Below are 144,179 nucleotides of genomic sequence, written 5' to 3'. Positions count from 1 at the left end.
AATAAAAACCTCATGCCAGCTATGAAACACAATAATGGTGGTATCATGATTTGGGTCTGTTTTGCTGCATCTGAGCCAGTTTGTCTTGCCATCGTTGATGGAACAATGAATTCCGGATTATACCAGCAAATTCTAAAGGAAAATGTCAGGACGTCTGTCCATGAACTGATTCTCAAGAGAACATAGGTCAGGCAACAAGACAACGTCCCAAAGTACAGACGTCATTCTACAAAAGAAAAATAAAGCTATGGTTTTGGAACGGCCAAATCAAAGTCCTGACCTGAAGCCTATAGAAATGTTGTGGAACAACTTGACGCGAGTAGTTCATGGTAGGAAATCCCCCAACATAACAGAGTTGAAGCTGTTTTGTATGGGGGATTAGTCTAAAACCCCTCCACGCTGACATACAGGACTAATCAATAACTACTGGAAACGTTGAGATACAGTTACTGCTGCACAAGGGTGGTAGGGTAACACCGGATACTGAAAACAAAGGTTCACATACTTTTGCCACTCACAGACATGTGATATTGGATCATTTTTCTCACTAAATAAATGACCAAGTCTAATCTGATGTAGGTCAAATATAAGCAGAGATATGGAAAATTCAGAAGGGATCACAAACTTCCAAGCACCACTGTAACATCAAGACTCTGATTTCAGTAGGCTCTCAATAATATCAAATAACAGTTGATCACAAAAGCTACAAGCACAAGACTACCCATGAGAAGATATTGGCAAGACAACCTCGAATGTGAGAATAAGTTGGCCAAAGTTGGCAAACCCTTTAATGACTGTACAACAAAACATACATTAGTCCTTTAATTGACATTTGATAATTTAAGAGGCAGCCAGAAGGATTATTCTTTTTGCACCGCAGCATGTCTTGAGTTTTATTGTCATTGACTGTTTCTGTTTTCCCAGTCACATGATACTTTCTGTACTGGCACTAATAAACACGTATAAGTGAAAATAAATCCTCATGCACATGGCAAAATTACAGGTCCACTTGTAATAGGGCTCTCATTCTATTGTACCTGACCTCTACTGTACCCGCATAGGCCTTCATATGCCTCTGCTTTCATACATGGATTCTTCCAGAGGCGTAACTTGAAGCTCCTGGCCCCCAATGCAAAACCTGTAGCAGGGCCCCCAACTATAATGCTTTATTAATAGTACTGGGTTCACTATATGGAGAAGAGAGGCTTTATGGGCCCCTAAGGCTCCTGGGCCCAGGTGCAACCGCATAACCTATAGTTACGCCAGTGTATTCTTCCTTCAGATGTCATATGTATGGATGCATTTTTCCTCAAAGAATTGCTTCATAATGAGAGCACATGGAAGTCATATGACTCCGAGAGACCTAAAGGGCCTAAGAATTAGTGAAAAATTGAAACCAGCAAATACTTAAAATTGCTAAGTAGTGTCTGCTGATTAAGATAGAAAGTACCCTGGACATTAGAGTTATTCTTTACATGTGGCATTACTTTAAATTACCTATAGCCTCTTGTCACACTGCAGATAAAGACAACTGCATGTGGAATATGGGAAAATATCAAGATCGTCAATTGTGCAATCAATACCAAAACAGTTCTTTTAGATAGATAAAGCACTTACATGCACTTAAAGGGATATTCCAGTTGTGAGGCGAATCATTAAAAATTCCAGACACGAATTGTATTTCCGCCATGTTTACACACAGCTGGTTATGGATATAAATCGAGCAGCCTTCTTATCCTGCCCGCCATTTCTGATGTTTCCTCATATGATTATTTTCCTAGATGGCCACCATATATCTGCCAATATGCAGCTGGAAACTACATTTTGCACAATTCCCTGCTTGGTACTCCCTTCCTGTGCTCTTCCCCGCTAAGTGCTGCCCTGCTGTTGGTCAGCAATCCGGTCCCAAGAGCTGAAGAGAATAAAGCCATCCCTGATCGGCCCTACTGAGTAAGCTCAACCTGTAGTGCTGAAAAGCCTACAGGTCATATCCAGCGCAACTGGGGAAAAAAATAGGAGAGGGTGATGATTTATAGAGCTACATACAAAAAATCCAAAGCAGAACCACATTGCAAACTAACATTTGATTAGAATTCTTTGCGTAACCGAAATACAAAACTACTCATGTAAATTTAGCCAAATGAGATGTAAATTAGTGTGGCATATCACTGCTACATGGCACCTTCCAAAGGAAGTTGTCTGTATACACCGTTTTCTTTTTTAAAAGGTAATCTGCTATGTAGATTGCCTCTTTTCCCAACTGACCACCTTCATACCACAAAGAAAAACACACCTGCAATCCATTTTGGAAAACAAATTTTGTGGCACACGCAACTCTTTTTCATTCACAGGCAATGCACCGGGGACCCTTACATCAATCATGGCACTTCAAACTCCACTTGAAATTATATTGATGCCGCCTGCTGCTAGATTCCTGTGTGCACTGCCAGATGCACCTTGCATCACCAGCTTATTAACTGATTAACATCAGCCTGCTGAGACCTGCCAATGTCTGGTGTGGCTTCCCTAAAACAGACTAAAGGTCCATTTAGACGGGATGAATGTCAGGCAAATGATGCCCGAAATTAGTCCCCGCATACACTCGCTCCCGTGCTGTTGCACAGGAGCTAGTATCGCTGGCTGGCTCACAAAGCGGCCAGCAGGGGGGCGGGGCAGCTGCAGAAGATTTCACTCCTCGCGCTCTCCTGCCCCTTTGCATTCACTTAACATACCAGCCGTTCAATACTGAACGGCTGCTATTTACACTGAACAATGATCGTTCAGCTAATCATCCATCGTTTATGCAGCATAAACAATGGACGATGAGCTAAATGCTGATCGTTCAGTGTAAATAGCAGCCGTTCAGTAGTGAATAGCCGCTATGTTAAGTCAATGGAGAGGGGTGGGGGAGCGCAAGGAGTGAAATCTCCTGCTGCTTCCCCGCTGTGAGGCAGCAATACTAGCTCCTGTGCAGCAGCACCAGAGCAAGTATGTGCAGGAATGAGTGTCGGGCATCGTTTGCCCGACATTCGTCCCGTCTAAATGGGGCTTTACATCTTCCTACCTGGCCAACTCTTTTTATGCTGCCTATGGGGTCCTGCCTATTTTTAACACCTTCAATTTCTTTCTCTTCCCTTCTACTAGCTTCTTGTACGCCCCTCTTAGGCTTAACAAAAGGCCCCATAACTCAGCCCCTTCCTAAAAGATGGTTGCTAGAGATGAGCGAGCACGCTCATTTAAGGCTGATGCTGGAGCAAGCATCGGTCTTCTCGAGTAACTGATTACTGGTCTGAGCAAATGCGGGGGGCGGCGGGGGTTAGCAGGGTGGAGAGAGATCTCTCTTACTCTCCCCCCTGCTCCCAACGCCCCCCCCCCCCCCACACACACACACACATTTGCTCGGATGAGTAATCAGTTACTCAAGAAGACCGATGCTCGCTGGAGCATCAGCCCTAAACGAGCGTGCTCACTCATCTCTAATGGTTACCTATGCCATTTTAGCTCATTATCTTGTCCCTGAATTCAAAAACTAGTAACAGGGGTACTAGTAGCCTGACTTGTCCCCTCCAGGTCTTTTTTTGCCCTACGTGCCTGCAGTAAAACTCATTATGGCTTTTTGTTCCTATTTTTCCAGCCCCTCATCACACTTTTTTGTTTCTGATTTTCTATATGTTATCCAGACAACCCCTTGATAGTATAATTGTATGATGGTGGTATTTTTAGATGTTACACTGTAGTCAATAGGATTTTATGAAACCCTAGAGAGTTCATTTTTGTAATACAAACAAAGAAAATTGCACCAAATTTAAGTGTCAGCTTTCTGTACAAAAAGTACTCAAAACTTTTGTGAGAAAGCATCTCCAATCTGAGCGCTATATTCAACCTCAGTACTTGAAGGCACATTACACAGAGTACTCGTAGTGTTCCGTTTAATCAGATTTATATTTTTTCATAGAAGCTCTTGAAAAGCATAAACACAAGCAACATAAAAAAATGTCATCTACCTGTGCTGAAACAAATAAGGTGCAGGCATGTCAATGGACAATTAGGGCTACTTACCCACACGGTAGTGGAAGCAGAGAAAAACACATTTATGTTCAGCAATTTCAACCATTCATTTTATGCTAATTCTGTTCTAGTCGGTATGTGATAAAAAAAAAACCTGAAACACTTCATTTAGTATAGTCATTAGAGATGAGCGAGCGTACTCGGAAAAGCACTACTCGCTCGAGTAATTTGCTTTATCCGAGTATCGCTGTGCTCGTCCCTGAAGATTCGGGTGCCGCTGCGGCTGACAGGTGAGTCGCAGCGGGGAGCAGGGGAGAGCGGGCGGGAGAGAGGGAGAGAAAGATCTTACCTCCGTTCCTCCTCGCTCTCCCCTGCAGCTCCCCGCTCCGTGCCGGCACCCGAATCTTCAGGGACGAGCACAGCGATACTCGGATAAAGCAAATTACTCGAGCGAGTAGTGCTTTTCCGAGTACGCTCGCTCATCCCTAATAGTCATCCTAGAGCCAGAATAGCATTCCAGGATTGGGGTACATACACACAGACTGAAAAAAAGATTCTGGGGTGCAACTCGGATGGGACAGCACATGGACATCCCATCCGTGTTCTGTCCGATGTGTAGGAGACTGTACATTGAGAAGTGCTACTCTCATCCGAAAAGCAGACAAGAAAGCGGACATGCTGCAATTGTTTCTTTTTACTTGGACGAATAGTAACAGAAATGGCAACTAGAGGGATTGATGAAAACCTGAAAAATTGGCCTACAACCAGAATAGCCCTTTAACCCTTAATGGACTGGAGAGTGTAATGAAAAATTGTAGCTGGTTGACAAGACTAGGCATGTAGCGACATGCAGCTTACTTAAGGGTCTACATTGAACAGAGTATTAGTGTCAAGAATGGTGCTAAGTCAGGTGAATTCACCTTTTTCAACAAAATTAACTCCTTGATTGTTTCCTACTGTTGCTGAAGTGTCAATTCCTCAGGAGAGACAGATGAGAAATAACGAAGTATCATGTACTAATGAAGAAATCAAATGGAATGAGGTTACTGGCAAACCAAAGAGTGAGGTCACCAGTTCAGTTTTATGGGAAACTGATGTCATTGCTAGTAGGAAGCAAATGTCTACTATGTTGAATGTGGCATAATTAAAATGTATGAGGTGCCTCAGTATACTGAGAATGCAAATGCTCATTGTCCTGCCTGTCATATAGGGATTGTGAGTGGATCAATACCAGCAACTAGAGAAGAGAGAAGTGTTGTGTCTCTAAACTCTATTGTAGCTGTTGATCATCAAGGTGAGGCGAATCACACTGTTCACGGCAAGTTTGAGAAAGTGAAAATTGGGCTTCAGGAAAAGCTAAAAAGTTTTATGGTGGGGCTAAACCAACTATGTCAGTTGGTTCCAGCCCAGAGAAGAAAAAGGCAAGTAGAAGAAATGAGGACTCAGTTGAGGAAGCTGAGACGGGTGAAAGCAGTAAAGACAAAGGCACTGTTCAGATGAGTGTGGTGCAGAGCCTAGAAGACGCAAGTGATGTGTTCAGTGATGATGATGGGGAGCTTGAATTAGTGGTACCAGTACAACTTAGTAAAACTGTGTTTAGCCCCTTAATGGTAGAGGATGCAAATTTATGTCACGTGCTCTTGGGGTTTGTATTAAGGGGGATCAGAAGCTGATCCTGCTCCACATAGTGTGGGTGCCGGCTGTTTCTTACAGCTGCCACCCACTGGCAACAGCTGTGATTTACGATAACGCTGATCGCCGCTGTTAACTCTCTAAATGCTGCTGTCAGTGCTGACAGTGCTATTTAATTTCCCTGACTCAAGTTTGAGGGTCCCGCCATGATGCAAGTGTGAGGTGCCGTTCAGTTGTTATGGAAGCATGAACATGAGGTCCCTAGCTCAAGCCTATGGCGTGTCTTATAGAATGTCTGTCAGATTGTGGTATAATGTAATTCTATGGGTAATACATTACACTGCATGAACAATCAAACGATGGCAAGTTTAATTTGCCTGTGGGAGCTAAAATAATGTCAAACTGAGTAAAAAAAAAAAATTTTGGTTAATTAATAGAAAAAAATAAAAGGAAGTAAAAGTCATAAAAACCCTTTTGCCATATTTATAATAAAAAAATCAAAACTATAAAAAAAATCAAAAACATATTTGCTATCGCTGCATCTGTAAAACTCCGATCTATCAAAGTAATATAGTGTTTGTCCCGTATGGTGAACATCTTGGGGGAAAAAAACGCATAGCTACAATTGCGCTTTTTTGGTCAACCCATCTCCAAGAAAAAAATGTAATAAATAGCAATCAAAAAATCATATGTACTCCAAAATCATACCAAGAGAAACTACACAGCATCCTGCAGAAAACAAGGCCTCACACAACCATGTCGGCAAAAATATAAAGTTATGGTGGTCAGAAGATTGTGCAGAAAATAATTTTATCTTTTTCAAAGATATTTTGTTTTTTTTTAAATAGAACAGCAAAAAAACCCCAACATATATAAATTTGATATTGTTGTAATCATACTGACTCACAGAATAAAGTTAACATGTATAGATGAGCGAGTATACTCACTAAAGGCAATGCTCGCTCATCTCTATTAACATGGCATTTTTGTTGCAGTATGTACACCGTAAAAACAAGACCCATCCAAATATGGTGGAATTACGTTTTTTTCCATTTCACTCACATTTTTTAACGTTTTTCATTACATTATAAGATACATTAGATAGTACTATTGAAAAATACAACTTGCCCTGCAAAAAACAAGTCCTCATACAGCTATGCTGATAGATAAATAAAAGAGTTATGCTTTTTTAAAAGTGGGGAGGAAAAACCAAAATTGAAGATGAAAAAAAGGGGCTGTCCTTAAGGGGTTAAGAGGAAAACGATGGAAGGTAAAAGTCTTCTGGAGGATAGTCCTACAGTGAGTAAATCCAAAGTGACATTTGACTTTAAGATGAAGGACCACGTTAGTCCTTCTGGCACAAATTTTGGAAACCTGTTTAGAGCCCTAAGGCTTTATTCAGATGGCCATATTTTTCATCCGTGTGCCGCGTGTTTACAACAGCACATGAACTTACTATAGCCTATGAGACTATTATTAATTATGGGGGACAGAAAACGGGCATTATTATTTATTGACGCAGAAGGGATTTATAATGATGGTCAAAAAAGGCATCATTATTACCTAAGGGGCAGAAGTAGGGGCATTATTACTGGTGGGGGGCATAAAACTGGGCACTTTTACTGTATGTAGGGCACTAAAAGCAGCACTTACTCTGTGGGGCCAAATATCTATCTGGGGCACTATGGACTGTGTAGAGGTGTGAAGGGTGATGGAAAACCAAGCAGGCAAAGATGTCTGTGTGTAAAATTCTGCAGAGACAAATTGCAGCTGGGAGATGTCATCATAGCTGTTTGGGCCTGAATGGAGAAGAAAAGGGAAAAAGAACAACACAAATCAGAGATGACACCCCTTGTGATCCCTAGAGGTATACACAGTATCTCTATCACTGTGTAAATCTGGTATCTATTATTGGGGGATATACTAGTACTGTGAGGGGGTCACTGATGGGCACTATTACTATGTGGGCATACAAAAGGCATGGCCTGAAAAGCATTGCCACATCAAACTAGACACGCTGCGGTGTTTTTTGTCTTTTGCAACAGTTGAGAGGTATGATTTGGCTGTGGATTTTTTTTTTTTCACCAAAAAGAGAAAAATAAGGAAGAAAAGGAAGGCAACATAATTATGATGGGGGGTGGGGGTGGGGCATCATAACTGAACTGCTCCATACTGTAAGCAGCCTTAAGTTAGTGTCACACGGGTGTAAGCGCATTTACGCATGCGCACCACATATTTGCACAATGGGCATTGCGTATTTTACAGTACTTTTTGCTTGTGCAAAAAAACACGCAACCATGATCCCATTCATTGAAATGGGCAATCAAGTTAATTAGTAAAATATGTGCTATTTTTGTGCGCAAATGCATAGGAAAATAGAGCATGCTGAGGTTTTCTTTCTGTGTGAATGAAGCACGAGTGCAAAATACACTTATGTGAACAAAGCCATTGAAATGAATGGGTTCTAGTCAATGGGTATTGCACGCGCAAAATGCTACACAAATACGTTCGTGTGACGCTGCCCTTTATCTAGGACATAAAAGATTATACTGGCAGCATCAGAGGTGTATCATGAAGAAAATCTTTATTTCATTCCATCCGGTAAAATAGCAACGTCTCGGCCTGGTGGCCCTTTATCTAGCCACAGTGGACACAGTCCTTTCAATTGCTGGACTCATAGGGTTACATTCTTAATTAGAGATGAGTGAGTATACTCGTTAAGGCACATTACTCGAGCGAGTATTGCCTTAGCCGAGTATCTCCCCGCTCGTCTCTAAAGATTCGGGGACCGGCGCCGGTGACAGGTGAGTTGCGGCGGGGAGCGGGGGGGCAGGGGGGGGCAGAGAGGGAGAGAGAGATCTTCCCTCCGTTCCTCCCCGCTCTCCCCTGCCGCTCCCCCCCGGCCCCCGAATCTTAAGAGACGAGCGGGGAGATACTCGGCTAAGGCACTACTCGCTCGAGTAATGTGCCTTAGCGAGTATACTCGCTCATCTCTATTCTTAATGTTCACACTATGTCGTGTGACACATTCTGATCCCATTTTTATATATACTCAGCTTGAAACAAATCTATACTATACAGTATGTAAGAGGCCATAGCATGTGCTCTTACATCACAGACCACCACTTGCATTTTCTCACATGTATCTTGCATCTACAACATATTGGATCAATTTGATTGGCTTTCCTCATTTCTCCTTTTTGAAAAATCTTTCTTTTCTTCCCCCAAAATACTACATGGTATAAGGCTAAACCCTATGTTCCTCAAAGAAGTGTTAACATACAAGAAAGGTACTTTGCATGGCTGAATAAAATATTTTGGGATATAATTTATTCAAAATATAATCCAAAAAAATCTAACTGATGGAAAAAGACATTTTTGAGATGAAATGTCGGGTTTCTTCGGTGCAGCTCTCTAGGCGTGCCCATCAGCAAGACAGTGTTAATCAATAGTCCCATGTTTTCCCTTCAGTTTTTTTTCCACAGGGGCCAGACTTCTGTAGTTACGGCAAGTGCCAGAAGCAATGGTGCAGTCTGGAAATAATGACACTGTTTCTGAAGCAAAGGAAAAAAGTCGGGGCTGATTATTTTGTCAGTTTCGTAAGCAAGTCACTTTATCTGCATGCGCCTGAGGCAGCAGGCTCTACGGCAGAGAGAATGAACAAAGAGTCATAGATCACTGGCACTTTTTACACCTGCAAAACTATTTCTAGATTTTTTTTCCATCTCCATCAGCAGGATGTATGGGCAATTCATTGCATTCCATTATAAATAGTGGAAATTAATAACAGCGGGATAAATAGGTCCATCTACTGCAAGGCTTGTTACCCATTACAACTCCAGCTGCTTTATAACTATAAGTCCACACTAAGCAGACATAATCATTTGTACACCAGCTACCAGCCGCGATTCCCTCGATAACATACCGGTTTAAAGGGGAATTACAATCTTAGCAAATAAAGTTTATTCATAAGTAAGTGGCATGTGGTCGTTGCAGTTTTTAAACTGATTTTTACATAGCCACATGATTTTGTAGTTTTACCTACAAAACTGCAAGGCCATTAACGGGGTTGTCCAGTTGTAAACTAATGATGGCCTAGATGTAGGATAGGTCATCAAGGTATTATTGTATCTTGTCACCACCAGGAAGTACTGGTGGAGACAAGAGTGAGAGGGGAATGATGCCCCCTGTACCTCATTGGCTGCAGAGCAGGCTGCTGTGCAGGTCCTACCAGGCCACTAAAGATCCAGAGGCAGCGTGCACAGGAGGACAGCGTGAAACCTGGGACTGATGGCAGCGTTCAGAGGCAGGCTGCAGATGAGGGCTACGGCAAAGCTGCGATTGGTGGCGGCGTTCATAGCCAGCCTACAAAAGAGCCGTGCGGCAAAGGTGGGAGCAGTGGCACCCGGCGGCGGCAGGAGATCACCAGTATGCACAGCCTGCACCAGGGGAGAAGCGTCACAAGGCTGTGAGAGGTGGAGCACAGGAGATGCTGAGGCAGCGGCTGCAGGGCCGGTAGAAGACACAGCCTGAGCCGGCAGAAGAGAGAGTGCCTGAGTGCAGAGGCATAGCTGCAGCGCAGAGCCAGCAGCTCCAGGGGACAGGCAAGGAGGACGGCTGCACCAGGTTAACTACTAGCATTAGCAGCGTGTATAGAGATTGTTGCCGGCCCTGGATGGTTAGTGTTCCTCCATGCAACTCCTGTCAAACCCCTAGCTTCCTGGTTTTGACAAGGTACAATAATATGGGCTATCAATAGAAGATCAGCGTGGGTTTGACGCCCAGGATCTTAGCAGATCAGCTGTTCACTGGACCGATGCGCTCATGCACTGGCCTGATTTCTGCAGGAAGCAGACAGCGCCATTCTCCCTGTAATGGTCAGGCTTGGTACTACAGGCCATTCACTTCTATGGGAACTTTGTCTGTAATACCAAGCCTGGCAATAGCTGTGAGAATGGAACTGTCTGCTTCCTGCAAATATTAGCTCAGTGTATGAGTGCACTGGACTGTCAAGCAGCTGATTGGTGGGGATTTGAGGCAGTATACACCTAATGATCAGTTTACAACTGGAGAACTCCTTTATTAATACATTTAAATCTATGATTTTTGGCTACATCATGGCCTCTGGACATGGATGCAGTTGATAGCTATACAGGGGGAAAGAAAGCCGTATGCACTTTGGGTGGTAAAAAGTCGCAAATTTTACTGCATGTATTTGGAACTAAAAGTTGTGACTTTTCACCCTCTGTGGTGCAATTATAATTGGCTATTTGTAACCCTCCATTTTGTATCCAAACAGCCATGAATGTTCAATGTATAAATTATAAGGATTGTATAACTGAGGCTTCTTTCACACGAGCGCATATTGGCCAACCAATATACGCTACGTTTGGGGAGAAAAAACTGGTGAACGAGCGCACAAATCAAACATTTGTGCGCCTGTTCATATGGCCTGGGGAGGCCGGCACAAATGCGACGACCTCACCTGGCCATCTCCCATTTCGCCTCCCTGCCCATCGCAGGCTCACCTCTCTTCCTCACCGCTCTTTCTGTGCAATGGGAGGGGGCAGGCCGGGGGTGGAGCTAAGCGACCGTCCACCCCACCTTCTCCCATTGATAGCTATGAACAAGAAGTGGGGAGAGGGCGGGCGCTTAACTCTGCCCCTGTCCATAGCATGAATGGGAGGAGGCAGAGGGGAGCTTGGCCATGCCCCCATCCCGCCCCCTCCCATTGCACAGAACGAGCAGGGAGGAAGAGAGGTGAGCCTGCATGGGGGGGGGGGGAACAGAGAGAGGGAGTTTAGCAGCCACCATCCCACCTACAGCCGCTGCCATGGGCTCCCATAGGTGCCCATACAGCGGCCGACGTATTGCAGCCCAAAAGATAGTTTTAGGGATATCTTTCGAGCTCGACATAATAACGCCTGGTGCTATATTGGTCGGCTGGGCGTTTTTACGTCTCAGAAATACGTCAATGTGATCTGATGCATTGGGATCCAATGCATGAGATCACAGCGCATATCACCCGGCCGTGAAATGGCCGGCCGATATGCGCTCATGTGAAAGAAGCCTGAGTCTTATAGACTTGCTGGAACCATGTTAATATCTGGACATAGTGTCACCAATGTCTTGTAATTCTACCACCATTATCTATAGAGTCTTGGGATTCGATTGTCTAATTAATCATGCAAATCTTTTATCATTGTGTTAAGACTGAACCAGGGCCTTATGTATATTTGAAGCTTAGTGCTGCCATTGTTTTAAGAATCAGCTTTGTTCCTTTGATCTGGTTCTATTTGAGGAATGGCCACTTCAGATTGTGACTTTTTCAAACACACAACTACATGCATTGATATCTGCAATACAAATATTCAAGCAATAAATCATACTAAGTATAAAAACCAGGAGCGAGTTTTGGAGAGTTAGAAGCATTTTGGACCTGTGATGGGGAATGCCCTCTCACAGTGCGGTTCCCAAGAGGTCTCCTGTTCTCTGACTTTTCACCGCTGCTTCTCCGGTTGATGCACAAAGCAGATGAAGTATACCCAAGGCTCTTGGTGATGTGAGTATTGATGTAACCATTGTTTAAGAATTGTTTACAAAACGTATTTGCAATATTACCTATTTTTATGTAGCTTTGTTTGATTTTATCATTTATTCATTTGTATTATTAAGTTCTGTTGTATCAACCCACTTGTCCTTCCTTAAAGCCGTATCCGAACTTGGTTTCAAGTTGGCAAAAAACACTGCCACTCACAAATTTTCTAATTGAATAGGAAGATTGGCAGAACCTCTGTGGGCACAAAGATTTACTATAATTAATATAATATAGTAATATAATTAAAAAAATAATATTATTATTGAAATTATCCTATATTATAGAGCAAATCTACATTTGCTTATAGCAGGTGTAGATTTCGATTACTGGCGTTAGGACAGGCAAAGATGCACCAAATTTATTGAGAGTCCTGTGCCTCTCCATCGAGGTTTCTCTGATGCTGACCATTACTGAGGTGTGTGTTCTTAATTAGGGATGAGCGAGTATACTCGCTAAGGCACTACTCCCTCGAGTAATGTGCCTTAGCCGAGTATCTCCCTGCTCGTCCCTAAAGATTCGGGGCCAGCGCGGGGAGCTGCGGGGGAGAGCGGGGAGGAACGGAGGGGAGATCTCTTTCGCCTTCTCCCCGCCGCAACTCACCTGTCAGCTGCGGCGGCCCCCGAATCTTTAGGGACGAGCAGGGAGATACTCGGCTAAGGGACATTATTCGAGCGAGTAGTGCCTTAGCGAGTATACTCGCTCATCCCTATTCTTAATCAATTGTATCCAAACTCTAGTGAAGAAATGGATTGATATAAAAAGTTATGTATAGAAATAACATATAGTGGTGGCGTAGAAGAAAAAAGGAAGGAAGTGGAGCTACTCCGATGAAGATCCAGTGAGGAGATTGGTGGAGTAATTGTTCCAATACATAATTTCTTATTTCCGTATGTGGTGAAGAGGAATAGGTGCCGCAAGTTCCAGGTGCTGCCAAATCAGCAACAGTGCAATCTAGATAGGTTGGCTAGTAAGATAATGGGGAGAGAAGAAAAAGATGCTGATCGAGTGCTTGGATATTTTGAAGAAAGTGTTGCTTTATTTCGAAAAAATTTCAGCTGTTTTATTCAAAATAAAGCAACACTTTCTTCTAAATATCCAAGCATGTACACTAGAGATGAGAGAGCATATCGGTAAGGCGATATACTTGAGAGAGCATCGCCTTTTTTGAGTACCTGCTGGCTCGTCCCTGAAGATTCGGGGGGGCCGCGGGGGGTTGCAGAGGGGATCGAGAGGGAGAGAGAAGGATCTCTTCAGGGACGAGCCAGCAGGTACTCGAAAAAGGCGATGCTCTCTCGAGTATATCGCCTTACTGAGTATGGTCGCTCATCTATAATGTACACAATTTTCGAAAAGAGGCCACGCCACTCAATCAGCGTCTTTTTCTTCTCTACCAATGGATAGAAATAAGCGACTCATTTTCATTTGTTCGCTAAGTATAATAGGAGAAACGTTTTGACTATTTTCAGATTCATTAGTAGCAAAGCTTAAAACTTGCGCTCCAAGTTGACATTAGTTAATCTGAGAGTTATAGTGAAATTATGGAATGGAACATTAAGGCCGCCTGCAGACGGCCGGGTCCCGAAGCCCTGGCTCTTTCATGTGCCGGCTGCCGGCGCATGCGCAGAGCGGAACCGGCGGCCGGTGAGTGACGTTTCTGTACGGGGCTCTGCGAGCCCCGCACAGAAATAGAGCATGCCGCGATTTATTTGCCGTGCGAGATTTCGCACGGCCAAATCACATCCGCCTGCATAGGATTGCGTTTGTTAACGCAATCCTATGGCAGCTTCCAGGGGCGGAAATTCCGCGAGAATTTCCGCCAGTCTGCAGGCAGCCTAAGGCTAGGGCTACATGGCGATACGTGTCGTATGACAGGAAGTCACACAAGTTGCATGACAAAAAAGCATGAGACTAGCATGCAACGACACGTTACATCGTGCCCTGCAGCACATTTTAGTTGCAATTTTCTTTTGTGGGTTGCATGCTATTTTTCTATGTAACTTTCTATCCGGACCCCTATAAAAGTATGTTTTTTTCCTTCAGCTATCAAAATTATTTTTGCCATGTTTTTTCCCCCGTGACATTTAGTGCTATCTTTTTCAATAACTTTTTTTTCTCTTTTCTTAGTTTTATTAATAAAGCAAAATAAGCAAAAAAAAGATTTAACATCTATAGTTTTTAAAAAAAATCTGTATATTTGCGCTAAAGTAGAGTATGGGAGCTTCCGGGGATGTAGCGAGGTCGGCTCACAGCTTCACATTTGGTGGACATGTCCGGTAGCGCAGGAACTCTGGAAAAGAGTCTCCCATCTTATAGCCACAGTGAGCGGCACCCCCTTTAGACCCAATCCTTTTGTGCTGCTGTTGGGAGACAAACCGGTTGGAATGCGTAACGCCCCCTTTAAACTTCTTCAACATATTACAATGGCAACACGAATCCTTATAGCACAACAGTGGCGCAAACCGACACTCCCATACGAGAGGCTGGAAAACCGCATCAACAAAGCCCTCATAAACGAGAGGCTCATTGCCATACGACAGGACATGGTCCAGCAATTTGAAAAAGTGTGGAATCCATGGATAACACATATTAACATACCAAACTTGACCTACGTGGTAAGATTCTAAATGAAAAATGGAAAGGTCACACCCCAAAAATAACAAAATAGACCCCAGTCCCACCCTGCACACCTATTCAGCCATTACACAACAATGGGTGGATGACATCGAGGTCAGCTCAGCCCCTCTCTAAAAACAAGGCAAAATGAGATGGTGTTAAACATGAGCATATACCTAAAAACTGTACCCTGTGTGTGTATATATATATTTTGTTTTGTTAATGTTTATTGTTTCCCCTTCCCCCCTTTCCCAGCCCCCTCCCCCACCTTACCACCCCCCCCCCCTCCCCTGCTGACAAGATCTCTATACTATCAAGAATCCTCAACCTTTCCCCCACCCCCCTCTCCACCCTAACACCTTCCCAATATTAATAATGCACATTCGTCTGAATTGTAAGAGCTCTGTACTGCAAAATATTCTTAGCCCCCTGCGCGGGGACTCCGAGGCAGTGTGTTGCCAACTGTAAGTTTAAATTCAATAAAACCTTTTGAAACATAAAGTAGAGTATGGGAATAGGTGCCTCATTTTGTTTTGACATATAATATATATAGTTTTGGATTACAAGGCACATAAGGGGATTTTTGTTGGCGTCAGCTTTGGGTCATTTCCTTTTTTTATGTATATATTTTTATTTTATTCTGTAATTTTTTTAAACCTATTATTGTAAATATTTTTTTTAACATCCATGGCCTCCATTACATCATATAAGATCTCAGTTACAAGGGAAAACATCCCCCTGTAGTAACAATAGACACCAGCAGAACTGATCAGGGTCTGTAGAACCCTGCAGCTCTGCTGGAACAAGAGGGACCTGGCAGTCACGTGATCGCTGGGTCGCATAGTGAAAGTTGTACTTCCACTTCTCAGTACATAGTGCTTATTGAACGCTATGTATACGAGAAAGGAGTAGGCAGAAGCGGTTAAAAAATGCTGCTCCCTTCTCCTCTAGGTTCACTGCTCTGACTAACAGCTGAGAACCCGACCTGTTCCTGCTTGACTGCAGGAGCAGAGGCTTTAATTCTGCACCATACATCTGCTATCGGTGTGGATTAAAACCCAGGACCAAGCGCCGTATATTTACTGCACTTGGTCCTTAAGGAATTAAATCCAAAAATGGAGACCTAAACTGATATAAGCGGCTATGTGTAAACTCTTACACTGGCACCACCAAAGCCATTGTCATTGGATCCTTAGTTTGTGCACTTGAGTTCATCCTTTAAAACTATCATCGCCTAATCAAGGGCCAGTTTAAGCTTTTCTTTATGATCTCAGCAGTTGTTTTGACTAGTTGCTGCAGATATTGCATTTGACTATGGCCCATTTACACAGAGTGATGATCACTCAAAAATCGCTAAAAAGTGATTGTTTGAGCGATAATCGTTGCGTCTAAACGTGCAACGATCGTGCACTTTTCGGGAACTGCAGCTGATCGTTAAATTAGGTCCAGCCTAAAAATCGTTGTTCAGCCTTATTAGCAGTTCTCCGGGGGTAGTGCTGATAGCATTCTTTCCCGCTGGAGAACAAACAAAACCTGAAAGCAGCTAAGCGCCCTCGGGCTATTAACTGCTTTTAACTAAAGGCCCATTTACACAGGACGAGTGTCGGCAAACGATGCCTGACACTCGTCCCTGTGTCTCCGTGCTCCTGCACGGGAGCTAGCAGGGCTGGCTCGCACACAGAGCGTCCAGCAGGGAGGCGGGGCAATGCAGGAAATTTCTCTCCTCTTGCTCCCCCGCCCCTCTCCATTGAGATACACAGTGGCCGTTCGCTACTGAACGGTCGCTGTTTAAACTACACAATGAGCTTCATCTTTTATGCAGCATAAAAGATGAGGGATGAAGCTCATCGCTCATCGTGCAGTTTAAACAGCGGCCGGGGAGCAAGAGGAGAGAAATCTTCTCTACTGCCACGGCCCCCTGCTGGCCGCTCTGTGAACCATTCAGCTCTGCTAGCTCCTGTGCATGAGCACGGGAGTGCGGAGACACAGGGACAAGTGTTGGGCATCCTTTGCCCGCCACTTGTCCTGTGTAAATGGGCCTTAAAGGGGTTGTCCCGCGCTGAAACGGGGTTTTTTTTTTTTTTAACACCCCCCCCCCCCCCCGTTCGGCGCGAGACAACCCCGATGCAGGGGTTAAAAAAACAAACCGGAGAGTGCTTACCTGAATCCCGGCGGTCCGGCGTCTTCATACTCACCTGCTGAAGATGGCCGCCGGGGTCTGCTCCCTCCGTGGACCGCAGCTCTTCTGTGCGGTCCATTGCCGATTCCAGCCTCCTGATTGGCTGGAATCGGCACGTGACGGGGCGGAGCTACACGGAGCCAGCATTCTGCACGAGCGGCTGCATTGAAGAGAGCAGAAGACCCGGACTGCGCAAGCGCGGCTAATTTGGCCATCGGAGGCCGAAAATTAGTCGGCACCATGGAGACGAGGACGCCAGCAACGGAGCAGGTAAGTATAAAACTTTTTATAACTTCTGTATGGCTCATAATTAATGCACAATGTACATTACAAAGTGCATTAATATGGCCATACAGAAGTGTAGAGACCCACTTGCTGCCGCAGGACAACCCCTTTAAGGCTTCATTTGCACACTTAATTGCTCTTAAGTAGCTACTTAAAAGTTTATGCAAAATGATCACTCAAACTGTCCTTTAAGTGATCATCCCTCCGTGTAAATGGGCCTTTAACAGGATTACAAGATAAGGAAATTCTTCCCCCTCCCTCCCCTGAGTTTGGCATGCACAAGTTCGATTTGGTGATTATACTGAAAATGGGCCTCTGTTTTCCCTTTCCATCGAAATTTGCTCTGTTGGAGCGACCGCAGTAGTGTATTGTTCTAAGTGGCCCAAAGGTCAATTCTATGGGCATATTTTTTAACATAGCTCAATGGTAGTTTCCATCACCAAGTGACCATGTTGCAGCCAAAAGGTTAATTAATAGAGATGAGCGAACGCGTTCGTCCGAGCTTGATATTCGTGCGAATATTAGGGTGTTCGGGATGTTCGTTATTCGTGACGAACACCATGCGGTGTTCTGGTTACTTTCACTTCCTTCCCTGAGACGTTAGCGCGCTTTTCTGGCCAATTGAAAGACAGGGAAGGCATTACAACTTCCCCCTGCAACGTTTAAGCCCTATACCACCCCCCTGCTGTGAGTGGCTGGCGAGATCAGGTGTTCGCCTAATATAAAAGTCGGCCCCTCCCGCGGCTCGCCTCAGATGCGGTGTGAGTTAGATGAGGGACAGTGCTGTTTATACCGGAGCTGCTGTAGGGAAAGAATTGGTAGTTAGTGTAGGCTTCAAGACCCCCCAAAGGTCCTTATTAGGGCCACTGATAGCTGTGTGTTGGCTGCTGTTAGCAGTGGGATTTTTTTTTTTTTCTCAAAATCGCCTCTGCAGACCGTTGCACCTGGCATTAGGGACAGAAGTGCTGCATAGGCAGGGAGAGTGTTAGGAGTGAGTGTAGCCTTCAAGAACCTCAACGGTCCTTTCTAGGGCCATATTTATCCGTGTGCAGTACTGTCCAGGCTGCTGTTGGCTGTGCTGCATTTTTTTTGGGCTTCTCAAAATCGCCTCTGCAGAGCATTGCACCCTCCATTGATACTGCAGGGAAAGAATTGTATAGGCAGGGCCACAACACAGTTATTATTCATAGAATATACGCAGTGCTGCCTGTTGGTGGGAAAAAACTGAAAACAAATCTATTTGTCCAGCCTGTGTCCGTCCTTACGCCTGTGTAGACGTGTGAGCTGCGTGAAAAACATTGCTAAATCATACGCAGCCAGCTACGCTTTACTGCTGGGTTCGCCATTTGCTTTCCTTAATTGGGAAAAAAAAATACCTGCTCTCCAAGAGTTATAATAACTCTGCTACCCTCACGTTCTGTGACACATAAGCAGGGACACAGCGCAGTTATTAAACTTCGCAGGTTCATTGAATATACGCAGTGCTGCCTGTTGGTGGGAAAAAACTGAAAACAAATCTATTTGTCCAGCCTGTGTCCGTCCTTACGCCTGTGTAGACGTGTGAGCTGCGTGAAAAACATTGCTAAATCATACGCACCCAGCTACGCTTTACTGCTGGGTTCGCCATTTGCTTTCCTTAATTGGGAAAAAAAATACCTGCTCTCCAAGAGTTATAATAACTCTGCTACCCTCACGTTCTGTGACACATAAGCAGGGACACAGCGCAGTTATTAAACTTCGCAGGTTCATTGAATATACGCAGTGCTGCCTGTTGGTGGGAAAAAACTGAAAACAAATCTATTTGTCCAGCCTGTGTCCGTCCTTACGCCTGTGTAGACGTGTGAGCTGCGTGAAAAACATTGCTAAATCATACGCACCCAGCTACGCTTTACTGCTGGGTTCGCCATTTGCTTTCCTTAATTGGGAAAAAAAATACCTGCTCTCCAAGAGTTATAATAACTCTGCTACCCTCACGTTCTGTGACACATAAGCAGGGACACAGCGCAGTTATTAAACTTCGCAGGTTCATTGAATATACGCAGTGCTGCCTGTTGGTGGGAAAAAACTGAAAACAAATCTATTTGTCCAGCCTGTGTCCGTCCTTACGCCTGTGTAGACGTGTGAGCTGCGTGAAAAACATTGCTAAATCATACGCACCCAGCTACGCTTTACTGCTGGGTTCGCCATTTGCTTTCCTTAATTGGGAAAAAAAATACCTGCTCTCCAAGAGTTATAATAACTCTGCTACCCTCACGTTCTGTGACACATAAGCAGGGACACAGCACAGTTATTAAACTTCGCAGGTTCATTGAATATACGCAGTGCTGCCTGTTGGTGGGAAAAAACTGAAAACAAATCTATTTGTCCAGCCTGTGTCCGTCCTTACGCCTGTGTAGACGTGTGAGCTGCGTGAAAAACATTGCTAAATCATACGCAGCCAGCTACGCTTTACTGCTGGGTTCGCCATTTGCTTTCCTTAATTGGGAAAAAAAAATACCTGCTCTCCAAGAGTTATAATAACTCTGCTACCCTCACGTTCTGTGACACATAAGCAGGGACACAGCGCAGTTATTAAACTTCGCAGGTTCATTGAATATACGCAGTGCTGCCTGTTGGTGGGAAAAAACTGAAAACAAATCTATTTGTCCAGCCTGTGTCCGTCCTTACGCCTGTGTAGACGTGTGAGCTGCGTGAAAAACATTGCTAAATCATACGCAGCCAGCTACGCTTTACTGCTGGGTTCGCCATTTGCTTTCCTTAATTGGGAAAAAAAAATACCTGCTCTCCAAGAGTTATAATAACTCTGCTACCCTCACGTTCTGTGACACATAAGCAGGGACACAGCGCAGTTATTAAACTTCGCAGGTTCATTGAATATACGCAGTGCTGCCTGTTGGTGGGAAAAAACTGAAAACAAATCTATTTGTCCAGCCTGTGTCCGTCCTTACGCCTGTGTAGACGTGTGAGCTGCGTGAAAAACATTGCTAAATCATACGCACCCAGCTACGCTTTACTGCTGGGTTCGCCATTTGCTTTCCTTAATTGGGAAAAAAAATACCTGCTCTCCAAGAGTTATAATAACTCTGCTACCCTCACGTTCTGTGACACATAAGCAGGGACACAGCGCAGTTATTAAACTTCGCAGGTTCATTGAATATACGCAGTGCTGCCTGTTGGTGGGAAAAAACTGAAAACAAATCTATTTGTCCAGCCTGTGTCCGTCCTTACGCCTGTGTAGACGTGTGAGCTGCGTGAAAAACATTGCTAAATCATACGCACCCAGCTACGCTTTACTGCTGGGTTCGCCATTTGCTTTCCTTAATTGGGAAAAAAAATACCTGCTCTCCAAGAGTTATAATAACTCTGCTACCCTCACGTTCTGTGACACATAAGCAGGGACACAGCGCAGTTATTAAACTTCGCAGGTTCATTGAATATACGCAGTGCTGCCTGTTGGTGGGAAAAAACTGAAAACAAATCTATTTGTCCAGCCTGTGTCCGTCCTTACGCCTGTGTAGACGTGTGAGCTGCGTGAAAAACATTGCTAAATCATACGCACCCAGCTACGCTTTACTGCTGGGTTCGCCATTTGCTTTCCTTAATTGGGAAAAAAAATACCTGCTCTCCAAGAGTTATAATAACTCTGCTACCCTCACGTTCTGTGACACATAAGCAGGGACACAGCACAGTTATTAAACTTCGCAGGTTCATTGAATATACGCAGTGCTGCCTGTTGGTGGGAAAAAACTGAAAACAAATCTATTTGTCCAGCCTGTGTCCGTCCTTACGCCTGTGTAGACGTGTGAGCTGCGTGAAAAACATTGCTAAATCATACGCAGCCAGCTACGCTTTACTGCTGGGTTCGCCATTTGCTTTCCTTAATTGGGAAAAAAAAATACCTGCTCTCCAAGAGTTATAATAACTCTGCTACCCTCACGTTCTGTGACACATAAGCAGGGACACAGCGCAGTTATTAAACTTCGCAGGTTCATTGAATATACGCAGTGCTGCCTGTTGGTGGGAAAAAACTGAAAACAAATCTATTTGTCCAGCCTGTGTCCGTCCTTACGCCTGTGTAGACGTGTGAGCTGCGTGAAAAACATTGCTAAATCATACGCAGCCAGCTACGCTTTACTGCTGGGTTCGCCATTTGCTTTCCTTAATTGGGAAAAAAAAATACCTGCTCTCCAAGAGTTATAATAACTCTGCTACCCTCACGTTCTGTGACACATAAGCAGGGACACAGCGCAGTTATTAAACTTCGCAGGTTCATTGAATATACGCAGTGCTGCCTGTTGGTGGGAAAAAACTGAAAACAAATCTATTTGTCCAGCCTGTGTCCGTCCTTACGCCTGTGTAGACGTGTGAGCTGCGTGAAAAACATTGCTAAATCATACGCAGCCAGCTACGCTTTACTGCTGGGTTCGCCATTTGCTTTCCTTAATTGGGAAAAAAAAATACCTGCTCTCCAAGAGTTATAATAACTCTGCTACCCTCACGTTCTGTGACACATAAGCAGGGACACAGCGCAGTTATTAAACTTCGCAGGTTCATTGAATATACGCAGTGCTGCCTGTTGGTGGGAAAAAACTGAAAACAAATCTATTTGTCCAGCCTGTGTCCGTCCTTACGCCTGTGTAGACGTGTGAGCTGCGTGAAAAACATTGCTAAATCATACGCACCCAGCTACGCTTTACTGCTGGGTTCGCCATTTGCTTTCCTTAATTGGGAAAAAAAATACCTGCTCTCCAAGAGTTATAATAACTCTGCTACCCTCACGTTCTGTGACACATAAGCAGGGACACAGCGCAGTTATTAAACTTCGCAGGTTCATTGAATATACGCAGTGCTGCCTGTTGGTGGGAAAAAACTGAAAACAAATCTATTTGTCCAGCCTGTGTCCGTCCTTACGCCTGTGTAGACGTGTGAGCTGCGTGAAAAACATTGCTAAATCATACGCACCCAGCTACGCTTTACTGCTGGGTTCGCCATTTGCTTTCCTTAATTGGGAAAAAAAATACCTGCTCTCCAAGAGTTATAATAACTCTGCTACCCTCACGTTCTGTGACACATAAGCAGGGACACAGCGCAGTTATTAAACTTCGCAGGTTCATTGAATATACGCAGTGCTGCCTGTTGGTGGGAAAAAACTGAAAACAAATCTATTTGTCCAGCCTGTGTCCGTCCTTACGCCTGTGTAGACGTGTGAGCTGCGTGAAAAACATTGCTAAATCATACGCAGCCAGCTACGCTTTACTGCTGGGTTCGCCATTTGCTTTCCTTAATTGGGAAAAAAAAATACCTGCTCTCCAAGAGTTATAATAACTCTGCTACCCTCACGTTCTGTGACACATAAGCAGGGACACAGCGCAGTTATTAAACTTCGCAGGTTCATTGAATATACGCAGTGCTGCCTGTTGGTGGGAAAAAACTGAAAACAAATCTATTTGTCCAGCCTGTGTCCGTCCTTACGCCTGTGTAGACGTGTGAGCTGCGTGAAAAACATTGCTAAATCATACGCACCCAGCTACGCTTTACTGCTGGGTTCGCCATTTGCTTTCCTTAATTGGGAAAAAAAATACCTGCTCTCCAAGAGTTATAATAACTCTGCTACCCTCACGTTCTGTGACACATAAGCAGGGACACAGCACAGTTATTAAACTTAGATAATTCATTCACTAGAGGCAGTGGGGCCTTTCGTTTTCCAAAAAGGGCAAAAATTATATTTGGCCTGCAGTCTTGCGCCAATTTATTTCCTGCCTGGGAAATCTAATCACTGGTAATACAGCATGCTGAGGGGTAGGGGTAAGCCTAGAGGACGTGGACGTGGACGTGGCCGAGGACGCGGAGGGCCAAGTGAGGGTGTGGGCACAGGCCAAGCTCCTGATCCAGGTGTGTCGCAGCTGTCTGCTGCGCGATTAGGAGAGAGGCACGTTTCTGGCGTCCCCACATTCATCGCCCAATTAATGGGTCCACGCGGGAGACGGTTATTAGAAAATGAGCAGTGTGAGCAGGTCCTGTCCTGGATGGCAGAAAGTGCTTCGAGCAACCTATCGTCTACCCGCAGTTCTGCGCCGTCCACTGCTGCCAATCCGAATCCTCTGTCTGCTGCTCCTCCTTCCTCCCAGCCTCCTCAGTCCACTACAATGACACCTGCTCAGGAGCGGGAACACTCCCAGGAACTGTTCTCGGGCCCCTGCTTAGATTGGGCAGCAGCGGTTCCTCTCCCACCAGAGGAGTTTATCGTCACTGATGCCCAACCATTCGAAAGTTCCCGGGGTCCGGGGGAAGAGGCTGGGGACTTCCGCCAACTGTCTCAACAACTTTCTGTGGGTGAGGAGGACGATGACGATCAGACACAGTTGTCTTGCAGTGAGGTAGTAGTAAGGGCAGTAAGTCCCAGGGAGCAGCGCACAGAGGATTCGGAGGAAGAGCAGCAGGACGATGAGGTGACTGACCCCACCTGGTGTGCAACGCTTACTCAGGAGGACAGGTCTTCAGAGGGGGAGTCAAGGGCATCAGCAGGGCAGGTTGCAAGAGGCAGTGCGGTGGCCAGGGGTAGAGGCAGGGCCAGACCGAATAATCCACCAAGTGTTTCCCAAAGCGCCCCCTCGCGCCATGCCACCCTGCGTAGGCCGAGGTGCTCTAAGGTCTGGCAGTTTTTCACAGAGACGCCTGACGACCGACGAACAGTGGTGTGCAACCTTTGTCGCGCAAAGCTCAGCCGGGGAGCCAACACCAACAGCCTCACCACCACCACCATGCGCAGACATATGATGGCCAAGCACCCCGCAAGGTGGGACAAAGGCCGTTCACCGTCTCCGGTTTGCACCCCTGCCTCTCCCCCTGTGCCCCAACCTGCCACTGAGATGCAACCCCCCTCTCAGGACACAGGCACTACCGCCTCATGGCCTGCACCCACACCCTCATCTCCGCTGTCCTCGGCCCCATCCAGCAGTGTAGTTCAGCGCACCGTTCAGCCGTCGCTTGCGCAAGTGTTCGAGCGCAAGCGCAAGTACGCCGCCACGCACCCGCACGCTCAAACGTTAACCGTCCGCATCGCAAAATTCATCAGCCTTGAGATGCTGCCGTATAGGGTTGTGGAAACGGAGTCCTTCAAAAGTATCATGGAGGCGGCGGCCCCGCGCTACTCAGTTCCCAGTCGCCACTACTTTTCCCGATGTGCCGTCCCAGCCCTGCACGACCACGTCTCCCGCAACATTGTGCGCGCCCTCACCAACGCGGTTACTGCCACGGTCCACTTAACTACGGACACGTGGACAAGCACAGGCGGGCAGGGCCACTACATCTCCCTGACGGCACATTGGGTGAATTTAGTGGAGGCTGGGACAGAGTCAGAGCCTGGGACCGCTCACGTCCTACCCACCCCCAGAATTGCGGGCCCCAGCTCGGTGCTGGTATCTGCGGAGGTGTATGCTTCCTCCACTAAAGCACCCTCCTCCTCCTCCTCCTCCTCTGTCTCACAATCAAGATGTGTTAGCAGCAGCATGTCGCCAGCAGTCGGTGTCGCGCGGTGTGGCAGCACAGCGGTGGGCAAGCGTCAGCAGGCCGTGCTGAAACTACTCAGCTTAGGCGATAAGAGGCACACGGCCCACGAACTGCTGCAGGGTCTGACACAGCAGACCGACCGCTGGCTTGCGCCGCTGAGCCTCCAACCGGGCATGGTCGTGTGTGACAACGGCCGTAACCTGGTGGCGGCTCTGCAGCTCGGCAGCCTCACGCACGTGCCATGCCTGGCCCACGTCTTTAATTTGGTGGTTCAGCGGTTTCTGAAAAGCTACCCACGCTTGTCAGACCTGCTCGTAAAGGCGCGCCGGCTCTGCGCACATTTCCGCAAGTCCCACACGGACGCTGCCACCCTGCGCACCCTGCAACATCACTTTAAGCTGCCAGTGCACCGACTGCTGTGCGACGTGCCCACACGGTGGAACTCTACGCTCCACATGTTGGCCAGGCTCTATGAACAGCGTAGAGCTATAGTCGAATACCAACTCCAACATGGGCGGCGCAGTGGGAGTCAGCCTCCTCAATTCCTTTCAGAAGAGTGGGCCTGGTTGGCAGACATCTGCCATGTCCTTGGTAATTTTGAGGAGTCTACCCAGGTGGTGAGCGGCGATGCTACAATCATTAGCGTCACCATTCCTCTGCTATGCATCTTGAGAAATTCCCTGCAAACCATAAAGGCAGCTGCTTTGCGCTCGGAAACGGGGGCGGGGGAAGACAGTATGCCGCTGGATAGTCAGGGCACCCTCCTGTCTATTTCTCAGCGCGTACAGGAGGAGGAGCATGAGGAGGATGAGGAGGAGGGGGAAGAGACAGCTTGGCCCGCTGCTGACGGTACACCGGCTGATTGCCTGTCATCCTTTCAGCGTGTATGGCCTGAGGAGGAGGAGGAGGAGGAGGATCCTGAAAGTGATCTTCCTAGTGAAGACAGCCATGTGTTGCGTACAGGTACCCTGGCACACATGGCTGACTTCATGTTAGGATGCCTTTCTCGTGACCCTCGCGTTGCACGCATTCTGGCCACTACGGATTACTGGGTGTACACACTGCTCGATCCACGGTATAAGGAGAACCTGCCCACTCTGATTCCCGAAGAGGAAAGGGGTTCGAGAGTGTTGCTATACCACAGGACCCTTGCGGACAAGCTGATGGTAAAATTCCCAGCCGACAGCGCTAGTGGCAGAAGGCGCAGTTCCGAGGGCCATGTTGCAGGGGATGTGCGTAGATCGAGCAGCATGTACATCCCAGGCAGTGCAACAGTCTTTAAGGGCCTGGCCAGCTTTATGGCTCCCCACCAAGACTGTGTCACCGCTCCCCAGTCACGGCTGAGTCGGCGGGAGCACTGCAAAAGGATGGTGAGGGAGTACGTAGCGGATCGCACGACCATCCTTGGTGACGCCTCTGCCCCCTACAACTACTGGGTGTCGAAGCTGGACACGTGGCCTGAACTAGCCCTGTATGCCCTTGAGGTGCTTGCTTGTCCTGCGGCTAGCGTGTTGTCGGAGAGGGTGTTTAGTGCGGCTGGGGGAATCATCACAGATAAGCGTAGCCGCTTGTCAACCGACAGTGCCGACAGGCTAACACTCATCAAGATGAACAAAGGCTGGATTTCCCCAGACTTCTGTTCTCCACCAGCGGACAGCAGCGATACGTAAGCAATACGTAGGCTGCACCCGCGGATGGAAGCTACGTTCTCTCTCACCATCCAAAACGGGGACATTTGTGCTTCATCAATCTGTGTATAATATTCCTCCTGCTCCTCCTCCTGAAACCTCACGTAATCACGCTGAACGGGCAATTTTTCTTAGGGCCACAAGGCTCACTCAAATAATTTTTCAGAACAATTTTTATAAGTTTCAATTAGCTTAAAAGCGTTGGAACTTTAACTTGAACCAATTTTTCGTTACACTGGGCTGCCTCCAGGCCTAGTTACCACTTAAGCCACATTAACCAAAGCGATTCACCTGCCATCTTGGTTGGGCATGGCCAATTTTTACTGAGGTACATTAGTACTGTTGGTACACCAATTTTTTGGGGCCCTCACCTACAGTGTAATCATAGTAATTTCTATGTTCTTCGCCTGCACTCATGGTACAGAAAGGTGTGTGGGGTTGGCCTACAGTTTAGCTACATAAATGTCACTTGTGCCTTGGCTATACTAAGGCTACTGAAATGGAACGAAGACTGCGCTCCCGCTATACTGCTGCTTCAGAATTGTTACTGGGGCCTGTCTTGAGTGCTACTATTGCTTACATGGAACGAAGACTGCGCTCCCGCTATACTGCTGCTTCAGAATTGTTACTGGGGCCTGTCTTGAGTGCTACTATTGCTTACATGGAACGAAGACTGCGCTCCCGCTATACTGCTGCTTCAGAATTGTTACTGGGGCCTGTCTTGAGTGCTACTATTGCTTACATGGAACGGACACGTGGAGAGGACACGTAGTGCCTCAAAAACATCCCCCTCCTCCTCCAACAGGGAAAACATTGTTGGCAAATGCCTTTGCATTGGTTCGTCTGGCGGCAGTCCAAGAATTTCACCTTTACCGACACTACAAGAGAGCCCCCCCACCATCCCCCCGCCACGGCCCACTTAATCCTGGCCACATTCCGAAAACCAACAAAATACAACCGTGGTACTAGGTCCGCAGTCACCACCACATTACCACCAACGCGGTTACTGTTAAGGTGCATATAACCACGGACACGTGGAGAGGACACGTAGTGCCTCAAAAACATCCCCCTCCTCCTCCAACAGGGAAAACATTGTTGGCAAATGCCTTTGCATTGGTTCGTCTGGCGGCAGTCCAAGAATTTCACCTTTACCGACACTACAAGAGAGCCCCCCCACCATCCCCCCGCCACGGCCCACTTAATCCTGGCCACATTCCGAAAACCAACAAAATACAACCGTGGTACTAGGTCCGCAGTCACCACCACATTACCACCAACGCGGTTACTGTTAAGGTGCATATAACCACGGACACGTGGAGAGGACACGTAGTGCCTCAAAAACATCCCCCTCCTCCTCCAACAGGGAAAACATTGTTGGCAAATGCCTTTGCATTGGTTCGTCTGGCGGCAGTCCAAGAATTTCACCTTTACCGACACTACAAGAGAGCCCCCCCACCATCCCCCCGCCACGGCCCACTTAATCCTGGCCACATTCCGAAAACCAACAAAATACAACCGTGGTACTAGGTCCGCAGTCACCACCACATTACCACCAACGCGGTTACTGTTAAGGTGCATATAACCACGGACACGTGGAGAGGACACGTAGTGCCTCAAAAACATCCCCCTCCTCCTCCAACAGGGAAAACATTGTTGGCAAATGCCTTTGCATTGGTTCGTCTGGCGGCAGTCCAAGAATTTCACCTTTACCGACACTACAAGAGAGCCCCCCCACCATCCCCCCGCCACGGCCCACTTAATCCTGGCCACATTCCGAAAACCAACAAAATACAACCGTGGTACTAGGTCCGCAGTCACCACCACATTACCACCAACGCGGTTACTGTTAAGGTGCATATAACCACGGACACGTGGAGAGGACACGTAGTGCCTCAAAAACATCCCCCTCCTCCTCCAACAGGGAAAACATTGTTGGCAAATGCCTTTGCATTGGTTCGTCTGGCGGCAGTCCAAGAATTTCACCTTTACCGACACTACAAGAGAGCCCCCCCACCATCCCCCCGCCACGGCCCACTTAATCCTGGCCACATTCCGAAAACCAACAAAATACAACCGTGGTACTAGGTCCGCAGTCACCACCACATTACCACCAACGCGGTTACTGTTAAGGTGCATATAACCACGGACACGTGGAGAGGACACGTAGTGCCTCAAAAACATCCCCCTCCTCCTCCAACAGGGAAAACATTGTTGGCAAATGCCTTTGCATTGGTTCGTCTGGCGGCAGTCCAAGAATTTCACCTTTACCGACACTACAAGAGAGCCCCCCCACCATCCCCCCGCCACGGCCCACTTAATCCTGGCCACATTCCGAAAACCAACAAAATACAACCGTGGTACTAGGTCCGCAGTCACCACCACATTACCACCAACGCGGTTACTGTTAAGGTGCATATAACCAGTCTGACTGGGGCATGCAGACACCTTGACAGAATGAATAGTGTGTGGCACATAGGTTCCCCATTGCTATGCCCACGTGTGCAGCTCCTGATGGCGGTGGCACAGGATTGTATTTCTCATTGCTTCTGTACAGCATTGTGGGCTATCGCCCCGCCCCTATTAAAGAGGGTCGCTACCTAGCCGTGCCAACCCTGTGCAGTGTGTGCCTGCGGTCCCTCGTCGTGGCAGACGCACTTCTAAATAGACATGAGGGTGGTGTGGCATGAGGGCAGCTGAAGGCTGCGCAGGGACAGTTTGGTGTGCGCTGTGGGGGGGAGGGGGTGCGGTTGGGCAGCATGTAACTCAGGAGAAGTGGCAGTGGAGTGTCATGCAGGCAGTGATTGTGCTTTGTTGTAGCTAGTGTGGTGCTTAGCTAAGGTATGCCATGCTAATGAGGGCTTTTCAGAAGTAAAAGTTGTTGGGAGGGGGGGGGGGCCCACTCTTGCCGCTATTGTGGCTTAATAGTGGGACCTGTGAACTTGAGATGCAGCCCAACATGTAGCCCCTCGCCTGCCCTATCCGTCACTGTGTCATTCCCATCACTTTCCTGAATTGCCCAGATTTTCACACATGAAAACCTTAGCGAGCATCGGCGAAATACAAAAATGTTCTGGTCGCCCATTGACTTCAATGGGGTTCGTTGTTCGAAACGAACCCTCGAGCATCACGGGAAGTTCGTTACGAATAACGAACACCCGAACATTTTGGTGTTCGCTCATCTCTATTAATTAACCAGTCCATAGCAGTTTTTTGAGACCTCCATGTAGTTTAGACATCTTTTGCTTAAAATCAAACATGTAATACATAAATTAGAGACTACATATTAAATAAATGTACGAGTGATAACATCTATTTCCATAATGTTTTCTTTTGCAGAATTTAACAATTAATTTCAGTTCTTCTAAAACGCCTCACATACTTCTGAGCCCTTATTTTTCTGGTTGCATTCTACAAAGTTGGTATCACAGTTATCCTAAATTTGGAATATCCTGCACAGCAAAGTTTCCTCTTCTATGTCAGCTCTGGTTGAGCTCATTCTATGAATGGAAATGTTAAAAAAAAAAATTTTTATGCTAAAAAAAATAGTATCATGTAGTAGACATGAAGAGCGTGTACTTGTAAATAAAGCGAAGAAACAACAGCCATGTGATGTGTCTTGACTAGGACAAGCGACTGGTAAAGAGTGCAGATAAAACATCTTATGTCATAGTTGAAAAAGTAAAGAATTTACAGTCAGCGCAGCCACTGCTTTTCCGCCGCTGTCGCTTTGGCGGGAGAATCAATCTCATGACCCTGCAGCTAACAGGCTGAACTGAACGATATGCATTTTTCTCAACCCTTTACCTTCTGCCCTGCAGCCTCCGTACCCCAAGGACTTCAAATGAATGGCTGTGATTGGTTCATTGAGCGCCGCCTCTGATTGGTTCAAAAGCGCCACCTGAGCCAATCAGAGCAATTGCTTGCTGGAGGCAGGGTATTCAAGCCCTATCACCAACAAGAGATGCTCTGTTGCCATTGAGGACTGCACTGAAGCCTGACGGAATGCCGCAGCTCATTAGGAGGGGCCTGGACAGCGCCTGCTCGGTGAGTATTGCCTTTTTGTTTTAACCCCTTTAGTGGCACACACGGGAAATCTCCAGGGCTTGCTGCACTGACCATGCAGTTAAACCCCGGAAGATTTCCGTGGACAGCTCTAGTGCTGAAATGCTGGCCAGGACACAGTTATTGTGCCACTCCATACATTTGCCACTTTGAATTGCCTCAGGAAAATCTCTGGGGCTTGCTGTGCTTACATAGTAATAATAAACCTGCCACTGAAGGGGTTAAATGTAGTGTAGCTAGGGCTTATTTTCAGGGTATGGCTTATATTTCAAGCCCTCCCCAACAATCATGGTGGGGCTTATTATCGGTGTAGGTCTTATTTTCGGGGAAACGCTATTATATTGTGAGCGCCCTTTCTTAAGGCAAATATTGGAGAGAACGTGGACCTATGTCGCAATAGGTCACAGCCATGATAAGATCGCAGGGTGCCTTTTGGTTGCCATGGCAGCTTGGGGCCTTCTTAAAGCCTCCAGGGCTGCCATTGTAGATTTTCTATTAAATCCTCCCTGTGGTGTGGTTTGATAAGACTGTCTGTCTAGTCACAGTATAATGTAATACTATGGTATTCTATTGTAACGTAGGAGCAATCAAATGTTCACAAGTTCAATTCCCCTATGGGAACTAAAAAAAAAATGTAAAAATCAGTTTTAACATTTACTTTTATTAATTATTAAACATAAAATAAAAAAGGTAATAAAAGTTTTCTCATAATAATAAAATTTATATATATATTTGGTATCACTGCGGCCGTAAAAGTTCGATCTATCAAAGTAAAGCATTATTTATCCTGCACAGTGAACGTCATCAGAAAAACTACAGAACTTCAGAATTGAGCTATTTTTTTTTGGGTCACTCCGTCTCCAAGAAATTTTTTTCTGAAAAAGTGATCAAAAAGTTGTATGTAGTCCAAAATAGTACCTAATAGAAACTACAAGACGTCCTGCAAAAAAACGAGCCCTCGCACAAATTTATTGACGGTCAAATAACGTTACGATGGTCAGCTGAAAATTATTTGTTTTTTTCCAAAAATATTTTATTTTTTGAAAAGCAGTGCAGCAAAAACTATATAAATTTTATATTACCGCAATCGTGCTGACCAAGAGAAAAGTTGTCATGTCATTTTTGTTGCACTGTGTACGCCGTAGAAACAAGGCCTCCCCCAAACAGGAAGGAATTGCATTTTTTTTTTGCCCATTTTGTTCCAATTAGAATTGTTTAACCCTTTCCCACTATAGGACACACAGTTACATCCTGCAGGGTTGGGGTATGTATGAAGAGAGATAGCCACGCGATCTCTCTTCATACGTCGCGGGTGCAGGCTGTTTATTACAGTTGATACCCAAGGGCAGCAGCCGCAATCAGCTGTGCGGCTGATAACCCTTTAAATGCCGCTGTCAATTCCAACTGCGGCATTTAAATCCCCCGATGTTCGGGGGTCCAGCATGATGAGATCGCAGAGAGCTGCGCGGGTGTCACGGCAGCCGGGGGCCTTCTGAAAGGCCCAAGGGCTGTCTTGGCAGTATGCCTATCAAGCCATCCCCGTTGGGTGGCTTGATAGACTGCTTGCCGATTGCAGTAGATTGTAATGCTGTGGCATTACATCATATTGCAGGAACGATTAAAGCATCACATGTTGTGGTCCCCTGTGAGGGCTTAAAAACAAAAAAAAAAAAGGAAAAATAAGAATAAAGGCACAAATTGTTAAAAAACAAAAATAAAAGTTTTAAAAAAACAAAACACTTGCCATATTTATAATAAAAGAACCTAAATAATAAAATAAAAATACATATTTGGTATCGCTGTGTCTGTAAAAGTCTGATCTATCAAAAGTACCGCATTATTTACCCCGCACAGTGAACGTCATCAGAAAAAAAAACATAAAGAACGCCAGAAATGCACTTTTTTGGTTACCCTGTCTCCAAGAAAAAATGCAATAAAAAACTATCAAAGTGCTGTATGTATTCCAAAATGGTACCAACGTAAACTACAGGACATCTTGCAAAAAATGAGCCCTCACGCAACTATGTTGACAGGAAAATAAAAAAGTTGTTGTGCGCAGAAGATGGCGGCAGAAAATAATTTCAAAAAATGTAACTGTCTTTGAAAAAAATACTACCACAAAAAAAAAAAAAAAAAACTACAAGTTTGGTATCGTATTAATCGTACTGAGAGTGCATTCAGATGACGGTATATCAGCTGGGTATTCACGCCCATCCGATATACGGCGTCTCTCTCTGCAGGGGGGAGGCTGGAAGAGTCGGGAGCAGGAACTGAGCTCCTGCCCCCTCTCTACCTCCTCTCCGCCCCTCTGCACTATTTGCAATGAGAGAAGGTGGAACGGGGGTAGGGCTAAGTTCTGGGAATTTGCCCCGTGCCCGCCTCGCCTCATTGAAGATAGTGCAGGGGGGGGTGGAGAGGAGGCAGAGGGGAGGCGGCAGCTCAGAGCACTGCTCCCGGCTCTTCCAGCCTCCTCCCCCTGCAGAGAGAGACGCCATATATCGGCCGGCGTGAATACCCAGCCGATATATGGTCATCTGAATGCAGCCTTACCAAAGAATAAAGTTATTGGGTCATTTTTGTTGCAGTTTGTGCGCCGTAGAAACAAGACGCACCGAAAGATGGCGGAATGTCGTTTTTTTTCCTTTTTTCTCCACTTAGAATTATTAAAAAGTTTTTCAGTGCATTATATGGTACATTAAATAGCACCATTGAAAAATACAACTCGTCCCGCAAAAAACAAGCCCTCAGACAGCGACAGTGATGGATAAATAAAGGGGTTACGATTTTTTAAAAGGGGGGAGGAAATAATGAAAATGTGGAAAAAAAGGGGCCGCGTCATTAATGGATTTTTTAGCACATTTTTGCGGTACATTAAGTAGCACCATTGAAAAAAAAAACACGTCCCGCAGGAAACAACAAGCCCTCATACAGCGACGGAGCAAGAAAACAGTTATGGTTTTTTTTGAAAGTGGGCTGAAACAGAAAAATAAGACAGGTCGGTGTCCTGAAGGGGTTAACGCCTCCCGCGGGCACTTTTTTTGGTATCGGCTTCTGGTAACGGGCGCAGCGCTGTTCCTGCAGCCCACAATTTTGAGGTAAAATGTTGCGTTCTGAAGCCCCTCACACAGCCGAGTAATTCTATGCAGTCTGACATTATTAATGCCCCTTCCTCCTCAGTTCCCTGAAGCGCAGCGCCTCCCGCCGTCCCCGCCAGACATAAGCCCGGGGACTGAGCCGTCAGTCAGACGGGGGAGGGCGGGAAGAGACACAAGCCGCGGCCACTCGTTGAATCCTAATGACGCAGCTGCTACCGCCGCGCGCGGGCTCCCGCGCAGTGACGTTGGCGACCCTAGAATGCGCGCGCCCGTGTGAGAGCGAGAGAGTGCGCGCGCTCCCGGCCAGCCTCTTCCCCGCGCTCTCTCCTGACGTGCGCGCGCAGACGCTCGTTCACAGCAGCGCGGACGCCGGCTGTGCTCACGGAGAGTTCGTGAGGGGAAAAGAAGGACTGCGGGTCACATGTGAGCCGTTATCACCTCTTCCCTGCCCGGCGCCTAGTGACAGAACGGCAGACCGTCCCGGAGCTCTCCTCGTCCTCCTCCCTGTCTTGTGACGGACGCCCGGGAGAGGTGAGTGGCTGTCACCGGTCAGTAGCTGTGATTTGTGTCCTGGCCAGTAAGCGGCGGCTGCCCGTCCCCTCCTGTCAGCGGGACGTGGCTGTGTGGACTTGTGTGTGTGGCCGGTCCTCCATACGTGACATGTGGAGGTAGCGTGTGTCCTCTGCGGCATGCATGGACGGGTGCCGTGGTCCCGGGGGCGGCAGGGGATTGTCCTCCGGAGGGTCTGCCGCTGGGGAAGCCCTCCCGGTATAAGGACCTGCAGGGAGGGAGGGCTCAGTGCCGCTGCCTTCAGGGGAGGAGGGGGCAGCGATCAGTGATGAACTGATACAATGTATCAGTTAGGAGCCGCATGGATACAACGTGTGGTGGAGGGGGTGGAGAGTTCTGGGCAGGTTCTATGGTAGGTGATCCATGGAGCAGGCGGGCTCTGCCGTAGCGCCTGGGACCTGCGCCGCATGCGCCCGCTAACTCACTGATATTGTACGGTTAGCACTTTATATTCTTCTAGTCAGTGCATTATAAGGAATGGCGAATGCCGAGCGGCGGCTGGAGTTCAGAGGTGCTAAATGACACTTTTATAGTCACAATTGGGGTACCCCTCCCCGTGCCCCCCTTAGATAACTTGCTGATGATTGGGGGTCTCGCAGACTATCTTGAGCATGGGAACTGCTGTGTCGCTGCGGGGGTCGCGTCTTCCCCTGAAGAGACATCACTGTGAATGGAGCGCCGGTTGAGCGTGCGCGGTCAGGGTGCCATTCATTTAAAGGGGGCTCACGGAAATGGCCAAGCGGCATCCGGTAGGGCATCTCTGCAGTCCCATTGAAAGTCAATGGAGAGTCAATGCTCACCCGTTCAGTCTCCTTCTCACTGCAGGGGGTGCAGTAACCTTGAAGATGGATGAGGGACATGGGACACCCTTTCCCAAGATCAGTGGGCGTCTCCGCAGTGAGACCCCCACTGATCACCAAGGTATTCCCTAACCTGTGAATAGGGGATAACTTGGAATTGTGGTACAACCCGTGTAAAGGGAAGCCGGCACCTACTTTTACCCTAGAAGCTAAACTTATGGGTTGAAGGTCCCTGCGCAGTCCGGGGATGTAAGTGTTCTACTTCCCCCATCGTTCTCTCTATGAGAGCGCTGGAAGCCGCAGTGCATGGAGCGGCACACTAAGTAGTCGTCCCATTATAAAACTAGAACGGGCAGACTACTTGGTGCACCGTTAATGCACTGCAGCGGCGGCTTTCAACGCTCCCATCGGGAAACCAATGGCGGTCGTAAGTATAACACCTACATCCCGGACTCAGTGGGTCATCTACTTTCAGCCCCTAAGTTTAGAACCATGGCTTGAGAAATGTGCGAGATTGTACCGAAACGCGTTGCCAGAACTGCACCTGCCTAATAAAGGATCTTAAACCTCGGACAGATATGCCCACTCAGCCCATGTATGTTTCATTCTGAAGTGCTGCTGTGTTTCAGAAAAAACGTACTTAGAAGTTTGACCTGGAGCTCCTGAGTAGAAGCAGCGGGCTGCATCAGGTTCTCCCCACCTCCAGCATCTGCTGGAGCCTGGCATTGCCCACCTCTTTTGACTCGGAGCTCTGTCCCAGCTAAGCTCTGAGTCAGCAGCGTTTCAGAATAAAACATACATGGGCTAAATGGGCATATCTGTCTTATGTTCATGCTGCCCATGGTTCAACTATTAACCTTTTAAATGCCCTGATCAGCATTTGTGAGTCCTAAATGGCTCCTTAGTAGTGCATGGGGGTGTCATTCACTGGTCATAGCAGCCTGGGGCCTTCTGCATGCCCCCCAGATGTGCCATGAATGATTGCCTATCAAGGCATGCCTGTAGCACATTTTGATATACAGCCTGTTGGGAAGCGGTATGATGCAATACCATGGTATTGCATTATACTGCATGAGTAATGAAATGATCACAAGTTCTAGTCCCCTATGGAGACTAAAAATTTTTTATTTTTTTTAAAGACCTTTGCCAGTCTCATCAAAAAAATGTGGTATTGCTGTGTCTGTAAAAGTTCAGGTTATTAAAATGCCTTATTATTAATCCTGCACAATAAACACCGCTGGAAGAAAAAGTGCTCAAAGTCGGATGTCCTTCAAAGCATTATTAATAAAAACTAAGAGGTAGTTTCTTTCACTGGAAAAAGCAGTAAACAACCAGAGGGCAGGGGAATCAATATCTGCAATATCTGGAGAACAGAGCATTTTACAAATAAACAACATATGGGAGAATGTATTCATCTGCGATTTCTTTAGGTTTTTTTTCCTCCCACACACCTTGAAATGGGATTCCTGAGACGGTAATACCTCTTTAAGGCCGGGCCTACATGGCGTTAAGCGTAAAACGCTGCTGGGCTCCTGCAGTGTTTTACAGCTGTGACCCTGCGTATGGCGGCAAAATTGTACTATGCATGACTGATAACCGCGTACTTGTGCATGCGGTCATGCGCAGTACACCATTTTTTAAATTTATATTTCCCGTGATGACGCATATACCCGCAGCCCATACGCAATGTAGTTGCATACTGGCTCGTATATATACGTGACAATAGAGACGGGCTCTATTTTGCGTATTTACGTGGCAAAATAGAACATGCTACGTCCTATCTTGCGTATTGTGCAATTCCAACCCGCTAATGTGAGCGGAACTGCGCAAGACCAACTAGTTGATTGCTTGCGAGTTATTGCGTATCACACGGACATACAGAGCCCACGTAATCAATTCCGATACGGGCGTGTGATCCCGGTCTTAGGGTACGGCCATGTGTGCTGGAAATTTTTCAGCAGAAATTCCACCGTAGATTGTGCCATGTCTCTGGATGCCAACCAAACAGTTGGGAGTTGCCCGTGCTTGTCAGACGATCCTCTCTACTGGTGGTCTGTAGGGGGCGTCCTGAGCCTGGCCACCCTGTGTGCTCTTGTGTATCCACTGGTCCCAACACCTCCTAACAGTTTGGTCAGAACGTTCCAGGTGGCGGGAAATTCATCGATACGACCAGCCAGCTTCTGGATGTTCATCCAGAGAAAGTCAAACCAACAACGGGATAGAAGCCAATTTTCTTCATTTAAGGGAAGACAGAATTCTTTCCTGACTCCAATCTGGCAATCCCAATGATCCCTGGATGACCGGCCCTACTGAAGTAATTAGTGACGGTAACGTGTAATATTGTATTGCTCAAAGGCATACAAGCCCCTCTTAAACTCTTTTAGCGTGAGCTCGCCAACACCACGTCCTCGGGCAGAGAGTTGCTTAGTCTCGCTGCTCTTAGGCTGGGTTCCCAAGAGACGGAATTCCGCCGGAAATCTCACGGTTTGGCCGCAGCGAAAAACCGCGAGATTTCCACTGGAAAAAGCGATGCTTCAAAAGCCACAGTACTTAGCCTTACCATTGCAGCTGGCGCTCCCATAGATGAGAGCGCGGCCGCAACGGAGTAAAAAAAAAAATTGACATACGGCTAGGAAACCCCGGCGACGGATTGGCCGTACCGTGTGGACGAGATTTTTGACGAATCTCGTCCACGTGGCTGGCTAACCACAGGATTAGCAGCTGCAGGCGGATTTGCCGCAGCGAAATTCCGGACGGAATTTCCACGGCAAATCCGCCCTGTGTGAACCCAGCCTTACAGTAGTGGTCAACAAGCTCTACACAAGCGGAAAAAGAGGCCACTTCACACAGGAAGCATCAGAGCCTTTTTATAGGCCAAGGGGGAATCACTTTTAGGGCCTCAGGTGACAAGACCGCTCATCTAGTCACACCACAACTCTAATCATTTGTACATCTGCCTGAGATGGAACTGCAGGACAAGTTTTGCAACAAAACGACAACTTCCTCTAAGTGTTTGATCCCTTTTTTCGGTTTGTATATTCAAGTCTGTTAATTCTCTGCACGTTACTATATACAGTAGTAATCGGGAAGAACACCTGTGTGGAGTTTTCCCCATGTTTGCTTCATGGTCTCCGGCTTCTTCCCACACTCCTCCTCACATGTTGCAGTATGGGGAGTCCCACTGACTCAGGCAGTGATGTGTGTACATCGCTGTAGAATATGTTGGCGCTATAGTCTGCACATGCACTACCTGAAGGTCTGGATATTTTGTACACTCATGTATTTTTCGGTGCCTTTGTAATAAGCGGTGATCTCATTCCCATAATCGTATTAAACAATTGCAGTCGTGTCGTACAGTCATACAGATCCTCTTCTTTCATATGTTTGCGTGGGATAAGTTTATGGTGATGTTTGCAGCTCTTGCTGTCTTTTATCTCGTTGATGGAGTGGTTTTACCTTGCAGCTGCACGTATAGTGTGAATGTATAGGGCGCTCATTATGTATACAGGCGGTGTTCTTCAAGCCTGTAGCTACTGGAGTTCCTCGTCTTTAATAAGCCTACACGCTGTTGTCTACATGTATTGGGAGCCTGAAGCCATCAGATCCCTGATTTTTGCATGTGCATTAATTATGTATACGTACGTTGAAGTCTTTGCAAAATGTAACTTTTTAATAGCTATATTTTACAGGCCTGTAATTGGTGGTCCCAGCTGTCATGGGAAATTACAGTCCACGGACAAAGATATGACTTTATATAAATGCTGGCCTTCTGTTTGTATACTCTTTCCAAAGTCGTTCTATTTTAAGGGGCTTTTCATAAAGCAGGCTGGTACATGGCGTTTGAGGTGAGGCGCTATACCAATATGACATTAGGTGTGGACACTAGCTTTCACGTTATTCCACTGGACTGTCTATATTTTTGCTCTGAAGCAGACAGTTGATGGAGCTTCTTGAAGTTCTCACTGCCTTTATTAACCCTTTCCAATCCACTGTCTGACGTCTGAAGACATGATTTAAGGCTGTACAGCTCAGATGTTGGAAGACGTCCGTCGGGGTTCTCTTACTGTATATTGCCAGCCTCTCTGCTGTCGGAGCCTATCCAACGTGTCACCTCATGCAGTACTGGCTTTAGCCAGCATATAGCGCTGTTGTATAAGGGCAGAAAAAGAGTAAGCCCCCTAGGAAAACTAGGATACAAAATGGATTAGGAAGGGTTAATCTAGTAAATGCTATATGCATGCTTATAATCTCTCGTGCATAGAGACTGTAGTAGATGCAGTAAGTACGGCACTTAGGAGTTTGTATAGCACTAGCATTTTGCAGCATGTGATTCCCCGATTTCTAATTTTAATTTTATTTTATTTTTTCCTCACCCATGTCAGTGGTGTTGACTGTAAGCTCTAAGAGCTCCTGCTCACAGCCGGATATTTGCTGCATAATCAGCAGTCGGCGTCCACATTGCGGGTCCGACGCAAATGCCGCCCATAGCATGCTATGGGAAATCTATTCTTCCTACACACTTGCAGAAACCAATTGCAGTTTTCGCAAGCTGAAGAAAAATCACAGCATGCTCCGTTTTTCTGCAGAGTCCGTGTGGGTGGCTTCTATTGAAATCAATGGAAGCTGTCCGATCCTTGGCCCTTCCTCAGTGAAATTGTGGAAAGGTTGCGGATTTCGTGTCATCAGTGGGCGATGACGCGGGAAAAGCAGGAGTTAAATCTGTACTGCACGTTTCCGATGGCTTGCTGTGCTGACCATCCGCAGTACAGATGAAAACGAAAGCAAGCAGGTACGCGCGGATACCGCTGCTGCCAGGGCCAGATTCAGGAGTCCAGCTCTGCCGTATGCTGGAGCCCTTAGGTGGAGACTTCTGTTTCTTTGTATCATGTTTAAAGATAAAGTTTCTTCTGCTAACTGTAGTGACAGAAGCACCAGGAAATAGCTGGCTGGTGGGGCCACGCTGATCATCTATCAGTGGTTAATTGGTCATAGTTAATGTCCCGGAATATCTCTTCCAAAAATATACAAATTGTAACTGTGTTTGAAACATGTAAATGACCATGGCCAATGATTGGTGAGCTGGGAAGAAATGTATATCTGCTGCAGTCAGGGGTGGCTGGGGTTGCAGAAGTAGCCAAATTGGCTATTCTACACAGTTTTTGTAATCCTGGCCACTTCAGGTAGCAGAGGTGAGCCGGGTTCAGGGAGTGCCCATTCTACAAATGGATATGGGTCCCACACCTATCGGATGTCTGTGGCATGTCCTGCGGGATATGGGAAACCTGCCTTTAAGTTTTAAGAAATCCCTCCTGGAAATGCTGCAGGAATCTCTCATAGTATTGAAATAGTTGAAATCCGTATTGATTTACTTGCATTTATTCTTTTTTTAAGTCGCGTTACATTTTTTTTTCCCTCAGACCAGACCACGTTTTGCCTCTGAATTCAGATCTGCTATTGATATGAGTTGCATTAAAACAGCATCTGCTAATAAAGTGCTATTTTCCCATGTGTTGCTTTCACGAACAGATCGATTTCAATCTGATCCTGCAATCATATGTTGCACTCTAACATCTTTCACCTGTCTGTAGCTTAATTTAACCCATTAGAGACCAATACGCCTTTTTACTGACCTCACTAATGAGCTTTACATTTGCACATGCATCTTTTTAAGGCAGTGGCTGGGCTGACTACTGACAGCCAGTCTCCTGCTCTAACTGCCTCAGTTCCATATTTAACACTTTACATGCCAAAATAAATAGCAACAGATGATGGGAGGGAGGGGCTTTCTTCTGTCACCCATCATCACTCTGCATGGTGATTGCAAAATGCCAATGGTTTCCCGGTATTATTGTATCTTGACGCCACCAGGAAGCTCTGGTGGAGGCAAGATTGACAGGGGGTGACGCCCCCTGTATGTGATTGGCTGCAGGTTCTGGAAGGCCATTGAGGATTTACTGTAAATCCATACACTGGTCCACACTGCAGCTGCACAGCCCCAGCCGCAAGGGGCTTCAACGGCGGCGCCCCAGAAGGAAGACACCCCACCCCCCATTGTGGAAGCACAACACAGGGTTGGCAGCAGAGAGGGCAAAGTGCCGTCAAGCGGCTGTACCTTCTACCCCCGCCCTTAATGTGCGGCAACATTGAAAGCTGTGCGTGTTGGAGCGGCAGTCCGTCACGGAGCTGACAACCGGCTGCCAAGACCCAGAACAGAGTCTGCGGGCTGGAAGGAGGCATGAGCCGGAGCCCACCCAGGACGCATGGCTGAAATGCCGTCTGCAACCTCAACGGCAACTGACCCAGCACAGACATGCTGTGCAGGACTGAGCTGACAGGCGGTTCCCGTGTTATCCTGCACATGGAACGGGGCACGGCTTCTTCTGTGAGACTGATCGCTGCAGTGTGTGGATGGATTTTTTTCCTGCCCAGCAGGCTTGGGGTGAGGGTTAGTTTTTTTCTTAGGCTTATATTAATGTAAATGCTGGCATGTCACAGCGGTAACATGCCAGAATTTACAGCTACTAATGTAAGCCTGCACGGCAAGCAACAATCAATCCACACGCTGCTAGGACCTTCCAGCATTGACCCAATCAGGAGCTAGGGGTGTGACAGGGGCGTTCCTACATCCAAGCCCTGTCAAACCCCTACCTTCCTGGTGGTGACAAGATACAATACCTAGCATGTAACTCAGCCTATTAGGCCCTGCCTCCTGTGAAGTTTAATAGGCTACTGTCATAGAATTAGTAGAGTTCGCTATATAAGTAATGCAGTGTACTATTCTAGAGATCGAACAATCACATCTTCAAGTCCCCTTTTAGGAGCTACAAAAGAGTGCAAAAAAAAAATTCAATAAAGATTACAGGAAACAAAAAGTTTTAAAAATGTCTTTTTTCCCCCACAAAAAAAACACTTTAAAAATTGGAGGTATTTTATACATCTAAAAAGTAACACACTATGAAAGTATTTAGTTATATACACCACATGGTCAACGCCGTCAAAATAATTTCTTAAAGTATTGTCGGAATTATTTTGCTTTTTGTTTGCCTAACAAAAAATCTAAGGCTAGTTTCACATAGGCAATCATGATTTTGCTGAGAGAAAATTGAGGTCTTTGTTCCGGTATTAGTTTATCTTGACGCCATCAGGAAGTAGCGCTAAAGAGAACACTGATAGCCCGGTGATGTCCCCAGTACCTCATTGGCTTCAGAAATGGCTGCTCTGCAGGTCCTGGAAGGCGAGCATTATTTTCTCCTCTGCTCCCGGCCAACAATTGTCATCCCCGCTGCTGCTGTAAGTGTGCCCGGCTCCCCAGTGTTAAGCTCCCCGATGGTGTATTCTTTTCTGCTGCCACCCTGCTTTATGTTTTGCAGCCTCCCCGGCCATTAGGTCACGTCCCTGCTGCTGTTTTCTGTTGGACCCCCCTTTCCCCCTGCAGATCATCCCCGGTGTCCCCGTAGCTGGTGCTCATCCATTCGCTATGTCTCCTGAGCGCCGCTGGCAGAACATGCAGTATATGGTCAGAGTGCCGTTTGCCACTTCCCCGCTGTTTCCACAGCACTGGCTGCAACACAGATGTAAATGATGGTGATGGCGTGGGGGCACGAAAGTGCAGTCCAGACCCTCCGGCGTGCTGCTGCTAGCCGCTCTCTGTCTCCCTTCTGTCCGGGGGCAGCGGTTGGGCAGCCCACATGGAATGGGAAGCGCACATTACATCGTGTCGTTGCACAGTGTGTAGAAATTTCTGCCAGCCCCTGGACGGTTAGTGTTTTTCTCTCTCGCAACATTGCGTGAGTTAAAAAAATGTCGCAGATGTGAAGGAAACTATTGAAAATCATTGGTTTCATCATTTTAGCTTTTTTACTCACACTTGCATCGCGCATTTTTAACGCCCCTGTGAAACCACCCATAGCCTGCTCTCACACAGCCTACTTTTCAAACACCGCGCTAAACATTGTAAAACTGCTTCATTGATTTGAATGGGGCTTTTCAGGCTAACATTCGAACACAGCGGTTCTTGAGCACTATCTATTCTATTTTCGGGCATTTAAACTCTATGCGTTGCCTATTGAAATCAATGGGGCGCATTTTCAACGCTGTCAAAAATGCGGTAGAACGCTGTGTACAGTGTTTCACCGTATTTTTAAACCGTGTTCTATGCCAATGGGAGGTAAGATAAGAGCAGTGGCATCATCCCTAAAAGCGCAGTAGCAACGCAGGCAAACGCTTGCACTGAACGCCGTACCAAGCAGCTCTGCCCTAGTAAGAACGCATAGTTTACAAACGTCTGTGTGGGAGTGGCCTAAGGCTGCCTGTCCACGGGCGTTGTGATATCCTGCGGCGGATCGCTGCCACCGGGGAGCATGAGCCAGCTGATAGATCTCTGCAGCTCACCGCGGAGAATTGCAGCAATTCGCAGCATGCTGCGATTTGCCAACCATGAGGAGAGAATCGCTAGGATTCTCCGCTCGTGGACAGGGGGGCTGCGCTTTCCATAGCAACGCTGTGCACTGTGTTCCCTGCAGCTGGATCATGGCCGCGGGGAATGCAATGCGAAAACGCCCGTGGACTGGCAGACTAAGGTGGATCATGCTGTTTGAAGCTTTCCATAGCGCAGCGCCGGTGTCCACGAGCGTAGAATCATAGCGATCTAAATCGTGGCTTGCTGTGATTCTCTGCGGTGAGCCTGATAGCGCTTTCCCCTCATCCCCCCCCACGGTGTAATATCACTTGTGATATTCCACCTCGGCCGTGGACAGGTGGGCCTAAAAGTCACATGTACCTCAAACTAGTACCAATAGAAACTGCAGCTCTTTGTATAGCTCAGTTACCGGAAAAATTAAATGTTATGGGTCTTGGGACTCCCTCACACAGGCGTTGACTGCGGTTTCAGCAGTGCTGGCATGTTTTATGCCAACATTTTGGCATAATACAGCCAAGGAAGCTGAACAAAAAAAAAAATCAAATATTCACCTAGTAGGCACCGTTCCCACAGGCTTCCAGGCACTTGTCTGTGCCTGCAGAGCATCTCTTACTGGTAACGGGGTTTCAAGACCACGCCTTCAGCAAGAGATTGCTCTGATTGGCTGGGCCATGAGCCATTTATTCATTGGCTGTGATTGATGCATCCAGCGCTGGCTATGATTGGTGCTCGATTAGCCAATCAGAGCAATCTCTTGCTGGAGGCAGGGTCTTCAAACCCAGTCACGAGCAAAAGATCCTCTGACAAGTGCCCAGAGCCCTGGAAAGCAGCGCCAGGGACCCAGACAGCGCCAGCTAGGTGAGTATAACTTTATTTATTTTTGGCAGGGCAGCTAATGCTGACCAAAACGCGGCACTAAGTTGTGCTTTGTTTTAAGCAGCGCTGCTAACGCTGCCCATTTATTTCAATTGGTGACGCAGGGCTGAAAACAGCCAGAGATAGAACATGCATAACTGTCATAGCGCAGCTTTGAAGATGCTGCTTTTTGTCGCTTGTGTGAACAGCCCCATTGAAATGAATGGGAGCCTTGTAAAGCGTTTAGCGCTGTGCTGAAAAGGCAGTGCTAAACTCCGTAAAAAAAAAAGTCTGTGTGAGAGGGGCCTTAGAATGCAGTGTTTTCTTTAAAAAAAACGTCCTTTTTTTTAATTGTGCAAAAGTCATTTAAAAAAAGTGAAAATCTACATAAACTTACTATCGCATTAATCATGCTGATCCACATAAGAAAATTATCATGTTCCCTTTACATAATGATGAGCGCTATGAAAACGAAACCCCAAAACAATGGCAGAATTTCTGGATGTTTTTTTCCCCCATATTTGTCCTCAAAAAATGTATTCTACAACTTGTATTACATTACAGTAAGTCTCTTCTACTTGCAAACGTTTGAGTTATGAACTTTGTTAGATACGAACAAGCCTGTCTGTAAGTGTGATGTAATGCTAAAGCATTACATCATACTGTGCAGCAATCGGACAGGCATTCTATCAAGCCATGCCATAGCCACAGCTTAATGGGCACTCTGCATAGGCAGCCCTGGGGCCTTTCAGAAGGCCCCCAGATGCCTGGCAACCACTTATCGCGGGAGGCCACACGGGACCCCCGAACGTCTGGTGCAGACTGTTTCTTACAGCCTGCAACAGTTCTGATAAGCCACGCTGCTCATTTGAGCTGTTAACTCTTTAAATATCGCTGTCAACAGCAGTATTTAAAGAGTTAACAGCTCCAATGAGCGGTGCAGCTTATCAGAGCTTTTGCAGGCTGTAAGAAACAGCCTGCACCTGACATTGTATAGAGCGGGATCCACCCGAGATCCCCCTCCATACAAGCATTTATTCGGACATACCAAAAAATGAACTCACGAACAGCTTCCTGGAACGGAACCTGTTTATAAGTGGGGGACAGTCTGTATATGATTGGTGCCATTAAAAAATACAACTCATCCCATTAAAACAAGTCCTCATATGGTTATGTCTCTTGCAATGTGATGCTGAAAATCATTTGGTCCTTTCAGATATGCTGCAGGATCAGATCACATACTAGATTTATTTGTAGTTCGTAAGATTATGTTCACAACTCTACGTCTCGCTGCCTTTAATGGGAATCTGTGCCATGCTTTTATATGGCATGGATTTGAAACGCGTGTGTGGGGTATAAAAAGTAATGTTGTCTTCTTAGTGTGGAATATTATGCAGACTTGCCCATTCAAAAGGGGTGAATATGCTTGCAGAGCTAAGGCAGAAATACGTGGTTAGCCTCAGATTTAGAGGCGGAATCCATGTAGAAAACTGATGTGGTTTCTATGATGGGTACAACACCCTTACTTGCTGTAGAGATCCACGGGTCTGTATAGAAGCTATAAATACAAAATGATAGGCAAACTTTAATCAGAATGGTTTGCTAGCTTTTGCTTAACCCATTAAGGACCAGACACGGTAAATATATGGAGCCTGGTCCTGGGCTTAAATCCTCGCCAATAGTAAAATTACGGTGGCGCTTTAAGCCCCCTGGCTCTGCAATTAATCAGAGGTAGGAAGGGGTTATCAGTTGCTAGTGACAGCTGATAACCCGGAGGAGAAGGCAGGAGGGGTTTTTAACCCTTCCTGTCTCTCCTTTCCCGAGTACACAGTGCTCAGTGAGCGGTGTGTACTAGAGAGTGAAAGCAGAACTGTAGCTTTCACTACAGGAGCTCGGGGGGGGGGGGGGGGGGGGGGGTCGGTCATGTGACCACTGGGGTTCCCTGCCACAGCAGAGCTGGAGGGTCACACTAGACCCTGGCCAGCTCTGACAGCGACTAATGTCACTACAGGGGTTGCTTTCCCCTGTAACTGGGGGTCCTATGGATGCCCCAGCTACAGTAGGAAAGTGTCAAATAAAAAAAAAATTAAAAACTTGTGAATGTCCCCCCAGAGGTCTTATATGACGTCATGGGGAGCATAGATAGCAAATAAACATAATTCCATACATCAGTAAAACAAAATTACAGAATAAAACAACAATATATACATAAGAAAGAGAATAACATAAAGCGGACGCCAACCAAAAACGTCGCTGTATGTGCCCTGTAAACCAATACTATGCATACTATATATCAAAACGTCCAAAACAAATGGAGGAACCCGTTCCCATACTTTATTTTAGCATAAATATACTAAATTAAATTTTTAAAAAAGCTATAAATGTTAAAAAAAAAATCATTTTACCCCCTAATAAAACTTAAAAACGGGGAAAAAAGTCAGTGAAGAAGATATAAAAAAATAGTCCTCTATGTCACGGAAAGAAAAAAAAAACAGCAAAAATTATTTTGGTAGCTAAAGGAAACAAAATAGGGTAGTAAAACCGCCACATGGGTAAAATACCTAAAAAGGGTCTGGTCCTTAAGGTACAAAACAGCCTGGTCCTTAAGGGGTTAAAGGGCGTTTCCGGAACTAGAAAATTGATTACCTTCGCGCAGGATAGGTTATCGGTTTCAGATTGGAAGCTGTCTCCTGCTTGAAGTGGCATACAATGCCCAGCACCATATGTCTCATATTGGCTGTGTCTGGTATAGTTGAATGGGACCGTGCTGCTCTCGGGCCATGCAACCAGACCCCCAGCATTCGGATATTGATGACCTGTCCTGAGGATAGGTCAACAGTATCTTAATCCTCGGATTCCATGCTCTCTCTTCATTTAGATCAGTGTTTCTCAACTCCAAACCTCAGACCCCCAACAGGTCATGTTTTCAGGATTTCCTCAGTATCACACAGGTGATGTAATTATTGTCGGTGCCTCAGACATTGCCACAGGGGTTCTTACTATAGGATATCCTGAAAACTGAGGACTGGAGTTGGGAAACACTGATTTAGGTAGTGTTCAGCGGACCCTCTGCCACTGTCCAGGGGGTCAGTAGTCTAGTCATAGGCAAAGTCCTGCCTGAGTAATCTCCTCCTACTGCGGATCCGCGCGCGGGAGAAGAGTTAAAATCCGCTGCGGATTTTAATTCTTCTTTTGCCCGTGGACATGAGGCCTAAGGCCTCATGTCCACTAGTAAAATTGATTTAGTAAATCCGTGTGGGTGTCCTGCACGTGTAATCCGCACCCATAGGGATGCATTGGAAGGTAAATACCTGCGGATGTCATTTTTTTCACGGACGCGCGGATCGCACATGCGGGAAATCACTCGCAGCATGCTCCATTTTCTGTGGGTTTCCCGCATGGACGGCTCCCGCAGGCTTCTATCGAGGCCTATGGAAGCCGTCTGTTTCCATGGCACACCCGCAGCTGAATTTCTGCTCTCCTGCGCAGAAAAAAAAAAAGAGTGCATGTCGCATGTGCACAGCACGCTGCCGGTGTGCCGAGCACATCCGCCGGGCCGAAGAAAGAAGATCCGTCTGCGACGAAAAGCAGATCCACAGAGTCCGGACAGGTAAGTCAATTTTATTTTCAGGCCTCATGTCTGCGGAAAAAGAGGGACCCGCTACGGGATTCTGCATGTTGAATCCACGCGGGCCCGAACTTGCCAGTGGACATGAGGCCTATGGGCTCATTCACTGAGTGTATTAGCACAGCTTATCATACACGCATAATACATAGCGAACAGAACTCACTGATTTCATGGAGTTAATTCACATGAGTATGTATGTATATATATATATATATATATATATATATATATATATATAATCAAATTTTTTTTTTTTTTTTTTTCATGCATTGTGATTGCGTGAAAAAAGTAGCGACAAGACCGACCTATCTTGCGCGCAACTGTGCACCGCAAGAGCTTGCATAAATGTGCACGATATATGCAGAAAACCTACGTATACTCGCAATCAATCTGATTTTGTGCACATTTGTTTTGTGCATTTACGCAGATATATGCAGGAATGGGCGAAAAACGTGGGAGAAAGAGCTTTTGGGTCACGCAAACACATACCGTATGTACGTGGCCAAAATGTGCTTGTGCCCGCCTGAGCCCGGCCTAAAACAGCAACAGATTTAACTTAATATTCCAGAGCCAAAGCAAATTCTGACTCTAACCATAAGAAGTAGCAGATGTTTTTTAATGATCTGTGCATTGATGGAGCATATGTGAACAGGACCTTAGAGGGAATGTCTTTTTAGGATGTTCTTGAATCCTCATTATTCACTGCCAGTAAATAAGCCAAATTCTGCTTTATTTCTGCTCCTCGATGCCTTGTGCTCTGAGATATTCTATCATCTCTAGGGGAATTTGGGAAGTTTCCTAAAACGTACTTGTGGCGTTATCCAAATCGAACATATGAGTCTGGTGATTAAGTGGATTGTTTTGATTGCGCGTTAATTGATAGCCCATTGATTGCACCATATGAATCGCTGGCACCAGTATTAATGGTCATACGGTTTTCATATTTGCACCGCCGATTCATTTTTTTGTTTTGAAAAGCAATTATCTCGACATATTTGTTTTCAGCCGGGTACCATAATTACAGCAGGCGCTCCGTTATTAGTGGAGACTGCCATGTGAATGTCCAACTGGTGGCTGTGCAAAGATTTCCTCGGGATCGCTGCCATCGTCGCTCTTTTTTAGAAGGAAGCATTTAAACTGCTTTGAATCGCTAACTCATGACCAATGATTTCCATTAATATAATAAAGTATACTTTCACATGACCATATATATTTAATGTATGTTATAGGGCTTACTTACACGTTCCAGCTTTTATTTTTTTTGCATAATCGCAGCATTTTGGCAACAAAAATCTCAACCCGTAAATGGAATTTTTCTTTTGTTTTGTGCTGGAACATAGTGTGAGTTGTCTGGTATATTACTGCTCGGTCTCATTCATTTAACCCCTTCAATGGCAGGTTTATTAGTACCATGTCATGCCTCACACTTTGACAGTTGGTATTATGGCAAGGAAATCTCCGGGGCTTGCTGCGCTGAGTATGCAGTAAAAACCCTGAAAGATTTCAGATGACAGCTCAGTGCTCTGCACATTTCAGCACTAGAGCTGTCCACGGAAATCTTCCGGGGTTTAACTGCATGGTCAGTGTGGAGATTTTCTGGGCTTGCCACTAAAGGGGTTAAATGGAGCTAAGCTGTGTGGCACCGTCTCTAGAAAATAAAATTCTTTGTCCAATCTTTTTTTTTTTTTTTTTTATAGCGCCAAAAGATCAAAGGGTAGATGAACAGACCAAATCGGACATATTATGTACAGTATTCCAGCATTGAGTAAGGGCACTGTTCACAAGAGCTTATAGTTATTGAAATGAGCATGTCACTTGTGAGAACATCCTAAATGATGAGAGGTTCATACGACTAGAAGCTGTATCTGAACAGGGTCAGAAGTGGAGATGCTTGATAGTGTTGGACCCAAACTGGATTGGGTACATTTTCCACCCTCTGGATAACACCTATTAATATCCATGATTTTGTCATAGGATATCCAGTAAGCTCATATACTGTAGTTGTGGTAGTCGGAAGTTCACCTGCTTTTGCCCATATACATATAGTGTATCGATCATTCAGTGACTCCAACCCTATTACCCTGGAGAAAACCCTACTTCCTACCACAATAAGGTTTACGGTAGAGAAGCTAAAGCATTCTTTTCTGAATGTATCCTGGCCAGATTTGTTGTCTGCTTTGCCAGGCATCTTTGGGCCAGATGTGAGTTCAGAAATGGTGGACAGTAATTTTAAAGGGGTTATCCAGGGTTAGAAAAACTGCTTCTTTTTTCCAAACACAAGCTTCACCCTTGTCTGTAGGGTTGTCTGGTATTGCCGCTCAGCTCTCATTCACTTGAGTGGAACTGAGCTGCAATACCAAACACAACCATATGGACAAAGGTGATGCTGTGTTTGGAATAAAGCAAAACGTAACAGAAAAAATGCCACTAATTGACAAATCTAAAACATAACTTTTCTTAGTAGCAGCTAAAAAGATGGATAGAATCCCTTCACATAAATCTCTTGAACACTATTCTGATCCCTATACAAGGAGTACCCGCCCTGAAAGGGGAGACCCCATTCCAGAGCCTGAACTTGGTCTTCCCTCAAATTCCGTATCGCCAGGTCAGGGTGCAAAAGTTTAGGGAAAAATATTATACACCACAACCCGTGTAGTGGCCAGCGCTTGCAATTGCTGGTGCAGCTCTCATTGAAATCAATGGAAGCCATGCCTGCAGTTACAAATGCCGGCAACTACATTGGGGTCGAAGCAACATCTTCTACTCCGACCCCAGTGTATTTGCGGTGCTGTCAGTGGGCACACAAATAGCTTTTGGTTGGGGTACCGAGCAGCAGTCCATCCGATCAACTATTGATGACTTATCTTACTTTAGGTCATTAATGGTATTTTCCCTGGAAAACCCATTTAAGAGTAGATGACTCTAGATATGTCAACAAAATCAAACTATCCAAAGTGTAGATGATTCAATGTGTACAAATAGGGTTAATCAAACCATTACAGGATTTAAATCGTCACCGTTAACCACTGATGTGGTGTCGCCTGTGTGGATGCCGGCCTCACATGCATGCGCCTTGAATTTCTTAAAGGGAACCTGTCATGTCCCCTCAGCACGATAAATTAAGCTATAGCAAATGTTAAACATCCAGCATCGAAGATCTTCAATAAAATCTCTTTATTAAAGCATGTTTAAAACTCCACTCATAGAAATGCATTAGCCGTTTCAGCAGTGTGGATTTAATGCTGACTACAATGTCCTTAGGCTGGTGTCAAACGACCGGATTTGGATTCCAGATTCCATGATCGGCATCCACGTGGATGATCCGCGGCTAAATGCAGGCATTCCTTCACTTTTGTGGGTACGAATTGCGTATTCTGTGAGCAGAAGAAAAGTTACAGCATGCTGTATTTCACCGTGACTTCCATGTGGGGACGGCCTCTATTGATGTCAAAGGCTGCGTGCAACCCGCACATTCAGGCTAGGGTCACACAGGGCGGATTTGTTGCGGTTTTGCTGCGGTTTTGGCTGCGTCCATAGAGGTCTATGGACAAAAAAGCGCTGCGGAAACGACCAAAGAATGAACATGCTGCATCTTTTAAAACCGCGACGCAGTTGCATTTCCGCACTGCGGCTGTGCGGAAAAAATACGTGCTGTGAGAACAGCTTTTTGGCAAATCTCATTTGTGCTGCATTGCACTGCAAGCGCAGCGGTTTTGCCGCAGTGCGGATATGCAACGGCAATACGCGGCAAATCCGCCCTGTGTGACCCCAGCCTCACAATTAACATTGCATATGGGCTGCAGGTACTCGTGTCATCGCTAAAGGTTTATTTACGCAGAGCGATAATCGCTCAAATGACAGTTTGAGTTAGTTTTGAGCCATCACCTTTGCATAAGTAGCTAATTAGCTACTTAAGAGTTAATGCAGGTGGAGCGCGATACCGCCAGGATCGGAGAACAATGCAGCTGTTTTGAATATGCAAAAAGCTGCTTTGTTCTTAGCGCTTTCAGCTGGTGTTCCGCTGAGAACAGCGGGCTACCAGCTGAAAGAATTCCATCAACGCCACCCGCTGAGATAGCAGCATACGGTGCTGATGAGGCTCATTGTTTATTTCTAGCCGCCTAGAAGTGAGCAGTGAATGAACAGTGCACGATTGCCGCGCATTTGGACGCAACGATTTTTGCTCAAAAGACTGCTAAATGGGCCCTAACTGACCGCATGGGAAATATAAACGAACGCAAAAACCCCTGTATTGCGTGTGACTGCCTGTGAGCCTTCACAGTCATACACAATACAGTTACTTGCCATACATAAGGTCACCGGCTGGGCCTCCCGCATGCAGAATCCGAACCGGTCCTGTGAGCCCGGCCTTAATCGTGGCGGTTTACTTTACCTCACATATTTCTCAATCTTATATTAAAATGACTTGAATCATGTATCCTAGTTTGATTAACCTTTCATTTGTACACCATGAGGCTGAATGCACACAGGCTGAAATTCCGCCACAAGATTTTGTGCAGAATTTCTGCCATTGCACGCTATGCAGACAGCCACGATTTGACCACATGAAAACCCGCGCAGTAACAAAATTGCAAAATGTCTTATTTTAGTTAGAGGCTCGCACTGTTGCGCATCACTGACGCGCCGGCTTTGCACTGCGCATGTGCGGCTGTGTGCCAGCCAGCACATCGCAGAGCAGAGGGAGAAGATGCAGGGCAGGGAAGCGAGAGGTCAATGCAGGGGCACAGGTCGCATTCCTGCTGCGAGAATCTCGCAGTCGGAATCCGACCCAGCTGTTTGCATTCACCCTGAATTGGCTAAAAGTTTGTACTTGTTGACATCTAGATTCATCCAATCCTAATTGCTTATATTAGTGGTTGATCTGTATCAATTTTTCTATAGTTATTTTTGAATATCCTTTTTTTTTTTTTTTTCCTGTCGGTATTGTTTTGTGTTGTACATTATTTTTCCCTATCCTTTTACATCCTGACCTGGTTATGGGGCATTATAGGGCAAACCAGGGTCAGGTTTGGCAAGGGGTCGTCCCTATCTGGGTGGGTTATCCATATATAGGGATTAGAATAGGGCTATAAGAAAGGTTTCTGTCCAGCTTTTTAGAGAATACTAATTAACGTTCTATTTTAGGTTTGTCAATTAGTGAACATTTTTTTTTCTGCGACTTTGTGATTTTTGAATGGTGATCGCTCCATGATTCTGTCATACCTGATTTGGCTATAGGTGTATTGTGATTGCATGTGGAAGAAAGCAGCCATGTTTTTCTAACCCTGGGGAGTGTGTTCTGGGGAAGCCTTTATGAACCTGGGGGTCACAAAGACCCGCTTGTCAGACTTCAGAGATGCTTTACTGTGCTTTCCTATTTGCTTCAGTGACTTCAACAGAACCTTGGGTGAATATCCCAAATCTGGCATCTCTCAATTTTTTTTTCTTGCTTTATTTTAAAATACTGTCTGTTGTGTGTGCCTGTAAACCTTATCTCCATTGTAACATCCTTTTCTGTGTATTTTTTGTATAAATATAGACATTTAGCACTGCTAGTCTTTCTTTAGAATAAATCTGCAATTTATTAGTCAAGTCTTGTCCGTTTTAAAATGAACCATAACTTTGAAAATTGTGTTCATAATTCATAGTCCAGGTTCCTGCTTACCAGTGATATACAAGCTGGTGGTGGCAGCAAATGTGTGTATGTGTGTGTTGTAGAGCGCTGGAAACATTAGACTGCCCAGGGGGTGATTTGAGGTTTTGTTCTGCATGTATGAGCCTGGGAAAGCTGGGTACAAATCCGACTGTAGTCTAATGACTCTGCACTTGCAATTCCACTAGTGATCGATCGAGGCTCTGCCATGACAAGCCGTCATAGTGGCAACAGCGCTCGGAGTAGTCGATCCATGACAAATTTGCGACAGAGGTGGGATCAGTCGGGCTTCCCCCCTTTCTCTCCCTGACAATTCCTATTTCTCTTTATTAGTTGCTCTACTAGGTCGTGTGCGCTTGCATGATCACAGAATATATAGAGGTCTTGCTTCCATTGCTTAGAGAATGGAGCTTGGGTTTGACATCCATGTCTTTGTGAACCACCAGGATGCAGACAAACGTGTCCCGAGGATTAAGAAATGCCATTGCGGGTTCATATTGCCCATAGGGTGCAGGTTTTGCATCCTTATTCTAATGCAAAGCCTGTTCTTTATCTTCACTAAAGTTGTCCTCCTTCAGCTACCCCATCTACTATATTTGTTTCTTCACCAGGGATCCTATTACTGTACTTACAGTGCTGCCAAGTGCCTCTAAATGCAATCAAATCTCTAGTTTAGCCGGTTTCCAGTTTCACTGATTTTTCAAGCCAGAATTTTGCCTCTAGTTTCACTGACTGCTTCTAGTTTCATTGGCGGCTGCTGGCCCATGTGGCCTTTCTGCTAATGTGGCCCACGTGATCTCCTGCTCAGCGTCTCTGACTCCTGTTACTGAAACGCTACCCACCCTTCAGCGTTGCTGTGGGCGCTAGTAAAACAGTACTGTAGTGTAATGTAAGTGGTCATGCTTACCCAGATTACACAGCGATAACGTAGGACAGATAAGTGATGTCACATGCAGTCCTATGTAACACCACAGCTAACATAGTGATAATGCTGAGGACAGATAACAGTGATGACACCTGCACTCCTATACAACACTACAGATAACACACAGTGATAACGCTGAGGACAGATAATATCACCTGCAGTCCTATATAACAGCACAGAGAACACAGTGGTAACGCTAAGGACAGATGTCGTAGATGTGACCTGCAGTCCTATGTAACACCACAGATAAAACACAGTAACATGTTCAATAACCTGTTAAATGTTCATTTATTCTTTACAGCAGTCTTTTTTTATATCCATTTACTATTATTTTTGGTATTAAAAAACATTTATTCTCTATTAACCCCTTCAGTGGCAGGTTTGTTTATTACCATGTCATGCCCCACAGGGCAGGTTTTTTTAAATGAGTCAACAATGCAATTAAAAACCCTGGAAGATTTCAGATGACAGCTCAGTGCTCTGCACATTTCTGCACTAGAGCTGTCCACGGAAATCTTCCGGGGTTTAACTGCATGGTCAGCACAGCAAGCCCCGGAGATTTTCTGGGCGTACCACTAAAGGGGTTAAATGTGGTTTGGTGCGTTTTTTTGGAATGTCTAGAACAAATTAGTTGGATTTAGATTGATTCCTATGGAAATATTTGCCTTGAGTTTCATTGGTTTCAAGTTTGGCCGATTAATTCGGACAGATTACCAACGAAACTAGACGTTTGACTGTATAGTGTACCTGTCAATAATCAAACTGTGAAAAGGACTAATGCTGCACACATGCACCCAAAAGCAATAGTGCGGCACACAGCGCTCCTGATAATGTCACTCACTGGAGATAGGTGTTAATCCAGGGATTTATTCTTCTTGCCAGATTTGAAGTCTGAAATTAATTTTGTTTCCCCTGAAATTAGATATTTGACTTCCACCTCATAAGATATATTATATATAATATATATATATATATTTTTTTTGCTTTCCTCTGGGTTTATATGACAAGATAACAAGCTGAACTAGATGAATGTATTTTTTTCGGCCTTACAAACTTACTGTGTCGCAGAGAGACCAAAAATAAGTGCCATATTCTGTGGCCCCTCATCATACCCAATGCCTGCCGAAATATTCACCTACTGAATGATGAAATAGTTGACATTTTTTTTTAGAGCTACCAGTGCAGCTTATGTAAGAGTGTTTCTTTTGTTGTGTGGTCTCTCGGGCCGCATCACACCCGCCTGTGTCAAGAACCAAGTTTCATAGCGGACAAAATGCCTAGTAGTCTAAGGAACATATTTTTCAAGCGAGAGCAAATATGATTAATAATTAACGCCAGCAGCAAATTAATATCCATAGAGCTGCATTACTTTAAATAGCCTTGGTATATTCTGCCGCTTCAGAGAACGATCAGTGAGAAGTTGTGACCCTCTCAACCAGTGGTCCAGGAAGCGAGGTGATGGCTGTAGGCAGTTAGAATTTAAAGGGGCGTTCTAGCCGAAAACATTTATCACTAGGGAAAGTACTCTGCATATATATTTTTATTGAAGCTCCTATTGACGTCAATGGGGCCAAATTACTAATCCAATGTACCGTGCTTCTCCGAAAATAAGACAGAGCCTTTATCTTCCTCCAAAAGATGCCCTAAGGCTTATTTTCAGGGGATGTCTTATTTTGACGACAACGGGATTACCTGATCTGCCGCGGATCCGGCAGCAATGTCCGTCCACAGCATGCAATGTAAAATAATTCTTCCATGCACACGAGCGGAAATCGCTTGCGAAATGCCTCTGGAGAATATATTAATGAACGCCGCCCCCCACTCCCTGGTTTTATCAGTTTTTTGTTTTTTTTTCCATTGAAACCAAGAATATAAATGTTGTTTTGGATATGAAGATTCTTATTGTATTGGAATTGTATTTCAACAATGATATGGAAAATTTCAGATGTTGCCAAATATGTTGACGATCAATAGATTATTAAACATGGGGGTGAGAGTGGGGTGGGGAATCTTGTTGAATCCTTTAGCAATGATTGGCAAGTGAAGTGAAGCTTTTTGACTGTGTAACCCCCTATTGCTCTCCTTGTATACGCCCCTACCCATATTAATATATCCTCACTCTAGGACTTTTTCCCAATCACAATCTTCTTTTCCCTTCCGTGTTTTCCTATGGTTGGAGACTTAATAGTACTTTTCTTCAAAACCACTTGGTCTGCAAAATGCATGCAGGCAGGTAAAACCCACTTTAAAAAAATAGACTGTTAGTAAGTGACATTTTGTTTAACCACTTGTTGACCACCCCATTTGTGTTTTTACATCCTGGCTTGCTGGGCTTTAATCCCCAGGGCCATAAAAAAAAACCACTTCCTCTGGGGATTAAAGCCCTGCAGGCTGTGGGTGTGACCGGAGGTAGCTGACAACCTCGTGCTGTCATGGGGGCCTGCAGGAAGCCCCCCTCCCCGGTCATGCGATCGCATCAAAGTCAATGCAAAGTTTTAAAAAGTTAGTTTCAACTCCCCTCACGGATCCGATCCGTAAGAGGAGCTGATAATTTTTACCCTCGTCCTCAGCGATGTCCCGTGGCGTTCTGGCCCTCAAGGACTTGATTCCGGCGTCTGCATGCCAGACTTAATGCGCAAGTGCATAGAGCTGGGTGGCACGGAAAAATTTTAAAACTCCCTGCTCTCGGCTAGTATGTGTAACCGAAGGAAGCTGCCACTGGGAACCGCTGTAATGCGGTTTCCAGTCACGATTGCTGTTATCCAGTGGATAACAGCGATCATGTAAAAGTAAAAAAAAGTGTTTCATTTTCCCTCATGGATCATATCCATGAGAGGAGATGAAGTTACTTGGCTAAGGCCCCTGGATTTATCTGTGGACCCTACCCCGGCTTCTGTGCATGCGCTTGTCGCCAAAATAGCGTACGCATGCGCAATAGCCGCGGATTGCTGAGTAATTTAACATCTCCCTGCTCCTAGCTACCAAACGTATCTGAGAGCCTGGTGATTTCACCCGCGATACGCGATCCTTGTGTTTTTGTGATCGCCGTTATCCGATGGATAACGGCGATCACATAAAAGTAAAAAAATAATTAGTTTCGCCTCCTGTAATGGATCTGAACCATGAGGGGAGGTAAAATTACTTGCCTAAGGGCTCCATCGATGTACCCAGATTAAACCCTCATGCGTGGACGTTTCCCCAGCTTTGGCGCATGCGCCAGTGGCCAAAATGGCGGGCGTAAGTGCGAAAGCTGAGGAGGGCCCGGTAAATTTAGAATCTCCTGGCTACTGAAGGTAGCAGAGAGCCTGAAGCAGTGACCGAGGGCCACAGTGAGCGGTCTCTCCGGTCACGTGATCGCCGTTATTCAGTGGATAAGCGCTGCGGAATATGTTGGCGCTATACAAATAAAGTTTATTATTAATGGAGATTACGTAAAAGTTAAGACAGATGAAGTTTGATGGCCCATTGTGCATACAGACGTACGACTAGGGCCACAATAGGTAGGTTTCTGAACACGGGACAAATGGGGATCTATTTTGGGGTGCAAATCCTCATTTTCATGTACACTAGAGGAAAAACATGCCTTTAAAATGACACATTAGCAAAAATATGAAATTTTATTTTTTTTCCTCTAAATTGCATTGGCTCCTGAAAAAAAACTGTGGGGTCAAAATACAGAATATATTAAGATGTGTATTTTTAAAAATGTGGTCATTTGTGGGGGGTATCTATCATTCTGACTCCTATGAGCCTTTGCAATTTTGGCTTGGTGTAGGAAAACACAATGTTAATAATTAATGTTACATTTGTACGTCTCCTAAATGGTTTAAAAAGTTTTTCAAGTGTGCTTACAGAATAAAGTAAACAGATGAAACTTTATAGTTTATCAGAAATTGGTACCGTATGTTTACACATATTTGAGATATTGCAGTTGAAAATGTGAAAACAAGTTTTTCAAAATCTTCCCAATTTTGGCACTTTTAACACAAATTCTACTGGTCTATATTTACCCCCTAAATAAAGTACAATATGTGGCAAAAAAACCTGTCAGGATTACTTGGATATGCAAAACCTTTATGGAGTTATTCTATGTTAAAGTGACACATGTCAGATTTCCAACATTTGACCTGGTCATTAAAACATGTTTGGTCACTAAGGGTTAAATCAATTTTCTATGTAAAGCATATGGTTTCAAACACTTGGTGGTGGTTCTTCTAGATTTCAATGTTGTCTAGATTATGAATAATCTTGCAGTTTTCACATTGCCACTGAGCTTTCAATAAGCTGATTGCTCCTCTTCTGTATAGATCACTATTCTTGCAGTCCTTTTTATCTGTACAGTCAGTATTAAAATAAAGGGAAAATCAAATTACAGGTTATACAAGGTGAGAGCATTTTTCTTTCCTTGCCATACTACATGCTTTGACACAAGGTAATCGTTACAACTCGCCTCCTCCCACTCCCTGCATAGTGGCCTGTGCTCAGGTTCACAGAGTATGCCCACAGATCTCTCCACTGAAGGTCAGTGAGCCAAGCAGCAGCTCCAGCGATAAACAGAAAATATGAGAAATTTATAAAGTCAAAAAAAGGTCTTCGAAAAATGCTACCATATCCATTAGTGGAAAAAAATAAATTGGGGCCTGTTCACATCTGCGCTAGAACCTCTTCTTTAGAGGCTCCCTCGCAGATCCAGCACAAAATACTAGGATGTTATAGGTATTAGTGTATCTTGATGCCACCGGAAGCTAGGGGTTTGACCGGAAGACCGCCCCTGTCACACCCCCAGCTCCCGATGGGGTCAAGGCACAAAAGTCCTAGCAGCGTGTAGATTGATTTTAGGTGTCCCTGCGGGTTTGGGACGAAGCTTACTTCTCCACTTCGCCTTACATTATGAGCTGTCAATGCTGCCATGTTAGCGGTGTAACATGGCAGCATTTTCACTGGATAATATAAGCCTAACAAGACAAACAACCCTCACCCTAAAGCAGCCGGGTCGGCTCAAATCAATGCACACGCTGCAGTCCTCTCCACAGCCTCCCTGTGTGGAACCCACCGCAGCCGTCACTCCCTCACTGTCCGTCGCCGTCTAATCCGACGTGCTGCCAGTGCAGGGAGGCCATACGCCGTCTCTCAGTGTGCTCTCACCGCTGTTGTGTCCCTGCTCCTGCCCACCGACGACTTAAGAGTGACAAGAGGGTGCACGGGCAGCCGCTCCCAACGGCAAGGCGACGTAGAACTGAACTGGGGGTACTGCGCCCTGCCGGTGGTCATTCCGGAGCTACTTTCAAGTGACTGGGTCAGGGGCAGCCTGGCGTACGCCGCTGCGGAATCCCTGCTGCATACCCCGCTCTCTGCTTCCCTTGCATATGGGGCTGCGTAGCTGCAGCAGGGTCCGCTGTCACAATTTGGAAGTCAAACTGTCTTTCGCTGCTGTCTTCATTTTTAAATTCAACTTTACTGGGCTGCCAGGACCTGCAGCTTAACAAGCTGTGCAGCCAATGAGGTACAGGGGGCGTTCCCCCCCCCCCCTCCCCCCCCCATTCCCCATCACTCTTGACTCCACCAGGATTTCCTTGGGGCGTCAAGATACACTAATACCAATGTTATATTTTTTTGTAAAGTGCTATTCAGCATTTATCTAAGGGCTGTCTCGCACAAGCATATGGCGATAGCGTATTACACGTGTTTTAAGCGCGTAATACGCTATACCAATATCCCATAGGCGGCCATGTTGCCGCTCACATGATTTGCATAAATTGTGTGTGCGCGCAAGAAAAATCACATGTTCCATCTTGGCACATATTATGCGTGCGTGCATACAGGCCAAGATATAGTACATGGCGATGGGTGGCATGCAGCCGGTATTCAATGTCTGCACGCATATATCTCACAGCTATCAGGTTGTGAGATATGCTTGTGTGAGCTCTGCCTTAGGCTATTGCCTATCCACTGGATCATTGGGAGTTGGCAGCTGGGGACCCCCACCAATCACTAGAAGACGAAAACTTTGGAAGGGGCAGCGGTTTTGCATGTTGCTGCTCAATTTAAAGTTTGATGCTGTTGACAGAAGTAGCAGAGCACATTGTGTAACCTGAAGGGGGTGGAGGGGGTTCTTGCCACGGGTGACTGTCTAATTAGTCAGATCCCCACCCACCTAAAGTTTTACCTACCATAGTTGGTTAATGGGTTTTAGGCTTGAAGTGACCCTCTGGTCACGGACAAACCAAGATAGCCACGCTGCTGATCTGACTAAGTTATGGACACTGAACATAGTGGTGCATATAGTCCAAGACTCTACACGCTGCTTGATTGGCCAGTGCTGCTCATGTGAACAACGCTGGCCAATCAGAGCAGCATGTAGTCCACCAGATGGACAGAGAAGCAGTGTGGCCATCCTGGGCTCTCCTGAACCAGAGGGTCGCTCTAAATACTCCTTTACACCTAACATATTGGTCTTACAGATCACCTGCCGGGCCGCATGCATTCATGTAATTCTTACAAATTGAGGCCTGTCTTTATGTTCCCCAAAACGTATGTGTAGATATGTTCTGTGGTCCTTGACTTGACCCAAAGGAACAGGTTTGGTTCCTCATGGCTTTAACTATGATTTTTTTTCTAAATACAACGAAAATCCCTTTTGATTTTCCTTATGTGGATTATGTTATAAAATGCTTGAGGATGGATTTGCAACTGCATTCCGTGCAAGGATTATACTGAAGCCCTCCAAGATCCTCTTAAAAGGCAGATGCACTGGTCCAATTGGCACGGAGCCTGGCACACCTTACGCTCTATGTACACCTCTAGTTCTAGGCACGGTGTGTGTCATTGAATCTATCTTTATGGAGCAGGTTTATGTCAATAAAATGTTAATTGGTGAAATTTGGACGAGTTCTACTTGTGGAAAGTTCATGTTCACCTTTAATATCTCTATTTAATGGGCCCTGCTCCAACAAATCTATACTAGCCATTATGTAACATCAAAGGGGCATGGCTGAACATTATACAGTGGTCTCGGGTTTTTCGGTGACCTCGAGATACAATGGTTTCAACATAAAATGACCCAGGAAACGCCGTTCTATAATGAAAGCAAACTTAACATGCAAGATAGACAGTCTGGATCGTCACTTTGCTGAAAAATGAAGTCAATCCCCATGGGTCTAGTACTGGTAATTGCCTTTATGACTGAAGTTCGTGCACTGAATAGCTGTCTAGTAGCGCCTCTGTATAGTGCACCGCGGTACTACATGTTCCCTACTGCTGTACCTGTTCTTTGACCACAGGTGAGGCCAGTTCCATTATATACGTGTGTACTATACTGGGTCCTGAAGAAGCTTCTGTCTACCAGAATGTGATTGACTTGTGCCAAGTCCTCATGTAAGGACTTGCTTTATATGTAGCAGCTGTCTGCTTATTTTTTCTTTAACCCCTTAAAACTCCAGGTGGTACAGTTACACTAGGCCTAGATGGAGTAGGATTAGGGGGGTTGACCACAACCCCATACAATGGGGGTCCTGGCTGTTTCCTACAGCTGGCACCCACATGCAAAAACCCCAATCGGCACGGTCGCTGAAATGCCACAATCGATGTTCGGGGTCCTGAATGCCCCCCTGCAATGAAAAGCCCCCTGGGCTGCCGTTGCAGATTGCCTATCAAGCCATGCATGTAGTGTGGCTTGATTGCCTGTCAGATTGCAGTATAATGTAATACTATGAGGAGTTAAAAAAAACTTTTTTTATAAAAAAATAAATAAAAACAAAACCTTTTTTTTGCCATATTTATATAAAAAAATAAATAAACCCAAAACACATTTGGTATTGCTGCGTCCGTAAAAGTCTGATCTATCAAAGTAACGCATTATTTACCCCGGACCTATGTTCCCCATTGATTTTAATTGATGATAAAAAAAAAAAACAGCTTTTCGTTTGCTTCTTTTTCATTTGGTTTCAAATAACTTCGGTAATTATGAGATTGGAACTGCACTTTTAATTGATATTCCTCTTTTAGTAACAGGTGTCATATATACGCAATCGCACACCAAAAACAGTGTAATCGCATCACAGTTGTAATGATTTCTTAATAGTCGCAAGAGAAGGTAAACAAACTCTTTGGAATCGCCTGGAACTCTACATTGATTTCTAAGAAAATGTCTGATTGATATCGAAGCCCTAGTTATAGAGAACGCCAACTAAACTAATCACACACAGGTGGGACGTTTATTGAGCTCATCCACACTGCAGGGAGAATAAATAAGTGAACCTTGTGTTAATGACTTCTCTAAGAGCTAATTCGCAACGGGTATTTCAATTAAAGTGACCCTCCGGTTTCAGGACGAGGGAAAGTGTGGTACATTACCTGCAGTTGTCCAGCCCCAAGTCGAGATTTCAGCCGTCCAAGATGGCCCCAGCAACTCCTTAATGCACACTACGCATTGCTCACTGATTAGCTTGTGCTGTTCATGTGGCCAGCTTTTGCCAAACGGGGAGCTGGTAGTCTAACATTAACAATACACTTTAGGATTAGGTAGTCTGAAGAGTGTTGGCCATTTGGATGGCTGAGAACAGGACCTTAAACCAACAAACTGGAGGGGTGGCAGAGAATAACTGCAGATAATACACCCCTCCAGTCCTGGTATGAAATTTTGTCCTGGAGGGTCATCTTAAAGAAATGATATTTGCTGTGTGGGTTTCACAGGTACTTCGCCCTGTAAATAAAGGTGCTCATGCCTGGTTACTGTTCTAACATAAAGATTGGTTAGAGTGACCCATACCTTGATGCGAACCACTTTCAGAAGATGTATTATAGAGGCACATGAAGCTGGAAAAAGTTACAAAAGCTTTGCTAAAGACCTTTGTTAGACAAATAGAGAAAATTCAGGACTGATGCTACTTTCCCTTAGGGCTTAAACAGACGAGTGCATGCACAAATATGCTCGCTGCTGCGGAGCGTATTTGCACGTGAACAAGTAAAGTCTTAAATTTTTTTTTTTACATTTATTTTAACAGTTCGTACTCCACAATACTGTGCGCAAAAAAAAAAGTTCTGTCCTATCTTTTCCCTTGACTTTCTTCTTTGCAAAAAGCTCCTCAAACGTGTTCATTTGTTTAAGCCCTTTGGAGTCGGTGACCTGTTAAGATTCCTCCATGTGTACAACCGGCAGTCGTGAAATAGCTGAGAAAGTAACAGCAAAAACCTACAGAACACTACAAACTTTTTCTGTTCATCTGTGCATTATTAGAAAAACTCTGAACAAGAATGGTGTTCATGGAGGGGCGCCATAAAGAGAGAGCCTCCGCTGTGAAAAAAACAAACATTGCAGCCCATCTTAAAGGGGTTGTCCCGCGAAAGCAAGTGGGGTTCAGCACTTCTGTATGGCCATATTAATGCACTTTGTAATGTACATTGTGCATTAAATATGAGCCAAACAGAAGTTATTCACTTACCTGCTCCGTTGCTAGCGTCCTCGTTTCCATGGAGCCGTCTAATTTCAGCGTCTAATCTCCCGATTAGACGCGCTTGCGCAGTCCGGTCTTCTCCCTTCTGAATGGGGCCGCTCGTGCTGGAGAGCTGCTACTCGTAGCTCCGCCCCGTCACGTGTGCCGATTCCAGCCAATCAGGAGGCTGGAATCGTCAATGGAACGCACAGAGCCCACGGTGCACCATGGGAGAAGACCTGCGGTCCACCGTGGGTGAAGATCCCGGCGGCCATCTTCGCAAGGTAAGTAAGAAGTCACCGGAGCGCGGGGATTCGGGTAAGTACTATCCGTTTTTTGTTTTTTTTAAACCACTGCATTGGGTTTGTCTCACGCCGAACGGGGGGGCTATTGAAACAAAAAAAAAACCTGTTTCGGTGCGGGACAACCCCTTTAAGCTTGCCCAAGACCAACTGTCAGTTCTACAATGCTTCTAGAAAAAATTATATAGACCAATGAGACAAAAACATATAACTTTTTTCAGCGTAAAAGCCTAACTCTCTGGAGGAAAATAAACACTGCACACCAACACCAGAACTATCAATTCCCTTCCCCTTGCTGGCTCTCTGCCTCCCTCACTCTCTCCTCCAGTCCAGCGTTTGCAATGGGAGTGGGTGGGATGGGGACGGAGTTAATCTCTGCTCTGTCTCGCCCTCTCTCATTGCTGGCTATGGACAAGGGGCTCTTATTGCAAACTGCTCGGAGAGAGGCAGAGAGCCGGTGAGGAGGAGGGAAGGGGGGGGGGGGGGGGGGGACTGCTGATATACGCTTGTGGGAATAAGCCCTAAGCACCAGGCTGTTTTGTACCTTAAAGGGGTTGTCCCGAGAAAGCAAGTGGGGGTAAGCACTTCTGTATGGCCATATTAATGCACTTTGTAATATACATCGTGCATTAAAGGGGTTGTCCCGCGAAAGCAAGTGGGGTTATACACTTCTGTATGGCCATATTAATGCACTTTGTAATATACATCGTGCATTAAAGGGGTTGTCCCGCGAAAGCAAGTGGGGTTATACACTTCTGTATGGCCATATTAATGCACTATGTAATGTACATCGTGCATTAATTATGAGCCATACAGAAGTTATTCACTTACCTGTTCCGTTGCTAGCGTCCTCGTCTCCATGGTGCCGTCTAATTTCAGCGTCTAATCTCCCGATTAGACGCGCTTGCGCAGTCCGGTCTTCTCCCTTCTGAATGGGGCCGCTCGTGCCGGAGAGCTGGTCCTCGTAGCTCCGCCCCGTCATGTGTGCCGATTCCAGCCAATCAGGAGGCTGGAATCGGCAATGGACCGCACAGAGCCCACGGTGCACCATGGGAGAAGACCCGCGGTGCATCGTGGGTGAAGATCCCGGCGGCCATCTTGCTAAGGTAAGTAAGAAGTCGCCGCAGCGCGGGGATTCGGGTAAGTACTAAACATTTTTTTTTTAAACACATGCATTGGGTTTGTCTCGCGCCAAACGGGGGGCCTATTGAAAAAAAAAAAAAAGCCGTTTCGGCGCGGGACAACCCCTTTAAGGACCAGACATTTTTTACGGATTTTACCCATATCACTGTTTTACTGCCCTATTTGTTTTCCTTTTTAGCTACCAAAATTATTTTTGCTGCATTTTTTTTTCTGTGACATTAAGGGCTATTTTTTGTATATGTGTGTGTATAATCTCTTTTTCACTGACTTTTTTTTTTTTTATTCCATTTTTTTTGTTTTATTGTGGGTAAAAACCAAAACAATTTTAACATTTATAGTTATGTTTTTTTAATTAGTATATTCAGGCTAAAATAAAGTATAGGAATGGGTTCCTCATTTTGTTTTGGACATTTTGATATAGCATAGATATGGTTTCGGATTACAGGGTGCATATGGCGGCTGTTTTGGTTGGCGCCGGCTATGGTTAATTTTCTTTTTTATGCATATATTTTCATTTTCTGTAACTGTTTTTTTTTTTTTGTTTTTACCACCTATGACCCCCATAACGTCATATAAGACCTCTGGCGGTCATTCACATGGTCTCATTTATTTTAAATTTTTTTAATATTACACGCTTTTCCACTGTAGTTGGCCATTCATAGGAGTCCCTGTTACAGGGCAAAATATACCCCTGTAGTAACAATAGTCACTGGCAGAGCTGATCTGGGTCGGTATTAGTGTATCTTGACGCCACCGGAAGCTAGGGGTTTGACAGGGAAAACTCCCCTCTCACACTCCTAGCTCCCGATAGGGTCAATAGCAGAAGGTCCTGGAAGGTGCTAAAGGGATGAAATGTGAGCTGTAGTATGTGCTATTTGACTGAGCAGACCTCTGCATTGAAACGCCTGTTCCCCGGGCCTGAAGCTCTGGCCTCCCAGCTGTGCTTCTCCTGGAACTGTATGCGGCTGCAGCCTCTGACAGTATGCGGGGTGGATGGGGGGGGGGAGCATATAAGCCGCTGTAGCGTGCCACTGCCGGCTGTGTGTGTGGACTGCTTCTTTCACTTACAGAAAGCACCGCCACTGTGTCCTACCTGTTGTCGACCTGAATGTTACAGATATGTGGGGGTGGGGTGGCCGCTTCACAGCACAGTGTCCTCAGTAATGGGGACCCCGCTCTGCGGTTTAACACAGAGCGGGATGTCGGCTTGTGATCCGCTACCAGTGAAGGGGTTTTATGCTGGGGCAATCCTCCCCCGCTCTGCGCGTCAACACAGAGCGGGATACCGCCTTCTGCTCTGCCGCTGGGGAAAAAGTGTGTTTCTGCGGGTGCTATACTCGCCTGCAGCGGCGGCCCTGAAGACCCATAGCTGAAGGTCGCCGTGTATTCCAACCACTTTCTAATGCTGCATTACATTACTGGGCTGCCAGGACCTGAGCTGTGCAGCCAATCAGGTACAGGGGGTGTCACCCCCTTTAAATCTTGACTCCGCCAGGACTTCCTGGTGGCATCAAGATACACTAATACCATCTGGGTCTGCTAGGACCCTGTAGCTCTGCTGTATCAGAGGGCACGTGATCACCAGGTTGCGTAGTGGAAGAAACGCTTTCACTTTTTAGTACATAGCGCTCAACTGCTTCTCTCTTCTCTGGGTTCTCAGCTGTGACTAACAGCTGAGAACCCGACCTGCTCCTTTTTGATTGCAGGAGCAGAGGCTTTAATCCCGTGCCATACATCTGCTATCTGGCAGGATTTAAGCACTGGACCAGGTGCCGTATATTTTCCATGTCCTTAAGTGGTTGAAGGTGATATCAGTCCATAAGTTCAAGCTGAGGACATGATGCAACAACACAATGACCCAAAGCACACAAATCAACTAAAGAATAGTTGAAAAGGCGATGATTGTACTGGTGCATCTGGTCTCCACCAGCAGAATGAATGGAGACGTGTTAGCTGGGTTGACATATAGGGGAGGGACAGGTGTCCCCCACACGTGCAGATGGAGTGTCCCCGCTGGCCTGCCATCTGCGGTGTGGAACACACTGTCAGTGTTCCATCTCCCCTCCGGACCCCGCAGCTGTGAGTGTCCCGCTGCCATCTCCCCTCCTGAGGCTGCCGCTGCTGTTAGGCCTCATGTCCACTAGCTAAATGGAATTGCGGATTCCGCCGCGGAATCTGCAGCGGATTTTGCCCATAAAGAATCATTGGCCATCCGCGGTCCATTAAATTGATTTTTGCACCCGCAGATGGCTTTTTAAATGAATTGCGTTTTTCACGTGCAGGAGAAAAAACGCGGCATGCTCCATTCTGCCGCAGATTCCGCGCGGACCAGCAACATTGCTATCACACTGACAGCAATGTGTGCGGATATCTGCATGCAAAAAAATACCATTCAGAGCAAATCCACCGTGGAAATCCGCAGCAGATTCTGCGCGGATTGTATTTTTCAAGTGGACATGAGGCCTTAGTGTCTCACTTGCATTTTCCCTCCCGACCCCGCAGGTGTGAGTGTCCCACTGCTATCTCCCCTCCCGACCCCGCTGCTGTTAGTCTTCCAAACCCGCTGTCAGTCGTCCCTGCTGGCTTCGCATCTCTGCTAGCGGTCCTGCTGTCAGTTTGTTTTTGTTTTTTGGAATGGCCAACTCTGTGTTCTGAGGAAGGCTATGTACAAAAGGCATTCCAGAAATACTGATTTTAACTGAAACACATTTGTAGAGTCCTACATTTTTTTCATGTCATGCAAGTCTTATTTGTATACAGGCTGCAGCTCCGTCTCATTTACGGGATTTCACAGGCACTGCAGCCAATGACTGCTGAGCGCTCAATGGGCTGGAACATCCATCTGGTGGTGGCATCTCCTAAAAGATGTTTGGGGGTTAGAGAAAAATGATATATATTTTTTTTTTTTAAAGTTTGTGTTTTTTCCAGGATCAACAGCACTCTTGTCTGCCTATAGTTGCTGTACAACATTTAGGGCTCTGAGCAGACTGCACCCCTAATGAAAGGCTTCGGCATACAGTATGCAAACCTTACCCATTGACTCCAGTTATAAATGTATAGGAAAGCGCAGTCTGCTGTCCTTTTCTATAGTTGCAAAAAGAGGCATGCCAGCACATACCACCCGGATAGAGGCAAAAAGGACGCCCATTACCCTCTGTCAGGCGAATGGAGCCCTGTAGTTTCATATGACGCATACGCCACACGTAGTGCTGGAGCCCGTTCTGCGCAGCGCCCCACGGTGCCTTAACCTGCTTCAGTTGCTGTTGTCCCTGATCTATAGGTTCTCATCCCTCAGCCCTTTCCTCTACCATAGCCTTTATTGGAGAGCTCCTATGCAGACCTATGTGTTGTATGTTACAGACAAGTCCTGTCTTCAGGCTCGCACCAGTGTATTTTGGCTGCGTATTACACAGCAAATATGCATGTAACGTGCCTATTCATAGCGTGTTTTATGGACCCATGGGCTATAATGGTGCGTATTGCACACTAAATAGGACATGCTTGTTGGGGGTCTGTCAACGGAGACCAATGCGAATGTTGCCTGAGTCTAAATTAAGAGGAAATATTATATCGAGTACTCGTAGATGAGAACCATAAGAAGCCACTACACACACACAGTCTAGTGATATCAGTATGAATTCTAGTTTATTTTTGAACATTGCTGGTTATATGCAAGATGAAAAGAAGGCGTTTCCAAATGTTACCTGATACCAAGTTTCAATGTACTTTGCTGACCAAGTCCTCATTCCAACAGATTACAATATGGCTGTAAATCAAAAGCCTTCTAAACAAAAGGTATCAGCAAAACTGTGTGAAGTGGACATCAAACAGTTACATATGATCGTAAAGATGACTCCATACTGTCTGAGTACGTACTCAATTACACCTCTTCCCAGACCAGAATGTAATCTTAAAAGTCCATCAACAATTTGCACATCAAAGAGGGGGCATTGGTTCTAGTTAAACACATAGAACTGGTTTTAGCCACCTACTTAGTATTCAGTACCTTCTGATCAAGAGTTCAGAATTGTGATCAAAATGGCTGAATGAAATCTAATTAATCATACATTTAGTATTTTAAAATCATCATCCAAATAAACGCTTGAATATACCTTTTTACATATGATTCTATATCCAAATTCTACTAGCAACTTCCGGAATGTTTTACATATTTTTCATTTCCATAATACATAACCTTATATAACCAAATAACTAATGTCACATTTATTACACTGTTTCCTTATCTATCTTATGTTAGGTTATTTAAAATATGATTAACCCCTATCATGCTGTATTCTTATTTTTTAAATGTGCGTAATATGCTGGTCTGAATGGGCAAATGTTAAACTATGGGGCTTTTGCACTGCATATTATGCATATAAAATGCACCAAAATACGCTGGCGTGAGTCAGCCCTCATTCATTCCAGCTGTCCTCTATTCTTTGTAACTCTCTTTCGTCTATAGATTGGCAAGGGGAGCTCACGTCTGACCAGCTCACATGACCGTATCTCACGGTACGCAATGACATGGAGCCCTGGCTGCGAGCCGCCCATCACAATGTAGTATCTTAGCGTGCATGCGTATTTTGCGCAATTCGTGTAAGCAAGAACGTGCGGAATATGCTATATAGACATGTTCGTGTAAGCCCGGCTTGTATATGCTGGTACAGAGAGCCTGCCTGAAGGGGGCCACAGTCATGTCTGTCATGTTAAGGCCAGGCTCACATGAGCGGATTTGAATTGCGGTTTGTGAGCACGATGTACCGTGTATTATACAAGTGTGCAATTCAAATACATTGATTTTCTCGGTTAAAAGTAGCATTTTTTCATTGCATGTAACGCACGAGTAAAAAAAGAACGTAACATGTTTTATTTTACCAAATATTACGCACAATTGAGCCCTAATGTTCCCTATGGGTGCTAAGTGTTGTACTTATGCAATTACATTGTGAATGTGCGGCGTCGATGCGCAACGTATTTACTGTGTTTTTAGTGAGAATTTTTTTTAAAAGATTGCTCAGGACTGTGAGAGAGACGTGCTGTCATGCGTGGCGGTACACCGCAGTAAAATGCTACATTATACATGCAGCATTTTACCGCACGCTCGTGTGAGCCCGGCCTACCTGATGATGATCACACTGATGCTGTCACACAGCTATGCTAGAGGAGATAACAGCTCATCCTCCTGACATATGGTTTGTAGCTTATTTAGAAGACTAGAGGAGCTAATGATAAATTGTGTCCCCTGCAAAAAGAAATAGTATAGCTGTGCTGATGCATAATGGGATAGATGTGAAGGTTCGACCAGAATCTTGATCAAGTTGGTGACTGATAAGGGGGCTGCACTGCGGGGAGGAGGCTGATAAGGGGGCTGCACTGCGGGGAGGAGGCTGATAAGGGGGCTGCACTGCGGGGAGGAGGCTGATAAGGGGGCTGCACTGCGGGGAGGAGGCTGATAAGGGGGCTGCACTGCGGGGAGGAGGCTGATAAGGGGGCTGCACTGCGGGGAGGAGGCTGATAAGGGGGCTGCACTGCGGGGAGGAGGCTGATAAGGGGGCTGCACTGCGGGGAGGAGGCTGATAAGGGGGCTGCACTGCGGGGAGGAGGCTGATAAGGGGGCTGCACTGCGGGGAGGAGGCTGATAAGGGGGCTGCACTGCGGGGAGGAGGCTGATAAGGGGGCTGCACAGCGGGGAGGAGGCTGATAAGGGGGCTGCACCGCGGGGAGGAGGCTGATGAGGGGGCCGCACCGCGGGGAGGAGGCTGATGAGGGGGCCGCACCGCGGGGAGGAGGCTGATGAGGGGGCCGCACCGCGGGGAGGAGGCTGATGAGGGGGCCGCACCGCGGGGAGGAGGCTGATGAGGGGGCCGCACCGCGGGGAGGAGGCTGATGAGGGGGCCGCACCGCGGGGAGGAGGCTGATGAGGGGGCCGCACCGCGGGGAGGAGGCTGATGAGGGGGCCGCACCGCGGGGAGGAGGCTGATGAGGGGGCCGCACCGCGGGGAGGAGGCTGATGAGGGGGCCGCACCGCGGGGAGGAGGCTGATGAGGGGGCCGCACCGCGGGGAGGAGGCTGATGAGGGGGCCGCACCGCGGGGAGGAGGCTGGAATTCACAAAGGAGACCTGCAGAGTGCAACAGGCAATTAGATGAGGGGGGCAAGGATGGAAAAACGTGTGTTTTGCTGGACTGTCCCCTTTAAAGCAGTTGTGGCATGTAGTAATGTTTTAATGAGGGATAAATAATATCTAGAGGGCAGTATGAAAGTAGCAGGTGATTGACATGGTTAATCTGTTGAGCGGATTGCAAATGCTGGACTTATGAGGATAATGTATTTTTAATGCTATGCATTTGGACTACGTACTTTTGTATTTGAAATTTGGTGATCATTGACTTTAAACTCTCTATTGCTTTCCATGCTGAGCTGCCGGATAGAACTAGTAGAATGCAAGGTTTTCAGCAGTCCCGATCCGTGAATTTCTAACCCTTTTTTGTGCCTTACGTACATTTTGATATATGTAATCAGATAACGCATTTCTACTCGGATCGTGAAAACAAACACAGGCGTCCTTGTGAGTTCTGCATGGGGGCCTGAACACGTCCGTCTTATTATTTTTATTGGCTTTTGACAGAACACCCTGGTTTTTCACAAATAACATTCTGTACGAACTCTGTAGTCTTGCACTAAAAAGCATTGCTGGGGATCTATTATAAAATGAAAGCTAATGGGTCATGTTTTGTGTTTGACTCCTGCTTTACCCTATTGATGTGAAAGAACGGGGCATTCTGTAATTTCAACATTACTTTAGAAGCTCCCCCCAAAAAAACCTTGTGCCATCAGAAAATGATGTATTGTATAAATTGTTTGTATGTTAATGCTAATCGTATTTTTTTTTCATAGATGTCTGTATTTAAAACAAATCAAAATCCTGCACTTTTCACTACCGTGATGTCCTGAAAATAAGACCCTGTCTTATATTTTTTGCCCCAAAAGAGGCACAGTGTCTTATTTTCAGAGGCGGCTTATACTCACCTGGTCCGCGGCATCAGGGTCCCGGCGCTGGTCTCCAACGCTGCGGCAGGTTGCCGTGTCAGCCTGACTAAGGATTTTCTTTTTGGTAACGGCGTTTTGAACTACCCTGCCTCCAGCAAGCGAGTGTTGTGATTGGATCGAGCGCCAGCCAATCAGAGCTGGCGCTTGCTCCAACCAATCACAGCCATTCAGTGATATCAGAGCTCCGACTTTGATTGGCTGGTGCTCGATCCAATCAAAGCACTCGCTTGCTGGAGGTGTGGTAATTCAAAACCCCGTTACCAGAAAGAAGAGAATCCTTGGTCAGGCTGACATGGCACCCTGCCGCATAATCAGAGACCAGCGCGTGGACCCCCGGACGCTAGCGACTGGGTGATTCCGCCCCTCAAATAGAGTATCTAGGGATTATTTTCAGGGGAGGATTTATATTTCAAACCTTCCCCGAAAATCAGGATGGGGCTTATCTGGGTAGGTCTTATTTTTGAGGAAATATGGTATGGCCTTTTAAACCTAAGGGCTCTTTTACACGGGACAACTCTCGGGCGCAAAAATGCCCCACAGCTGTCCCAGCAATACAAGTAAATCTTATTTGTATAGCGCCAATGTATTCCGCAGCGCTTTCAGGTAATTTTATTGTGAAATAGAGCATGCTGGGATTCTTTTTCACGCACGTATCTACACACTCATGTGAATGGATCAGTAAAGATCCTGGTCTCCATTCACTGCGCATCGCGGTAAAATCCCAGTCGTGTGAATGAGCCTTAACAGAGCAGGAAAAGTAAAATGAAACTGATCCCAAATACAGGTTTGAACCCGGCCTGAGGTAATCCTCCCAAAAAAGTGATGGGACGGCATGCAGGCGTTGTCCATTACCCTGAATGTATGTTGTGTAAATGTATGCGCCGATGTGCCGCTCGCTTCCCCGGTGGCAAGCAGCTTATTCACTTATCTTCAAACAGAAATTTAAATTCTTGTTGAGCGCTGCAAAGTATTTAGTAAAACTGCTGATACAGAAAGGGAAATGTTCTACTCTCTTTATAGTCCACCCGCGGATCCGATTCCTTTTGGTCTCTTGTCTGTGCGCTTTGCCGCGGTTAATCACATTCTGTCTACGGTCAGTCAGATGCAAGACAACACATCTAGTGATGGTGCACTCAGTGCTGAAGTACAAACTTCTGTATGTCCTTACAGGAGAATGACACTTAAGATGCATTTTTCCTGCTTTTTTACAGCAATGCAGCAAGTCCTGGAGAAGTTAACGGATCTTCCCTCTTCAACAGGGGCAGAAGAGATTGATATCATTTTCTTGAAAGGGATTATGGAAAACCCCATTGTAAGATCTCTTGCTAAGGTATTTTTATGGTTTGGAATGTTATCAAGGTACCAAAAATATGCCGTCACGCTGTTGCGCGTGTTTGCTAGGAAATGTTGTTTGCATGTGTGATGCTCTGCTTTAAAGGGGTTTTGTCATTAAAAAAAAAAAAATCAATACCTGCCTATTCCTCCCCAGGCAGTCCTCTTACCACATTCTCCTCGCTGATCTTCTCCTGTTTCCTGCAGTCCCCCGGGTCACATCACCTCCAGCCGGCCGGATCCTCTTCTTGTTATGATGCATCCATTCTCTGCATTCTTCTTCCGGCAGGTCAGTGTAGGTTATGTCACTAGTGACGTAATGTTCACTGTCTAGGAAGGAATACCGATCTATTGCCAAGACTCGCTGTGAGAGTTCATATACTATTGCAGAGAGACAGCGCGCATGCGCAGTCTTGGCAATAGCTCGGCACTCCCTGCTAGGCTATGAACGCTATGTCACTAGTGACGTAGCGTACATAGCCCTGCAGGAAGGAGACTGCAGAGAATAGACGCTTTGTCACCAGAAGAAGAATTAGTCGGCTGGAAGTGAGGTGACCCAGGGGACTGCAGGAGACAGGAGAAGATGCTGCAAGAAGACTGATAGGGGAGGAATAGGTAAGTATAGAATTTATTTTCTAATGACAAAACCCCTTTAACTGTGTTTTAAATGATCACTTTTGCTCAAAGAAAAAGGTTTTCCAGGACATCAGTAGGTGATCAGTGGGGTTCCTCGCCTTACAATTCCCACAGGTAAGCTGATATGAGGCCAACTGTCCTTGTGAACTGAGCTGGAACCAGATAGTGCTGTCTGTGGTGTAGTGCCCTGGTTTAGTAGTGCAGGCACAGCGCTCATTGAATTTAATGAGAACCGTGCCTGAAATACCAACTGGGTCTGCTGCATTATGGTGACAGCTGTCTGCTTCCAGCTCTTTTTGCAATGACAACAGACTCGGCCATCAGCTGATCGGCAGGGATCCTCAGTGGCAGACCCACACCGGTCAACTATTGATGACCTATCCTGAGGATAGCTCATCCGTAGTAAAATTCTGTTGCTCTCCGTGTCTCTGTAGAGTTGTATACTGTCACGGTTTAGCCATAACTTAGACATAAATGACACATCCACATGATCTGCCATAAGTTTGGTAGGTGCGGCTCCCAGAGGTGGGACCAGTATCAGTCTCCAAAATGGGGTCAGGCATCCAGGCACCTAAGGAGTGGGTAGGTAGCTACGCACATCTGCGCCTCTCGTAATTCCTTTATATGGGAGTTATAAAAATAGGCAAGCTTGTTGTCATAAGTCGCATAAAACTGAATAGAGGGCCGTGCGCGTGCGGTGCTACCTCTCCGCCCAGAGGGCCGTGCGCGTGCGGTGCTACCTCTCCGCCCAGAGGGCCGTGCGCGTGCGGTGCTACCTCTCCGCCCAGAGGGCCGTGCGCGTGCGGTGCTACCTCTCCGCCCAGAGGGCCGTGCGCGTGCGGTGCTACCTCTCCGCCCAGAGGGCCGTGCGCGTGCGGTGCTACCTCTCCGCCCAGAGGGCCGTGCGCGTGCGGTGCTACCTCTCCGCCCAGAGGGCCGTGCGCGTGCGGTGCTACCTCTCCGCTCTTCCTGATTTATATGTGGTGGCTGTCTGACCAGTCAAGATGGGGTCTATGACCCCGGTTCTAGAAAGAGGTGCAGTCACATCTGTAAATGCTGCTGGCTGGTTAATATATATATAGATAGAGAGAGAGATAGATAAATATAAATAAATTCATTTATTTATTTTTCTTTAAGGTAGATATTCTACCGGCTGTACGTTTTTCAGAAAGGCATGTCTATGATCTATAATTGATTTGCCGTTCTAGGACCAGGGATACACAATAGTGTTTGATTTAGTTGTGCAGAGAGTCTGTTTTCCAGTAAAATATAATTGAGTTTTATTCATCTTGTGATTTCGCTTGGCAGGAGAAGTGGGTACTGAGGTTTAGGCAGTTGACAGGTTTATAGGAGCTGGAGAGCTGACTTCTCTCTGCTCGGTGTACGTGAACATTGTTGGTTCAGTTGCACACTATGCCGTTATCCCGGTTCTTCTTCACCCTCGCCTCTGTCTTTTTGCACTTCACTACACTTTGAATTGCTATTAACGGTATAGCGCAGCTACGCATTCAAGAATTTTTGCTTGTGCAACTTGAAAGTATCCAACATTAAAAGAAAAGCCAATTTACAAACTCATTTAGATTCTCCTTCAGGACTTCTGTCTACATGTTAGCACATCAAAGTGATTTTATGACTCATAATTACAGCAGTTACTTGAATGTGTAATTGACACTGGGATTCTGCATCGCGCAGGTAGTTGTACTAATGCAATATTCATTACGTCTTTACACGGATACTACAACATAAATCTGGTTTTTAGTATTGGTTAAACTCCCATCGTTTAAGAGAGAAATAATCCATAGGCCACACAGCCGCAATTAAATTGTATAAAATAGAGGATTTGTGCACAAAAGCTTTAGATTTTTAACCCTTTCCAATACAATTTGTATCTTGGTTTTCCTAGGGGGCGTACTCTTTTTCTGCCATAATACAACGGCGCTATCTGCTGGCTAAAGCCAGTACTGCATGAGGTGACAAGTTCGATAGCCTCCGACAGCAGAGAGGCTGGCAATATACAGTAAGAGAACCCCGACGGATGTCTTGCAACATCGGAGCTGTACAGCCTTAAATCATAATGTCTTCAGACGTCAGACAGTTGATTGGAAAGGGTTAACTTCTAAGCTGTGGCCATTTTTCTTGTCCCATATAGTTGAGTCTGTGGTGTGAAAATATTGTATGTATGTGGTTGGTTTGTTTTTTTTGTTTTCTTTGGGTGGCTAAAACTACAGGATGTTGTGTTCTAGGTCTGTGATTAGGACCATGAATTTTGCTCCTATACGGTTGGTACATTATGATACATTCCATTCTCAGATACGTATGCTAATGCTCTGTGGCCTCATTACGCACGCTGTTTGGTATTTAATAAACTCGTTCATTTCATTTTATTCCACCTTTTTCCATTGCAGGCACATGAACGTCTAGAAGACACAAAGCTAGAAGCGGTTAGTGATAATAATGTTGAACTGTTGCACGAAATTCTTGACGATATTAGTCCATTGGCACATGAAGATAAAAATGTTGAAGAGCTTGTTGGTATACTGAAAGAACCCCATTTTCAGGTAAGTTTGAGCTAGAAGAAATGTAGTGCATAGAAACCTCCATCTTTCGACGTATAAGAATAAGATTCTGAGCTTTGTCGCTGCATTCCTTGTTTTAGGGTTTAGCTGGAAAATGCAGCTACTAAACGGATGTATGTGAAGCCCGTGGCTTCCAATGGCTTCTTTCAGGCTACAAAACATCTCTCACGTGAAAGAACCCATTTGAAACCATGGGCCTCACATACATGAGTTTGGAAGGGAGGTCGCATTGCAACAAAATTGTGCGATTTTTGTAGGCCGTATGAAACGGGCCTAAAGGTAACTTTTACATTGGGCAACTATTGGCCGAGTAATAACTCGTAAGAGCAAATTCAAACGATAGCTGTCCAGTGTAAACGTAACCACCGACAGGGCGACAAGCAGTCACTAGTTTTTTTTTTCATTTCAGCTTGCAAAGAAAGTGTGTGTGTGTGTGTGTGTGTGTGTGTGTGTGTGTGTGTGTGTGTGTGTTCGATCGATCACTGATCAAAAGTCTTATTGTGTAAAGTCAATCATTTGTATTTGAACGACTTGCTAACGAATTTGCATGGAGATGCCCTATATGAATGCTATCTCAGGAAGAAAATTACTTTTCACACGCTTCAACGACTTTTCTGAGCGACTATTTAAATGATAGTTGCTCTGTGCAAAAGTACCTTTAGGGCTCCTGTCCACGGGCGAATTTTCACTGCGTTCCCTGTGGCGATAATCCGGCCGCAGGAAACGCATTAAATGCTTTCCATAGCGTTGCTATGGAAAGCGCAGCCTTCCCTGTCTACGAGCGGAGAATCATAGCGATTCTCCCCTTGTAGCTGGCATTTCGCAGCATGCTGCGAATTGCCATGGTTCTCCGCGGTCAGCCTATCTGTCAAAAAGGCTCACTGCAGAGATCCGTCTGCTTGCTCCTGCTCCCCGGCGGTGGAGATACGCCACAGGATATCGCAACGCCCCGTGGACAGGCAGTCTTAGGCTCACTGTACACATTGGATAGCTGTTGCATGTGAACGCTTTTTCTGCACTCCCGCTAATCATGCTTGTGTTCTCAGTGAGGAGTAAGGGCCCTTTTTACACAGGCAGATAAATCGTTCAGATTGCCGCGATCCAGCAAGAATCTGAATGATTGTCGTTCTGTCTAAATGCATGCAGCGATTGAACGATAATTCGTTCAGTTATCATTCACCCAGTTTATGTATGCATAAGGACAGAACAAATATCAGCCAGTGTAAACGGGCTGTCTTTCATCTAATGAACGACTGCCTGGTACTGTGGATGGAAGCTGGCCGGCTGGAACGATCGCCGGCCTGCTCCGCCTCCATTCTCTCAGTGATGATCGTTCCTGTGTAAAAGCACAATGATCCATCGCTGGGACACCTGTTGGGTACCCGCACCAGACCGGTCGTTCCGGGTGAAAGGATGCTAAGCTGCAGCCGGGCACTGCTGGCAGTGGCTTATCTATCATGAGAACAAAAAGATCAGGCATGCTGCAATCCCAACTGCCCAGCCTTCTACTATAGGGGGAAAGTTGGGAGACCCCCAATGTATAGTGGATGCTCGGATTTGGCCAACATTCATATGTGTATGGCCACCGTAACTTGAATACTTCAAGATATGTATGTGAATTGGAAACTAATAATATGAAGTGTTTGTCTTTTCAAGCTGTAACTCTGAATAATGCGTTCTGTGCGCTTGTTTGTATAGTTTGTGGGATTCAAGCAACTGCAGCTTTGAGCTCAGACAGCAGGGGAAGCCCAAGGAGATTGGTATCATAATCGCATCCCTGCATTTCAGCTCCTGTGAGCACATCCGTTTGTGACTCGGGAGCTGACAAATTTCCTCTAATCCTATTGTTGCAGACAGTGGAAATTATTTAATAGCATTGTCAAACTGATGTTAATTGTTAAGGCCAATCAATAAAAATGATTAAAAAAAAATTTTTTTTTTGCATTACTAATAAAATCTCTCTTTTTAGAGTCTTTTAGAAGCCCATGATATAGTTGCATCAAAATGCTATGATTCGCCCCCTTCAAGCCCTGAAATGAATTCTCAAATGAATAATCAAATGGCACCAGTTGATGCTATCCGCATGGTTGGCATTCACAAAAAAGCTGGAGAACCATTGGTAAGTTATTTGTTACCCATGCAGCTAATTTAAATGTACACAAAGAAAGCTGGTAGTCTTGTTATGTAACTCTTATGAGGGGTCCCACTTGAAGCCATGCTATAATTAGTCTGAAAAATACAGTAATTAGTACGCAGTGTTGGTCCTAAGATGCACCGGACTGAAAGACGCAACAAAAAAAAAATGATTTCCTTCCAATTACAACTTGCTGGGGCTCTAAGGAAGTTGAGGCATCCATGTCACTAACTTTAGTTGTCTAAAGGCCCATTTAGAGAACAACGATTAATCGCTTTTGAGCGATCATCGTTGTCATTTTACAGCGCAAGATGATTATTCAATATGAGCGATCATTTTGTGCTGCCAGCGGAGGATGCAGAAGACAAGCGGGGTGTTGTCCCCGATTGTCTTCAACATCTAGCTGCCCCCCCGCTCCAAGCGCTTGGCTGTTATACAGCAGAGCGCTCCGAGCGGAGGATGTAGAAGACAACCGGGGTGTCCCCGCTTGTCTTCTGCATCCAGATGTTTTCTGCACGGAGCACCCGGCTGTTATGGAGAACAGAGCTGTGTCTAAATGGGCCTTATGGTAGTGCTTCCTTTTTTTGGGGTATTCTAGCATAGGTTAAGGGGTTAATAGCCAACAGTCCGCTCCCGTTGAAGGGGTATTCCAGTTAGTGGGGGAAATTACAAGTTTTCACCCATCCACTGAAAACTGATAGATCGGTGGGGGTCTGACCGCTGGGACCCCCATTGATCCTAAAAAGCAGGAACCCCCATTTCACAATGCAGGATCCCTTCCACATTTCTGCAATGTAGCAGTGAATGGGCTGTAGTGCAAATGTCTGCAATGCAAGCGTTATTTACATATACAGCCCTGCTGCATATTCAGTGCATAAACATAGAGCCCAGCAACACACATACATACATACATACATACATACATACATACATACATACACATGCACAGAAGTCTGTGCATGATTATGTATAGTTTTGCACACTGAAAGTTTATAATCCTATTACTCTGATGCCTCCTGGTGCCCCAGTCTGAATCCTCCTGACATCTTGTCATATTACAATCAGGTTAGCAAGGTCCTATATACCAGGACCGTTATCTGTACAGCTGCTGCCTGTTCCATCGATGTTGAGGCTGGGAGGTCAGTGTTTCTCTCCCATAGGTGTCTCCAGAAGCTGAATGTGATCCTGCCTAGTGCTGATCTGTGCGAGAAATGTGCAACCTCAGAGTTCTCTTAGTGATCCTGCAGAACGCTTTGAGTCCTTTTTGCTGATTAGAAAGGAAGGAGTCTGGAAGCCACTGGAGCCACATATTACATCATAGCGACCAAATGTCAGCTATACAGCGCAGCACTACACCGCACCATAGATACCACTTGCTCCATATTGTAATGGGAAACATAACTTGGACAGTGCAATACAGCCGGGCATCATTGATGTAAAAAGTCTTGCAGGTCTGAGAAACTCTCATCCCTTTAAATGTAAGCCTAGTGTATGATGGAACTGCAGCCTGGGTAAAGACCGGGTGTTGTAGACTTTCATTGCCTCCATTCACCGCGTGTTACGCAGGGTAATACATGGTGATAATAGGCCCTTGTGAATGAGCACTTAGTCGAGACCGCAGTGCAAATACTACAGTAAACCCACTATGTAGCGGTCAGGTGGCGTCCCAAGTCGGTCTGCCTGTTCCAGGACTGATGATGTGGCCTCCTTAAGCTGAGGCTCTGCTGCAGATTCTGTGACACAAAACGTGGGAGTAGGGGGAGGGGATTATTTTATTTTTCTTTGAACAATTGCTTATAATTCCTGCATGTATTCAGTGCTGATTGCATCCTTCTAGTTATGCCCTAAGGGAAAATTAGTTCTATTCATCTGTTTATCTAGTGTATACATGTGCAGAACAGTTCTTACAGCATGGCTTTGTGGTGTATAAAGTAGCCCTTGTTCCTAGTTTTACTATTCCTTTATATTATGATACAGTTTGTAGCTGCATTTTCAGACTCTTTAATTCCTGTCAAGCAAGTATCTGGTGTCTGTATAGCAACATGGTAATGTTTGTTAACCCCATAAGGACTGTCCAATACGCCTTTTGACAGAGGCTGTTAAGGGGCTTTATTCTGATGCGCCGTCTTTTAATGACATGGGGAGCGGGTGCTCAGATGTTGGGTAACAGCCTGGTTGCTGCTCAAACAGCGGGGACTGTAGAAACCTTCGGCCCCTGCTGTTTAACCCTTTACATCAGCATGTGAACGCTGACAGGGGTGTGTGATTGCAGCGTTCCTATAGATTGCTATGGCATCTGTCTACCAGCTATGGTGGCCTAGTCGGACAAAACTGAGAAGTTTAAAAAAAAAAAAAAAGTCAAAACACCACCTTTACTATGTAAAAAAAAAAATCACGTGGTATCGCTGCGTTCGTAATGACCTAGAGAGAAAAGTAGTCATGAAAAAAAAAAACATTGAAAAAGCTAATTTTTGCTTCTCGCCTTATGAAAAATGGAATAGTAGGTGATCATAACGTCGCATGGATCAACAAATGGTACTATTTTTAAAAGTATAACTCGTCATGTCAAGAAACACCTTACACAGCACCATTGCTAAAAACCGAAGAATGGCAGGGGTCATTAAATGCAGTTCTAAATTATATATATTAAAATTGACGGGAAAAACAAACTACTCCCATTTAGTATTGGTGTAATCATACTGGCCTGCAGAATTAATTTAGCATATTTATACTGCATGGTGCATGCCGTTAAAAAGAAGGGGGAAAAACCACGCTGGAATTGCAGATTTTTTTTCTTAACCGTGTCTCTAGAAAAAATGGAATAAAAAGCAATCAAAATGTTATATGCTCCCAAAAATTGGATAAATGGAGACTGGAGTTCATCTCGCAAAAAGCGAGCACTTTTAGAGCTCTGTCGATGGAAAAATAAAAAGTTATGGCTCTTGGAATGCGGAGACACAAATCTTTAAAAAAAAAAAAAAAAGTGTGTACAGAAAAAAAACAACGCATAAACTTGGTATTGTCAGAATCCTGCCGACCCCGTGAAGAATATCACAGTATTTATTTTGCACACTGAACTCTGTAAAAATGAAACCCAAAAAACAAATGCCCCCCCCTCCCCCAAACCCCTAAATTTGTATAGAAATTGTACATTATTTGTATTCAAATGTAATGCTATTAGAAAAAATACTTGTCCTGCGAAAAACAAGCCCTCATACGGCTGCCGACGGGAAACTACAAAAAGTTATGGCTCTTGGAATGCAGCACTGAAAAACAAACTGAATAATTAGTAAGCAGCCTTTGTCACTAAGGGGTTAACTAAATGTGGTGATTAAACTGCTTTTGTGTTTTGGGGTGTGTCACATGCTGCACAAAGCAACAGCGAACCAAGAACAGAGCTGCATCAATAAAATGGTTACAACAGAATGTGAGACAATATCTAATCAACTGCGGATATCTACATTGTAGAACATTGTCCTTATCTCTACAACAGATGAAACGGACCGCTGCCTAATGGCGCTTGATTGCATATAGATATTCACTGGGAGTATGGCATTCATGTATAGCCACTTGTCCACGTATACCCAGATATGATCCTAGTCTCCAGAAAAGTAAATGCATTATAAATGGGGCAAGTGCTGAAAACGGCGTTGTCTGCCATAGATGGCTCATCTCACAAGGCCTTCCAAACTATTCCAAAAAGCAGTAACAAACAAAACTAAAAAGGCAGTAAAATATTATATATACATTGAAGTCATGGGAGTCTAGAAGTAAGAGGTTCCACTTTTTTACGCATTTTGATATTTTGTAGTAATCGCTGAGTTCATTCTTGGTGCAAATTCTTGTAAGCAGGATTGGCTAGGCTGAATCCAGTAAGTGGCTATTAATTTCAGAAGTGGCTTTTTAGCACATATTCATACTTGTAATGGCTTATTAAAACAAGTTTTACATATTTTTGTTGACTGGCAGCATTACTGCTGTATTAAAGGGGTGTTCCCTCTTAGCCGTATTGGGAATTCCTGTCTGTATTAGGTAGCTAAGAGGGTGTAAACAGTAGAGTATGGCTCTGCTACACTGTATCCATAACTCCCGTTCCATTCTATGTGACCTACGAAAATGCTTGGCTCTTTCCGTAATTCTGGGCCACCCCATTCACTGCATACAGCTGGGGCAGTCAGAACCAGAGACCCTGGGACCCGCACACATCTGTGTTTTCTTTCTGGTGTTAAAGTTAGTGCAAATATTATTTTTTTCTCTCCTGACATTTTTCTTTTAATGTTTAATAGCTCAGATTCAAGAATGAGTAATGTTTAAAGATTTTCACTTATTTTGATGCTTAACATGTAATGCCTTGAGGTAATGCGAGAGATAAAGCAGAAGAGCAGAATTTCTGGCCATTATATGACTTGTATCTTGCATTTTTCATCCTTTTTACCCTCTACAGTCTGTCTAATTCTCAGTTGTCCTGTAAAGCTGCTATGTATTTCTCTCATACACTACACAGCAGAGCAGAGTTTCTTTTTTTATCTGTCCATAGCACATCCTCATAAGTATCCGCATCATGGAGGACATTATACAGCTGCACTGAGCAGTGCAGATGTGATCTCAGTAGCTGAGACAGTAAACTCCATTAGCTGCAGTAGCATGTTTGTATAAGTCCTGTTTCACTCTGTCGACTCCCTCTATAGACTTCTATGGGCGTGCACACACACTTCATATAATCATTTTCTGTTACTAGTGACAGATTTCACGACACAAGGCAGTGAACCGCATGTTAGAAAAGGGGAGAATTCTAGTAGCCAGCAGTTTACACTCATTTTCGGCATAAAAACATATTTTTGGTAAGTAAATGGGAGCCCCAGTTAATGAATAATTAGGGCCCCCTTAAAATATATATTTTAAGGGCGTTTCATGCTGTTTTTAAATTACTTATTGCAGCTCAAAGCTACTCCTGTTTAATGTTACTTTAGTTATTTACTATATATAGCGGGTTTTTTTGTTTTTTTAACATCTGTGTTTTTATTCTGCTTGATTTTCCCAGGGTGTAACGTTTAAAGTGGAAAATAGTAATTTAGTTATTGCTCGAATTCTCCATGGCGGGATGATCGATCGACAAGGTCTTCTCCATGTTGGTGACATAATTAAGGAAGTGAATGGTCATGAAGTGGGAAACAACCCGAAGGAACTGCAAGAGCTGCTGAAGAGCATTAGTGGTAGCGTTACATTAAAGATACTGCCAAGTTATAAAGATGCAGTATCTCCCCAACAGGTGAGCGTCATTAACCATGTATCCGTATGTTGGATTTGTCTTAGTAAGTTACCGAACTCTTACTAGGATGTTTTCTTTTTACAGACCAAAAAAAGGTGGCGGTGCATAGATTCTACCTTTTAGTAATACGTTATTTTTTCTCCTTAGGTTTTTGTGAAGTGCCATTTTGACTACAACCCATTTAATGATAATTTAATTCCCTGCAAAGAAGCCGGATTAAAGTTTTCCAAAGGAGAAATTCTGCATATTGTAAACCGGGAGGATCCAAACTGGTGGCAAGTAGGTGCCGATTATATGGTAACATATATAATCTTACAACTTGCAGCAAGAGAACATAGAATTGGAATGGAAATCCCCTTCTGGCTATGATCGACCAATTCTGTTATTGACCCTGATTGGCAGGATATCATTCTGGGGCATTTTTACCAAAGAAGCCTCATTGTGTCCCATTAGACGCCGTGTAGAATGATTATAGTGGGGGGAGCGTTGTTCGATGAAAAGTTGGGACTAGGGAGCGCTTCTCTTCGGCCAACTGTCCATTATGCCCTTAACCACCCTTGTATATTCCAGGGAGATATGGTATCTCTCCAGACTGGGCAGTAGCAACGGCTGAGTTAGTTTGCCACTTTAATACTCAGAGTTGCGCCTCTCATTCGCACAGCTGTACAAGATGACCATATTTACCATCCTTTACAGTTATCACATCACCACTGATCCCAGTGTCCTTTGTATCAGGGGTTGCTTTCCCCCCCAACCCCTCTTTCTACAGTTTCCATGTGACTTTGTGCTTCTCACCTCCTAGGTGGCCCACTGCCATTTTGCATCCATAATACGGAAGTGCGGTCCATCCCGACCATGGGTCTCCTGATCCAAACTCAAAGCAGCATACATTCCTATGATGCTTTAAGTTCGGCTCAGGAGACTCACGGTCAGGATGGACCGCACTTCTGTATTATGGATGCAGAACAGAAGTCAGAATGCAGTCGTGTTCTTGGCCTTTAATGGGATCTGTCTGTATACTACGGTGCAGTGTGTAAGGATAGTATATTACAGCTACAGGTCTGTACTCTTAGCTGGCCCTCTTTAAATCAGTCTAAAATTTTTGCCAAAGCTTTTAAAATAGAAGTTGTTCTCTTCTCATGGCAGCATGGCCGGCTGCATAGCTTTGCAGCTGTGGCCACTCTGACTCTTATCATTTGGTTTTCTTTTGCTACTACTTACCCTTTTTCCCTGTATAACACTTTAGATTTGGCTCCCAGTACTGTGAAAGTGTCAAGGGGGCGGTCCCCACCCTTCACTGTCAATAGATGACTTCATATTTTATTGACAGTGAGCCGTGGGGGCCGCTGACTTGACACATTCACATCTACAAACCTAGGAAGTACAGGGGACCAAGGATGAGTAGCAAGAAAAGAAAACCAGCGGTAGTCAGCGGGCCTGAGGCTGCAAAGCTATGCAGCCAGCCCCAATGACGTCAGGACTTAACTGGTCCTCTCCTAGCCACAAGTGCAGAAATAATGAGCATACTCCATTTAAAGGGGCCCTCTAAGCAAACTCAAATTCCACTAGTACTTCTGTCAGATCATTACTTGACATGTTAAATGTAGTTGTAAGATTGAGAACACTGGCTACTGTGAGTTTTCTGGAAGCTGCTTGCTCCAGACAAGCAGCTTTCTTTCTGACCACCCACATATGTAAGTGGATTGGAGAAATGCCCTGTTGCACACTGAGCAGGAAGATTAGCCTTTTCTATTTAGATTTGTATAGCAGATCTTGTTACATAAATACTTTTGTAAGAAGGGTGTGCCTGCAGATTTCTGTGGTCAGATGTGCGAATCAACCTTGTGCCAGTTCTAGATAAGGCCTTACCTTTATTTCTCTTTCCCGCCTTCCAGTGTATTGACTGGCAGTGTACTGCATGTGTTGGACTCTAAATATTTTATTAACTTTTTCCAGGCAAGTCATGTAAAAGAAGGTGGAAGCGCAGGACTTATTCCCAGTCAGTTTCTGGAGGAAAAGCGGAAAGCATTTGTGAGGAGAGACTGGGATGGAACAGGTATCACTATACTGTAGTAATGGGATTTAGGATTGCCATTGGTAGAAGTATGTGTGGGCCATATACTCCTAAATTGCAGACATTGCTATTGTACATGAAAAGTAATAATGGTAAAGGGTTTGTATGTCATCCGTTATGTAAATGTCAATACTGGTCAGAGGGGCATAATATAGTAGGTGCCTGCCAAGGAGATGGAACTCAATACTCTACAAATTTAAAGCGTACCAGAGTTTTTTTTCATTTTTTTTTTAAATACACCAGGTTGTCCATGCCCTCTCATTTTCTGCTGTTTGCACCCTGTTTCAGGCTTGTGCGTTCTGATTTTCAGGTGGTCTTCTGCATTTATCTGCTGTTTGCAGTCCACTTTCAGGGAGGGGGCATGTATAAAGTCTAGCATTCTGCCAGTAGTTCACTGTCCTGTATTTCCTTTTCCTCACTTTCCATACTGCATTGCACAGTCCTTAGTCCAGTCAACAGGGAAGCAGTAGCTGAATGCCCACCCCTTTGCGTTCCCGGGATGATTCTGACATTGAGATGTTCTGGCCACATGGTTAGTAAACACAATATTATGTGTGCATAGATGCACACAGACGCTGTGACAGCAGGAGAGGCAGAGATTGTCAAGATCCTTACCACAGTGTCTGCAGATCCCTCAGCCTGCAGCCTCTAAGTGCACGGAGGTGCCCCTGTGAAGATGGCGGCTCCCCCTGTTGCTAAGGACACATACTTGTTACTACAAAATGGTCTGTACCTAACAGCAAAGAGTGAATTGCAGATACGCTGGAAGGATAAACCGAAGTGCCAGCCACTTCAAATGTTGCTTTACCACTGCAAATCACAACATTTTTAATGCAAGTATATTACAGAAATGATGAGACCAATACAAGCTAGTAGATTCTCACTCAACCCGCGATCGGAGGAGGAGGCAGTTACTTGAGATGAGCGAGGCTCGCTCGAGTAACTACCCTTACCGAGCGTGCTCGCTCAGCTCTAGAAACTACACATTGCACTCGTGTGCACCATGCATGCCATGCAATGTGTTTTCCAGCTCCATTGAAAACAACGGCCGATGCAGGAAAAAATCGCTTGTGTATATGACCCCCATCCAAAAGAATGGGGTTCATACTCGTTGAGATTTGTGGGTCTCTCAACATGCACCTCTCACATGATTTTCATTGCCATGAGAAAACTGCCTTATGGATCATTATTAGATTATTAACTGTGTTCATGCCCACCATTCTGCCCTTGCTGAGATTTTCTTATACTAGTCATTAAAAGGTCTGGTGTAACATGTCTGTCATTGTTGATGCAACCTCTTGGAAATATGAATGTCTTAACGGGTGACATTATTTCCTAGTCAGACAAGTGCCTAATAAAATGCAGTACGGTTTCCCATAGCGGACGGCACCGGATAGCGCATATGCATAGTTGAAAACCGTTACTTCTGTACCAGCAAAACTTAATTGGAATGATAACTTTTGACCAAGTAGGCATTGATCATTTTTACAATTCCGCTCCCTCCTAAGGCCATTATACTGAAAGTGATAGGGTTTTATGCTGCACCAAAAAGTTATGTAACTTATTGCAGTTGGCCTCCGTGCTCTCTGGAGGTGATGCTTGATTAGAAGTACACCATGCTAATATTTCAGCAATCTGTCAACTTCTGCTTGATTAGAATGTGCTTTACAGTTTCGATAAAACTTCTGAATCTGTAGGTTTTTCTTCTGTATGATGTAAAAATCTGTAGAAAAAGCTTGAGCGGTCTCCATGGTATTCAGTATGGGGAATCCTTGCTGTGTGGTGCTTATTAGCTCCAGTATTGTACCCGTCACAAAGAGCCTTCATACTTTTAAAGTACTGTGTGTGCTCAATTGTCTATTAGAAAAGGCTACAGATTACTTTGTGTAACATACATCAGTGGTCTCTTTTGTTCCCTTCACCTGAAAATGTGCCGCAAGTGCCCAGCATCAATGCTGCACCCCACTCGTGTAATGAAGCGGAGGAGGCAGAGCAATATCTAATGATATTCTATAGCAGATACATTCTGTTGTGTACCATGCAGTGGTTAGCGCTGGGGTCCAGGGATCAAATCCAACCAGGGTCAGCACCTGCATGCAGTGTAAATGGCTTCCCTATGTTGCTGTCGGTTCCTCTGGGTTCTCCAGTTCCCTCCAACAGTGCAAAAATAACTGACCCTACTGTGTGTGTATGCGTCTGAAAGAAGGATATTCGATTGTGAGCTCCGTTGTTGATGAGGATGGATGCAACAATCCTTGGATGATGCCCCACAAATGGGCATTTTGCATTATCTGGTGAAAGGGGCACAGGAGTCTACTAAAGTATATTGCCGTAATCTTTAATGTACAGTAAGTACTGCACAAGATTGTGTTTTGGAAGGTTAAAAAAAACTGCTGGGCAGATAGGTGCCCTCGCTGGTGTAGGTGCGGGGGTATTTGATATACTAAGTTTTAATCTCATTCTAGGAAGTAGGACATGGGAAATGTTTACTTTTTACCAAGGCAATATATAAGAAAGTCACAATGGTAGGGAATATTGCTTCATGTAGTAGGAAGGATCAGTAAGTGAGGCTGGTCCTGGTTGAATACATTCATTCTTTAGATTACCAATTCCATTTAGTTTAGACAGTCTGCCATTATTTCAATCCTATGTTCATTTGATGATCACGATTTTCCATATGATACGCACTGAGCTCTTATATTCTGTAGGCCATTTAAAGGGGTTCATCTCTTTGGACAATTCCTCCTACATGTTAGAAGGGCCCTTGAGAATATGCTTATCACCAAGCTGGCACGCCCAGCAATCTGCTATAATCTGGGGGGCAACTAACATGTTTAAATTTTCTTGCAGTGTCACTACATGGAAAATTAAGTATCACACCGTGCCCATTGTGATCAATGGATGGCCTGTGTAATATAGGGAAGGCCAGAGCAAAAGATGAGAATCCTAAACAGGAGCCCCCCACTTTGTTAATTCACATTCAGTATCCGTGTTCATGAAAATGGATTTTGTACGCTGGACAAGCCCTTTAAGCTAATTGTTTTCTCTGTTCTGTGCCAGGGCCATTCTGTGGTACAATCTCAAGCAAGAAAAAGAAAAAAATGATGTATCTGACTACAAAAAATGCAGGTAGTGTTTTTAATGCTATAGTCTCACACATGTTGTCCCCTTTCTTCTAATGTCCTATAAAGTACATATGTAAATTATATCAATTCCTTTAAAGCGACCCTCCAGTTTTGGGATAAAATTCTGTCCTGGGACAGAGGAGAGAGGCGTAGATTACATACAGTTCTACTCTGTTGGCCCTGTGATCCGGTTCTGAATTTTTTTTAACTGCCTAACATACCCTGTGCACTGCTCCCTGATTTGCCAGTATTGATCATGTGAACAACTCTGGCCAATCAGAGAGCAGGTAACGTGCATTGATAGTTTAACTCTACCAGTGCGCTGTGGGGAATTACATTGTCTGAAACTTGTGTGGGCCCAGAACTTGTGGATCAGAGGTACGTCTGAGAAGAACCGCTGCAGGCAATATACCGTCATCTCTGGTCCTAGGATAGAATTTTTGCACAGAAAACAGAGGGTTGCTTTTACGTGTTTTTTTATTTTTTTTTTATTTAAAAAGTAATAATTTTTTTTGCTTGTGCAAATGAGAAACAATTCACCCTATGGGTATCACGGTTGAGGAGCGTTTCTATCCTGCAGTGCAGTTCACAAATCTGTGTATATGATGTATTCTTTCCCTGTTGTGCTGCATGATGTTTTACACTTTACTGCACGTTCAATGCTGTTTTTCTATTGATTGTACCTCTTCGTTTTGTTTTCTTCTGTACATGGTCATACTCTTGATTTGGATAGTCCTCTGGATGTTCCAGGCAAAAAAGCTGTCTGCCAAAAGAACAAAGTTGCAGTATTTTGTTCAGGTGCTTTTACATGGAATGATATCGTTCAAATTAGAGCAAGCAAGTAACCTATTAATTTTGGCGATAATCGTTCAGTATAAACGAGGCCAACGATTGAACGACAAACGAGAATTAATTTACTGCTTCGTCCATTTGATGGAAGCCTGAAAATCACCGTCTGCTCGTTTACTAATCGTTCCATGTTGGCCGCAATCATTTTAGATGGAACAATGATCATTCAAACAATCATTTAAATGGGTGGAAGCGGACGATAACCGTTCGGTCTAAATGTGAGCCAATGGCTGGACAACGAACCAGAAGCATAAAAATCATCGTTGGCTCGTTCACTTGTCATTCTGGTTAAACGGCGCTTGTTCAGTCTCACGTTTGTGACGTCACTCGCTCGTTCAAACAAGAATCTGCTCATCTAGAAGGACCCTTAGTCGTTCATTCGCTGGTACAGTTGATGTGAATGACTACAGGCAGATAAATCATTCAAACAGGCGGAACGAGTGAACTTTGTCATCATTCACTCGTGAACATTAAATCGTTCCGTGTAAGGACTTAAACAGATGGACGTGTTTGCGGAGGTTTTTGTGGGCGTGAAAATCACGCCGCCCTCAAAACTCAGCGAAACCATTTCTTTCAACGGGTTTGTTCTCATGAGTGTTTGGTGTGCGCAACACCTACGTGTAAAAAAAGATAGGCCTTGCCCTATGTTTTTCGGGGTTTTTTTTATACGTGCGATAAAAGATAGGTCTTGCCCCCATCTGCTTTTTTTTTTTTGCGCGCACGACAGCGCTGGGTTTGAACAGTAAAAAATATGCCACAACAACGAAGGCTTATAACTTGTTTATGCACAAATACGTTCCTAATACAATAGTTGCAGTAGTTTGGAAATCCAGTGTGGTCCAGTGTTAAGGTTGTGTTCAGGAATGCTGGTTCTGGACTAGCAAGACTAGTTGACTATCTGGGTTTATTTGGCATCAATTAAAGCGGTGTCTTAGTTATATATATATATATATATATATATATATTTTACTATGCAGGCCATGTAGAAAAACAATAGAAAAACAGCCTATACTCTCCTTTCCCGACTTCCGCTACTCCAGTGCTGCGTTTTAATTTACCCCAGTAGTGGTGCAGATTTTGACAGGATTCAACAATCCTCCTCACCTCGCAATACATTGTGCCTTGACAGCCTCTAGTGAGGGCTGAGGCGGTGCTCAGGTGATTTGGAAGTGGCATCACTTCCCCCGGGCCACGTGTGAACATACCTTTAGACACAATTACCCTTAAAGTCCAAATAAGGAAGATGGAACAATGCCTCTGCAGCGCCACCTATTGGATGGCAGTATTCCTGCAAATCCATATACAACCCTTTTATACAGGTCTTAATAAAGATTAGGAATTGAAAACCAAGCCAGAATCCATACACAGACAGCTGTTTCAGGGTCTTTGACCCTCACCCGTGTGCAGTAGGATTGTGGCTTGGCAGGGATGCTGCCATTGAGTAGGTGGCGCTGCAGAGGTACTGTTCCTTTTTCCTTATTTGCATATTACCCAGAGGAGCATGCATGGCCTTCTAAGTCTCCTCACTCACCTACTAGGTGCTCTCCTCAAGGAGAGCCTATAGCCCTTCCGCCTTAAATGTCCTTCATGGACAGATATTTGAAGTTGGAAGTCTTTTATATAATTTTTTCTTGACCTGTGCAAAGCAGCAATTGTAACAGAAGAGCTCACCCCTATGGTAATGCTTAGATGTCTTAAAATGGCTTTTATACTTGTAGTATAGTTTCTATTACTATATGACTTTCTGGGCATGTGAACGGTTTTTATTCACCTTTGTATTGGAGATGGGGAGACCCAAACTGCACAGTCCTGGTATAGTGAATGTGAACGATCTGCCAGTCAATGAACTATTTATCTGCCTTTTTATAAACCCACTGCACAAGCAAATTTGGTCATTGTTCGCTCTTGTGAATAATATATCGCTCCGTGTAAAAAGGAGCCTTAGGCCTCATGTCCACGGGGAAAATCGGGCCCGCCGCGGATTCTTCATGCAGAATCCCGCAGCGGGTCCCTCCTTTCCCGCGGACATAAGGCCTAAAAAGAAGAATTACTTACCTGCCAGGACTCTGGGGATCTGCCCTCCGTCGCGGCCAGATCTTCTTTCTTCAGCCCGGCAAATGTGCTCGGCACGCCGGCAGCATGCTGCGCGCATGCGCCATGCACTTTTTTTTTTTTAACCTCCTGCTCTCCCGCGCCGGAGAGCAGGAATTCAGCTGCGGGTGTGCCGCGGATCCGGACGGCTGCCATAGGCTTCAATAGAAGCCTGCGGGAGACCTGCACTAAAATGGAGCATGCTGCGGGTGTTTTCCTGCACACGCAATTTGGGGTCTGGAGTCTGCACAGCGGTGACAAACTTTTCACAAAAAGCATTACAGAAAAATGTTTATCTTCGCTTATTCTCCTGATTTATGGGAAAAAAATTAACTAGTTTCCAGATCTGTTTGTGATTTTGCTTTTTCATGAATTTTACAGAATCTAGTATACGATGGTTGATTTGCATAGATGGACAGATGAGGGGGATATGTATTCTATATTCATTCTCTGGCATTGCCTGTTATGTAGCACACATTTGCTGCATATCCCTATCCAGGGTCTTGTCAGCTACATCTTGCCAGTCCTACAATCTCGCTCCGTCCGCCAGCGTGCAGAGATTTGTCCACTCAGAAAAAGCATCTGGTTTGTTTCTGGATTCATTGCAACAATTTAGTGTTGTTGGAAAGCAGATCTTGGCCGTTGGCAGGCAGATTGCTGACTGATCCTGGTGACTCAGGAAATAGTTTCTGGAAATGTGAATGAGCTGCTCCTTGGTGCTGCTATCGGTGTCCGTGGACAGAAGTAGTTGTATTACACCGAGCAAGAACGTGTTCCATCCTCTACAAACAGTAGGCTGTCAGCAGGAAGAACATATCATCTCAGGGCCGGAAGAGGACAGCAATGCAGCCCTAGTAATATAAAGCACATGGACCCATCCGTGCCATCACAGCGCTGGAAATATACAGCAATGTTTGGTAATCCCTTTCCACTATGTGACATCCACTTATGGCACTGGTGGGAAGACATTAAGGCTGGCTTCACACGTGCGTATGCATATTTGGGCATGCGTGCCACTTTTTTGCGGAATGTTATTTTTTGTGTGCACATCAGCGTATTTTACTGTTTTGCGTGCGCCAAAATTAAAGCATTGATGCTCATTACTAACTAGTCTGAGTTCAAGATGTGTTTTTCCTGCGGAATTACGCAGTGTTACGCACAACACCTAGCATGTTGCACATCCCCATTGACTTCTATGGGAAACCTGCTGTTTTTTGTTTTTCTTTTGCGCGACTAGAATGCGCCAGAAATTTACGCACATGTGAGCAAACCCATTAAAATGGATTCTGTTTACTGAATATTGTGCAAGCAAATTTTCCATTCACAAATATGGCCGCGTGAAGCTGGCCTTAAGGGTATGTAGGGAGTTGTACTGTCTGGACATATGACCAGCCATCTTAATGACCCCAAGATGTACAGTTGGTTAGACCTTTTTGGCATGTACTGCGGATGGGAATACTTTGCTCTGTGAAGAAAACGTCTCCCAGCAGGTCCTGAAGGTCTCCAACTGTTATAGTCCCCCATGGACGGAGGGCCAAAAATGGCAGTGTAGTCGTGTCTAATCACAAAATAATGCAAGTCAATGTGGTCATGTTGTTGTGACCGCGACCCAACGGTCATAAGAGATCCAAACTGCATTTGTTGTACTTGTTGGGTTGGGGTAGCTTGTGAGCTGCAATGCAACCACACTGATTGCTGCAAGGTTGTGCCAGTAAGTATAGCATGTGACCACTGAGGTCGGCGAGTGGCTGCAGTTGGCACATGCCACTACAGAATATCACCGCTGATGGCCACTATAACAGCTGTGCTGCTTTGAAAGGGAGCAGAAAATTAGTTTTTGTTTTTATTTGACTTTACTTTAGGGCATTGTGTGTGTTTACCACCTTGTAAGGGAGAGATGACATGGGTTTCAGATGCACTAAAAGGGTTAATGGGCACATCCCAAGTGGCATGGAGCAATGGTGGTCTATAACAGGCAAGGGGTTACTATGTAGAAGAAATGGTTAGGCAGCATCCTTCCTTTATATAGGATCGAAACGTTGCGGTCTTGTTAGTGTTTGCATAAGAATGAAGAAGGCCCTGATGGGCTGAATGCCACGGAGGGATGCTGCCTAACCATCTCTTCTTCTACATCTGAATTTTGGGGTATTTTTGGATTCAACCCTTGGACATTTGGCGTGCCTCTTATTTGCGGTGAGCAGAAATAAGAAAAAAGGTTAATGGGCACATTTGTGCATTCATGGTGACTTAGGACAACGGGGGTTTAATGGGGTACAGTTTTGGTATTCTAAGACAGCTGGGTCCAGTTTCCACTTACTCCAGCTATGCCCCTGTATAATGGCCGAGAACTAGAACTCCCAGCATAGCATGTCTAGGCTGCTATGGGGTATCAGAGTAAATGATAGGCAAGGACTAAAACTCCCAGCACATAGGCTCTTATGATTTTTACATTTTGGGGGCTGTAAGGTAACTAAAACTCGCAGCATTTCCCCAGCTGTCAGCTCTTGCCTTGCAGAAAACCGATGCTGGTCAGGTCCGTGAATCCTGCTGGTGAGCAGCTACACTTTCTCTGGGTAGAATGGATTGAATCCATCACTTCTCCAATGTTCAATACAATATTTGCCCCCTCATGTTATGTTAGAGGTTTAAGTTGTGTGATTTATTGTATAACTTTGTCCCTCTAGAATTTGACCGGCATGAGATCCAGATCTATGAAGAGGTAGCACGCATGCCCCCATTCCAAAGGAAAACCCTTGTTTTAATTGGAGCACAAGGAGTGGGCCGAAGAAGTTTGAAAAACCGCTTGATCGTCATGAATCCTACCTATTTTGGAACGACTGTTCCGTGTAAGTTCTAGAGCATTGTTGTGACTGATTGTGACTGTCTAAATGTTATCTAGTATTGTATTGGTTAGTAACATTATCCAACTGCGGGATCGGTTTCTGTTTTCATTATGTACCAAGTTAAAGTATATTTCTGGTGAACACCAAAAGATGTATTCAACACAGCGGAAACAAATCTTTGTAACGTTTTTTACAGCTAGTAAACCTAAAATAATTGAATACATAACCATTCATCCCCTTTTAATTAATGATCTAGTAGAATCAACTTTGTACATGTGAACACTTCACTTCTCCCTCTGCTCTATTGCCCCCCCCCCCCCCCAAAAAAAAGCCAAATTTTCAGTTGAATTGACATCTACTTGGACCCTTAACCCCTTGAGTGGCGGGTTTCCTACCACCCTGTCGTGCCCACCAGGGCAGGTTTTTTAAAATGGTCTAATCATTGAATTTCAACTAATTTTGCAGTTGCGTCCCAAGAGCCATAACTTTTTCATTTTTCCATTGACATGGCCATATAAGGGATTGTTTTTTGCGGGACAAGTTGTGATTTTTTTAAACGGGGGAGGAAAAAAAGAAATGGGGAAAAAAGAAAAAAAGGGGCCATGTCATTAAGGGGTTAAATAATGTATTAACTTCCTTCTCTGGGTCATTACGACGCATGGATACCACATGTGTGATTGTATTTCTGATTTTTTACAAAATAAAGGGAGACAAGTGTTTTTATAATTTTTTTTTATAATTTTTTAACTTTTTTTTTTTTTAATTTATTTTTTTATTTTAATTTTTTTGTCCCTTTAGGGGACTTCCACAGGGACCCATCAGGACCCCTGATCACATTCCGGGGGTCCGATGGTGACAGCCCTTTACATGCTGCAGTGACAGCCCTTTACATGCTGCAGTCACATAGACTGCAGCATGTAAAGGGTTAACACAGCAGAGATTGGAGGTTTTCTCTGATCTCTGCTGTAAGAGCTGGTACCTAGCTGTCCTCTGACAGCTAACAACCAGCTCTCCCTGCCACAGAGACCATCGGCTTGCTTCTGACAAGCCGATGGTCTCTATGGCAACCTGTAAACAAACCAGCGCAGGAGGTTGCCGGCATATCGGCAATATCTTCTGCTGGTTTTTCACTGCTCTGTGTGGGTCTGTGCAGGCAGAGCACACTGTCACAGCTTGTGGCATTGTGCTCTGCAGCTCCCATGACGCTATGAGCAGTGGAGCTCGTCCCGGAAAATTTCCGGGCGTGCCACTCAAGGGGTTAAGTGCAGTAACATGGCTACTAAGCCAGTCCTTTTTAGCTCTATTTTTCTTTCCTCTTATGGGATTTGCTACTATGCTGGCAAATATATTGTCTTTCAAGCTGCAGTTCTCTTGAACGCTGCAGCAGGTTTTCACCTTTTTAGAAGGGGGAAACTGTTATAATACAGTCTCTCCCATCTCTCACCACAGACGTGGTAGCTTGTAACAACTGCAGAGATGAAATGCATCTTAGTGGCCTCCTTCTCTAGTCCTTGACTTGCACAGTTCTTTGGGTTATATTTCTTTGCTGCAATTTTTTTTTTTACTAGAAAAGTAGCTCAAAAGAAGCAAGAGTTCTTTTTCTCTTCAGTATTTACACTTTTTTATTTATTTTTCTTGTCAATGTCTGGATTTTTTAAAGGGAACCTGCCATGTCCCCACAGCACTATCAATTAACCCCTTCATGACATGGCCTATTTTGGGCTTAAGGACGCAACAATTTTTGGCGGATTTTCTTCTCCATTTATTAAAAGCCATAACTTTTTTTTATTTTTCCGTCGACGCGGCCGTATGAGGGCTTGTTTTTTGCGTGGCGAACTGTAGTTTTTATCGATGCCAATTTTGGGTACATAGACTATATTGTAAAATTTTTTATTTTTTTTTTAATGATAGCAGAGAGAGAAAACGCATCAATTCTGCCATAGATTTTTTTATTTTTTTTTACACCGTTAATCATGCAGCATAAATGAGACTTTCTATTTTTTCTGCAGACCGGTACGGTTACAACGATACCAAAATTCTAACTTTTTTTTTAGGTTTTCCCACTTTTCTGCAATAAAAACCCTTGTTTTTGGAAATCTTTTTTCTATTCTAAATTGCTGCATTCAAAGTCCCGTAACTTTTTTATTTTTTGATGTACGGCACTCTATGAGGGCTAATTTTTTGCGAGACGAGCTGTAGATTTTATTGGTACCATTTTGGCGTACATACGGCTTTTTTGATCACTTTTATTGCGTTTTTAGTGAGGCAAAATGCTAAAAATGAGCATTTTGCCTCAGTTTTTTAGCCTTTTTTTTAGCGTTTTTTCCGTGCACAGTCAAAAGCATGTGCAACTTATTGTACGCATCGTTACGGACGCGACAATACCAAATATGTGGGGTTTTATTTTTATTTTTTACCTTTTTTTATGCTAATCTGAGAAAAAGCATAAAAAATGGTTTTTTTTACTCTTTTTTTTTTTTACATTTTTTAAATTCATTTTTTAAATCTTTCTTTTTTTTTACACTGTTTGTGTCCCTCTGAGGGACTTTAACCACTGCCCTGATGATCGCTGTCATAAGGCATGGCTCATACAGCGATCTCAGGCATAGGCAATACAGGACGCCAGTGTCTGGCGTCCTGTTGCCATGGTGACAGGCCGGGCTCTCGCGATGACATTGCAAGTTCCGGCCGGAGACACAGAGGGAGCCGCGCTCCCTCTGTGAACTCTTTCCCTGCCGCGATCTACTTAGATCGCGGCAGGGAAGGGGTTAACAGCGGGGGGCGCATCTCTGATGACCCCCCGCTGTTGCAGCGAGACGCTGGCTGTGACTGACAGCCGGCTCCCGCTGCGGGATAGCGCTGGATCATATGTGATCCCGCGCTATCTCCAGGACGTAAGTTTACGCCCTGTTGCGGGAAGTACCCCGCTCCCAGGACGTAAACTTACGCCCTGCAGCGGGAATGGGTTAAAGGGGTTGTCCTGCGGCGAAATCAAAAAAAAATTTTTTTCAACCTACCCCCACATTGTGCCCCGTTAAAAACAATCCCTTTCTTATTTAAAAAAAAAATAAATCGCTTACCTGCATCCCTGTTCAGGCAGTTTCTTCTTTTAAAGATGGCCGCTGGTCCTTTCCCAAGGATGCACCGCGGTTTTCTCCCATGGTGCACCGCGGGTCTTCTCCCATGGTGCACCATGGATGTCTTGCGTTCCACTGCCGATTACAGCCACCTAATTGGCTGATCGGCACCACGTGACGGAGGCGGAGCTACGATGACTATGCATAGACCAGCTCTCCAGCGCGAGCACGCCGGAGCGGCCCCATTCAACACAGCAGAAGACCGGACAGCGCAAGCGCGTCTAAAGAAGCCAGAAGATGCAGAAATTAGTCGGAGCCATGGAGACGGGGACGCCAGCAACAAAGTGGGTAAGTGTATAACTTCTGTATGGCTCATATTTAATGCACGATGTATATTACAAAGTGCATTAATATGGCCATACAGAAGTGCTTAACCCCACTTGATTTCACGGGACAACCCTTTTAACTATTGCTGCTATTAGGGGATGCAACAGGGAGCCAGGTGATGTTGTGTTTTTTTTTTTTGTTTTTTTTTTTACGTGCTCACTCCCGCAATGCAGCACTGTCGCCTTCTGAAGATCACGCAGTACGAAAATCTGGCTCTCTTTAGAATCCTCTTATACAAGTGTATGGGAGAGCCATACATGGGAGCAAAGTGTGGATTTCAGAGGGGGACAGCGCTGGAGCGCAGATGTAGGTGAGTATAAAAAAAAAAATACACCACCCGTCTCCCTGTCACGTCCCCCATCGGCACCATTACGAAGTTTATGGGGCTGTGGCATTGTGACAGGTTCCCTTTAAAGCGACCCTCTGGTTTCAGGAATAAATTCTGTCCTGCCCCCAAGGATGGGGGGGGGGGGTGCATATTACCTGCAGTTGTTCTCTGCTACCCCTTCAATCCGCTGTTTCCAGGCCCGATATTCAGCTGTCCAAGATAGCTGCAGCAATTTTCTAGATGCCTAGGGCGCACTATGCATTGTTCTCTGGTCAGTACAATCATTTGAGCAACTTTGACCAATCAGAGAGCAGGTATAATGTTTAACACTATCAATGCACTGTGGGGGATTAGGTAGTCTAGAGATTACATGGGCCATCTTGAATAACTAAAAATAGGACCTGGAACCAGTGAAATGGAAGTGACAACAGAGAACAAGTGCAGATAATTTTACCCTCCGTCCTCTCTGGTCCTGGGAAAGGATTTTGTCATGAAAGTGGAAAGTCTGTATAATTTGGTCTACAATGGTTAAATGTTATACAGTATCGGGAGGGTGCATGAATGCTGATAGTATACCTGTTTATAGTGTAGAATATATTTTTGTCAACTTGTCAGAGGTCAGTAAAAAGTACGAGTTGTGAAAATATTGTGTTCTAGAGCAAATAAAGCTGCGAAAATATTAGAACCTGGTGATGCACAATATTTTGACAGAGGTAGTTGCCAGATCTTGTGAATGTGTGGAGCAGTGGAAACAACATGTATTGGTCTTGGATGAACTCAAGAGGTGATGGCTGAAGGTTAAAGTCCAGTTGTCTTCTGTTTTCCATCTGGGTGGGGTTTTCCTTTTAGCAATGGGGAATGGAATGGATCAGAAAAACCTACTATAGATCTGTCATGGTACCAAACTGTGTGTTTATAAATAGTTGAGCGAATGTACTCTGCCGAGCTTGATGCTCGTTCGTGTATTAGCATACTCGATGGTGTTTGCTACTCGAGCGAGCATCACACCGTGTTTGATCCCTCCCCAGTTTTTTGCCCCTCCCCGCTGTGACCTGTCAGTTTTGGCCCCTCCCTGGTGGGTCCTATACAAAAATGCTTGAGTCTCCCATTGTAGTCAATGGGGTTCGTTACTTGAGTAGAGCTCTTGAATTTCACGAAAAGCTCAACTCGAATAACGAGGACCTGAGCATTTGGGTGCTCGCTCATCTCTATTTGTAAATATACGACATTGTGACACAAAAAAGGACACCTGTAATGTAGTCAATTATCAGACTAATGTACACCCCTTTTTAATCGATTGACTCCTATAGGTACCCTGTGACAAAAAACCCAATTTCTTAGAATCTGAGCACCAAATAAAGAGTGCTATCTGGAATAGTCTGAAACATATTTCCCCCATTAACCATTGTTGAATTCTGTTGAATCTGTGTTCGCTTTTAATCTATTTTCCCTTTTATTGGTGATGGAAGCATGGTGTTGACCAAGTACATCACCCACTTTCACAATCCTACTTCTCCGTTTCACAAGTCACATTGATTGTGTATATACCACCTATAAAACTATATCTTGTACAAAGTACTTGTACTTTTGTGATGATTTGGGGAACAGATTTTAACCCTTTCCAATCCATGCATTTTTTTCTCATCCATTTTCCCCAGCTCCAAATAAATTGGAGCTGGGGAGAATGGATGAAGAAAAATACATTTTCCCTGCACCCTCCTGATCGATCTGACAGAGTTCAGGGGGGTGCAGGTGCTCACTGCACCGTGGGGGGAATGCAGAAGTAATACTTCCGCATTCTCCCTTCTGCCTCCCGGCTCAGCCATCATGTGACTGCTGGGGTCAGGTGGCACCCAGCGGTCACATGATCGCTGGGCAGAATGCGGAAGTAATACTAACGCATTCTCCCTTCAGGCTCCTGGCTCGGCGTTCATGTGACCACTGGGGGTTAGGTAACACCGGCGGTCACATGATCGCCATCCAGAATCTCTCTGCATCACATAGCGCTAATTGAGCGCTATGTAATGTGTAAAGGAGAAGGCAGAAAGGGTTAAAAACCTTTTCTGCCTTCTCCTCGGGGGTCATTGATGAGGATCAGTGCAGGAGTGCATCTGCACCCAATGTGGCTGATGATCGGGTGCAGATGCACTGCAGTGTCGGGCCTGTCCCGACATTGGAGCTGTGGAGGGAAATAATGATGTTGGGGCAGGCCTGACATTGGATTGGAAAGGGTTAATTCTGGTAGGGAGGCATCCAATTGTGACACTGCTTGGTCCATCTTCCGTTCTAGAAACCCCTCTTCCCTAGATTCTGCACACACGTACAGTAGAGGGCATCTGTAACAGCCCCTCAAACACTTTGGACTTGTCTTAGTCTCTCACAACACTTGTCTTGACTTTGACCTACTCAAAGCTTTTGGTTTTGCTCCTTGTCACGGGAGGAGACAACGCTTTTGTAAAGACCGCCACCAAACAACCCCTTAATCGACTTCCGTGATGGTGTGAAATGGAGGTTAATTCACAACTGGCTTTTTCAGGCGTTAAGTAGTTTGACTTTGCACCTACATAAAATTTGTGTTCAGGTATTCTGTGTTTATGGTTTCCAACGAGCCCCATGACTGGTACGAGCCTCAAAAATATGACCAACGTTGGCGAAGCTGAGCTTGTGCCAACCGAGCGGTCGCCTCATAAGACATTCCAGTATCCTCCAATTATCTCTCAACCAACAAAATCAAAACAGTATTTTTTTTTTTTTGTTATAAATTCTGTAGTCACTTCACGGAAGCCAAGGGAAGATGAAAAAGATGGACATGCATACAGATTTGTGTCCAGATCCGAAATGGAGGCAGACGTGAAGGCTGGCAGATATTTGGAACATGGAGAGTATGAAGGCAATCTGTACGGTACCAAAATAGATTCTATTCATGAAGTTGTGATGGCCGGACGGACGTGTATATTAGATGTGAATCCTCAGGTATTGTTACTTCTGCTTCCTTTGATGTTGTATGTGCTTGCTTTTGGATGTAGTAATTCTACCTGATTTCTGTTTCGGCGCTGTATCTGTTTTTTTCCTGGATGGGCATTTCCACACTACGTTTTAACATTCGGGCGCCGGTTCCCGTGTTTATGCTGTAAACGGCATAGGAACAGAAACCAGGACAGAACCATAGGGTTCAATATGTGAGATGGAGACCTCTTTGGTCTCCATCTCAGTGTCCGTCCCAGTTTGTCTTTTAAGCTGGGTAGAAAATAGTCGTCAGCACTTTTCTGTCCAGCTTAAAAGACTCCTAGGGACAGAAACCAAAGTCCTCTCCGTCTGGCATATTGAACCCTACGGTTCCATCCTGGCTTTCCTTCCTATGCAGTTTTTGGAATAAAAGACGGGAACAAGTGCTGCAGTGTTAAAACCTAATATGAAGCCTTAAAGGGGTAGTTTTATCCCATAAAGGGATCACGTATCTTTAGGATTTGCTAACCCTTTATGACTGGTGAAGGTCCCATCTCTGGGATCCCCACAATCTGAGAAGTATGGCTGCTTCGGCTGTCTTCACTTTTCCCCTACACGGCGCTGTCTGTGCCCTTGCTGTGCCGGGAACTGCAGTTGGCAAATAGTCAATTTCATTTTAATTAGTCCAGTGCCTGTTCGAGAACAAATGTTCTGCTTGGTGCCAGAGTTCTGCATGAATGGGAAGAATTGGTTTTTGATTCGCATATATATTTTTTAGACTCTTCCTCCACAAAATAAACTCCCAAAAATAATTTTTATCACAAATTTTGTAGTCTTTGCCGATCCTGAGAACCATTTTAATATGAACGTCCTTTAAGCTTTTTCTGTACATCCTATTTGAATTCTAAGTGATATCAGGAAATTGACTTGCAGTTAATTGAATCTTCTTCACTGCCAAAGGGCCTCATTTAACTTTCCAGCAGTTCAACTTTTTTCCAGGAAAGCAATTAAAACCAAGGACTTTTATTCTATATTTATCATATACACTGATGTATCCTCGGTAAATGTGACCTGCGAATACCTTCCCTCTGACAGTAGGTGTTCCGTGATGTACCAATGAGTGTGATTTGACGGAATAACTATTAATGCTGTAACACGCCTACAGTGTTAATCGCTTTATGTTTAACCTCTTTATGACCGAGGGCCATTGATGCTCCTGTGTCCGGGTCACATTCTGAAGTTCTGCTATTCCCACTTTAAAAAAAAAATCCAGACTTCTTTATTTTTCCAGTGACCCATCTACACGAGGTCTTGTGTTTTTGCGGGACAAGTTGTATTTTTTAATGGTGCCATTTAACATTCCATAAAATGTATTTTGGGGGAAAAATGGATTTAGAACTCAATGGAGGAACCGGAACCCATTGGTAGAGCGGCATCAGATGATGCCACGCACAATCCAGGATCGCCTTTAAAACCTATAACTCCGTCCTCCCAAAAGGAATCGGTCGCTTTACTATCCAGACCCCAGTTGGGAGCTGCCACTACAACAGCCTTAAGGGGGAAAAAGAAACCCAGGAAAGCAGAAGTGCGGTTGCTAATAGAGGTTTTATCTATATATGTCATACTTGGCTGGATTTCTGACGACTCTCCTTACTGCTTAGGAATTGTGGTTTTGGTTATGAGCAGACTTGGACCCGAGAGTGGTCCAACCAAATAAATTCTATGTAGGAAAGGAGGAGTGTAAGGGGTTCTTAGTAATTTTCCATTGTAAATTCTCTTAGGTATCTGCTCCTTTCATCCTAAGTGGGGCAAAATGGGGAAAAATAGGTCATGCCGCGATTTGTTTACTGCGTGAGTTTTCACTCGTTCAAATCGCGGCTGTCTGCGTAGGATTGCATTACATAACATGCAATCTTATGGCAGCCGGCATGGGTGGGAAATCCCACAGCAGAATTTCCACCCATGTGCAGGAGGCCTAATACAGCGGAGCCCGATGCTGCTAGCTTAAATCTGTGCCATTAGTGGCCTAATAACAGGACTTCATTAAAGGGCCACTCTGGTGAAAACCTTTACATTTTTTTACATGCTTGCCTGTCACACTCTGGAGGTCTCCCCTTTCCTCCTTTCTCCGGCCCCCATCTGATGTCTATCAGGCACCACCTTGAAGCTGAGATTTTTTTTTTTTTACTTTGTTTCACATCTTTTCATAATGCATCAGCACTGCATTAGTTAAGGCTATACCATTTTTGCCTGCAGGGGGGACAGTTAGGCCCAACGTCCACGTGCAGATTTTAATTATAAAATCTCCCGCACGGACAGTGCTCGCAGCTTCCATTGAAACCGCAGCTGTTTTTTGTGCTGTGTTGCAGATTCGCTAGAGAGCAGGAGATTGAAAGAAAAAAAAAAAGTGTGCACAGCGCATGTGCGCGGCACGCTGCCGGCAGGCCAAGCACATCCGCCGGGCAGAAAAAAAGATTAGACATGCAGTCTAATGCATTAGACTGAGGGGAGACATGCAGTGTCCGGTGAGTAGAATTAAATTTTTGGCCTCATGGCTGCGGGTACGGTTAAAAACTGCTGCGGGATTCCGTGAACATGAGGCCTTAAATTATCATTCTCTGCTATATTCATCTGCAAAAGCTACAGCCCATTAGTATACAGCCAGGAGGATGAGCTGTGATCTCCTCTATTATAACTGTGTGATCATGATCAGTAACTATGATAGGAAATTTTGTTCCCCCTCTAGGCAGTTTATGTGGTAGGGATCATGTAATGGCATCAATCAAACAAACTGAGAATTTGACTGGAAAATGAATACATCAATAACCTCAAGCAGAACTGAACTGGTCAGAATTCAGATCACATGACCATCCGAGAAGGAGGCTGGGAATTTCAGATGGACAAGTATAATTAACCGATTTAACCTTATCTCACTTGTATATACTGGGAGGATAGCTACATAATGAACGAACTTGAAAGAAATCCCCGGAGTGGCCCTTTAAGTAGCAACTTCTATTTTTTTACAGACACATACAAGACACATTTTCTGTTTAAAGTGTAAGAAAGGCAGCACACTGGAATAGATCCTCTTACCAGTAGATGTCCATAAGAAGGTTTTTATTCATGATCCACATACAAAAAAGTGCGACGTTTCGATCATCCGCTGTGATCTTTCTCAGCCTGAGAAAGATCACAGCGGATGATCGAAACGTCGCACTTTTTTGTATGTGGATTATGAATAAAAACCTTCTTATGGACATCTACTGGTAAGAGGATCTATTCCAGTGTGCTGCCTTTCTTACACTTATTGCATGCATTCATTTATGGACACTTGGAGTCCAGTGTCCGGATAGGCGTGCACTCATTGGGGTTTTTTCCCCCCCATTTTCCCTCAGCTGTTTTTTCAGCTGTTTTGGTAGTGCTGCAGTCCCTCCTTTACTATTGTGGACATTTTCTGTTTAAGACATTAGGTTATTTTACTGCTGTTGCTGCCTACCTGTTTGTCATCAACCGAGAAGAAGGAAAGGGTCACAGTAATTTAAAAAGACTCGTTTTCATCTTGCTCTGTGTTACAATGAATGTGACACGATGAGAATGCAGTTAATAGCACTTTTTTTTTCTCTCTTTTCAGTTGTAGATGGGAAATGTAAACTGACACAATGTTGTACATGTTCTAATATGGATCAGTCGGCGTTATGCTTTAATTAACGAGACGCTCGTGTATATAATCTGTATCTGCCTCACGGCTTGTTACATTCTACTTATCACTCGTGTTTTCTTACAGGCTTTAAAAGTGCTACGGACATCTGAATTTATGCCATATGTAGTGTTCATTGCTGCTCCAGAGCTAGATACGTTGCGTGCCATGCATAAAGCTGTTGTAGATGCTGGAATTACAACAAAGCTTCTTACTGTAAGTGAATATTTTAATTTGTACTTTTAAGGGGTTTTCAAGATTGGAAAACATGGCTGAAGGTAGGAGATGCTGGTACTATTGTACCTTGTCGACACCGGAAGTGGTGGGTGTTGACAGGAGGCGGCAGGGTGGGTGAGTGAGAGGAGAAGGCAGCATTGCCGCCGCCGCCGCCGGGGGGGGGGGGGGGGGCTGAGGAGAGGAGCCAGCAGTGGTTAACCGCTACAGCGCCGTCAGGGCCAGTGACAGGAGACTGCAGGGGGTGAGTGATAGGGAGGCTAGCAATGTGGCGATATAGTTATGCCTTGGATGGAGGGTCAGGCTTAGTTTCAGTGGTAGGCTTACATTATCTGTAAATGCTTCCATGTGAGGGCTAATAATGTAAGCCTAACACAAACTAACCCTCCATCCCAGTCATAACTGCATCCCCACACTGCTAGGACCTTCCTGCAGGCAGCCAATCACCATCTTCACTACGTCTCCACCTATACTTATGGTGGAGACATAATACAATAGTACCGGAAATGCTATAAAACAAGAAAAAAAGTCACATCTCAGCTGACGAGTCCGCCCCTGCTCTGATGGTCCCCACCAGTCTTTATTTACTTTGCTGCAGTGATGGCATGCTGGTCTACCCTACGGTTTCACTGCAGCCATTCATTGACTTCGCAAGTTGTACAGCATGAGACTGTTTAAGTCAGTGATTGGTTGCAGTGGTGACTTTGGTACGTTGGTACTTCTCTATTATTTTGGGTACATTGGTATGTCATCGCTACAGCCAAGTAAACCAAGACCGGAAGCAACCACTGGAGAGGAGGGCCATGGTTAGCTAATTTAATTGCTTTTCTTTCATTCAACTTCTTTCCTGATCTCATAAAGCCCCACTTAAGTATATAGCGTATTAAAAATGAGATTTCAGATCATATGAATTTTGTTTTTAGGTTTTTCACCCAGTTTTGATCCCATTCATTTAAGCTAGGACTAATAACTTTGGCCGTGACTGTCACATGGCCAAAGATTGCAGTGTAGCCCTGCAATCTCACAATATAATAGAAGTCAATGCGGTTGAATTGTTTTTTTTTGTTTCTTTTGCTGTGATTTTCGGGTTGTGACAACTTGTACTTCAGAACACAATAGAAATGGATTACTGCTCGCTTGTAAGATCGCATCACCAAAGTCGCCGTGTAGCTCCGACCTAAAGGGTTATACTGCTGCTTTGTATAATGAAAGGTTGTACATTTGTTAACATACTTTTTGGATCAGCAAGGAAGTGACTGAGCCAATCTATTGTACAAATACTGTTAGTAGTAGACTCCGCTAATGCTATTACTGCCAGCGGCAGCATGTAATGAGCACGCTGACGAGACATCCGGCTCGCTGTCTCCCCTCTCTCCTCTGCAAGAAATTAGGAAAGTGGCATGAGCAATTTATTTCTATTAAAGCTCTAGTTTAAGGTCTTGGCACCATTAGTCGGGCAGTGTGACATTGCAGCTGTTGGTTTGTGTAATATTTCTGTCTTCTCACAGTCTTGCCTGCTCATCTTCCTGGTTTGGTGTAGCAAACCTATTTTCTGTAGCTGCAGCTTCACAAAATCCCCTATCTGGTCCTCTGCCATCTAAGTGACCCCCACCAGCATTTATCTGGAGATCTGCTAGATAAGTACAGTATGTCTATCACTGAGTGATGGAAAGCTTAGGGTATAGAACTAGATTATGCCATCACTTCCTTATTGCTTGTAGTCTGTCAGAATCTTACGAATACCCCTATAAAGAAGCAAGGACAGATGGATAAGAGTATCTTTCTTGTTTTGTAATTTGGTAGTGAGTTGGCTAGCTTCAATGGTGGAACTTGCAGAGCAGCTCTGCAACCCAAATTGGCCCTTAGCCTTTCCCCTTTAAACTGCCTGGAAATGGTTTGCAAATGACTGATCGCCTTTTCACGCAACCACTGGCAATGATTTGTATGCCTGTGTAAAAGGAATGACAAAAACATAGTTTCATAGTATGTACACACAATGAGGTAGAAGCCAATGTTCCCCATCTAAGGGAAAAAATTCCATCTGCTCCAATCTGGCAATCAGAAAATCCCCGGATCACCAACCCTTCTGAAGTAATTAGTGACTATAACATATAATATTGTATCAGTCAAGAGGCGTCCGGGCCCCTCTTGAACTCTTATCGAATTCGCCATCACCACATCCTCAGGCAGAGTGTTCCACAGTGTCACTGCTCTTACAGTAAAGAATCCCCTTCTGTGTCGATGTAGAAACCGTCTGTCCTCTAGACGTAGAGGACACCTTCTTGTTACAGTGATCGTCCTGGGTATAACTAGATCATGTGAGAGATCTCTGTATTGTTCCCTGATATATTTATACATAGTTATTAGGTCGCCCCTCAGCTGTCAAATTTTTTTTTTTTAAAGTAAATCCCAATTTTGATAACCTCTCTGGGTATTGTAGTCCGCCCATTCCATTTATTACTTTAGTTGTCCACCTTTGAAACTGCTCAAGCTCTGATATGTCCTTCTTCAGTACCGGTTTCCAAAACTGTCCACAATATTCCATGTGTGGTCTGACCAGTGACTTGTAAAGAGGAAGAACAATGTTCTTGTCATGCGCCCCTAGACCTCTTTTGATGCACCCCATGATCCTATTTACCTTGGCACTTGGCAGCAGCTGCCTGATACTGGTTGCTCCTGTTAAAGGGGTTGTCCCGCGCCGAAACGGGTTTTTGTTTTTTTTTCAAACCCCCCCCCCCGTTCGGCGCGAGACAACCCCGATGCAGGGGTTAAAAAAGAACACCGGACAGCGCTTACCTGAATCCCCGCGCTCCGGTGACTTCTTACTTACCCGGTGAAGATGGCCGCCGGCATCTTCTCCCTCCGTGGACCGCAGGGCTTCTGTGCGGTCCATTGCCGATTCCAGCCTCCTGATTGGCTGGAATCGGCACGTGACGGGGCGGAGCTACACGGAGCCCCATTGAGAAGATAAGAAGACCCGGACTGCGCAAGCGCGTCTAATTTGGCCATTAGACGGCGAAAATTAGACGGCAACCATGGAGACGAGGACGCCAGCAACGGAACAGGTAAGTAAATAACTTTTGATAACTTCTGTATGGCTCATAATTAATGCACAATGTACATTACAAAGTGCATTAATATGGCCATACAGAAGTGTATAGACCCACTTGCTGCCGCGGGACAACCCCTTTAAGCTTACAGTTAACTAAAATCCACAAATCCTTTTGTCAGTGTTCCCCAGTGGTTTCCCATTTAGTGTGTAATGGTGTCATGCATTTCCTCTGCCCATGGGCAGAACCTTACATGTATCAGTGGTAAACCTCATTTTCCACTTCTGCCCCCAATTTATCCTGATCCTCTTGCAATCTCCTTGTATTATCTCTCGGGTTAATTTCTTTGCAGAGGACACAAAACTATGTAAATATTGCTATTTTACTGCACAATCCTTCTCCCAGGTCATTGATAAATATATTAAAAAGAATAGCAAACAAATGATTATTCATTGTAATAATAATTGGCCATGTTTACCCCGAACGATTGTTTACTTGAATGATAATCATTCCATGGATGCTCTTGTCCGATCTGACAGTGGCATTTTAATGGCCCAAGACAGGGCGCAATACGGAAGTATTGCAGTATATTATACAAGCGATCAGATGATCACCACTTCAAGTCCACTATGGGGACTAAAAAATAAAGTAATAAAGTTTTAATTCTATCAAATAAAATTAAACTTAAAACAATCCCCATTAACATAAAAACCAAAAAAATAAACCTCTTGACACGACTATAAAAAGCTGATTTATAGTAAGCAAATTTTGTTACTTTGTTATAAAAAGTGATCAAAAAATGTCATGTACCCCCATACCGTATCAATAGATGCTACACATGACCATATCCTTAAAGGGATTGTCAAAGATTAATGTCCTTTGTATAAATGGATCTCTGGTGTGACCAACCTAATAAGGTGCTCATACTCTCCTGTCCCCGCTGTCAGCCTGTGCTGTCCTTCTATTGAAAAGGTGTTAATAACCAAAAAGCTTATATCGGAAAGGTGAAATCAGCTATGAAGCAGCACAAAAATCCACTTAATTTTCTAATTTTGACACAGAAATGACCTGAATTTTCAGCTACAGAAAATCCTCCCAATTTCCGCTGTGAACGAACTCTTGGACAGCTCTGATGAAGGTGGCCCGTTACGAAAGCCCTGTTTCAAGCACACAGATGTAATGGTGGCATACATGTAATATTCATAGTACATTTACCTGGATAAGGAAAGGGTTAAGTTTTTCTCTTCCGAAGTCTAACCCATGACAGCGCCAACATATTGGCCACTCAGGAGACTCTTCAGGACGTTCCCACCGATCATACCAACCATCCCAATGCCCACGGTGCCCATTAGTATTCTTCTTAAGCTCGCTTCTTCTGGCCAAAGACTGTTGAGAAGCGCTTAGACATTGTAATTGAGAACAAGCGTCATAAAGCTCACGAGGACGTGTAAACGAGCTGGCTGCTATAATTGTTAATTTGTTGCCTATTAACAAGTAGACATTTAATTAAGGTTTCTAATTTAACACAAATTAGGCGGCTTTGAGCATTGCTTTGTCAATGTGGACGTTACCGGCTGATTTGATTCTACAGCTTTAAATCATTTTTTATAATGATTGGCTTTTGTAGGATACTAAAGTGGTAATAAAATGGTGGCGCAGCGGCAGATTTATGGATACTGTTCGCAAGCTGGACCAGACAGACCCAGGCAACTCTCTAGACGTTGGACCCTTTTCCTGATGCGACTTCCTGGCTGGCAATCTTTTTACCAGTGCTTTGCACCCCAAAAAATGGCGCACATTTTAGGACGAGTTGTATTTTCTTCCCTTTAGACAAAAAGGTTTAAAAATTGTGGAAGATTCTTAAGCTTCACTTACATTAGACCAGCAATGTCCAATTTGTATGTCTCACAAGGTGTTACACAATGTCAGCACCCAGTATACCCTGAGACGCTCACAGAAGGTTCATAATGCCTTCTAAAAGCCACAATCTATTAGCTGGTATTGAAGGCCAAGAGTTGACAGACCGCTTCTTTCATACTCCGATGTTTGACCATCCACAACTGCTTTAAGGCCAATTTAGACACAACGATGATGGCTCAAAAGATGTTGCTCAAGCGACTTTTGAGTGATCATCGTTGTGTCATTTACAGTGCAAGATGATCGCTCAAGAATAGTGATCACCTTGCACTGCCAGCGGAGGATGCAGAAGACAAGCGGGGTGTCCCCACTTGTGTCCTGCATACAGCTGTTCCCCGCTCCGAGCGCCCAGCTGTTATACAGCCGAGCGCTCGGAGCGGAGGATGCAGAAGACAAGTGGGGTGCCCGCTTGTCTTCTGCATCCAGATGCTTTCTGCATGAAGCGCCCGACTGTTATACAGCCCACGCTCCATGACGGGTATGGAGAACACAGCTGGACCGCTCTGTTCTCCATACCCAGCCTGTCATCAGGGAGCGGAATACAGCTGAAACAGTAGTTATCAGCTGTATCCCGCTGTGAATCCCTTTTAAGGCCATCGATCAAAAGACGGCTTTTGAGCAAATTTTGAGCAATAATCTTTGTCTAAAAGGGCCTTTATCCACAAAGTGTACACTCATTTGCACTGATGGTTTGTCCCACCCAGAAAATAAGGCTATATGCTGGTTAATAATGGCCAAAAAAAAATCTCATCTGATCCCTGTTGTTGTTCTCATCACAGTATATCCGTTAGCAATTTTGGTTTGAGTAATACTTTCACAGTTATGTTTATGGGTAGCTATAGAATAAAGCTGGGCGATCTGGCCCTAAAAACCTGATTTTTTTTTTTTTTTTTTTTTGCTTTTAATCTGAAATTTTTCTCTTTGCTACACATTAAAAAAATTACATGTAGACAAGTTTTACAAATTTGCATGCACAGTTATTTCATTATACAGGAGGACACAACAATTTTTGGGGGATTTTCATCTTCACTTTTGGCTTGGCTAGTAAGAGGCCTATAGATGTAGGTCAGGAAGGGTATCGTTTCCCCTTAAGGAGAGCACCTAGAAGGGGTGTGAGGAGACTTCTAAGGCCATCCATGCTCCTCTGGGAAATATATGCAAATGGAAAGCAAGAAACCATACAGAGTGACTGTTGCAAGACTTGTTTAAAAAGTCTGACAACTTACAGGAATGCTGCCTTTCAATAGGTGGCGCTGCGGAGGTATTGTTCTATCTTCCATTTGCATATTTCCCAGAGGAACATGCATGGCCTTAAAAGTATACAGCATAAATTACACAAATTTCTGTAAGTTGGCACCCTCTGTGAACCCTCTACATGCTGCGATATACATTGATCATGGCATGTAAGGGGTCAGCAGCATTGTTTGGTGTTGTCACAGATCCCTGCTGGTGCAGCGGTAAGCCATCTGTCAGTCAATCTGGCTCCTGCTGCAGGATGGCGCGGGCTCACTTCTGAGCTATCATTCTCCACAGGAAGTAGGTTTGTGTCCTGTTTTAACTACCACCCTGCCAGAAGGTAAACTTGTGTCCTGTGGCATTAAGGGATTAATATCCCATCTAGGCCTCATGTCCACGGGGAAAATCGGGCCCGCTACGGATTCTACATGTAGAATCTGCAGCGGGTCCCTCCTGCCCCGCGGACATGAGCGCTGAAAATACGAATAAATAAGAATTTACCTATCCGTAGCGGGCGGCGAAGCTCTGCTCTTCCTCACGGCCGGATCTTCTTTTTCGGCCGGCGGATGAATTCCTGACGCCGGTGGCACGTCGTCGACGTGCCGCGCGCATGCGCCGGGCACATCCGCCGAGCCGAAGCAAGGGAGATGCGGCCGTGAGGAAGAGAAGAGCTTCCCGGCCCGCTGCAGGTGAGTAAATGCTTTAAATTCCTATTTTAGGTCTCCCGCGGATCCGGACGGCTTCATTAGAAGCCCGCGGGAGACCTGCACGAAAATAGAGCATGGTCCAGATTTTTTCATGCTCCATTTTTTTTTAAAATCCATTTTATTGACGATCCGCGGGTATTTATCTACCCGCGGGTGGTCAATGCATCCCTATGGGGTGCGGATCCGCGTGCAGGTAATCCGCTGCGGATCCTAAATCATATTTTGCCCGTGGACATGAGCCCTAAAACATAACTTTTATTAATGATCCCAAACCAGTGACCCATTACCCAACAATGTGTAACACCAAGGGGGGTTTAGTTGGCTTACAAAGAAATTAACTTGTAACAAAGTATTTAATGTCAGCTGAAGATTGTAACGAGGAGCTCATCCTGGTGGCATAAACGAATTACACTTCCCAAATTAACTCAATTATTGGTATCGGCCTAAAGTCTCAAGCTGAAGAACCAGCATAGACCAAATGAAGCCGATCAAAACTCTCAAATTAAAACCCTAATCAACGACCCCCTTTCCCTCCCGACGTGCTTCGCCATAACACGGGGCTATCATATAGCCCCTGCCCGGATGATGCGGGTGTTATGGCGGAACATGTCGGGGGCTGATGTGGTTTTCATTTCAGGCTATGAGTAAAGGGGGAGCGTTTGCTGTGGATTTTCGGCTACAAATTCGCGCACAATGGCGCAGATCTTGGTTTGGATTAATTGTGGATTTCACCTTCTTAATCGAAGGGGCTTAATGTGTATCAATATCTGCACCGCTTAATGCACATTTACCACAGCAATAAATCTGCCATGTGCACATGCCTTTAAGAGACACCGTTCTGATAATCCCGAATATACTATATACGTGGAGGGTGTGGTATATTGCGAATACTATACAATAGGAAGGTGGAGGGGCGGTATAATGATGGTAATGTGTCTCTGATACCACCACAAGCTGCCTTCAGTCTCTGCAGCCATAACATACTGCGCAGGAAGTAGCTGCATGGCATGCTGGGACTTGTAGTTCACTACAGAGTGGAAGTATGCGAAGAATGCCCAGACTTATAGTTTACTAGTTCTATATGGTGCAGAGTGTAGAGTCCGGATTGTAGAAGCTGGAGGGGGAATGGTCACATGATTGGGCATGAAGGCAGGGTTACATAATGTATTACTTGTGTATAGTGTGGGAATGTTACTCCAGAATTCGCCATGAAGCTGATGCCATACAGACCTAAACATACGGCGGCACCTTGTACTTGCTGGTGGGTGGCAGATCTACTGGGGGGGGGGGGGGGGTGCATTAATTTGCCATGATTCACCTGGATTCTTATCCCTGCTTGTTGGTGGTTTTTCTTTTTTAATTCCTTTCACTTGCTATCTCCTATCTGTGATCTCGCTCTGTGCGGCGGGTGGGGTGGCGGTGGGGGGTCGCTCACACCAGGTTTTGTTCAGCTTGTTGTTTTGTCAGATTTGTCTCCTTTGGAGCATTTAAAATTGGAACGTGTTTCTTCTTTCTCATGGATTTAGTTTTCACAGTTGGGTCTTTTTAAACCGAGCCAGTGAAGCATTCTGCGGCTTTCTTCTCTGTACGCCATTCTGTGCATAAATCCCCCTAATCTTGATGTAGGATGTGTTCAGAGCTCGTACATTACACACTTTGGAAACCATATTCTGATACCAGGAATCATCTGCAGCTACGACTCTCGCTGGCTCGGCAATATTCTTATTTGCTATTATGTATTTGGCTCTCATTTGTTTTAACCGCATCCTTGCTGCTGTAAGAATTATCCGCCTGTCAAGTTCTGAACACTGTTGGTCTTCATCAGGGCTTCTGTCGTATAGCTTATTGCCTCTTAGGGCTCTTTTACATGGGACGACCCGTCGGGCACAGATACCTGGCAGATCGTGTCAGTGATAATCATTCCTGTGCTTTTACGTAGAAACGAGCATCACTCAGTCAGTGGAGTCGGAGCTGGCCGGGGATCGTCCCAGCAAGCCGGCAGTCATTCGTAGATGAACGATTGCTTATTTACACGGGCCAATCCATCGTCCAGTTTTCTGCATGCAGAAACTGAACAACGAATGAGGAGTAAACTAATTCTCATTCGTTGTTCAGTCGGGGCATAAATTTACACAAAAACGATAATCTGTCAGATTCCAGCTGGATGCAAGAATCTTAATTGATTTCTGGGGCAGTGTACAAGGACCTTTAGGCCTCCCTCACACAGGCGTTTGCAGAAACTCTGCGTTTTTCAACGCTGCGCTTACTGCAGATTCCACCCAGTTTCAGCAGCGCTGGCGTGTGTTATGCCAGAGTTTTGGCTACTAATGAGAAGGAAAAAAAATCAATACTCCCCTAGCTGCTGAAGTCGCTGTCAACGGCGCCGCTGTCAGGACCTTGTGAAGCTGGCCCATTGCTCTGATTGGTTGCGCATCATTCAGTGACAGTTGGCTGAGCCAATCAGAGCCAACACTGGATGCATCCAATCACAGCCATTTAATGAATAAATGGCCGTGATTGGACACATCCAGCACTGGCTGTGATTGACTGAGTAGGCTGTCACTCAGTGGTGCTCAGCTAATCGGCAATCCCTCGTTGGAGGCGGTGATTTCGAATCCCCGTCGCCAGGGAAAAAGTTCCTCTGCCAGTTGTCAACTCCCGAGAGCGCCGACGGGGACAGCGACATCACCTGCAAGGTGAGTATTGCTTTTTTATTTTTTTTTGACAACTCGGGCAGTGTAGCTTAGGGGGTTTAGCACTGACGAAAACTCGGTACCAAGTTGTGCCACGCTTTCGGCAGCGCTGAAACCGCTGCCCATTCATTTCAATTGGGGTCTGAAAACGGCCAAAAATAGAACATGCAATGCTGTCAAAACGCAGCGTTGAAGACGGCCTTGTGTGAGAAGGCCCATTGAAATGAATGGGAGCCTTGTACAGGGTTTAGCGCAGCCCTAAATGCTGCTTAGAAAAAACCGCCTGTGTGAGCGAGGCCTTAGAGGGAACTATTGAACTTATGTACAACCTATTGTCTGTTGATAACATTGGCTTTAGAAGAATAGGGCCAACTGCAGCCCTACAGAGCGGAGAGCACTACTGTGCAAGGGGGAATTAGAGGATGCAGCGCTGCAGCAGCTGTGTCCCTGTCATTCTGTGGATTGGTGAGGGTTGGATCTCCATTGATCATAAAGTGATGACATATTGCTAGAATGTGCTATCACTTTATGATATGGGAACACCACCTTAATTTGTGGAGGAAAAGATTTTTGTAAGAATTGTTTTGTCCTCGGGGTATAAGTATTTCTGAATTGCTGAGACACTTGTGTATTAAAGAGTTTAAAAAAAAAATCAATTCTCTAATATATTAAAGTCATTTTGGAGGGATTATGCCATAAAATATCAGGGCAGTAGAGTGGCGAATGAGGTTTACCACTGATACATGTAAGGTTCTGCACATGGGCAGAGGAAATACAGGTCACCATTACACAATAAATGGGAAATCACTGGGTAACACTGACACGGAGAAGGATTCGGGGGGGGTTTAGTTAACTGAAGCAACCACTGTCAGGCAGCTGCTGATAAGGCAAAAAGGGTCATGGGGTGCATCAAAAGAGGTCTAGGGGCACATGACGAGAACATTGTTCTTCCTCTTTACAAGTCACTGGTCAGACCACACATGGAATATTGTGGACAGTTTTGGGCACCGGTACTCAAGAAGCACATATTAGAGCTTGAGCGGGTACAAAGACTGGAATGGGCGGACTACAATACCCAGAGAGGTTATCAAAAGACAACTGAAGGGTGACCTAATAACTATGTATAAATATATCAGGGGACAATACAGAGATCTCTCCCATCATCTAGTTATTCCCAGGACTGTGACTGGGGGCGCCCTCTACATCTAGATGAAAGAAGGTTTCTACACTGACATAGAAGAGGGTTCTTTACTGTAACAGCAGTGAGACTATGAAACTCTCTGCGTGAGGATGTGGTGATTGTATGTTGTTCCCAACTAACATGCTACAAATGTTTGATACCGATTAATAGCTTTTATATTGGGTTAGTACAGTGACATATGTACCCTGTGTGCACAGCAGGGACACTTTTAACCTTAGTTAATGTCCATTTTACACGGGCTGACAGTTGGGTAAATGACTGCATGAGCGCTGACGTCACCGCTAAGGTTGTTGGTGTATGTGCATAGCATTTACACTGCAAAACTTCGCCGCTGGATCGCGGGCTTCTTGTCCAGTGCTTCACCTTCTGTGAAGACACTCCCTGCTCAGTGCTTCACATAGATCCATCGGTGGGTTTTAAGCGGACTTTTCAGTCCGCTTAAAATCTGTGAATGAATAGTGAACGATTTCTGTGCTTTTACACTGCACGATAGTGATAATAGTCCTGTGTAAATGGCCCATTAGTATGATACCCAATAGACAGTGGCCGTATGTCATATACACTCATTATCAAAAATAATCCCTCCCTAGAAGAAGACCGAATCAAATGAAACTTCCTCTGTGTGATTGTAACGTTGATATAAGTGACTACAATATCAGAGCAAAAGGATCGTTTATTGCTCTAGTACCCTGTTGTACTGCCTGTACCTTGGATGCAAGATGTGATACAGGTGGACATGGAGGCTCTAGTATCCTGTTGTACCGCCTGTACCTTGGATACAAGATGTGATATGGCATGCATAGAGGCTCTAGTACCCTGTTGTACCACCTCTAGCTTGGATACAAGATGTGATAGGGGCAGGCATGGGAGCTCTAGTACCGTTGGGCCACCTCTAGATTGGCTACAAGATGTGATACGGGTGGGCATGGAGGCTCTAGTACCCTGTTGGGCCACCTCTAGCTTGGGTGCAAGATGTGATACGGATGGGCATGGAGGCTCTAGTATCCTGTTGGGCCGCCTCTAGCTTGGGTGCAAGATGTGATACGGGTGGGCATGGAGGCTCTAGTACCCTGTTGGGCCGCCTCTAGCTTGGGTGCAAGATGTGATACGGGTGGGCATGGAGGCTCTAGTACCCTGTTGGGCCGCCTCTAGCTTGGGTGCAAGATGTGATATGGGCGGACATGTCATTCAGGTTCCGTACGGTATCCTGCAGCATCTCTGTCCATGTTTGCTGTAATTGAGCCTCAAGATCATGCCAACTTGTAGACTATCAAAGTTTGCATCCATTGCATGGTTTGGCAATTTAAAATCTGGTCGCCCAACAGGCCACGGAAATTGGGGAGGCATTCCTGCGACACCCTTGCAATGTTCGGTCAAGCATTATCCTGCTGCACACCAGCAGTTGGGGCAGTGCGCAGCTCCACAGCAAAGGCCAAAATTGAGGTGCTCACCCCGAGGTCTCCAGACACAAACATGGCCGTTGTCTATGCCCAAAGGAAACCTGGATTAATTGCTGAAGGCAACATTGTTCCACTACGTAGCAGTCCAGTTTTGTCGTTCACGACACCGACAGTCTCCTTCATTTGCAACAAAGGCAGTACACCTCATGGGCACTGTGAGGCCAACTGCCTGGAAATGGTTCCGACAGACACAAGGGCCTGTAATGATGGGGAAAATCTGTCCCTGGATGGCAGACAATGGAAAAAGTTTGGAGTTTGTGCTTGATGAATGAACAGACCATCCTCTACTGGTGGTCTGATGAGGGCATCCTAAGCCCAGTCACCTTGTATGTATGCCTTCACTTATCCATTGGTCCCAACACCTCCTATCAGTCTGCTCGCCATCTGAGCCAATCTTACCAGTTCGTCAATTAAGACCATCCAGTTTTTTGCATTCAAATATATGTGCCCCCTCTCAAACTGTTAACCAAGTGAAATCTTTTCAATTGTATTGTGAAGGCATGTGTAGTGGAATAAAAAGGCACACTTTTAGGGCCTCAGGTGGCAAGACCATTCATCTAATCCTTTTGATATCTGACTGAGATGTAATTGTGTGCTGAGTTTGGCAGAAAAACAACTGCTTCTAGGTGCGCAGGTAGGGGGATCTAGCGACAACTGATCCGAAGAGTGAGTGTCTTTTGGAACGGAAGCTCTAGAAATCTCCTGAGTGGTTAACTGGTTACATTTTGTTTTTCTTTTTTGAATCTCAAAACCATTGATAAAACCTATTTTATGTTTGATTGGGTATTCTGTATTTATCCTTCGTCCAATCATTGTCTGCGTTTACACAGAACTATTAGTGTTCATTTTTGCTTGTTTGAATTACTAATTTTTTTTAAGCAATAATTATGTGTAAAAGGACCTTTAGAAACACCCTGAAAACTTTCAGAAAAAAAGTCAATGGAATTTTAAATACCTCACTCTTTATCACCCCATCAAAATACATTGTAATGTAACCCTGATTGTAACTCAAAACCTGCTTCATAACATGTAGCACTACTGATGCACTTCTTATGTAGTCATGTCTGTTTCATTGTAAAGTAGTTTTACCTCCTGTGGGTTTGAGGAAAGCGATGCGTAGTACCATGCTTGGCTTAGGCTGTTCACAAACCACTGTGTTTCTGCGTATGTAATAGGGATGTATGTCCTGATGGGACCGCGGGTGTCCTGACATGAAATCTGAGCATTATATTACTCTGCAGCTATCTGGGAACTACATTCCGAGCATCAGAAACATGTCAGTATTACGAATGCACAAATGTAACCAAAATACGGTGGTGTGTCCTCAGCCGTCGAATGTCAAGTGTGCGGCAGAGCCAACATGAAAAGACTTCTGAAACGGTTCTTTGTATTCTTCATTTTAGGACACCGATCTGAAGAAGACGGTTGACGAGAGCGCCCGGGTTATGAGAGCCTACAACCATTACTTTGACCTAACTATCGTTAATGATAACTTGGACAAAGCCTTTGAGAAGCTCCAGGCGGCGGTGGAGAAGTTGAGAGCGGAGTCGCAGTGGGTCCCGATCAGCTGGGTTTACTGACTGTTTTCTAAAGTTCAGATTTTATTAACCAATATTAAAGACACTAAACTGACGGAGCTCAGAGACGGAGCGGAGACCTTCGACTGGTGGCGTCTGTTCCCTTGTAAGGATTTAAAGGGGATCGTACACTGTTCTGAATTTTTATATAACACTTTGAAGGGAAAGTGTACTTAAATATGTAATTTATTTTAATTTTTATAACTTTTTAAAGATCTTTCTATTCACAATACATGAAGGAAATGCGTTGAAGCATTTTGTTTTCTTTTTTCCATGTGGTACATAATGCCTTTTCATCCAAGAAAGTTTGTCAGTAACATTTGGTCTTACATTTTCACTGTGATTATATAAAGGATACTTGAAATAATTTTGTAAGTCTATGATGTTTGATACACAAGTGGATTAAAATGAATTTGTATGTTTAGGAAAACACTTTCTCTGAGAAGAAATGGAAAAGCACTGTAACTCATCGCGAGTCCAAAAGTAGTATTTGTGCCGGATCTACGATGTGCTGGGGCAAGCAGACTGCAATACCAACTTTCTTTTTTTATGAACCCTCATGTGATACCGGTTTCAAAGTGCAGGGCTGCAAAGAACAAAGTCTGGGTCAAATAGACCCCATGGTACCAAACAAGGGTTAAGTAGTATGCAGTTAGGGATTAGTATGCCTGTAATCCTACCAGGAAGGGGATAGCAAGTCCATATCTGTACATAAGTTTTCCACGTAACCCTCCATAATGGACATGGCATACTGTAGAGGCAGCCATACTGTAAGCTTAGCAAATACTTCTGAAATTGCACTCTGACCTTTCCCCATAAGACGAGGGCATCTTGTTAGAGTTGTTGCTATAGTTTCTTGAAAATCGATGCACTACATTCTCAGAAATGGTGTCCCGGTCTTCATGATGGGTACGTGTGAACGCAACTCTGTCTTTACCACAGCTGAGACCTGTTCTCTGTGGTTGAGGTCCAACAGTCATATTTTAGCTAAACTCTCTAAACTTTACATACAGAAACTGCTTCATAGTGTTTGGGACACCAGTGGTCACAACATGACTGGAAATATTACAGTGATCTAATATTGCTGAACACCTATATGGCATTTGACATTTCACCTGAAGAATATTCACATACTGTAGTCTTGGCACTTTTTAACTGTTTACCGGTCTCTGATGTGTTAGATTTCCACAGAAGGGTAACTTGTTTTCCACTAAAACCCATTGCGTGGATTCTGTTTCTATTTGTGGAACAAGTACCCAAAATTTTACAGTAAAGAGAAACCACTTGAGGTGAGTATACCTAGACGTTTGCCTGCTGTGTGAATGAACCTAAAACGGGGAATGCCACAAAAATGTATTTTTGACAGAAAGCTTGACCAGATTTAAGGAACATAATAAGTAGATACAATGGGAATGTATACTATTCAAAATACGAGTTTTCTGGCGCAAATCATGGCAGAAAACTGTCTTACATGCTTACGCCACCATTCATATGTCTAGACGCTTTCAGACCGATTTTCTGCCTTTCCCGATAAGGGGGTTTGGCCTAAATGGCACCAGAAATTGTGCCAAATTGCCACGAAGTGCACCAAAACTTTGGTGCAATTTTTGGTGTAAAACGAACCAGCTAATAGGTACTCTTTTATACTAGTTAGTCTTAAAATTTGAGTTTTATCATGCAGACAATATTAGTAAATACGCCTCAATGTAGAAATCCATTTTGGGTTCGTTATTAGAATTTCCATTTCCAATAAGTAACTAGGTACAGATCTACTTGTCACATCTTTTTACATCTTGATGCAAATCATTAAGGTTTCCATCCATATCCTATTATGGTCCTTCGGTAAAAAGTTAGCAATAATTGCACTGGTGACCTGGAACATTCTTTCACTTACCAACGAGCAGCTTTGGTGCGGTTGGGACCAAGGTTTTATAGTTCAAGCCAAGTCTAGATTTCTAGCCAAAAGCATTGTATTCACCTTATAGAGGAACAGTCAGTCTTATTTATTGAAAACCTAAACCATTGTTTTCATCCGGTTAATTCAGTATTCGCTTCCCACTTGTGTGAAACCAAAATTGTGCTAATTTTAATTTGTTTAGAATTCTGCCATTGTATTAAAAGGTGCTGTAATGTCGTCTGTGCTCTGTCTGTGGGTGGTGGTGATCTCTTCTCAGCCGTACTTTGTTTTGTATGTATTCTTTTCATTGATGTATGCGTTTTTGAAAAAAATGGGCATACCCATCTGTTTGGGTGTTTTTCAGTTACACTTCATGAAAAAAAAGGCAGCTACATTAATAAAATCTTGCTGTGTATGTAATGGGATATTACCCAATAAATCTTCATTTACCAGTGTCCATAAATTCAATTATATACAAAGTTTGCAACAGAAAGTTCTCACACTATATGCTGCTGCGTCATGGACTCGAATTATTACATTGTAGTATTCATTCTGTAGTAATATCCAAGTTCTAGTAACTTTAGGCAATTTTTTTTAACTCCCCTTATTGAAAACAATACTTTTTTTTCCTGACACCAAAGCAGGTAAGCTTACTATAAATATTCTCTATAAATATAGGAACTGTTCACCTGGTTGAGTAAGAATAAATGTGGGCAGCTGATGGTCTGCATTTGAGGTATGATTTCAGATATTTAAGATTTGTGTTTTTTGTTTTTTTTATTGATAAGAGACTTGAAATAAGAATACATTCTATAAAAATAAACTAATGCAATATTCTAAGCTTCAGTTTTTGTTCCTAGTTCTCTTTGCCTTTTATTTAAGAAGTTAAAATGCATTATTAGCTCAGTATTGAAGTGGACTTATTAATACTGAAATATACCGCTTTTGCAGTGCAAATCAGAATCTTAGCTGTTTGAACTATAACAAAAATTTACAGGGAAGCAGCCGCTTGCATGAAAAGAGCTGCCTTTAGAAAAATCCATGGAATTAATCAACTGAATTACCAGATTGCAGTTTAATGAGTAGCTATAACTTAAGTGTAAAATAACAAGCGTTCTAAAAAAACGGTTTTCTCCTTGGATAAGACTCTTTCAAACGTTTCTTTAGATTTTCCTCTCTGTTTGGGTCAGATCTTGCACCTTTTTTTTTTTCCTTCTCCCAATTCTGCTAAACCAATCCTTTTTAAATTCTACATTGATGACAATACAATATTTCAGTAATTTTTGAAAATACTGAAACCCTGATTGAAGTACCATGTGGTCTCAACTTATGTAACAGCGCATGAAAACTGCTATTCTTCAACACCCATAAACCTCAGCTATGCTACAAAGTGCTAAATTTGATGAAACTAGTCAAGGTACAGAATACTGTGCAAACATGTTTGAGAGAAGTTGCCGGACATCCAGTACATGCGTCAACAATTCATTTCACCCTTGAAGCTGCCTGCCCCAAAGGATTGGCTGAGTAACTGATATGTCAACACTAATCGGAAACTACTTAGAAGTCATGCAACAACAAGTGGCAGTCATTGATATTTCCTCAATTATGATAAACTATGATGTCTTACCAGATGATAGACCGTTGAAGAACAATCATGCATAAGTCACAAATCAAAGTGATCTAAAGCTGCTTGTTTGGTGATGATGCAACTGCCACCAACTAAGAGAACTCCAGTTTCCAAACAGCCAGCAGCAAGACCTGTATGGCGGCTGTTCACATTGTGCAAATTTACTCAAAACATGCTGGAGGATGCCAACACTTTTCATTTGCTAAATGCACAGCAAATTGGAGAAATGACACCTGAGCATTGCAGCAGGCTAATGAAATAAAATATGATGAACAATATAGGATTTTATTTAAGGCGATCAATAATGCACTAATAGGTAAAAAAATAACTTTTGTAGTACAAGAAAATTACGATGGTCATACGTCACTTTAACCCTTACCAATCCACTGTCTGACCTCTGAAGACATTCTGATTGAAGGCTGTACAGCTCTGATGTTGGAAGATGTCCGGTAGGGTGGTATTACTGTATATTACTGGCCGCTCTGTTGTTGGGGGGCCTCTCCAGAATGTTCCATACCGCAGTACTGGCTCTAGCCAGCAGATGGCACCATTGTATAATGGTAGAAAGAGAAAGCACCCTAGGAAACCCTAAATCCAAAATTGGATTGCAAAGGGTTAATAAAATCGTGGGTGAATTCATTCAATCAATGAAACACTGTTAACTCATGCACCCTGTGTTTTTATTTAAAGCGACCTATAACATTGAAATTGTGGCACAAGGAAGAGGGTTTTTTTTTGGTACATTATTGGTTAATTAAATTGCTGAAAACTTTTTGCTTCAGTTTTGTGGAATCAAATTCTTACCAATTTTAAATATAAAAGAATAACTATCAAAATCACCTTAAATTAAAGGGCTCTGATTTTTATCCCTTCTCTGAGATGCACAGCAGGAGCTTTAACTGCCCTTTCCCTGTTAAGTTTCTGCACAAAGTGTTAATACATGAGCGACTGCATTCAGATTTGTTAGTCATTGAGTCCTTCAGTCAAACCCTTTCAAAATTGTAACGGCCAGTTGGTTTCACCTCCATACAACGCACCTGCTCTATTCAATAGGCTGGACTTCTAGCCAGACTGAACAAAAGTCCATCGACTATCCAGTTTTGGACATGCAAATTCATAAACGCCAGCACTATCCACGTTGCTTTAGTAGAACAACTTGGCTAGAGATCCAACACATGAGGATCAAAGGATCTTTTTAGATATTCCAATTTAGAAGTCTTAAGATCCTTCCTTCCCTATGAACATGGCCTCTGGACTTAGTCACAGCTCCACAGGCTGCTACCCCATCACCTATGAGCCTCTGTGCCACTGTATGTTTAATACCACAAACCACCCTTTGAAACATAGCTTTCAAAACTGCCTTATCCTCCTAATGCCTCCCAACTGTTCTGCTCATGGGTACAATTTTCTAACCTACATTCTTTAATGCTGTCAATTGTTAAACAGGAAAATCTTTTGTACTTAATCGGTGACATATCTTTTAATTTTTTCTTGATGATGCATGGCACCGCTGATGACGCATGCGGTCTATATGCCAACTGTAGACCCCTTTTTTGCCCCAATAGTAAACCAATCTGATATGTGTACGGCTAATAGTTGTCTTGGGGAATTCATCTAATATTACCACTTGTAGAACCGAAGTATAAGTTGACCGATAACGTTTTGCTGAAAAACTCGGCATGCAGTTGCATTTCAGGCAGATATTAAGTTGGCAAAATCTTATCATTTGCATAAGAGTTGGAGAGGGGGCGCATTATTGAAATGCAAGAAGCGGGATGGTCATATCAGATATTTGCCCACCAGCCGGGCCAGTCTGCCGAGGCTATTAAGAGGTGTTAGGATCAGTGGATGCATAAGGGCACGTATGCAAGGCATGACCAGACTCAGGATGACCCTCGACAGAAGAGTGGCTGATCAGCCAAAAAGCATGTGGAGCCGCAGTTTTGTTGTCAACCATTCAGAGACAGGTGCCATCAGTGATACAAACCCCTGTGTCTTATCGAAACCATTCACAGGAGCTTGGGTGAAGGAGATTTCATCTCACAGCGCCCATTACATGTACTGCCTTTGACACCCACCGGCACCTCCATTGGCAGTGTTGTTGACAATGCAACTGGATTGCTAAGGTGTGGAATTGAGTTGTCTTAAGGGGAGCTAGTGCATGTTGAGTTTGGGCACTGATGACAGCTGTGTTTGTGTCTGAAAACCAAGAGTTAAGTGCCTCAATCATGCCTTTGCTGTAGAGCGGCACATGCGTGCCAGTATCACAGCTTGTATCTACTCTAGAGGCAGTACCACAGGGTACTAGAGCCTCTATGCTTACCCATTTCACATCTCGTATCCAAGCTAGAGACTGCTCAACCAGGGAACTAGAGCCTCCATGTCCACCCATATCACATCTTGTATCCCTGCTAGAGACGGCCTAATAGGGAACTAGAGACTCCATGCCCACCCATATCACACCTTGTATCCAAGCTAGAGGTAATACAGCAGGGTACTAGAGCCTCCATGCCCGCCCGTATCACATCTTGTATCCAAGATAGAGGAAGTACAACAGAGTACTAGAGCCTCCATGCCCGCCCGTATCACATCTTGTATCCAAGATAGAGGAAGTACAACAGAGTACTAGAGCCTCCATGCCCGCCCGTATCACATCTTGTATCCAAGATAGAGGAAGTACAACAGAGTACTAGAGCCTCCCTTCAGGTGTTTACTTTTCCACAATAAATTCTCCTTTTGCTCTGATGTTGTAATCACTTACTTATATCAAGGTTACAATCACACAGAGAAAGTTTCATTTGATTCTGACAACTGATGGGGGAGATATATATATATTTTTTAGTGCATTTTCAAGATCCTGTTAGCACCTTTTAGTCTAGATTCATCTTGTACTGAGTTGTTCTGCTCACAAGCTTAACATAGTACTGGTAAGACACTGTACAGTTGCTGAGAAGTGCTGCAGGATATAAGAAAAAGCTAGCAGAAGCAAAACCGTATGAACAGCTGTTTGTCAGTCAGTTCCACTTGAGAGCTCTGACTGTAATAAGGCAATTTAAAGGGGTTGTCCCGCGGCAGCAAGTGGGGTTATGCACTTCTATATGGCCATATTAATGCACTTTGTAATATACATCGTGCATTAAATATGAGCCATACAGAAGTTATTCACTTACCTGCTCCGTTGCTGGCTTCCCCGTCGCCATGGTGCCGTCTAATTTCAGCGTCAAATCGCCCGATTAGACGCGCTTGCGCAGATGGGTCTTTTTCCTTCGGCTCGGTCCGGCAGCAGTGGCGTTCTGGCCCCGCCCCTTCTACGCGTCATCGCGTAGCTCCGCCCCGTCACGTGTGCCGATTCCAGCCAATCAGGAGGCTGGAATCGGCACATGTGACGGGGCGGAGCTACACAATGACGTGTAGAAGGGGGCGGAGCCTGGACCTAGGAAAAGGGGAGAAGGCCGCACAGCGCAAGCGCATCTAAAAAAGCAAGAAGACATCAGAATTAGACGGATCCATGGAGACGGGGACGCCAGCAACGGAGCAGGTAAGTGAATAACTTCTGTATGGCTCATATTTAATGCACGATGTATATTACAAAGTGCATTAATATGGCCGTACAGAAGTGTATAACCCCACTTGCTGCCGCGAGACAACCCCTTTAATATCCTTATACAGGAAGTTGATTCTCTTTTGGTATGTGTTAGGTTTATAGAACTCTATACCTACATATGCCAAACGCAAGGGTAAGAGACAAAGTGAACATAGTCGCCGTGTCTAATTAAACTTAGGCAATATAGTGACATCACAAACTGTGACATTAATGGTTTTAAGTAAATCTAGACTTTTTATACCATGCACCATATATTATAAAGAGATTGCCGATACAAGGAGAAAAAAAACCTGCAAACAATTCTCACAGCAGTGATAACTCCATGTATTCATCAATGCCTCTTCTCTGCCTCACCAATTATTTCATAGCATGGTTAGCAGAGGCATATCATGTAGCCATCAGAATATTGGTTAGGGCATGTCCACCCAGGACGGAAATGACTGTGAAGTGTCTGCATTGGACAGTCTGCAGTTCAAAATCAGCACCACTTTTGTGCAGATTTTGTTGTTTAATTCACTTATTTGAAGAGGTGGAAGCTGCAGCACAAGGCCTTTGCAGCTAATTAACATGCTGCCGATTTAAACTTCGCTACTTGTGAATTTCAGCATGAATTTCCCCGCAGCATGAGAACTAGATTTTGAAAATCTTATTCACATTGACCTCCATTAGTTACAGTAGCAGCAATGCGATCTATTTTAGGGAGTGTTCACATGTGGCGGAAACGGCATGGATTTCTGCAGCAAGAAATTCTGTGGCTAAATAAACAGCATTTCTGCATCAAAAACTGCAGCATTGGTGCGGATGGTGACTCTGAATCAGCTGCGGGCACACAGTGGAATCGGGCCCGCACAAAAGCTTCCTCTCACCTAGGAATACTGCGCTCTACCCAAAAGTGCAGTGAGTATCCTCACCCTGCATTGCTACTGGTCAGGGCATAGAGAGAGAGAGAGAGAGAAAAAAAAACTCGGCACCCGATGTCCCACATACAAAAATGCTCGAGTCTCCCATTGTAGTCAATGGGGTTCGTTACTCGAGTAGAGCTCTCGAATTTTACGAAAAGCTCGACTCAAATAACAGGGACCTGAGCATTTGGGTGCTCGCTCATCTCTAGCCAAAACCCTTTCTTGAGCATATAAATATGTCATTAACCACATGATACATTTTGGTTCATCATTTGAACAGCTCCTGATGAGTCGCTTCCGGGACAAAACTGCGTTGAGCCATAAAGCCATATGAGCCATTTACATCCGTCCTAATACTCTGGCATTGGTACTAATCCATACTGGGTTTGTACCTTTATCCTGTAATAGACAAGCCGTGCTGCTTGGATACGGTGTAGGTAGGCACAATATATTGGTTCTGCAGAAGATTGGGATGCGCTGGTACCCCAACCCGGTACGCTACCCGACAGAACCTCCTAATCCGTTCCATAGAGTTGGTCATAGGCTTCAAAAAAACATATACCACATAAGTCCCAAAATGTTGGTTAATTGATTTAAACCATATGATGGTAAATCCCATGGTTCATGAAATCTAGATGACTAAGATACCTGCCACACCAGATTGCGATTTATGTTGTTTGTTTTTGAAGCCTTCTCATTTTTAACATCTACATTAGTAAAAGTTATGTTTTATAAAGGAGCTTAATCAGCGAAGGTGTCTGTAAAAGTTCAGTGCGTTAAAATAATACATTTTTTTCCACACGGTAAACACTGTCAGAAGAAAAATACACAATGCCAAAATTGTGCTTTTTCTGGTCATCCCATCTCTAAGAAAATAAAAAACAATCAAAATGTGGTAGATATTCCAAAATGGTGTCAATAGAAACTATAGGTTGTCCCTCAAAATACTTCTCACAACCCAATTGATGGAAAAAAAGGTTATGAGTAGAGATGAGCGAGCGTACGTACTCGGAAAAGCACTACTCGCTCTAGTAATTTGCTTTATCCGAGTATCGCTGTGCTCGTCCCTGAAGATTCGGGTGCCGGCACGGAGCGGGGAGCTGCAGGGGGGAGCGGGGAGCTGCAGGGGAGAGCGGGGAGGAACGGAGGGGAGATCTTTCTCTCCCTCTCTCCCGCCCGCTCTCCCCTGCTCCCCGCTGCGACTCACCTCTCAGCCGCAGCGGCACCCGAATCTTCAGGGACGAGCACAGTGATACTCTGATAAAGCACATTACTCGAGCGAGTAGTGCTTTTCCGAGTACGCTCGCTCATCTCTAGTTATGAGGCTACGAAGATGGCGAAAGAAAGCAATAAAAACATAGAAGTAGTACAATTAAAAAATATAACTTTCATATCCTTATAATCATATTGATCCACAGAATAGTTTTCATTTTTGCTGCACTATGCACGCCATAAAGACAAGACACCCCTCTCCAAAAAAAAAGACATTGATTCATTTTCTCCACATTTCACCCCACTTAGAAGTTTTTTAAAGTTTTTCGGTGCAAAATGGTACTATATATGTCGTGCAACAAAAAAAGCAAGCCCTCAGATGGCTATGTCAACAGAAAAGTAAAGATGTCATGGGTTTTTTTTTAAAGCAGGGAGGAAAAAAACTTTCTGGGTAAAGCCAAAGACTTATGAGCACCCCCTCATAATTAGATGTGGAACTCAGTGTGTGTAGATGTCTGGATTATTGGGGGTCCCAGCAGTTGGACCCCAGTAATAAGACATTTATCTTCTATCCTGTAAGCTAGAAGATAAATGTCAGTACAAAACCCCCTAAAAGTCTTGTAAGCTGAAACATGGGACCTCCAAGTATTAGGCACATTAAAGAGCCTTCAGGACCCGTGACTCTATTGCTGGTTTACCAGTTCTCTTTCCACTTCTGTTAAGTACCAACCACTACATATTGGGAACACTCCTGCCATTTTAGAGATTCTCTGACCCAGTAATTTGGCCATCACCAGCTGATCGCTATCAAAGTGGCTTAGATACAGAAGCTGTGCTCCCACCTGGTGGTCCTCTGGCGTTTCAAAGGCATTTTTGAGTGCATGTCAATTGTAAATAAAAAAAACCCTGCTGAAAATCGCAAAGCTGAAAATTGGAATTCATAGGGAGCTGCAATACGGACATAGCTATCGGCTTCCGGCTCTGTCTGCACTGACAGCAGGCCTGGTAACACCTGATTTCCCGTGGTCCGGAGCAGCAGATCCCTGCTAGTCAATTATTGGTGACCTATCCTGAGGATGGGAAATCAATGGATAAGTTCCGGAAAACCCCTCTAATTCTGAATTTAAAGGGCGCACTCAATATCACCGCATCTCAGTCTGATCAAGCATCTGTGAGATTTGCAGGCAAAAATGTTGAATTCATGTGCGACGGACTTTGTATTTTTAGGATCTGCTGCTTACTTTTAGGTACCAGTACTACAGGGTACTGTCAGAGGTCTTCTGCAGTAATCAGAGAAGCATTAGGAATAAGGCACTAATAGAATCTAATTAGCGGAGAGAGATAGTAGTTAGAAATTCTCCAGTGTGTGACCTAAAAAGTATTAGGTAACATCGTTACCACTGGTAGATAGGAATTAGTAAATATATAGGGGCCAGCAAGCTATCAAGGTAGATGCAAGGCATGGGTGTGTAAAGTCCATGCAGCACTGTCTCTTGCACAACACGAGACTCTGATACATGGCTTACTCTGAACTTTTCAGAAAAAAATTTTTTTGAAGAAAAAATTTTTTTTTACATTTTTTTTACCATATTAAGAGGTATTATATACTTCATTGCAGATAACATCTGATCTGCAAGATATATATTTACCTGCGACCAACTGAATGCTCACTATTTGGTTATTATGCAATTGCTGTTAAGATCCTGAGAGGCATATTAAATATTCACAAGAGGTCCCTGAGGAGCTCTAGTTGAGCGAAACGCGTCGGACCAAGGACCAGATATTGATTAAGCCTTCTTGGTGCTAATACCAAGCACAAATAATCTCGGTCTTGGGCATTATCAGTTTCCCAAGACTGTAGATACTACCGTTGTGGGGGTGTATTATCACCCTAAAACGGTTATTCGTTGCCTCGAATAGATACCAGTTAAGGCATCACACTATACCTAGAAAGCACGATATATGGCATCTACATTTTCAAGAACCCTCTGAGATACACTTCCAGAGTTATTAATATTTTTCTTTATGTATTGTGTGTCAGTCTTTGTGAGTACTATTTTAAGTTTTAATTGCTTTATTAAAGGTTATGTTTTAAAGTCCTAACAGTGAAGAGTTGCACATAACATTTTGGACTTTACTTGCCCCCAGTGACAAATACCTAATATTTGGCCTGTAGGTATAATATTGTGACTGATCAGTTTATATTATTATTGGTGTATGGAGTATTCCCTCGTTAACGGCACATCCTTCCGATTTATATGTTCTACAAATCATTTCCTTTTAGAGCTTTTTCTCCAGCACAGTGCACCGGTATGGAGCTGAGAAGTTGCACGTATATGTTGAGTTAATATAACTATCATTTACTCTGACTGCATACAGCTTCCTTCTCACGTTGATTATATGGACTTTGAAGTCTTGGTGAGCCGATAATGGAAATGTAATTGAAGTGCTGTCCCTTTTATATTTGAAGGAGAGGCTGATATTGTAAGTTATGCGTGAAGGGAGTGCAGGATGTGTCATATACTGTGTATTACGGGTTGGGGTTTTTTTTTGCCATTTAAAGTCAGATGCATCTTATAGTTTGTTAACGTGGGGTTGACGGTGAGGACATATCAACATAATTCAGTATAGAAATCCCAACCACACAGTGTTGAACGGGTTAAATTCTTGGAGAATCTGCAGTAAAAATTCAGTTCACATTTTGCTGTAGGACAGCAACCACTCATCATCAGTAAAGAGTGTGGGCAAAGATGATCAGTAGAGATGAGCAAGAATACTCGCTAAGTACGATTACTCGAGCGAGCATTGCCCTTAGCGAGTACCTGCCCGCTCAGAAGAAAAAAGATTCGGCTGCCGGCGGGGAGATCTCTCCCCCCCCGCTCACTGCCGCAACTCACCTCTCACCCATGCCAGCAGCCGAACCTTTTCTTCCGAGCGGGGAGATACTCGCTAAGGATGCTCGATCGAGTAATTGTCCTTAGCGAGTATGCTCGCTTATCTCTAATCATCAGTCTGGAGATGATTAGAGATGAGCGAGCGTACTCTGAAAAGCACTACTCGCTCGAGTAATTTGCTTTATCCGAGTATTGCTGTGCTCGTCCCTGAAGATTCGGGTGCCGCTGCGGCTGACAGGTGAGTCGCAGCGGGGAGCAGGGGAGAGCGGGCGGGAGAGAGGGAGAGAAAGATCTTACCTCTGTTCCTCCCCGCTCTCCCCTGCAGCTCCCCGCTCCATGCCGGCACCCGAATCTTCAGGGACGTGCACAGCGATACTCGGATAAAGCAAATTACTCGAGCGAGTAGTGCTTTTCCGAGTACGCTCGCTCATCTCTAGAGATGATCATTATTTAAAGCTGATGTTTGTAAACACTCTTCTGACCGGTGGTAGAAGTTGGGCTCCAATGTCACGGTCCCCCTTTTTTTTTCACGGCATGTAGTCCTCCATTTGTATCGCTGGTTTCTGCTATTAAAACATTTCTTGCATTGGGCCTGATGAAGCTGCCGCTAGCAGCGATACGCAGGAGGGTTTTCCTGGCAGCGGTCCTATTCTGTTCTTTGTTGCATATGATTTTTCATACTACACTGGCTCCAGGGGAAATAGGCCGAGTATTTAGCATTTTTCAGGGGTTAGCCTTTGATATCCTATCTCTCTCATATCACATTATTAGTGTTGCTGGATTCACTTTACATTTATTATTGTTCTACGTATGAATTATTTATTGCAGCGGCACTTTATTCATTATGTTTACATTGGACTGATTGTATCTGCTATTCTGCATCTTTACGGGATCGTTGGTGTTTCTTGTCTTGTGATCTAATAAAATACAGTATTTGCTATTTTTCGGTGTGCAATTTTCTCTTGTGTCAATCCAAGTGCATACTTGTATTGTTTAGGCATACCTATACAGCGGGACCGGAAAGTCTTCTCATCACTTCCCTTTTAGGTTGCAGTCTTATGAAAATTAACCCTTTCCAATCCACTGTCTGACCTCTGAAGACATTATGATTTAAGGCTGTACAGCTCCGATGTCGCAAGACACCAGTCGGGGTTCTCTTGCTGTATATTGCCAGCCTCTCTGCTGTCGGAGCCTATCTAACGTGTCACATCCTGCAGTAATAGCTTTAGCCAGCAGATAGCGCCGTTGTATAACAGCAGAAAAAGAGTAAGCCCCCTAGGAAAACAGGATACAAATTGGATTGGAAAGGGTTAAAAAAAATAACCTAGTTTTTCCCCATCAATCTGCGCTCAATACCTCAAAATGGCGAAGTAATAACAGAATGTTAGGAATCTCATGTTAGTTTTTCAGTTTGAAAAAAATTATAAAGTTTTCAGACCTCCTATTTCTCTGAATCATCTTTTGAGATGTTTCTACACATTGCAGTGTACTTGTAGTAAATTCTGTTGATTGGACAGAATTTTAAAAGACACACCCCTATCTATACAAGGTCTTGCAGCTTACAATGGAGATCAGAGCCAAAAACAAGCCATGAGGAGGAAAGAACTGGCTTAGGGCTCTTTCCCAGAAGCGCATATAGGGCGACAGCGTTTTTACACCTGATCCGTATAAGCGCCTGAATGGGCGTTTTTTTCATGATCCTGGCCAGCGGTTTCCTTGTCTATTCACACGACCACGAGCGTCGTTTAGCAAAAAAATAAGCCGCACCTTGGAAAACCCTCGCTCTGCCAAAATCCTCAGGATGACTTCCAGTGCCTATGGAAAAATGCTTCCTCCCTCCCTTCTCTTTCTATAGGACCGCCCCAGCGTATATTGGCCAAACAGTTCCAGAAATATGTTTTGGCTGAGTGTATATGCGCCAGCCGCCGATGTTCTTTTTTTGGCGCTGCCGGCGTATGTACGTGCCGTATATTCGCCCGTGTGAACGGCTGCATTGGAAATCAATGCTTCACATGGGTACTGTATATGCGCCCGGGCATGAAAACGCGACGTATATGTGCTCGTGGGAATAAAGACTTAGAGACAGGATTGTGCGGAGGCAATATCTGGAGAAGGCTACAAAAAAAAAAAATCTGTTGCACTGAAAAGTTCCCAAGAGCAAAGTAGCCTCCAAAATTCTTAAATTAAAAAAGTTTGGAACAACCAGGAGTCTTCCTAGGGCGAGCTGACCCACCAAATTAAGTAATCAAGGCAGAAGGGCCTTGTTAATAGAGGTGACAAAGAACACAACTGTCACTCTGAGTGAGCTCCAGAGATCTGGAGAGACTCTAAAGGGCTGTCACAGAGAAGAATGGCAGAAAATCCCTAAAGTCAGGTGTGCAAATCTTGTAGCATCATACCCAAGACTGGAGGCTGTAATCGCTACCAAAGGTGCTTGAACTAAGGAGTACAGGGTATGAATACTTAGGTCAATGCAAAATGTTAGAGATATTTGTATTTTTTTTTTATGAAAAACTAACACTCTGTTTTCACTTTGTCATCGTGGGGTATTGAGTGCAGAGTGATGGGGAAAACCTGGATTTTTGCACAAGACTACAACATAAAATAAAAACCAGTGAAAGCATCTGAAGACTTTTCGGATCCACTATAGCATCCCATTTCTTTATACTGTGTATGCTTTCTATCTCAAGCTGTGGAATCTAGGCCTACTCTGCACACAGTACTAGGGTTGGTCTCTCTGACACTACTCATGCATACGTTCTGACTCGCATTACCTGAGCCACCTAGCTCACTTGGAGGCCTATAACACTGGTCAACACTGAAATTGTTTCTGACTTAAAAAGGTCCTAATTTGTGGTATTTTGGAGAGTTGAACGCGAATATGACCATGAAAATTTTTTATGGCTCTAGTTTAGAAGATATTTCATATAGTTCATTTTCTGTTTCACCGTGTAAATTTATCCAGTAGGACTGTATTACCATCTTTACAGTTTGATATTGAGGGCCTCATGAATGCCGTAGAAATCAGTCGTGACCCACAAGAATGAAGACTATCTGTAGACTCTTTGAAACCAAGTCTTAAGACTGTGTTTTTGCACAATGGAAAGTCTTCCATCTATGCTAGTAGCACATGCTGTCCACATGAAAGAGAAGTACATTAACTTAAGGCAGCTACTGAATTCCATTGAGTATAACAAGTACAGCTGACACCTGTGTGGGGAGATTTGAAGGTATTGGACTGGATTTCGCCAGATTTCCAATACTTTCATGATAAATTCCCTTTGACTCAGCGAGGCAAAGATTAAAGAGGGGGCTCCCCCCTGATTAGCGCTAGGGCCAGACTTATTCAGGTCAAGTTCTTGCATCGGATATATTACACACCCTCCAGACTGCACGGTATGGGTTGCCTTTCCTCAGCGACGTGCCCACGATGCTTGATGGGACCATTATGCATATGTTCTGGGACTGCAGTGTCCTGCTAGATTATTGGAGGGACGTTCTCATATTCATGGAGTCTCATCTGGAGGCCCCGAAGATCCTGCACCCTGGCGTGTGCCTCTTCAGGCTTGTTGGAAACCTCTTTGTGGCTGGGGCAACCGGCACCTTATATAAATTGCTGCTTTTTTACGCTAAAAGGTGATATTGCTGAACTGGAGACACCCTGAGAAGCCAACCAGGAGGGCATGAATCCAGGTTATAAATTCTGTGATTCCTATGTATAAGATGACGTATAAAGATCTCTAAAGATCCACCTCCTTCATCCCCATCTGGATTTCTTTTCAGACAACTGCGGTATGGTTAGTGATGAACATGGCCAACATTTTCATCGGGATATCGCAACAATGGAACAAAGATACCAGGGAAAATGGTCCACTACCATGCTGGCTGACTACTGCTGGACATTCCACAGAGATGCTTCCAAACCGCTGGAAAGGAGACAGGCAAAGAAATCTAAGACGTAGTCTGACTTGATTTTTAACAGGTATTACCCATAGGCCTATTACTATTGGCATGCATTTCGTGATGTAAACAATTATTGCAGATTACAAAAAAAATATAGCCAATTTTGCATTTCGACGGTCATAAAATTTGTTGTCCAGTGTAATTTTTTGTTTTCTCCAGATGTAGACTGTGATCACTATGGGTAATAGTCTCAAGAAGAGCATTACGTAATAATTTGCTCCAAAATTAAACTCCTTTACATGCCCATTAACAAAATTAAAATGTTTGTCTCGCACGTTGTAGCTAGATGTCATTCCGGCAGTTGCCTCCTGTGCCATCATCTCTTAGCATCCTCAGGTACATGAGGGATGCGTTACTGTAATCACTTCAACAATATCATGTCTCTCAGCGGCTTCACTCACAACAAGCTACCCTTTGTTAGGCTCTTTCTTGAAGAACCACTCCATGCCTCTAGCCTAGTTCTCTTCTCTCCTTAGCACAGAGGACTCCTGCTTTCATGTGGTCTCTGCCACACCCTAACACAGACCCTGCTTTCAGCTTATAGCCTTTGCCCATCTATGATATGATAGAGGCATCCAATAGTGGCAGTTAACATTGCAGACACACATTCAAGTATACATATAGATCAACAGGAACACACTACCAGCCCTTTACTTCCGCTCTGACACCGATGTATTCCGGTGGCCACTTCCTGGGTAACCCCTTTAAGGGTTAAAGAGTATAGACTACATAGTTTGACCCCTTTACATATCATCCTAGAGAACGATGCTTCGCTTGGGGAAGCAGTACGTAGGATCTGCAACTCAAGTAATATACCCTTTACTGATAATATATTAAGTTGGGCTAATGAGAAGACCTCAGTGATATAGCAGCACAGAAAAGACAACTCAGGAAGAGAATCTACAGTACTTAGGGCAAAAGTAGAATTTACCAAAATATCAGAAGAGCTGTGGAAATCTACTTATGGACCTAAAAGACGGAGAATTATAGATCACGTTTACTATAGGAAAACAAATGAAAGACAAAAATGGGCAACAGACAGAAATATTAGAGATCGGCTAGTGTGCAATTACACTCTCCTTTGTTTAACCTGGAATACACCTTTAAATATTTGGTAAGTAATATTTCTCATAGGAGTATTCCACGTAAAATTAGTCATGTCTGGTGAAACTTTAGAGAGACCTTCTCAGGAGTGAAAGGCTGAAATTGCATTCCCGTCCAGGGCCAAGCTCCGTATAATGGCTGTATTGTGAGGGCCTGGAATGTCTCTACAAATGACCACAGTGGTTATTTATAGAGATTTGTGTTACAACAAGTAGAGCTGAAAATTTAAAGCGGCGGGCCTGTGTTTTGTTTTAAATACCCCTGTGCAAATTTCCCTTCATGCTTAATCCATTGGAACATATCATGATTGGGCTTCATAGACAACCACATCTCTACTGTACTAGAAACTACAGTAAACTTAAAGGGGTTGTACCAGAATTAACTTTTATTACCTATGCATAGGATAGGTGATAAAAGTAAGATTGATGGGAGGGTCTCACCGTGGGGGCCCCCCATCAATACCGAGAACGGAGGGTAAAGTTGACCCCGTCCTCCTCACTGCAGGCTCGCTGTATCCACCCCAACGAGGAGTAGATTGAATGGAGCGATGGTCGCACATGTGCAGTACAGCTCCATACATTTACAATGGGACTTCTTGAGACAGCCAAGTACAAGCACTCGACTATTTCCATCAACCCCATTAAAATGAATGGAGTGGCGGCCATTGCTTCATGCAATGTGACATCACTGTGCTTGGGAGAATCATTTCTGCAGTTATGAGAAGAGGGGGACACAAGTTGCCCGTTCTTGGGATCATGGGGTCTCTGTGGTGGGACCTCCACCGATCAGACTTTTTATCACCCATTCTATGCATAGGTGATGAAAGTTAATTCTGGTACAACCCCTTAAAGTGCATTAATTACACAAAGTCCATTAATTAGGTTTTTTTTCCCTCAAAATCACATTTTTTAAAGCAATTATACTTTCATATCTTTCAGAATGGGTAATTTGAGTCATATTTGTACAACTAGTGACATTACAATGGCCTTTCTATACATATGAATACACAACAGCATCTTCGTTATGTTAAAGGGATTGTCAGAGTTAATTGATTTTTAAATCTATCTTCCCTGTGTTTAAAAGATGATAAACACTTATACTCTCCTGGCTCCCTGCATGTCCCCTGCCAGCAGCTCTGGGTCTCCCCCCCCTATGGTATACTGTTTACAGGCTGCCGCAGCCTGTGTACGCCATGTCACAGGCTGCTGCAGCCAATCAAAGTTCAGCAATCAAGCTGACAGAGTTAGATAAAATAATTTAAGATTTTGAGGAGTTAATAGAAACTGTGGATTTTGAAGAACTGAAGGATTTCCTGACAGACTATTTGGCTACGTCACTTCATAACAAAGAGAAAATGTATCTTTTAAACAAAGCCCATTGCCTCCCCGAACCTAAAATTGCACAAGCTAGAGATGTCATGACATTGCTTCACTTCTATCACTACAAGGAAGTAGAGGCCAAGTCAACTATATATGCAAATGCAACTGAATCTCTAAGATAAATCAGCAAAAATCAACAGACACAAAAAATTTGATAGTTACTAAAATTCTAAGAGAGCAAAACTTCTAAATAGAAAACTATCTAAAATTATCAATTTTTTCATTGAGAGGATTAAATAAGATCAACATAGCTGATAAAAATGAAATGCCTTCTATGTTGCTTGTTAGATTTCCACCTCTCCACGATCATCTACTCTTGGACTACCGTTGTAACTTAGAGGAGTCTTGAGATGTACATGGTACCATTGTGGCAGAACCCTGCAAAATGTACACTCCTTGTCAAAAAAATTCAAGCACCTAGAAGGAATTGAATGAAACATATGAGCAACTGTAACATTGATATGAGTAAGAAATTACAATAATCAGAGCAAAAGGATAATTTATTGTGGAAAATGTAACACTTGGAGGGAGGCTCTAGTACCCTGCTGGGCTGCTTCTAGCTTGGATGTAAGATGTGATACGGGCAGGCATGGAGGCTCCAGTACCCTGTTGGGCCGCTTTTAGCTTGGATGTAAGATGTGATACGAGTAGTGATGAGCGAGCATACTCGCTAAGGGCAATTGCTCGAGCGAGCATTGCCCTTAGCGAGTACCTGCCCGCTCGAGAGAAAAGGTTCGGGTGCCGGCGGCGGGCATAGAGCTGCGGGAGGAGAGCGGGGAGGAGATCTCTCTCTCCCTCTCTCCCCCCTGCTGACTGCCGTTACTCACCGCTCCCCCGCGCAGGCACCCGAACCTTTTCTCTCGAGCGGGCAGGTACTCGCTAAGGGCAATGCTCGCTCGAGCAATTGCCCTTAGCGAGTATGCTCGCTCATCTCTAGATAGGAGCAGGCATGGAGGCTCCAGTACCCTGTTTAGTCGCTTCTAGCCTGGATGTAAGATGTAATACGGGCAGGCATGGAGGCACCAGTATCCTGTTGTGACGCTTCTTGCTTGGATGTAAGATGTGATATGGGCAGGGAAGCATACAGGTTTTGTATGGTATCCTGCAGCAAATTGTTCTACATTTGCTGTAACTGAGCCTCTATATCGTGCACACTCGTCCAATACATGTTCTATTGGTAATAAATCTGGCTACTGGGTAGCCCATGAAAATGTGGCAATGTTGTGGAGGCATTCCTGTGACACCCTTGCTGTGTGTGGGCGAGCATTATCTTGCTGAGAAATGATCAGATTATCTAATCTACTACTGGTCTGTTAAGGACATACTGAGCCTGGTCACCTTGTGCCTTCACGCATCCACTGGTCCAAATACCTCCCAACAGTCTGGTCAGATCAGCTAAAGGAGCTATCAATTAGTCTATTACTATCCAGCTTCTTGCATTGTAATAAACGCTCCCTCTGAAACTCTTAACTGGGTGAGATCTCTTTGATTGCATTGCAAAGGCGTGTATAGTGGCCCACAAGCTCTACACAAGTATAAAAAGACAAAAACACACAAGTTGCCTGTTTATGGGCATAGGGTAGAACCACTTTTAGGGCCTCAGGTGGCAAGACCGTTCATCTAATCATGCCACAACTTTAATCATATGTAGATCTGCCTGAGGTGAACTGCATGCCACATTTTGCAGCAAAACAAGTAATCCGAGGTGCTTGAATTAAGTCTAGTATCAAGGTCATTAAATGCTGTCCCTGGATGGATCTTACCTTCTACATTAAATTCAGTATTACAGAACATAAAACATTAATTAGACTTCAGTGAAAGGCAAAGTATACAATTATATCCAGTGACTCTTAACCCTTTCCAATCCACTGTCTGACGACATTCTGATAGAAGGCTGTACAGCTACAATTTTGGAAGACGTCCGGCAGGGTATTCTTACTGTATTTTGCTGGCCGCTCTATTGTCTGGGGCCTTTCTGGCATGTCACATACTTCAGTACTGGCTCTAGCCAGCAAACTGTGCTATTCTATAATGGCAGAAGGAGAAGGTCCCCTAGGAAACGCTGAATCCAAAATTGGATTGCAAAGGGTTAAAGCTCTATACACACAATGATATTGCTCAAAAGCCATCTTTTAATCAATAATCGTTGCGTGTAAATGTGCCCATCTTTTAATTTTCTGCCAAACAATAATTTTATGTTTGACATAAAATCCATCATTTGGCAGAAGAGCTGATAGCAGGGACTTCACGCTGTGTTCTCCGAGGGGAGTACTGATAACATTATTTCAGCTGTCAGCCCCATGGCAGAACAAAGGAAATGTATTCAGCGAACAGACCACCCGCTGTTCTCTGAATATACCTCCCGGCAGCTCACATGCGTTAATAAGCTACTAAATGGTATTAGTACCAATTAGTAGTTTATGAAAAATGATCACTCAAAAATCATCTTTTGAGCAATCATCTTTGTGTGTAAAAGGGCATTCAGGTAACATCTTCCAGAATACCCTGAACTCTTCTTTCGGCTACGACTCTGCAAACATTTTAAGCTCCTCACTTTTATTGCCTTTTCCAGCTTCATGGGTCTCCATAAGACATCTTCTGTAAGTTGTTTGCATTGAGGCAATGGTCACACTAACCCATCTTCCTCGGGAATAATAGATTTGCTAGTAAACAAGCTACCCAAGAACGCTCCATAGAGTTTAACGGAGAGGCAAGCTCAGCCACCGCTGCATTTAAGCTCCAATTCATTGCGATGTTGCAGTGAGGAGAAAAGAGGGACTCGGGACTTCCATTCTCGTGATGAGCGAGGTTCTAGTGGGGAGACCCCCGCTGATCAGACATTTTTCACCTATTCTGCAATAATCCTGGCAAGACCATGTGGCCAGTGGCTGCCACAGGTTGGCAGGGATTTGAATGCATGCAGTTACTGCAGCATGGAGACCCAGACTAATTATATCCTAAATAGGAATCAGACCACTTTGTTTTATGATCTATACAGAAATCTAGGTAATTCCAAAGGGTTCAGTTTTTTTTGCAACTACGATTTCTTGACTCTATATTGCCCATGTTTAAATGTAATGCAACGATACTTGATTAGACTATATGCTATATAATGACAAATGTGTTTTAGACCAAAATAATTACTTTTTATCCGGATACTGAAGCTCAAAATTCGGTTTATTGTTTAAATATTGTTAGCATCGTCAATTCACAATTCTCATGTATGTATTTTATTTTGAGATTTCATGCTTCAGGCTAAAACAGCATCTTGTTAGGTGTAGAGTTGTTTTTTTTTTTTACAATTTAACAAAATGAAAATCGCTTTTGAGAGTTACATGCTAAAAGTCATCGTTTGCCACCGCAGACTTTGAGATTTGGAAAAAAGTCATAACCCTAAAAATCTATCTCAAAATGGTTCTGGATAAGCATCATACAAGAGGCTGCACTGCATGGAATTGGCTGCAATACACATTGCCTGTCACACTCTGGATATCTCCAATCAGGTGAGGTGGGCAAGCCTGGAAAAATGGGTTTTGACCAGAATGGCCTTTTTACTTTATTTTGTTGGTTGGTACGAGTACCAAATTTATATAGTTCTTTTGTTGTGTCATTTAAAAAAAAAAATATATATATATATATAAATTTTTTAAAGAAATAAAAGGTCACTTTTTAATCATGTTAGCTTCTATTGGTACCATCTTGGGGTACATACAACTTTTTGATAGCCCTTTATTAAATTCTTCTCTTTGAAACAGTTTAACCAAACAAGTGCAAATCTGGCATTGTGTAGTTTCTTTTCTGACACCATTAAAGGGGTTCTGTCAGAAGAAAACAAAAAAAAAACATGCTCACCTGTGCCGTCGGGGCTGGTCACCGGGAGGCAGCTGTTCCTCTTCTTTCTCTCCGGCAGCTGTCTGATCGCAGGGCAGAAGCTGGCAAAGTGCCAGCTTCCGCCCCTGCTGACAATGCCGGGTGGCAAGAACTGCCGCCCGGGTCAGTCGGGACACGACGCCCACTGATTGGCCTGGCCGCAGCTAACTTCTGCTGTCCTCGGAGAGTCAACGGCGAGTGTGCATTCGTCCCCCTTCCCGGTGCGCATACACACTCGCCGTCAACTCTCCCTGGACAGCAGAGGTTAGACACGGCCCGGGGTGGCGAGAGCGCGCCGGAGCTGACCCTGCACGCAGCAGTTAAACATTGGAGGGAGAACAACAACAGGATTAGGTGAGTTTTTTTTTCACTCTTTTCTTTTTACAGGTTTAACTCTACAGGGATGCAGGTGAGTATACATTTTTTAATTTTACTGACAGAACCTCTTTAACAATGCAGGATAAATAAATTATAAATTTAACATAGCATGCTTCTACAGAAATGGTGATACCAAATATAGTAAAAAAAATGATTAACATTTTTACTTTTTTTCAGTTCCATTAAGGTATTTGAACTTACAAACATTTCATCTCTTGTACAATATACTTCAATACTTCAGTATTGCAGTGTATTGTACTTTTACAGGCATCCTATTAAGCTCCCTTCTGCCCACTGTTACGCAATATAAATGCTGTGGTTAGTGCTAGTCACAGCATCTAAATGCTTAATAGCGCTATCTCCGATCCCCAGCGACTGTGGCTTTGTGTTTGCTGTCTTTCCCAGCTGGCACCCGCTGTGTATGGTTCAGGCTTGGTTCTCAAGCCTGCACCATACAAACCCCACTTACATGTGAACTACATATACATCAGATGTCCCGAAAGGGGTAAAAAAAAATTCTTAAATTGTGCACAATGTAACAACGAAAATTAATATTTAATCATGAGACAAGTGTAACTTGCTCTCTAACTACATTGTAAATGTCTTGTGCTTCTTGCATAAGTTATAAAGCCATCTAAAGTGGTTTGCCATTTCTGTAGAATTTAACCCTGCATTTAACGCCTGAAGAAAGCTTTCCCAACACAAACAAAAAAAGAAAAAGGAGTCTCACTTTCATACACCCAATTTAGTGAGTGTACTAATGACGAGTACTGGAAGGTCAGGCTGATGACCCACCACTACAGTCATTCAGGACATTTACCTTCTCCTCTTTTGATAAATGCACTAGAATTTGCAAAGACAGGCCCTGAAGTAAATCGGTCAATTATTAGTAAATTGTGAGCACTAGCTGCGTCTGCTTATACCCATGTACAAGGGTCCCTGGGGGCTTGTCCGGGATGATTTACCATTTTGCTGGCCATTAGTGGAATTCACATTATATTGCAATTCTGTGCTGAATTATTAGTCTTTTCTACATTAACAAATGTTGAATTAAAATAATTTTATTTTAATTGCAAATTTCTGTGTTTCTTTGCATAGTAGTTTTACAGCCAGGCTACTTCCCATTAAATATAGTAACTTATGGCTTTCTCCAATGAATAATCTGCTTCATTTTCATATCACCATTTAAACCCAATTATCAAACGAAATGTAAAGACGCTGTGGAGAGATAATACTAAAGAAATATTATAGATCTAAAATGAAAATGTGAGAAGCAAAACAAACAGAATTTATAGTCAGTCAATTGAAATTAAATTTTAATTGTTGCTGAAATAACCATATTATCTTCCCATTGCTGCTAACAACTTGCTATTGCTTGCCCAAAGTTAATTGCTGGGTACTTGACCTTCTTTTTGTCTAAACAGACAGCAATTCAGTACAGCATCAAATTCCCAAATTGGAAA

The 144,179-nt window shown here is 44.5% G+C and overlaps 1 protein-coding gene across 3 annotated transcripts; it reads left to right on the top strand.

The window, feature by feature from the left end:
• Positions 1 to 34,001: 34,001 nt before the first annotated feature.
• On the top strand, positions 34,002 to 120,253 carry PALS2 (protein associated with LIN7 2, MAGUK p55 family member). Of its 3 annotated transcripts, none has more exons than XM_066585620.1 (12): positions 34,002 to 34,200; positions 73,659 to 73,759; positions 76,821 to 76,973; positions 78,961 to 79,110; positions 84,167 to 84,394; positions 84,542 to 84,673; positions 86,351 to 86,450; positions 89,529 to 89,597; positions 95,218 to 95,379; positions 101,939 to 102,141; positions 105,899 to 106,027; positions 119,713 to 120,253. In XM_066585620.1, the coding sequence occupies exons 2-12, from the start codon at positions 73,661 to 73,663 to the stop codon at positions 119,887 to 119,889; spliced, it is 1,602 nt and encodes a 533-aa protein (XP_066441717.1). In that variant the 5' UTR covers positions 34,002 to 34,200; positions 73,659 to 73,660; the 3' UTR covers positions 119,890 to 120,253. The 3 variants fall into 3 exon arrangements, with proteins under 3 accessions (XP_066441717.1, XP_066441716.1, XP_066441718.1); XM_066585619.1 differs by having other exon boundaries at positions 73,659 to 73,777; XM_066585621.1 differs by lacking the exon at positions 73,659 to 73,759 and having other exon boundaries at positions 34,072 to 34,200.
• Positions 120,254 to 144,179: the final 23,926 nt, after the last annotated feature.

This window comes from Eleutherodactylus coqui, chromosome 12, assembly GCF_035609145.1.
Source record: "Eleutherodactylus coqui strain aEleCoq1 chromosome 12, aEleCoq1.hap1, whole genome shotgun sequence".
Taxonomy (NCBI): Eukaryota; Metazoa; Chordata; class Amphibia; order Anura; family Eleutherodactylidae; genus Eleutherodactylus; species Eleutherodactylus coqui.
Note: the sequence above shows the minus strand (reverse complement) of the source record. Positions and strands in the feature narration are given on the sequence as shown.

Coding starts and splice junctions, on each gene's coding strand:
- PALS2 (XM_066585619.1), top strand. CDS start 73,661: ATGCAGCAAGTCCTGGAGAAGTTAACGGATCTTCCCTCTTCAACAGGG. Junction 86,451..89,528: donor GAGAGACTGGGATGGAACAG/GTATCACTATAC, acceptor GTTCTGTGCCAG/GGCCATTCTGTGGTACAATC. Junction 95,380..101,938: donor TTTTGGAACGACTGTTCCGT/GTAAGTTCTAGA, acceptor TAAATTCTGTAG/TCACTTCACGGAAGCCAAGG.